Consider the following 144179-nt stretch of genomic DNA (forward strand, 5'->3'; position numbering starts at 1 on the left):
AAAAACCAGTACCAGCCACGGCAAAAACACACCAAATTGTAAAGACCATCGACACTATGAAGAAACTGCATCAACTAATGGGCAAAATAATCAGCTAGCATCATAATGGCAGGATCAAATTCACACATAACAATATTAACCTTACATGTAAATGGGCTAAATGCCCCAATTAAAAGACACACACTGGCAAATTGGATAAAGAGTCAAGACCCATTGGTGTGCTATATTCAGGAGACCCATCTCACATGCAAAGACACACATAGGCTCAAAAAAAAAGGGATGGAGGAATATTTACCAAGCAAATGGAAAGCATAAAAAAGCAGCAGTTGCAATCCTAGTCTCTGATAAAACAGACTTTAAACCAACAAAGATCAAAAAAGACAAAGAAGGACATTACATAATGGTAAAGGGATCAATGCAACAAGAAGATCTAACTATCCTAAATATATATGCACCCAATACAGGAGCACCCAGATTCATAAAGCAAGTTCTTAGAGACCTACAAAGAGACTTAGATTCCCACACAATAATATTGGGAGACTTTAACACCCCACTGTCAATATTAGAGCAATCAACGAGACAGAAAATGAACAAGGATATTCAGGACTTGAACTCAGTTCTGGATCAAGCAGACCTAATAGACATCTACAGAACTCTCCACCCCAAATCAACAGAATATACATTCTTCTCAGCACCACATCGCACTTATTCTAAAATTGACCACATAATTGGAAGTAAAACACTCCTCACCAAATGCAAAAGAATGGAAATCATAACAAACAGTCTCTTGGACCACTGTGCAATCAAATTAGAACTCAGGATTAAGAAAGTCACTCAAAACCACACAACTACATGGAAACTGAACAACCTGCTCCTGAATGACTACTGGGTAAATTAAAAAATGAAGGTAAAAATAAATAAGTTCTTTGAAACCAATAAGAACAAAGACATAATGTACCAGAATGTCTGGGACACAGCTAAAGCAATGTTAAGAGGAAAATTTATAGCACTACCCACAGGAGAAAGCAGGAAAGATCTAAAATCGACACCCTAACATCACAATTAAAAGAACTAGAAAAGCAAGAGTAAACAAATTAAAAAGCTAGCTGAAGACAAGACACAACTAAGATCAGAGGAGAACTGAAGGAGATACAGACACACACAAAAAAAAACCTTCAAAAAATCAGTGAATCCAGGAGGTGGTTTTTTGAAAAGATTCATAAAATAGATAGACCACTAGCCAGACTAATAAAGAAGAAAAGAGAGAAGAATCAAATAGACACAATAAAAATGATAAAGGGGATATCACCATTGATACCACAGAAATACAAACTACCATCAGAGAATACTATAAATACTTCTATGCAAATAAACTAGAAGAAATGGATAAATTCCTGGACACATACACCTTCCCAAGACTAAACCAGGAAGAAGTCAAATCCCTGAATAGACCAATAACAAGTTCTGAAATTGAGGCAGTAATTGATAAGCTACCAACCAAAAGAAAGCCCAGGACCAAATGGATTCACAGCCAAATTCTACCAGAGGTACAAAGAGGAGCTGGTACCATTCCTTCTGAAACTATTTCAAACAATAGAAAAAGAGGGAATCCTCCCTACCTCATTTTATTTTATTTTTTTTTCTTTTTTTTTTTTTTATTATACTTTAGGTTTTAGGGTACATGTGCACAATGTGCAGGTTTGTTACATATGTATCCATGTGCCATGTTGATTTCCTGCACCCATTAGCTCGTCATTTAGCATTAGGTATCTCTCCTAATGCTGTCCCCGCCCCCCCCCCCCCCCACCCCACAACAGTACCCGGAATGTGATGTTCCCCTTCCTGTGTCCATGAGTTCTCATTGTTCAGTTCCCACCTATGAGTGAGAACATGCGGTGTTTGGTTTTTTGTCCTTGCAATAGTTTACTGAGAATGATGTTTTCCAGTTTCATCCATGTCCCTACAAAGGACACGAACTCATCATTTTTTATGGCTGCATAGTATTCCATGGTGTATATGTGCCACATTTTCTTAATCCAGTCTATTGTTGTTGGACATTTGGGTTGGTTCCAACTCTTTGCTCTTGTGAATAGTGCCGCAATAAACATACGTGTGCATGTGTCTTTATAGCAGCATGATTTATACTCCTTTGGGTATATACCCAGTAATGGGATGGCTGGGTCAAATGGTATTTCTAGTTCTAGATCCCTGAGGAATCGCCACACTGACTTCCACAGTGGTTGAACTAGTTTACAGTCCCACCAACGGTGTAAAAGTGTTCCTATTTCTCCACATCCTCTCCAGCACCTGTTGTTTCCTGATTTGTTAATGATGGCCATTCTAACTGGTGTGAGATGGTATCTCACTGTGGTTTTGATTTGCATTTCTCTGATGGCCAGTGATGATGAGCATTTCTTCATGTGTTTTCTGGCTGCATAAATGTCTTCTTTTGAGAAGTGTCTGTTCATGTCCTTTGCCCACTTTTTGATGGGGTTGTTTGTTTTTTTCTTGTAAATTTGTTTGAGTTCATTGTAGATTCTGGATATTAGCCCTTTGTCAGATGAGTAGGTTGCAAAAATTTTCTCCCATTCTGTAGGTTGCCTGTTCACTCTGATGCCTACCTCATTTTATAAGGCCAGCATCATCCTGATACCAAAACTGGCAGAGACACAACAAAAAAAGATTTCAGGCCAGTATCCCTGATGAACATCGATATGAAAATCCTCAACAAAATACTGGCAAACAGAATCCAGCAGCACATCAAAAAGCTTATCCACCACAATCAAGTTGGCTTCATCCTCGGGATGTAATGCTGGTTCAACATATGCAAATCAATAAATGTAATCCATCACATAAACAGAACCAATGACAAAAACCACACGATTATCTCAATAGATGCAGAAAAGGCCTTCAATAAAATTCAACACCCCTTCAAGCTAAAAACTCTCAATAAACTAGGTATTGATGGAACGTATCTCAAAATAATAAGAGCTATTTATGACAAACCTACAGCCAATATCATACTGAATGGGCAAAAGCTGGAAGCATTCCCTTTGAAAACCAGCACAAGATAAGGAGGCCCTCTTTCACCACCCATATTCAACATAGTACTGGAAGCTCTGGCCAGGGCAATCATGCAAGAGAAAGAAATAAAGGGTATTCAAATAGGAAGAGAGGAAGTCTAATTGTCTCTGTTTGCAGATGACATAATTGTATATTTAGAAAACCCCATCATCTCAGCCCAAAATCTCCTTAAGCTGATAAGCAACTTCAGCAAAGTCTCAGGATACAAAATCAATGTGCAAAAATCACAAATATTCCTGCACACCAATAATAGACAGAGAGCCAAATCATGAGTAAACTCCCATTCAGAATCACTACTAAGAGAATAAAATACCTAGGAATACAACTTACAAGGGATGTGAAAGACCTCTTCAAGGAGAACTACAAACCACTGCTCAAGGAAATATGAGAAGACACAAACAAATGGAAAAACATTCCATGCTCATGGATAGGAAGAATCAATATTGTGAAAATGGCCATACTGCCCAAAGCAATTTACAGATTCAATGCTATCCCCATCAAACTACCATTGACTTTCTTCACAGAATTAGAAAAACCTACTATAAATTTCGTATGGAAGCAAAAAAGAGCCCGTATAGCCAAGACAAGCCTAAGCAAAAAGAACAAAGCTGGAGGCATCACGCTACCTGACTTCAAACTATACTACAAGGCTACAGTAACTGAAACAGCATGGTACTGGTACCAAAACAGAGACATAGACCAATGGAACAGAACAGAGGCCTCAGAAATAATGCTACACATCTACAACCATCTGATCTTTGAGAAACCTGACAAAAATAAACAATGGGGGAAAGGATTCCCTATTTAATAAATGGTGCTGGGAAAACTGGCTAGCCATATGAAGAAAACTGAAACTGGACCCCTTTCTTATACCTTATACAAAAATCAACTTGAGATGGATTAAAGACTTAAATGTAAGACCTAAAATCATAAACACCCTAGAGGAAAACCTAGGCAATACCATTCAGGACATAGACATGGGCAAAGACTTCATGACTGAAACACCAAAAGCAATGGCAACAAAAGCCAAAACTGACAAATGGGATCTAATTAAACTAAAAAGCTTCTGCACAGCAAAAGAAAATATCATCAGAGTAAATAGGCAATCTACAGAATGGGAGAAAATTTTTGCAATCCATCCATCTGACAAAGGGCTAATATCCAGAATCTACAAAGAACTTAAACAAATTTACAAGAAAAAACAAACAACCCCATCAAAAAGTGGGGGAAGGATATGCACAGACCCTTCTCAAAAGACATTTATGTGGCGAAAAAACATATGAAGAAAAGCTCATCATCACTGGTCATTAGAGAAATGCAAATCAAAACTACAATGAGATACCATCTCACGCCAGTTAGAATGGCAATCATTAAAAAGTCACGAAACAACAGATGCTGGAGAGAATGTGGAGAAATGGGAACGCTTTTACACTATTGGTGGGAGTGTAAATTAGTTCAACCATTGTGGAAGACAGTGTGGCAATTCCTCAAGTATCTAGAACCAGAAATACCATTTGGCCCAGCAATCCCATTACTGAGTATATACCCAACAGATTAAAAATCATTCTACTATAAAGACACATGCACCTGTATGTTTACTGCAGCACTGTTCACAATAGTAAAGACTTGGAACCAACCCAAATGCCCATCGATGATAGACTGGATAAAGAAAATGTGGCATATATACACCATGGGATACTATGAAGCCATAAGAAAGGATGAGTTCATGTCCTTTGCAGGGACATGGATGAAGCTGGAAGCCATCATTCTCAGAAAACTAACACAGGAACTGAAAACCAAACACTGCATGTTCTCACTCATAAGTGGGAGTTGAACAATGAGAACACATGGACACAGGGAGGGGAACATCACACACTGGAGCCTGTCTGGGGGTGGGAGCTAGGGAAGGGATAGCATTAGGAGAAATATCTAATGTAGATGATGGGTTGATGGGTGCAGCAAACCACCGTGGCACATGTATACCTATATTACAAACCTGCACATTCTGCACATGTATCCCAGAACTTAAAGTATAATAATTTTTTTAAAAGCATGAATATTATCCTCATTAGCTACCTTACAAGAATGTTGTATTAAATGATGTATTTTGTGGAAAAAAAAAAGAAGAAGAAGAAGTTTGTTCTTGAGGTCAAAGGTGCCTCATATAACACCAAGCAGACTAATCACATGGCCGATGATGAAAAGAGACATAGAGAAACTTCTCATTTTTTAGATGTTTGGAAAATACTTATTGCTCAGGTAGGTGTAGCCAGAAAACCTCAAAAAAGAGCTCGAGGGGGCCCAGAAGCAGAATCAGATGCAAGTGTAGTGCAGAGTTCTCAGAAAGCCCAAGAGAAAAACACTCACTGGGCATATGTAGGCCTCTTTCTTTAGAAAACTCAGCAAGACTCATGTATTGAATGAATTAATAACCTCAGTTTCAACCATTTGTATGTATGTGGACTGTAGGTGTGCAGATGTGTGTAACTGCCTACATGTGCACTTAGTATTATGCATATATGTATATTTACATATAAATATAATGACGCATTTACATAAAGGCATCCATTTGGCATACATACCTATGCATATGCAGTATAAGGCTGGATTATTCCCCTGCCACACACAAAGATTTTGCTGTCCAAAAACTCAGGGCAATGAACGGCATGGAAGGGGCTCTGTTTTCAAGGGTGAAGCAATAGAGAAATACTGACAGCCTCGGATAACCTGTGATGGGGATATCACAAAAGCCACCGGGGACAGCGCCAGTAAGCTTATCACTCCTGCCATAGACAGGGGACTTCAAAGAAAAACTGAAACCCTTTCTCCGGAAATAATCCGGAAGGATCTTATTTTCTTCTTTGAGGTCAGCACATTCTGCTTTTCAAAATCAAATCCACAGCAGTTTATTAGTAATGTCCCACATGTACTGCCTCAAGTTGGCAGCTGTGGAAGCTAAAGAAGCATAAGACCTGATTCTTGACCTCGGACAATTTACAGTTTAGTTGTGGAGGTAAGACAGGGACACAGAATATTATGTGGCAATTGAAAGTGTAAATATTATAGATTTAAGTAGGGTAAAGAGCTCATTCTGGAGTAGAGGGGTCAGTGAAAAGTAATTGTTCACCTGGTAATAAGAGAAGATCTCTGTGAACAAAGCCTAAGACTGCAAACTTAGGACTGTTGGGAGATAGACAGATTCATATATAGATACAAATCTTTACCATCCTCAGACATCCGCCAACTTGGTTGTTTAGGCTGTAGGACTTACATGAGGAAGGGTGCATAATAGATAACTCTAAAAATGTTTGAGCCTTAGACCCAGTGAGTGAGAAAGGGTGTCATTATTTAATATTCTCCTGACATTCACCTGCCCCTTCTGCATCTGTGGCTGTAACTGAGGACTTGGTTCTTTATATCACCCAGTGTTCATGAGGATTCTCTGGAGAAATTTCTTGCTGGTCTCAGTATCAAAAAAGGGGGATCTTCTCTTGAGCAATTTTGTTTTTGGTCTTGCACGTTTCGGGAATTGAACTTTAGACAAGGCCTCTCTTTAAACTTGACTGCTAGAAATGCAGGAGACAAATTTTGGTCCCACTTGTAGCAAGGGTATTTGACTCTACGAGATGCATTTATTTCAAATGATGTTCATTTTTGGCTCCATCTTGTGTGCCTCATTTTTCATTTCACACACTTCTTTTTGTAGGTTATGTGCTCTTGTAAGCTATCTTGAATTCTGTTTTAAGGACAAGGTAGCATATAAATATAAGGAAATATATAAATGAAACAGAGGAAGGCTTTAAAGTCCAGAACACTATGGCCAGGAAGACAACTATGACTGTGGCTAGAATGATGGTCTGTGGCGGTGATAATGAGTGTGTTATTAGGGCAGTCCAGCAGTGATTACAGGGAGTCAGACGGACCTCAGTCCAAGTCAGAGGTCTCTCTGCTGTTTATTAGTTGTATGATCTAAGGCATAGTATTCTCTGAACCTTCATTTTCTCATCTTTACAACAGTGATCTCTTTGTATCGGGGAGGGTGGATTAAATGAGGTAATGTATAGAAAGCACTTAGCACAACCGCACTCAATCATTAGCTATTGAGATTATCAGCACTATCACCTGGACAAGTAGCGGGTGGGCCGCCCCTCTTGGCCAGGTCTTCTGTGCACACTGACGTTGTATGAAAGCTGTCCCCACGTCTCCCACACCCACCGACGCCAGGCGGCCGCGTCTGGGCCAGATAGGGATCACGCCTGCGGAGCGCACCTCCACACGGGCAGCCCTCGTCCAGGGCGCAGGGCACAGGGCACATGTCTACAGCCCAGTCCTGCAGACGGCTACCTAGAGACCCCAGTGCGCAGGTTAAGGCAACTTCACAACTGTCTTTCCATTCCCTTCCCCTGTCGGACTCCGCGCTCTGATATATACAGGAGAGGCCCGCGAGGGGACAAGGCGACCTCACTGCAATGCTCCAAGCAGCGGCCGCAGGCAGCTGCGTGGAGGCTGTGGGTCGGCTGCGGGAAAGCGGGTCCCATGGGAGCCGCTAGGCGCAGCCCATTTCCCGAGCTCAGGTGGAGGTCGACGAGCACAGGCGCCCTGCAAGGCGCGGGCGTGGTAGCCAGGAGCCCGCTCCTCTCCAACTCCCCTGAGACTTAACCCTTTGACCAAGAGAGGTCGACGGCGGGCAGGGGTGAGAGAACTGCGCGAGGCGCAGGCCTGGGCACCCGCGGAAAGGGGGCAGGTTTCGGGGAAGAGCGGCGGGGCGCCGCACGTTTCCTGCAGCCGCCAGCATCAGCGTGTCAGGTGGTTGCCGGGCGGGTGTGAGCGCGCGCGCCAGGCAGAGGGGGCGCGCTCGCACAAAGTTTGTGCCTGCGGTGCGCCTCGGTCGGGCTCGCCGGGCTCGAGGGCGGGCGGCCGGGGCTACGAGGCCCGGGGGGAGAGAGCCGGCAGGCGGCGGCGGTGGCGGCGGGGGCGATGCGCCGCGCCCGGCCGCGCTAGGTGAGCCGGCTCCGGGAGCGCGGGCCGCGGCCATGGGCACCCTGGGCAAGGCGAGAGAGGCTCCGCGGTGAGTAGAGGCGGCCGTGGCCCTCGGGAGCGCCAGTGTCCTTTCTTGGGAAAGAGGCCCCTGCCCGCCGCCCCAACACCCCGAGGGAAGTTGAGGGCGGAGGGGGGCCGGGGTCGGCCGGAGTCCCGGGACACCAGCGCGACGGGCGGACGTGTCCAGAACGCCCGGCGCGCTGCGCCCGGGGTTTCGGGAAGGGAGCTGGGGCTGAGGGGCGGTGGAGGGGCGGCCGCGAGGCCAGAGCTCGTATGGTGAGATCTGCTAGGGCCGAAGCTCTTCGCGGAGCCGGCGCCCGCCCGCCGACCTCCTCCCCCACATCTCCCCGCCCGGCATCGGGACTCCCACTCGCGGACTTTCCGCGCTGCCGGCACCTGCTGGGGCGCTGGGCTCCGGCTGCGCCACCTGGCGGCCCCTCCCGACCCTTCCCAGAACGGCCGAGGGAGCTTGCAGGGAGCCCGCAGAGGTGGCACCGCTGGGTCGCCCCTGCCCCACGAAAGTTTCCCGATCCATGGGTCAGCGAAACGTACCGCCTTCCGGATGGGAAGCTGCATTCCTCTCCCCCCCACTATGATTCTATAGAGGGTCTTGGATAACAGAAGTTGAAGAAAGAGGGACAGTGAGTGAAAGGGCTCTTGGCCAGGCAGCTTTGAGTTTGTAGCCAAAGGACCAGAACTGGGCAACTGCATGGACAACGGCCTGGCCTCGGCGTAGGGGCTGGACAAGTTGTGCACTTCACAACTCCATTCACGTCGACACTGATGGGACTGTGCCTTGCACCACCATACCCAGTAGCGGCAGGAAGCTTGCGATGCTGGTCTTCCCGTGCTTATAATCCCAAGAACGAAGGGTTCTTGGCCCTGTATGCACGCCCTGCCTCTCCCCATCCAGGCATCTCCTGAGGGTCCACCACTGTACTTTGCACTAGATTCAGGAGGAGGAGTTCAGTACATTAAATTGAGTATTATAAGGGGGAGAGGACGGGACTGGAAGGAATCCACACCAGAAGTCAAGAGAGTCACCTTCCACTGCAAAGAAAGTTGTGGAAGTTCCAGTTCCCTTGCTCCATTTCATCTCTTGCTTTTCTAGGCTGGATTTCATAAAAAGCTCAGCCTGAAACTGACCTCCACTGAGATATGCCTGGAGAGGATTTCACCTAAACCAGTTTAGAGTTTTGACGGTCTCCTTCAGCAAACCTATGGGGCTTTGGTTACTTTTAGGCTTGGAAAACACCTTCAAGTTAATTTGTTTCTCTCGGGGTTTTGTTTTTTGTTTTTGTTTTTTTTTTTCATTTACAAGAAAACATTTGGCTATTGGTTTTTTAAAAAAAATATGCCTTTACAGACTCAGAGGCCATTCATTCTATGGATTGTTGAAACACCTTCGACCTGCCTATAATAAAGCATTTTATAAATCCTTGTCTACTCCCATTTCACCAGAAAAGGCAGAACGATTTCAGGATTTTTCACAAGGCAACCAGTTGAGAGAGTATACAGCAAGAAAGCCAGGTTTCCTAGTCTATGGTGCAAATAATCCCCATCTTCTTAGAACTCTGAGGCTGTAATTTGGCTTTTAGTACTTTCTCTTCTCCCTGTTTTCTCATGCCCTAGCCCTCTGAGTCTCTGGGCTCCATACTTCCCAGATTGCTTTTGTCACCCTTTCTTCCCTTGTACTATCCTATACTTTACCCTGATCCCTCCTAGTTCTGGTAAAAGCATCAACCTTCAAGAATCCACTTATGAAACAAAGTGGTTTCTCTTACTGGTGACACTAGGAAACTTTACCAGAATTAGAAAACAGGGCAGGATTAGGAGTCTCGAATGGTCACTGTCACCAACCAAGAAAGAAAATGGAATTTTCCTTGGATCTGTAGCCACCTCCCCTCCACCCCTAGCAGGAAGAGCTCTGTCTGTAGATAGAGCCTCCAGTTGCAGTTGCCTCTTCTCCAAGGTCTAGGGAGTATTGTGGAAGGCCTGAGAGAAGGAGACTTATACAATGAATGACTTTATTTTTTTTAAATCTTTCCCCTACTCTGCCTTTGGTGGAGGTCTTAATGGTGACAAAGGCAGCAGCTGGGGCAGAAAGCCGAGTAATCCCAGCAGTGGCTATGTAGCCCCAGGTGTAGAGAGTTGTTAGTGCTTCCAGGAAGGGAAGGGCGCCCACCTGGGGTGCACGGCATGGGCCACAAGGGGCTGGCTTCTAGCCTGTCTCTGCAGTGGTGGCCAGGCACATTGCTCTTCTGATTCTGGACCTCCACACTGTAGAAGAGGGGTTTGGAAAATGACCATAAAGAGTCTGTCCAGCTCTAGGGACCTGAGGACAGTTCTGAGGGCCTGCAAAAGGAATATGGGCTGAGATTCCGGCTTTACATTACCAATTATGCTTTTGAAGGATTTTACTTTCATTTTAAATTGAATTGACCTTTTCAGCCTCTCTGTGATTGTCTACAGCTAATCCTGATGTTGTGAAATGTGCAGAGTTCCATGCACAGTAAATATTTATTAAATGAATAAAACCAGAGAGGTGCTGGGTACAAATCTCAGGTTTATTATATATGAGTTTTATAACCTTGGCTATGTCACTTACCCTTTTTTAGATTCGGTTTCAGCATCATGAGATGGGGATAACATCCTTTTGGGCTGTAAGCCTCAAGACAGGGTCAATCCCCAGCAGAGTACCTGCCATAGCATAGGTACTCAATTCATGTCACCATTATATTTTGTTTTTAGAGACTGATCCAATTCTGGGGCTGTCACAGGGCCTGTTTGAAAATCCATTATGGCCAGAAACTTGAGTCCTGTACCACCGACTTGATCTTTCAGGAATTACTGCCTAGTGCCCAATAACCAATTGTTGATTCAATTTCATTGGACCTGCACCAGGTCAGAATAGAGCTGAGCGGCCACTGCAGACCAGCACCCTGGAGCTAGTTTGAAACAACCTGAAGGGCCAGGGTGCCCCTGCACAGGTCTAGCTGTGTACTGAGTGGCCCCATAGTTCAGTTATACACCGTCTCTTAGCAGGCTGGTTTCCCAAAACCCACATGTGCCTAGCATTTTATTTTGATCTAAGCACTTCTTCAGCCCCTTTGGTTGAGATTATATCCTGTCAGAGCAGCTTTCCCAGACACACTCCCTCAAACTGCCTCTTTCTCTTCTGGGAACACCATGCTTCTTACTCTTGACACTCATAGAACACTTATTTAACATTTATATAGCTTTCTTTTCATTATCTCAGTCTGATTCCTCAGCTATATTTTTGTATTAAGGAACTTCTAGACGACCATTACGTAACAACAGCAACTAGTATGTAATGAGTATATAAAGTACCTTCACCGAGACTATCTCACTGTGGTGTTCTCTGGCCAATCACAATGCCTTACTCATAGAATAAACACTTAGAGATTAATTGATGCCATTATGCATTTATCATAGATAGTAAAGTTACACTTCTGAGGTACTTTTTTTCCACAGTAGAGGAGAATTAACTAAATGCTCAAAAGAGTTACCAGCAACACTCATCACTATTAAACCATAAAAGATTATAGATATGGATCTGTGTGTGTATGTGTATTTTTTAATGGAGAGGACAATAAACTTCCCAAATCATTTTGCAGAATGACTTGTACTGATGAGGTCATGACCAGAGATAGAGCTGCGTGTGAGCGGATCAAAGTCCATTGGACTCTTAAGCCATTTCTAGATCCAAACTTGCCCTTTTACATTGAGTTCTGGAACAGCTCTCTCACAGCTCTGCTTTCTGTTTTAATCAGGACCCAAGTAAGGATTTGAAAAAATGATGTTTAGTAACAAAAATGACTCATAATGGTTACCTGTATTATCAACCATGAAAAACAAGATCTTAAAACCAACTAAGATTTGTAAGAAAGGCAGGACTCACTTAAAATCTAAACACCACCATCGTCACCCCTCACTTCCTGCACTTGGGTCCTCAGTCTTTGACTTCTCCCCTAAGGTCCTTAACGATGATTCTGAGGCTGCCTGACCTTGTGTAGTATCTCAGGTACTGCTCAAGATTAATGAAGTTAGCCAAAGATGATCTCGAACTCCCGACCTCAGGTGATCCACCTGCCTCAGCCTCCCAAGGTGCTGGGATTACAGACGTGAGCCACCATGCCCGGCCAAAGTTAGCCAAAGAAACAAATGTAAACAATTTTTAAGATTCAAGTCAGTGGCTTAGTAGCTGAAAAAATATATATATTGCTGGGAGCTAAGGACTGCCAAGATAGTCTTGCCTCTGCCATTCCCCTTCAGGAACTGGGAGACAGTAGGACAGAGCAATCCTAGTGCCAGGATGAAGAGCCCTAGTTGCAACCCTGAAATCTCACCTTTGCTGGGGAGATGTCTCTTTAACAGCCAACCAGTCGTTTGGTGCATTTGCCAAGTGGGAGGGGTATGGCTTCTGTCAGCCCAACTCCTGAGATTAATTGTCTTATCTCCATTCCCTTCCTCTCCAATCTGCCTTCAGAGCGTGGAGCTGCCAGTTTGTCCCCTCACTGCCTTCTCTCTTTCCCCAGGAAACCTTCCCATGGCTGCAGAGCTGCCCCTAAAGCAAGACTAGAGGCAAAGCCAGCCAACAGCCCCTTCCCCTCCCATCCCAGCTTGGCCCAGATCACCCAGTTCCGAATGATGGTGTCTGTGGGACATTTAGCCAAAGGAGCCAGCCTGGACGATCTCATTGACAGCTGCATTCAATCTTTTGGTAAGTTGGCTAACTGCCCACAGGCGTAAAAATCACTCTATTACTTTGTTCTTCCTTTAAAAGTGCTTTCCAGAACAGCAATCTAGATTGTATTTTGGCTTTAAAAATAGCTTTTGAGCCTTTGAAATGTTGGAGACAGTCTGCAGAGCCTATGGCACATGACTATGTGGGTGTAATAGGTCGTGATGAGAAGTGCAATTTTAAAGTGAGAAAAGTTAGGAGAGTTTGCATTTCCATTTTTCTTAGGATGGAGGTTTTTCTTGTGATGAAAAACATCATAAAATGATATTGTGCATCTGGTGCTTTGAGACTTTTCTGTCCTTGCCTTCTTGGGGCACATAAAGACTGTTACATGAGCAAACTTTGTTATCAAACAGAAATTGGAATCATTTGGAGGAATAAAGTCCCAATAATTCCCCTTGCAATCTGGAGGGCAGATGTGGTGGAATAGGAAAGGACTGGGTAAAGCCAGGAGGTTTGTGACGAGAAGACATTGGTTAATAAATGTTGCAATGCAGGGTCAAGGGGCTGAGAAATAAATGTGGACACACACATTTCAGATGCTGCACTCTGTCAGCACCTTTGCTCACCATGAGGGAGGCACAGCTTAGTGCAGCCGTCAAGCAATTATCTGAAAAGATTTTTTTAAATGTTATAAGCGTGGTGTATTTTTGGATTTTTATTTGTGAAATAGTGATTGAAAAGTACTAAATATTTCCTCCCAAAAAAGGATTAAAATTGATGGATTTCAATGAAATCATTGAATTCAAAGATTTCCAGCTTCCTCTTCCTCCTGTGGACTCCTTTTTGTATCCCTCCGTCTCCCATGGTGAAGCAGAGGAGCCTGTGTGGCACAGCTCAGACATACCAACCCCCGCCAGCCTACCCCAATCCTGGGAGGCCCCTGGGAATCTAAGAGAGGCTTAATCAGATCCTAGGCAGCTCAGGATCCATGAGATCTCAGAATGACGGACTAGTGGCTGTGTGTGTTAAGTGCTTGCTCAGACCTTATGTATAGAATTGGGAAATACTTGACATGTTAGGGATATTCATTTAGAACAATTTAGTACGGCATTGAACAGTTTCAGCTATTTCAACATTGGTTTAAAGTAATGGTTCTCAAACATTAGAGTGTCAGAATCACACATGGAGGCTGTTTTTTGTTTGTTTCTTTGTTGTTGTTTTTTTAGCACACATTGCTGGGCCCCATCCCCACAGTTTCTACTCCAGTAGGTCTGGGGTGGGGCACAAGAATTTGCATTTCTAACAAGTTCCCAGGCCATGCTGATGCATCTGACCCAAGAACCGCACTTTGTGAATCATTGCTTTAAAGTGCTGTTTGTTGTAAACACCACATGTTCTCACTCATAGGTGGGAATTGAACAATGAGAACTCATGGACACAGGAAGGGGAACATCACACTCCGGGGACTGTTGTGGGGTTGGGGGAGGGGGGAGGGACAGCATTAGGAGATACACCTAATGCTAAATGACGAGTTAATGGGTGCAGGAAATCAACATGGCACATGGATACATATGTAACAAACCTGCACATTGTGCACATGTACCCTAAAACCCTAAAGTATAGTAATAAAAAAAAATAAATAAATAAAGTGCTGTTTGTTGTAGACCTTAACTTGGAAAAGAGGAAGAATTTTTAGTATTACTAGTTTAGCATTAAATTTTCATTAGATTTCTCTTTATTTTATACTTCAATCTTATTTCACACTTTAATATTTCAGTTAAGATGAATCTGGGAGCAGAACGAATGGCTTTCCATTTCAAAATAATGTCCTTAGAAAATATGCTGCGAGGAGATAAACTAGAGGACAGTGGAGACCGGGGAGGCGCGGCTGACGTGGGGCCATTGTTCATCATGTACTCCACTCTCACTTCCTTCCCAACCTGAATAAACAGCAAAGTTCCTTACACCATTTCAGCAGTCAGATTTACTCGGCTTTAGCAGGCCACCGTGACTATTTTCTGAATAAGGATTTTTCTTCTTTCTGTTTCACCATTGAAAAAAGAGGGACGAGAAACGTGTTTATCACACCACTTTCCTTCCTTCCATGCCTGTTGTGCAACTGCCGGCCGAGTTCAAGACTGTTTTTCTAATCTTCAAAGAATCGTGATATCAACCTGAAAAATACATGACTGATTCTGAAGTCCTTCCCCCCAAGTAACGAAGCCTAATTCAATCCCCTTAACAGACCCTCCAAAGGCAACGATAATTTGTTGTGTTCTGGAATATGTTGAACTGAAAAAAGTGGCTTAAAATCCCAAAGCCGTAAAAGTCCCATTGAGTCTAACAGTCTTTTATCCATTGTCAAGCAGCATTGATTAAGCCCTTAATTGTATCTGACACTGTGCTAGGCAGTGCTCAAGAAGAATTACAGCGACCAAACTCTCCCTTCCATTAGAGCTTACAACACCTGAGAAACATACTGTTCAGGAAATATATATATATATATACACACACACATATACAAAGGACAGGGTGTATATATATATATGTATATATATATATATACACACACACATACAAAGGACAGGGTGATATATACCGAAGGTATGCAGGAAGAGTAAGTTTTTATACCATGTAGAGTTTGAGTAAGTGCACTTCATGGGTGAGGACACAGGTCAAGGAGAACAGCCACCATTTGTTTAAGTCCCTCACGGCCCAAGGGAATGCTGCAGGAAGTCAGTAAGGTAAGATCTCAGGGTTTTGTGTATTATGTACTGCAGAGTTTCTCATCACAGTACATGAAAGAGGCAAAAAAGAAAAGACGCTCTGTGTCTGGAAGGAACAGAAGCCAGCACCTTTTGTCTGTCTCTCTTCTTGCTCTTTGGTTATCAGTTGACCCATCTATGGGGCTGGGACATGGAAATTGGGCTACAGAGGAAATGGAGCGAGGAATCAGCAGCAGACTTTATGACAGAGAAAAGCCCATAGCAAAATATATGCCTGTGCTTCCGTAGGTCTCTTTAAGAGGTGATCTGACAGTAGAACAGAGTGAGGCTATGCTTCTCCTGAAGCTTACCTTACTGGTTAGTTTCTCAGGTTTGTACAGAAAAGTGGTGCTTTAGATTAAAGCAGTCTAGCTAGCTTTTTATTAATGAGTTTAGATGTCTTCTCATTTTAAACCCATGAAAAACTGTACAGAAGTGTGGAGGGGAAATTATTATCATTATTATTATTGGCACTCTTTTGCCTCAGACCCTAATTTCAGCTACTCCACCAAGCAACTTGAATAAAAGAGGGAAAGAAACTGTTTTAAAGAGAAAGACTGAATAATTGTTAATTTAGTTTCTACTGCCTCTCAACCTCACCTTCTTGCTTTCAGGAGGTTTGAATTGGCTACAGCTGTGCTGTCCAATGCACTAGCCACATGTGGCTATTTTGATATACATTTCAATTAAAGTTAAATGTAAGATTTCGTTTCTAAGCCTCACCAACCATAGGTGAAGTGTGCAATAGCCACAAATGGCACCTACTGTTGGACAGAGGAGAGAGCATTTCCATTGTTGCAAAAAAGTCAGTTGGACAATGCTGGAGAGGGTAGATGGTTGTCTCAAAGGAAAAAAGAATAGATTTTCTGCAAACTGTGGGATTTGCATTTTGCTAGTATTTCTAGATAAGAGTCTGAATATTGCTTAAAGCATTGTGGGCATTCAGAAGTCTCACTGATGGCTATCTCTTTAGCATTATTAACCATTAATTACCACCCACACTGTTCTCAGAAGAAGGACTTATATTGCTTTTAAGGGCAGTGGCCAGTACGTATAAATTAAGAGCACTTTCGAAGGCCTCTAGCAAGCCTCTCAGTGTCACATACAAGGTTACAGATCTGTGACTAGAAACTTACGGCCTTGAGTCATAGTTCATTGCTTTAACCATGAAACAACCCACTCCCGCCTTCTGTTCTAACCAGAGGTCATGCTTTACATTCTCAGCATATTATTGCTAGTTAATCCTCTCTTCAGCTGAGCATAATAAGGCGAATCATCACAACCTGGTTACACTTATGTCAAATATATGTGAATCACACCATCTGTTTCAGAGGTAGAAAAGACCTATGAGATCATCTGGGCTTTTAATTTTTTTCCCTTTACAAGAGGGCTGCCAGCATTTGGGGCCAAATGGAAGGCTTCAAATGTCTGAATTCACAAAGCTCTTTCCTTGTCTCCCTGTCAGTGCAAGACAACTTCTGACAGCATCGGAAAGAAAACTGCACACCTGCCTCAGAAAGGGCCCCCCTGACACACACACACACAACAACCCACCCCAGCAAGCAGACCTCCTACTCCCAGTGAGACGTGGGAAGAAACTCCATGTTTCATCTTACCTGTTAGTGTGAAGGGAAATGCTTCCTAATATCTTCTATTTATGGACTGTCTTATTTTTTCTTAGAGTTCCATTTGTATTGATTTTCTTTTACACTGAGAACAGCTCTGAAATAGGCAGGTCAGATATTACTCTCTCCATTGAACAAACAGGAAAATAAACCTTTAAGAATTGAAAGAATTTGCCTTGTGCCCCCAGTCTCAAGAGAGGGTGTGCTGCTCCCGTTCTCCTTCCCCTACCTCTAGCAGCCACTTGCAACCTGGGTTGGGGCAAGCCTGGGTCTCTCTCCTAAGACAGCCCTTCCTACACTCAGGGGAGACCTGCATGCCACACAGGACAGGCCTGCACCCAGTGCCCACCCTTCTGCAGTCCTGGTGTCTCCCCAGTTAGAAGTGAAACTCCATTCACTGTAAGAAATGTTGATTGGACCCCATCTACATACCAGGTGTCTGCCTGATATTCTCTATTGAGCAAAGTGTGAATCAGTGAATTCCTGTGTGAATTGTACTAATGCTATCCAAAGACCTTCCAAACTAGAAATACCCCAAAACTAATAGGTATGTTTTCTCCACCATGGAGCAGTTGGATATTAAAAGCATTTTATAGGCCTCAGCTTATTGAAAGTAAAACATTCCATCTGTTTTTAAAATGGGAGCCACAAAAGGCAAACACACACTCAGGGCCATAGCCCTCTCCGTAACAAAGGAAAGATTAGGTATTTCTTACCACTCTGCAACTTGGTCTGTGCACCAAAGCAAGGTGCCCAGAGGGCAACAGGAGCATAAGACCAGAAGCCAAGGGCCATGACATCATTGGGGATGTAGACCTAGTAACAGGCAACACCAAAGAACAAAGTCAGTTGTAGTGTCAGGAAGGGGCCGAAGCCTTAGCCACTGTTGATAGCAGGCCCTGTGTGAAGAACACAGCTCTCCCAGAAGCCTCCTCAGTGGAACCCCCCAGTCACTGGTAGTCGTGGCTACAAGATTTCACGTGTAAAGGATGGTCCTTGGGGACACTTGCATCCTGAGGCTTCTAGTCATCAGAGCAGCTCCCAGGCTGCTCTTAGCCCTCTAGAATGAATTAGCATTATTATAAGACTGGACACTATTTATTCCAAGGAGGACTTTGCTGCATCTTTGATGAGCAGGCATCCCCAGTTACCCATGCTGGTCTGCCCTCTCATGAGCATGGGTTTCTGTGACTGCCAGGCCTGAGAAAGGAGGAGATGGGAAATCCCCTTCATTCATATCTGTGCTCTCCTGCTTGGCGGTGTTTGTTGCAGGCCCCGCTGTAGAGAATAGAGGCAATGCTTATGAGTAAGTTAGACAGTGTCTCAGGAATTCTGAGCAGTTCGATTCAGTAAAGCCATCCAGAGAGATGAGTTTTACTGCTGAGAGAGCTGGAGACAGACAGACAGTGGACGGACAGTAGTTTAACACTTACTGTGGACTCTGTAGGATCCTGAGCCTTTACCTAACTTGACCCAATTAATCCTCCCAACAACCCTATTAGGTGGTTGTTATTTTGCTCCTTTAACTAATAGAGAATTGTAGCTCAGGGAAGTTAAATGACCTGTGGAAAGTAGTTCAGCTCATTAGTGAGAGAGCTGCTGAGATGTGAACTCTGGTCAGTCTTCCCCCGAGGTTCACGTTCTTTCTGCTATTCCAGAGATTCTCCAACTTTGGCATGAGGAATAATCAGGGAGTGTGTTGAACATTCAAATTCCTCACAGTCAACCCCAGAGATTGCCATTCAGCCAGCAGTCACCGGTTTTGATGGAGGTGACCCATGAATGGATGTTGAGAAATACTGTCGTATAGCACACTTGCTTCCTGAACATCCCAGATCATTTTTCTCAGGCATCCTAGGAAAACCTGAAGGGCACAAATCTTCAGGGAAGCAATAGAGCATATAGGTTTTTCAGCTATGTGAACTAGAAAAGCACATGGTGAAGCCAGCCTCTTGGAGATCTCTAAAGCAATCCAGCCAGATCTAATGAGATCCCTGCCTAAGAGCAGGTGTGAAACCCTGGGAGCACTTCTATCAGATTTTCCTGCATTCCTGTCTCTTCTCAACTGCAGTAAGCCCCCTACAAAACGTACAGCCTGTCTGTCTGTTGGCTATGTAAATAGAATGTGGATGTCTGTTACAGTTACCGTTTGATTCTTGCATTCAAAGGCCATATTCCTAGTGTACATTTCCACCTTTATTCAACACTCCAGTTTCCTATGGTGCTGGGAGGGTCTACTCCCTAACTCATGCCCATCCCCATGGGTCAGAAGACTACAGTAGTGGCTTAGCTGGGGAAGAATTGGGGAGTGCTTCTCCTGAGTACTTACCCAAAAGTACTACTTTGGCAACAGATTATGTAAGGCAATATGTTGACCTGAAGTTTATGAAGTCTGTGATGAAAACACATTGGGAAACTGTGTGAAAGCAAAAACAGTCTTTTCAGTAATTGGCAGAAACAGCTGTGTTGGACCCTGAGACCCCTGGAGAAGGTCATCTACAGTTCAGGCCCCAGCTGCAGCCCACCTGCTGATGTTAGAACTTGTCCACTCCTGCCCGGAACAATTACAGCTGCTGTGTCTCGTTCTGGAGTTACAGTGAGCCTTGGCTGCAACCTAGTTGGGGTTGCCCTAGAGTGGCTGGAAGGAAAAGAACAGGGAAAGAGTGAGAATGTAAGCAGGGCCAGCTTCCTGGGCACGCCACCTCTGAAGGCCCACAGGTTCCCATGCTTGGTTTAATGCTGTCACAGTCTTGAAATTTTAAATAATTTTTGAATAAGGGACTATCATTTTTAATTGCACTGGGTCCCACCAACTATGTAGTCAGAGGTCTGTGTAAGAGCCACAAGACCAGAAGGCAAAAATAATTTGCCATGTGTTGAAGACACATAGAACGATGTGGATTTATGTCTTAATTTTTTTCTTCATAGATGCAATTGTGAAACAAAAATTATTTCCTTATCTCCTAGCAGTGGTGTGCTTGGCTGGCTCATACCAGCTCACAAGAGCAGATTGTTAAATTTTCAGGAATTTTGCAAGCTAGTTGTTAAATACAGCCATGATTGAAAATTAAGTTATATACGCTTACAATTAAATTATATTAAAAACAAAGAAAAGAAATACTGAAAACTCACCACCTCCTAATTCATATTATCTTTGCTTTTGAGGTTATGTCTGTTATGTCTACCTGGTACAAATGCTATATAATGGTATGCTAGCATTCATCTTTTCCCAGCTCCGTGTTCAGTGAAGTCATGTTAGTAGCTTGTTAGTAGTCTGTTGGGAGTATTTACACCGTGGAAATCGACAAACATCACTAATCAGGGCTTACTTTTCAATCCCTCCCCTGGAGAGCCCATTGTTAAACATTTACCAGCACACCACTGTCTCCCAGATACAGAGGGTGCTTACATAACAAAATGTTGAGGTGGGAAGGGACCCCAAAAGCTGGTATTTCTATTTTTTATCTCTTAATTAAGAGAAAGTAATAATTCTGCTATTATTTTGCTTTCATCTATGTTTTTTATAAAACAACCTCTCCATGTGTTCTTCAAAGGAAAGGAACAATGGACCTTAGAGATAAGGAAATCATGTATCAGTGCGGTTGAGAAGTTTTCTTAAAGAAGTGACAATGGAACATGAAAACAGCATGAGAGATTCTCATTCTGAAGTCAAAGTTATTTTGTGTTTTTATTGTTTTAATTCACCTCTAAAATATCTCTAAGATTAACCAGCCTTGTGTCTGATCAACCCTCAATTTTGTGAACTTTTGTTCTTCATGTATTATATGCTATCTCTATTTTGATTTCTGATTCCATCTGCTTAATCATTTGCCTTCATTACCCACTGCATAGTAACAGGCACTATTGGTGTATATAACCAAGCTTTTCTTGAGTATGTTTTCATAAGTTTGTTTGCCTACTGTATTTCCAGTTTTATGAACGGTCTGTTCATATCCTTTGCCTATTTATCACTTGCTGCTTAATGCTTTTATTATTAGAGGCGTGCAAAAGCTTTTTATATAAAAAGCTGTTAACTCTTTGAATATCATTTACTATAGGCATTTTTTTTCCTATTCTCATTTTCATTTTTATGTTGGTTTTGATATTGTCATGTATAGAAACTTTGTATTTTTATGTGTTTAAATTTGCCCATTTCTATTTAGCTTTTTAAAATTCTAAACCTTAAAAAAATCCCTATTCCAAAGATTTAATTAATAGTCCATTGTCATTTTAATCACAGTTTTACTTAATCCAGTGTCTAATTCCATATCATACATTGTCGTGGATGATCAATACAAGCTTGTCAATAAGTTATTGCTGGCGAAAAAGAAGCCTTCAGTTTTGTTTCTGAGATTGTCTTTTCCTTAAAACCACAGCGCTTGGACCGGTCACTTTGTAACTCAGAGCCTCCGTTTCTCGCTGTGATATCATTGAAATGATTTCTGAGACTTAAAGTGTCTGGAAGAAGGTATAATGGGGCGTCTCCATCATGATATTAAACTTGAAGAAAGTCCTTCAGGAATTTGCATATTTTAAGAATGTGCTTTTGGATGTATTTGAAGAGTCAATATTCTTAGGATAGAGTCTTAGAAACCCAACAAATTTTTAACAAATTTTTCTAACTCACTCAGTCTTTAAAAATTATTAATATAGACTGTTTCTTGTTCTTACATAGACTTTGTGGTGAGATACACATAACATAAGATCAACTACTAGCATAGACTTTTAAAATACTATTTTAGTGATAGCTAACTTTCGAGCATTTACTATGAATACCACAGTGTTTATGTTAATATTTTACATATGTAGTCTCATTTAGTTCCCATTATTTTATAAGTTCTTGTATTTACAAAGATCTAACTGTCCCTTAGCCTTTATACTTACTTTATAAATGTTAATAACTTAAAATTATTCATGTTCACCATAGAGAACGTAGAAAATACAGACTGGCAAAAAGAAGAAAATTACCGTCACTCATTTTACCATCAAGAGCAAGATAAGCAGTATCAACTTTCTTGGGTGTGCCTTTCTTGATTCTCTTCTATGGATATTTACGTGTATTATAATCACAGTAACTTTTTGGTAATAAACTCACTATAACTTTTTGCTTCCCATAATTTATATCTTAAACAATTTTGATCTTGAAATCAATATTATTATTTATAAAGAGGTATGCTAGCACACAAGGTTGCTCTTCTATTTTGAAATTGATTTTTTAAAAATAATTCTGCTTAGTCCCTTCAAATATAGGACATAAAAGTGAAGGTTGCTTGGCAACTGAAATGATGGTAATGAGGAATTAAAGACATTACAAGAAAAGAAGAGTACTCAGTTCTTTTCAATGCTGCATGCTAATTTCAGTAACTATGGCTGATTACAGTTGTAATAAATGAAGGAAACATAAAACGTCCATTAAAAATTCTTCATGTGAACTTTTTTTTATTTTGTATTACAGTGAAAGTGAGATGGGGTTTGTTGAAGAGAAACTTTATTTTCAGAAACAAGAAAAGATCTTTTGTCTGTATTAACTTTTTTTCTTTTCTTTTTTTTCTTTTTTTTTTCTTTTTTTTTTTTTTTTGTGACAGAGTCTCACCCAGGCTGGAGTATGGTGGTGTGATCTTGGCTCACTGCAACCTCCGCCTCCTGGGTTCAAGCGATTCTCGTGCCTCAGCCTCCCGAGCAGCTGGGTGTGCACCACCAGAGCCAGCTAATTTTTCTATTTTTAGTAGAGATGGGGTTTCACCATGTTGTCCAGGCTGGCCTTGAACTCCTGAGCTCAAGAGATCCACCTGCCTCGCCCTCTCAAAGGGCTGGGATTACAGGCATGAGCCACTGTGCCCAGCCTATTAACTTTCTAAGGGAATATTAAGAAGTTAGCAACTGGGTGAGATACATAGCAGAAACAAAGATTTGGTACATCTGTGATTCTTCAGCAGCACAGAAGGGATGGTGGGCAGTGGTGTGAAGGAAGCCATGTTGTCTACTTTGGTTTTTTTTTCCCCCAAAGAGTAGTCAAGGGCCCTGGAGAGATTGCTAAGGTTCTTACTAGAGGCTTCAAGCAGAAGATGCTGCCTAGGATGGAGATGTACTTACAAGGACACCAGTGATTCATTGAAATACACAAAGGGAGTAGAGACTAGAGGGGGAAGAGGGAAGCAGAGGGGAAGAGAGAAGCAGAGGAGAAGAGGGAGGCAGGGATTGCCGGTTTTGTAACAAAGAATGCAGTCACCAGAAAAGTAAGGCAGTTGGGGATGAAGCCATCCAAGAACTTATCAAAGGTATGTCTTTGCCAGAAAGTGAGGATTTCTAGTTGGAGGAGCAAATGGAGCTATGTCTGTCTCCTCTTCACTGATCTATCTGAATCATGGTATAGGACTTGGTTCTGTAATCTTGTGAACAGCCTCATTTTAAGGGGGAACCCACAATATTCAGGAAGCCAAGAAATGTCCGTGTTAATCATCTATGAGTCTATCTTGCTGGAATATAGTTATAGACTATAGAACATCCTTAAATCTGATGAGCAATTAATCATTGGTTAATTTTGGATTCACTTATTAAATGCCAAATGCATAGGGGATTTTTCACACTCTCTGCCCTTCCTCCTTCCCAGTCATGAGCACCACAATTGGATTCCATATTTACTTCATCCAAACCTACCTTGGTGGGTTCACCATTTACCTCCAGTCCTGGGGAGTGAAGGCCAGACTGTGAGTTACTGTCATTTCTGAGGGGCTGCTTCCCAGATGAGAGCCATAGGACCCTCGCCTCTGGCCACTGGACTCAGTCTTCATTTATTGCCAAGGATGAGCACTGGGCCTCAGGAATGGATGCTGGGGTCTACCTGACTGTTTGGCCTTACTTTAATCCCTAAAGGAAAAGCTCCCTACATTTATTGCGTCTGTGGTCCCCCCACCCTCTCTGTCCCCAGTGCTTAAGTGTCTCATTACCTTGTCAGCAACTACCAGTGTCTACCTGAGATAGACTAAGCTTCATTTAACTGAGAAAGTGCACCCTTAAAATTGCAAGGAGAAATGATGGAGGAGGACCCTCTGGATTAAAAGAGACTTAAAAGACATTTCAACCAGCCATAGTATGCGAACCTTTTTTCTAAAAATTATGTGTGTGTACACATACACACTCATAGGAGTATAGATGGATCCAAATCTGCTGTATGCTGATCGTTGTTGCAGCTGGCTGAGTGCATGGAGGTCCCTTACGTTGTTTTGCTCACTATGGTATATATGCTTATAATTTTCCATAATCTTTTTTTGAGACAGGGTCTTGCTGTGTCACCCAGGATGGAGTACAGTGGTGCCATCTTGGCTCACTGCAGTCTCTGCCTCCCCAGCTCAAGTGGTCCTTTCACCTCAGCCTTCTGAGTAGCTGGGTCTATAAGCATGTGCCACCATGTCTGGCTAATTTGTGTGTGTATGTGTATTTTTTTGTAGAGACAGGGTCTCACCATGTTGCTCAGGCTGGCCCCAAACTCCTGGGCTCAAATGATCTGCTCACTTCAGCCTTCCAAAGTATTGGGATTACAGGCATGAGCCACTGCACCCGACCTCTAATGATGTATTAAAATTAAAAGTGTCCTCAAACCTAGGAAAAATAGATGATTTAGGATTACAAAACATTTAAACGGATTTTAGGAAATTTCTCTCAATTTTCTTAGGTCGCAAAATAGAGTGGCTGTGCCTGTTTTAAAGAAGGGAGAGGAAAATAAAGAATGAAAATGGTTACTTTGGTTACACATCATGAAAATAATTCACCCATGTCATGTACTTGACATCTCATGTCACAGCCCATTCCCCAGTCAGCACTGAGATGCTCAATTCCTGGGTATCCAAAAAGACCAAAAAAAAAAAAAAAAAAAAAAAACAAACCTGGAAACTTGTAATCTTTAATGCTACTGTCAGAGGTGGGAGTTGGAGTTGAGTAAGTAAGAGAATGTGATACTCTCCTCCACACCCCATCTCTCACACACACACACACACACACACACAGAGTTTTGAGCAGGGAAATGCTGTGACTGTGGCACAACTGATTTCAGCAAGCGGTGAAAAGATTGTGGAGGCCACATCGCATGGCAGTCTTTGGAATCTAAAGCTGAGTCTGCCATTTAACACATGTGGGGATTGTTTGCCCATTTTTAAAATGGAGAATAATGGTAAAAAAATTTTAAAGGCGGTTTTACTTTCGGTGAAAATTTAACAAGGTTGTCTTAGTTTGAGTTTTCCCAGGAGCAGATCCTGAGACAAGGATTTTTAAGTACAAATAGTTTACTTTGGAAGGTGGTCCTAGGAAAAAGTGGTAGGGGAGTAGGGAAGGCAGCTCTTGGAGGGTGCATTACCGAGTTACAACTCTGGGAGTCAGAGTAGGAGGCTCTTTTCAGACCTATCTTATCCAAGGGAAAGGAGCTGGAGCATTGATGTACCAAGTCCCATCGGTCATTGGTTGAGGGCTGCTTTTAAGAGGGTGTTAAGTTTCCAGCACATTTGGCCTGCCTTGCACACAGGTGGGGGTGTGAAGGGCTTACAGAAACCTCTCAGGCTGGTGGAAGTTGAGTTGGCATGCATTACAATGATAAGGTCTGAGAGTATGTGTGTGGGAACTTACAGGCTCTGCTACAAAGTCAAAAAGTAAATGTTAGATGGGCAAATATAGGCTACATGAAAATCCAGATAAACAGTTTCAAAGTTAGTTTATAGTCATACTCAAAGTGTATACACATAGATATGAGTATTGAAGGATGTCCTTCTGTAGGTGAACCATTTATGAGTGGCTGTGGACATTTTCATCAGATTTAAACACAATCTATGTTTTTGGTTAGACACACTGTGGGAAATAGTATAATTAGTCAGAATTCAGGATATGAATAACATAGCACAAAGAACTTAGACAAACAGGACTTCAATAAAAATAAATGTAAAGTCTTGCACTTAAGTTTAAAAATGGTGCTTCCTATATGTTCTGGATGGGGGGAAACTGTATTAATTGTAGTTCTTATGAACAATACCAAGAGATTGTAGTAGATTATAAATTCAACATGAGTCAGTAGTGTCATGTGTCTTCCCCACAATATTAACTTTCCAAAAGTTAAAATAATTAGAGATTGCATCAACAGAAATAGCCTTTCCATGTTAAGGGAGTAATGCCTCCATTCTATTCTGAGGTCCAGTGCTAATGCTGACACGTAGTAACTTTATTCCCTTAGCAAGTGTCTTAATGTTTCTGAGACTCAGTTTCTATCAACCTGAAAGTTAGTAGATACTTCCCCTGGATTGTTGTGAAGTAAGCATCTTACTAGAAAGCTAGAATTTATGGCCCAGCACGGTGGCTCACGCCTGTAATCCCAGCACTTTGGGAGGCCAAGGTGGCAGGCGAATCATGAGGTCAAGAGATCGAGACCATCCTGGCCAAGATGGTGAAACTCCATCTCTACTAAAAATACAAAAATTAGCTGGGTGTGGTGGTGCACACCTGTAGTCCCAGCTGCAACAGAATACTCTGGAGGCTGAGGCAAGAGAATTGCTTGAACCCAGGAGGCGGATGTTGCAGTGAGCCAAGATTGTGCCACTGCACTCCAGTCTGGCGACAGAGTGGGACTCCGTCTCAAAAAAAAAAAAAAAAAAAGGGAAGAATTTATGTAAAATGTTATTAAAATTCCAATCTGCAGTACATACTCAAAAACAGTAGCAATCGTTATTAGTATAGACTTGTTAAGTGTTAGTGTATGGCTTTTTCAGGTTAATAATGCAGCTTGCCAGAGGATCCAAAATCACGTCATGGAGATACAAAGTGGTTATAATAGCTGTGCCAAAAAAATTACCAGGATGGTGTCATAATAGACACAAGCAGCTGTGAGACTAGAAGAGAGTGTTATAATTTAAATTTTTACATGAATTTGAGCTATATTAATGCAGTGTTTAGTAAGGAAGACCTGAATAGTCTCTCATTTTTCAAAATATTAGGACAATGATGGAAATCCAACCAGAACTATCTTTGGGAATTTATTAGAAATAATATGGAGTATTTCATATATCTAAAACACAGGAAGAGTTCAGGATGCCTGCAGGCCTTAGGAGTGCCTGAAATTAGGGACTATAATACTTTTAGGAGTCGTGCATATGTTCTGTGTATGTATGTGTCTCTTCTCTGTCTGACTTGCTTCTCTCTGCTTGTCAGTTCATCATTTTCTTTCACTGAAGATTTGTTTTCTACATGGCACTAACAGCTGTAAATCATGCATCTCTTACCATTAGAGATTTAATATTTTTTTTTCCTCAAGTTCAGTGAAAAAAAAAAAAACTGTCAGGGAAGAACTTTGGTTCAGACTTGGCCAGGTGGCTACTGCTTGAATGAATTAACTGTGGCCACAGGGTTGGAGTCATTTAATAGTCCAGCATTTCTCTCTAAAACCACATGACGGAATCTGGGGAAGGAGCGTTTCCTAAAGGAAGGCTATTGTGCTGGGCATACGAAGCAGTATCTGTCATGACCAAGATCTGACCAAACACTAGGGTGCAGCATGCTATTAGATTCAAGTTTAGTTTCTGGATTTTAAGATGGGAATGGAAAGGCTAGAGAGAGTGCAGAGGAGATAAATAGTTAAGAAATTATACAGAAATAACATCTGTGAGGATATAAGATGGCAGAACCTGAAATGAAGACAAATAAGTGGGTTTTCCCCTTTGTTTTCTTAATAATGTAAACATGTATGTCTCAATAGTAATAACCATAGAAGAGCTAGTATGAGTTATTTACCTCCAGTGGGACGTATAAAGGGTAAACAAATTTAAATCTACCAAAGAACTGGGACTTCCCATAAAAAAAGTTAAACATCAAAAGGAGAACTTTCATATCTGACCATAGCGGAATACTGGATATTAGAATTATTTTCCTGCTACAAACAGCTATAAAACTGGACAAAATATCTGAAGCAACTATTTTTGGGTCTCGGAAAACAAGACAGACATGTGATTGTGGATAAAATAAAAAGATGTGAGGTTAACTCAAAACTCCTCTTGGCTTTCTGCCTGAGAGCACTTTACAAATCATGGTACAGGAAACTGGAGCCCAGTGAGCAGCATCTTGCCTTGCAGAGCATCTTAGTTCATTTTCTGCTGCTGCAACAGAATACCAGACTGGGTAATTTATAAAGAGATTTATTTGGTTCACGATTCTGGAGGCTGGGAAGTGCAAAATGAAGGGACCACATCTCGTTATGTCATAACGTGGCAGAAGGCATCACATGGAGAGAGAGCTTGCAAGACAGAGACAAAGGGGGCCAAACTCCCAAGATAACTAACCCTCTCCCAAGATATGGAGTTAAATCCATTCGTGAGGGTGAACCCCTCATGACCCAATCACCTCTTAAAGGCCTCACCTCCTAATACTGTTACAATGACAATATTAAATTTCAACAAATTTTGGAGGGACATTCAAACCACAGCACAGAGACAACAGTTTGTGTTCAGGGATTCAGGGATGGCTGGCATTTGTGGAGTAGCATACAAGAGAGAAGGTATTTCCAAAGACTAAACTATGCATGGATATGATGAGATTCTATGACCCCTAATAGTTCCTAGGGGTCTTTGAGTTAAAGGAAGTCTCATGGTCTGGGAGATAATGCAGTTCCAACCAGCCAAAATGGAGAGACATAATACTTTGGGCATTCAGGTGGGATGTGAAAAAGACTGCAGTGTAGGAGTTGGGCTACTTTAGCCCTAGAATATGAGCTAATCTTGACTTACCCTAATGAAGCCTAAATCTGAGCTTCAACAGCATTAATTTAAGGTCCCATGAATTAAATACCACTATAAAGGAACATATTAATAATTCAAATTATCAATATTGCACTTACAGTGCCCAGCATGTAATAAAAATTATAAGACAGAAAAAGCAGCAGGAAAATGTGACTCATAACCAGAAGAAAAAGATCAATAGAAATGAACTCAGAGATGACACAAATGCTGGAATTAGTAGATAGAGAATTTAAAGCAGCTATTATAAATAAATATGTTGGAGGATTTAAAGTAAGATGAATAGATGTAAGTAAAGTAAGTAAAGTTAGATGACCTTGGCAGATAAATTGCAACAAATAAAAGGAACCAAATGGAATTCTAGAACTGAAAAATAAAATATACCAAAAAGAAAAATTAACTGGATGGGCTTAATACTATAGTGGATGCAAGAAAAAAAGAAAGAAAGAAAGGAAGGAAAGAAAAAGAAAGGAAAGAAAGAAAGAAAGAAAAAGAGATCAGTAAAGTCAATGACAGGTCAATATCTCAGAGAGAAAAGGCTGAAAAAAAAAAGACTAGAGTTTCAGATGATGTAACCAGAGTTTAAATGGAAATGAAAGGACCTGGAATAACCAGAATCTTGAAGAAGAACGAAGTGAAAAATTTACACTACCTGTTTTCAAGACTTAATATAAAGCTATAGTAATCAAGTCCATGTGATATACATATAAGGATAGACAAATATATCAGTGGTGCAGAATAGCACGTTCTGGAAGAAATGTACATATATGGTCAGTTGATCCTCAACAAAGGCACCAGAGCAGGTTAATGAAGAAAGGAGTGTCCTTTCAACAAATGGTGATGGAACAAATGACAGTCATGAAAAAAATGAACTGTGACCTGTCTCTCACACCATACACAAAAAATGAGATGAATCAAATTACATAACTGCAAATAATGTTAACCTGAATGTAAAGTTAAACCGATAAGGCTTCTAGAAGGAAATTTAGGACAATGTTTTTGCAAACTTAGGGTATTTTTTAGACAGGACACAAAGGACTAACCATAAATAATATATTTAACAAATTGGACTTTATAAAAATCAAAAACTTCTCATCAAAAGATACCATTAAAGAAATGAATTGAAGAAAAATACTTGGGGAATATATATATATATCTCTGACAAGAACTTCATTTTATGCTAATATACAAAGGGAAATTCCCTGTGGCCCAGATGAATTGCCATTATTGGGACCCTCTGGCTCACACCAGATTGATTTCTGATCACACTTTTGAAATTAGAATTAACCAAGCCCCACCAAGGAGTCTGTAATATAGGCAGGCACCAAATCAGCTGTGTTAAGTACTTCCCTTGCATGTTGCCCTGAGAATAGGCGAAAGACTTCACTGCTGATTTCTGAAATTGGAAGGGGTCTTCATGGGGTCATCTAGTATAGCTTGTAGATCTACTGCAGGGCAAGGATGAACTCAGTGGTCTAAATCAATCTAATCAAACTTGATCTGATCCCTTGGGAGCTTTTTAAGAATGCAAATTCTGTGCTCCATCCCTGGATCTCTTGATGGAGTAGGTATTAGGTAAGGCCTTGGAATCTATTTTGAGTTCCGTTGGTGGCTTTTTGTTTGTTGTTTTGTTTAGGCCAGTCAATGAAGCAGTGGGAGTGGAGAAGAAACCTGTAACTGGTTGTGATCAATTAGTTGTAAACACCACTTCAGTCAGACCAGTTTTTGTTCTGCTTTTGTTGTTGTTTTTTAGTTTAGTGTGTTGTTTGAGACAGGGCCCTGCCTCTGTGTCACCCAAGCTGGACTGCAGTGACAGTATCAGCTTATTGCAGACTTGAACTCCTGGGCTCAAGTGACCCTCCCATCTCGGCCTGCCAGAGTGCTGGGATTACAGGCACTTAATGGGTGAGCTGCCACCCCAGGCCCAGCCTTAGTTTTGTTGGTAAGCTACTCAGGAGGTCTTGAAAAGTCTCACCTGCATCTTAGTCTATCAGAATCTGACCCTTCCTTCAAGGTGCATCTCAAATGCTACCTACCATCTTTATGAAGGTTTAGCCATTTCTTCCAGTCAAATCTGACTTTCCCCTTCCTCTGAACTGCCCGTGTTTACCTCCCTCTAGGCCCTGACTGTACCCTGTACTGTAGTATTGCCTGTAGCTTCTTCAGGCTGGGACAGGGTGCTTATTATATCTGCAATCCCACAGTACCTATCACAGTGCTCTTTGAGCAAAGAACTCTGGTCTTGTGATGAGAAAAGCCAAGCCTAGAATGCCAACTCTGCCACTTGATGGTATTATTATCCATGGGTTAGTGATTTATCCAGGGGTGACATTCAAAATATTTGTGTGTGTGTATATATATATATATATATATATATATGAATGAATGACAGGGTCTTGCCCTGTTGCCCAGGCTGGAGTGCAGTGGCACAATCACGGCTCACTGCAGCCTCGACTTCCCTGGCTCAAATGATCCTCTTACCTCAGCCTCCCAGATAGCTGGGACCATAGTCATGAGCCACCATGCCAGCTAATATCTTTTTATTCTTAGTAGAGATGAGGTCCTGCCGTGTTGCCCAGGCTGGTCTCAAACTCCTGAGCTCAGGCCATCCTCCCGCCCCAGCCTCCCAAAGTGCTGTGATTACAGGTCACCACACCTGGCCTTCAAAATATTTAACCAGCATGGCACATGTCCCATCAATCAGACGCCCGCTGGACAGGCTGGGGATTAGCCCTGTCTTTATGCATTTCTCGTCGATAAAGTGCATACAGTCCCTACCCACCTCACAAGGTTGTTGTGATGGTCAAATGAGATAATGCATGTGAAAGTACTATGTAAAGTACAAAGTGCTATGCAAATGTAAATCAGGGTTGCCTGGTGGTATTTCTAGTGCCCGTGTGTGGGGTTGGTTGCCCAGCCCTCAGCATTGTCTTATGGTCTGCTCTGCTCTGCTCAGAGCAGTCTCCCAGGAGCAAACCAAGGAGTTGTTGAGTAATTGAGCAGGACACTGCAAATCTGAGAAATCCTGGAATCAACCTGTTAGGTCCTAAGGAAACTCAGAATATCAGCTCCTTCAAGGATGGCCCCTTTTTAGGCCTGAAAAATATCAGTGTTTCAGTACATGTATTTTGGAAAAGCTAAATAAACAAAAACCTAACAAGGCTTTTTGAATTTTAACCTAAGTTTTCCTCATTTGAGGACACCTTGTTCTATTGCACAATGACCTTAAAATTCAGAATCCTTAAAGATATCTGGGCATCTCAGACTCATCTGATTGTCACCATATGGCAAGGAGCAGCTCTGCCTCTATCTGTAAATGGAGTTAAATGCCAGAGACATTAACATAGATTAAAGGAACAGTCTAAATCTTAGTCCCTGCTTTGTCTTTATAGTTTCTTGCCTCCTCTTTTTACCCTTTTACTTCCTTAAAAACTGTCTTAATTTCCTCACCATCTCCTTCCCGCATGCCCTCAGGTCTCCAGATCCTGGGGATACAAATCCTTAGCTACTTCTCTCTTCCAAATCCGTTTCACTCTTTCCTCATATTCAGTGCCCAGTTACTGTTTTGCGTTTATCGGTAGTTGCCACTCAGTCAATGTTTGTTCTTATATGCTTTGATTTAAATGAAGGAAATGGCCCCAGTGTAGTGTGTACAGCAGAGAACTAGAGACTGTAGGGAAAGGACAGAAAATAGACACAACCCTTTTACTTACTCTCGAAGGATTCCCATTTAAAAGGCAATGCAGGGATGGGCACAGTGACTCATGCCTATAATCCCAGAACTTTGGGCGGCCGAGGTGGGAGGATCGCTTGAGCCCAGGAGTTCAAGACCAGCCTGGGCAACACAGCAGGACCTCATCTCTACAAAATATAATAATAATAAAAAAGAATTAGCCGGGCATGGTGATGTGTGCCTATAGTCCCAGATACTTAGGAGGCTGAGGTGGGAAGGTTACTTGAGCCCAGGAAGTCAAGTGTGCAGTGAGCCATGATTATACCACTGTACTCCAGCCTGGGCAACAGAGTGAGACCTTATCTCAAAAAATAAAAAAAAAATAAAAACAAAAGGTAATGCAGGACTATGTTAGATATTAATAACTTTAAAACATAACGATAAAATAACCACGGTGATAATTTGTAGCCCCTTCTTGCTACTTCCTAGCTGTGGGACACTGACTAGATATTTTTACCTCTCTTGACTCTGTTTCTTCATGTGTGAAACAGAGAAAACATCTATCATGCAGAATTGTAGTAAATATTGAGAGCATATCTGTAACATGGCCTAGTTCACTCCTGGCACATGGTAGATGGCTCAGTATATGGTGGCATTTATTATATTCTCATTTAACATGCAGGCCAGCTCTGGAAACCCTCAATACCCAGGTAGAGGATGTGCTTTTTATCTTTACAACTGTCAGGGTGAAAGGCAGTGGTATCTGGTGGAAAGGGCAGGGTTTACCTCAGAGGACTAGAACTCGAGTCACAGCACTGTCACTCATAAGATGGGTGACTTTAGGCAAGTCATACCACCCTACTCTCTGTTTCCTCACCTATAAAATAATGCAAATAATACCCATCTCTCAGAGTTGTGAGGCTCAGATGAGGCAACGTGTGAGGAGAGAGTGGTCATTCATAAAATGCTAATAAATAGAGGTTATTAGTACTTCAGCACCAGGGTAAGGGTTTCATGTGCCTACGTGACAACTGTCAGGCAGCCTAACTATTTGGGACCCACGAGTTAACCAAACATCTGTGGTGTGAACTCAATTCAGAACCTTGTTCTCCTCAGAAGATAATAACACTTTTATCTTATCTTGAGTGCCATCTCTGGATTATCTCTCTGCTGGGACGGGTGGGCGTAGGACATTATCAAGCTCTCATTCTGCAAAGAGCATATTGAGGCTCAGAAACAATCAGGGCCATCCCAGAGCCAGGCAGCCTAGGTTTGAATCTCAGGTCTACTACTTACTAGCTGTGTAAACTTGGACAAATTACCTTACTTCCTTGCCTCAGTTTCTTCATCTTTCAGATGGCACCTGTCTCACAGGGTTAATATATGTAAAGGCTCTCTTGAAACAGTGTCTGGTACACAGGAAGTGCTCCAAGTATGTTAGCAAAAAGAGAAGCTGGGGGTGGCTAAACCTTGAATGTAGTTCATTTCTTTTGGTTAGATGCTGCATTTCTTCCAACAATCTCAAATATTTCTCCTGGTCTCCCCCATCTTCCAATAAGTAACAACATTGTGAGTTTCAGTGTCGTATTTTGGCTATTTCTGTAGGATAGTGATACCACACATCAATTCATGACTTAGGATGTTCTGAAGCACATTCTTTTTTGTTTTATTTTATTTTGTTTATGGAGACAGAGTCTTGCTCTATCCCCCAGGCTAGAGTGCAGTGGTGCAATCTTGGCTCACTGCAACCTCCGCCTCCCAGGTTCAAGCTATTCTCATGCCTCAGCCTCCTGAGTAGCTGGGATTACAGGCGCCCACCACCACACCCAGCTAATTTTTGTATTTTTAGTAGAGACAGGGTTTTGCCACGTTGGCCAGGCTGGTCTCGAACTCCTGACCTCAGGTAATCTGCCTGCCTCAGCCCCCCAAAGTGCTGGGATTACAGGCATGAGCCACTGTGCCCGGCCCCTTGAAGCATATTCCTATTCAGCTCTTGACTACTGAATAGAGACCAGTTTCTTTCCTTCGGATAGTAAGAGATTCCTCACTCACCGGTACAGTTCTCACTTTCAGAGTGGCTCTCCAGGTCCTCCTGTACACTTCTCTCTAGCACCTCTGTAAACTCTAAGATTGTCTTGAGGGTTCTGGGGTTGGGGGAATGTGCTTAAAACCTAGGATTGAAAAGAAGCTTGGAAGGCTACTAATACAGTTTGGATGTTGTTCCTGCCCAAATCTCATGTTGAAGTGTAATGTTGGAGGTGGGGCCTGGTGGGAGATGCCTGGATCATGGGGGTAGGTTTCTCATGAATGGTTTAGTACCGTCCTCTTGGTACTGTCCCCATGATAGTGAGTTCTCATGAGATCTGTGTCCCTTTGGGAAGCTAGGACAGGGCCCCACTGCTCCTTCTTCCCTTGCCTGGCTCATTCCTATAGTGCTGCATGGGAATGGTCAATGTCTATGAGCCATGGGGTTGCGTGCATGGCAGCTCATCAAAGACTCTAACTGTAGCATAACTACCCAGCCAGATGTGTGGCTCTTCCTCCCTCTCCCTCTTGCTCCTCCTTTCACCATGTGATGTGCGTGCTTTTTCACCCTCTACCATGATTGTAAGCTTCCTGAGGGCTTCCCAGAAGCAAATGCTGCTATGTTTCCTATTCAGCCTGCAGAACCTTGAACCAATTAAATTTCTTTTCTTTATAAATTATATCTTCTTCATAGCAATGCAGGAATGGACTAACACAGCCACCAACTAACTGCCAAGGAGGACCCCGTGCTTGAGGGAAACCAAGTCCAGTCTCGCTGGCACAGTGATGAACTACAGTGGACAGCCACTCCTTGAGTAGTGGTTATAGTTAAGGGACAAAAAAATCGTGGTCCCAGTCTGGAATAGCCAAGGATGAACCAGAACAAAGAAGAAAAACAAAATAGTGCTTAAATCTAGCAAGAGAAATAAGAATAATTCATCACTGTTATAGTGCTTCACAGTTTTCTAAGCATTTTTATGTATTTAATCAAACATCATCTAATCCTAACCACAACCAAAGAAGGGGTGAGGAAACTTTCAGAATAATTTCTATCTGATTTCAAAAGACTGTTCAGTTACTTTTTGCCCTACATGGTGATGTGATGTTTTTTTGTACGAGACTGTTCAATGCAGAGAATTATAAGCAATTAAAGGACAGTTTCTATGGTGAAAAGCATATTTTACAATAAGACTATAGTCAGTGGATTTCTATTTTATGTCAGCATACACTGTTTGCCACAGTTCCATCATGCACTGGAATGAGGTTATCTATTATCTAGGCTTGTGGGTCTGATGGGACCAAGTCACTCATTGAGAAAAATTGTCTGAGGAAGGCTGAGGTCATGGCTAACCAGTAATTCTCAGATGGGCCTTGTATTATTTTATTGTGTTAAGTATTTGGGAAGTTCTCTAAGTTGCTTCTTCGTGCCTATTGGGTATGTCTGAATTTATGCAAAAAAGGCCAAGAATTTAACAGATAAGAATGACGTGATAGAAATATGCTCCAGTGAGCAAGGTAAGAGCCTGACCCAGATTTTCCTCCCAGTTTGTTTATTTTTGTTTGGGTCCACTGGCCCTTTGCCAGCCCTCCTCCCAGCAAGCTGCTGGCGGCTCTCTGTGTCCCTCTGGGAAGCTAGGACAGGGCCCCACTGCTCCTTCTTCCCTTGCCTGGCTCATTCCTATAGTGCTGCATGGGAATGGTCAATGTCTATGAGCCATGGGGTTGCGTGCATGGCAGCTCATCAAAGAATCTAACTGTAGCATAACTACCCAGCCAGATAATTCAATTGTTCCTAGAGAGTTTGATGGGACCCAGAAGAAGTAGCCACTGGTTATATTCAGTTGGCACTGACTTCAACAAATGCTCTTAGAGTTTGAAGTCATAGCGTTGTCCCAGAGTCAGCTCACTGGGTCTGCCCGGGACTTGCAGTACCTCTCCCTGCCCTTGTGTTTATTTCCTAGCCCCAGTCCCCAAACCCCACCCACAGACTTGTGTCCAATTTCCAGGACTGAAGAGGACCAACTTCCCTCCTGACTTCTCAGACTGATGATTCTTCAGACATGACAAGTCCAGATCGAGATTGCAATCCCCAAGGAAGGCCAGCTGTCTTGCTCAGCAGAGACAATACAGCTAAAAGCTCTTTCTCACTTTAGGCAATTCATGCACTTGGTTAGACATTTATAGACTTCAATTGCTCATCCAAAAAATCTAGGTCATTCTTTACATAGAGCTTCACACTTTGGAAGGAAAGCCATGCCCAGGGAGGAGCGTTTCTGTTGATGTCTGGTTTGGCTGAGGCAGTAGAGAGTGCTTCTGCTGTGGGAAGAGGGAGAGATGGGCCAGCGCAGGCACTGTGGGCTCTTAGGGGACCTGGCATTTTCACCCCCTGGCCACTGGCTCACAGAGTCTCTGAGTAAATGGTGCCAATAATAGCTGCCTTGTGTTGATGTCATGAAAAGTGGTGGGTTTAAGGGTTAGGCTCTTTAAGGACATTTTTTAAGTATGTACCATAATTCCAGTCAGAATGGCTGGGTGGGTCTGTTGGGGGTGTAGGGCTTCCTGGGGAGGAAGAAAGAGTAGAGGTGCGGGTGAGAGGTTTAACCATGTAACATGGATGGCCAAAATGGTAGAGCTCTTCCCAGTATGTTCCTACCTACCTCCTAAGCCCCGAGGAGAAGGACATGCCAAAGAAAGAGCCTTGGGCTGGGAGTGAGAGGGCCTTCTTGTGGAGGTGCCTCTACTCACCATGGCTGAGGCATGTTGCCTCAGTTTTCTCATTTTTAAATTTGAGCCCATGGTCCTGCTGCTGCATTGAGCTGCTGTACAATGCAAATGTTCAACACAGGTGAAGCTGTTTGTTGAACCTAAGTGCCACAAAAATGTAACATTATCATTATCAGGTATTCTCACCCAGAGAGAATGGTGTGGTTCTTCAGCCACTCGCTTACTTCAGGGATGGTTTGTGTGGGCATGTGCCCATTTTGTACAGGTCTGTTCATGTGTACCTAGATGCTGTGCAACTTGAAAGGCCTGCTCCTCCTTCCCATGTACTACTCTGGCCCCAGCAGGACAGTGAATATCAATAGAATAGAGGGAGGAAGCACGGGTTCTTTTCCTTCAAGTCTTTTCCACGTTGGCTTCTCTGCAACAGGAGTTGAGGGAGGCTTAGTTAGAACAAATCACCTTTGTCTGGGGGTGGGTTAACCAGATTTTTCCCTCTTCTGTGTCTGTGGCCTTGGTTGTGGCACCAGCTGTCATTACTGCCCCAGCAGTTGGGTGGGAAAGAAGAGATGAGCCTGGCCAGCCCCTCTCCTGCTTTGGTAAGACTCCACTTAAAGGCCTGTTGTAAAAGTTTGAAATTGCAGGTCAGGGTTAATTTAAAGCTTGTGTATTGTCCATGTTATAGTGTCCCCCAGCCATTACGAGTAAATAATTAAAAGCCAATTGTAACCAAGATATTCAGAGCTCCATAAATTCCTGGACACTGTAATATGACAAGAAATAGACATTAGTCTAACTATATGGCAGGCTGTCATACGTGGGCCAGGGTATGACATACCAGCTTATCCCAGAAAGAAGAAGAACAGGACAAGCTTTACAAGGAACTGAGCTTTCCTTCTCCCAAATTCTCACCTTATATTAACATTTTTTTCTTGGTTTAGAGTACCAACCACTTCAAGAAACTGCTGTTGCAATGTGGATTTCTCTGAGAGGATTCACCCTTGAAGTCCTTGTCTCCTGCAGAGGAATTTGTTGATCTGGATTAACTGTCCAGTCATTGGGCAAGGCCCAGAGGGCATGAGATTAGGAGTGAGATGAGGAGTGGAATGGGTTCAGGAACACCTGGGGAGCAAGGAGACCAGACAGGAAGGAATACAAAAGGAAGCCCAGCAAGCACCAGCCCTCTTGAGGAGGCTTGCAGCTGCTGTGGGTGCATGCTGGAGGTGGCTCACACCTGTCCTGAGAGCTGACTGCAAGCATCTCTTCCTAGGTGCATGTTCAGTGACTTCATGTTGGTAGCTTGAAATTGGCCATAGTGGAAGTATTTACACCATGCAAATACGTGGACACTACAAACCAGGGTTCCTCTCACTTCTCTCCCAGGAGAGCTTTTCATTAAACTCTTACAAGCATCCTGCTGGTGGCAACCATAATGGATTCTCACTTTCCCTGCAAAGCGGGACTTAATCCTTAGCAGATCACTTGCTTTCTCCTGATTGTTCTCCTCCCCTGAGTCTTGAGGGGCTGGGGACTAACAGAGACCAAAGTGGCCTTGGTGATATGTATGAAGTGGCTCAGGTCGTAGAAGGTATACAAGTTCAAAGTTTGTATCACCACATTGTTTCTTCACATGCACTTCCTGCCTAAGTTGATGCTGTCAGCTCTAAAAAACTAAACAAACAACGACCAGAAAACAAACTACTGAGCTTATTTTCAGCTTGCCAGTTTTTATACAGTCTTCAAACAGGATTTAATGAATGTAATAGTCTTGGTGACAAGTAGGTTTTATTTCTTTGGAATATTTATCACATAGTTATTCATTTAGAATTCTGTGTGTATACCTACTAGGTTCAACCTAGACCCAGCCTAACCATGTTTCTAGAGATACTGACCTCCGTTATCAACCTCACCCTTGCCACAGGCTCTGCTCTCACCTTGCCCCTAGGTTTTCTGATCCTAGCTTTCCCATTACCACCCTCTGGCCTCTGGTTGTGGCACACCTGTGATTTCATGTTAGGCCCTCAATGCTGACAGCTTGCCTATCCTTCATATACTGATCTGTCTCTGGCACACTCAAAATCCCTTCACACATCAAGAGATTTCCTTGGAAACCAAAACAAAGGAGAAGAAGTGACTGTTCTGGAGTTGCTGCCTGGTGCTGGACATTTGTTTTCATGTTTCATGTTCATCTTGCAGCGAGGCGTTTCCATCTCATCCCGCAGACAAGCCTTCACTGTAGGAAAGCTGGCCCCCACCTCTTATCAGCAAGGAGCAGGGTCTGCATCACCACCCTTTGCCAGTTTTCTCTCACGAGACTCTGATCATCAGGGAGCAGGTCTTCTCTCTCAGAGGCAAGCAGCTTATTTCAGGCAATGACAGCAGTTTTCATATAGTTCTTCAGATCTCCTTTAGTACCTAGGACAGTGCTTTCCATAGGGTAGAGTCATTATCAATGTTGGTTAGTGGTGTCAAAAATCATTTCTACTTGAAGTAGAATGAACAGTTGCTATATAGAATAGTTAGGAAGCCGTATCCTCTCATTGGAGGGGTCCAAGTAGAGGCCAGACAACCACTTACTTGTGATGGTTTTAGTAGGGAATAATGCATTTGGACAGAAAGAAGAGGTAGAAGATGGCTAGCCTTTTCCACCCTGATTGTGATCTCATAAACTATGGGATGCCAGCACTGAGTCTAACGGTGGAAAATAGGCTGTTGGCCCAGAGACAGATGACTCTCCAGAATCCACTTAGTTTTTCTGTTTTCTTGAGCAAGTGGTCTGCAGGTTGGGTGAGTCTTTAATTAATATGCTTCTCTAGCAGCGTATATTACTCCCCCAGTCAAATGGCAGAGTATGTAAGATCAACATTGTGTACCCCACTGAGGCTTCAACCCTTTAAAGAAGTCTTTTCCTGTAAGTGTAAGGAGAAGCAGATGGTAATGAAAAAATATGCACATTTTATTATGCATTGCACATTTTACTTATTAGAATTTTTAGTATGACACCCTGCATTTTAAAAAGCCTAAAGATGAAAACAAAATGGAATTATTCTTTGAAATATTTAAATCAGCTTGCAACAATTATCTCAAAATATGAAAATAAAATCTAGCAGCCTGGAAGGTAGATCTTCCTTGACCACCCACTTTGAAAATCTTGTCTTTCAAAGGGAGCCTCTTCCTCTCAAAAAGGAAGAAGAGCATGCTGTACAGAATGAGAGCAGGAAGGGACGTATCCCTGATGAGGTTGTATAGAGGCTGGAGCTTATGTGTGGGAGAGCTGGTGGTGGGAATGAGGGCAAGTGACTACACTGAACCATTCTCTCATTGAAAAGTAGAACCAGAACTGGAGAGGAGTTACCTTGGAGTTCTGGACTGGGTGTAGAGAGAGAGTGTTTCTGTCTGCTCTTTCCCTAACCACATCTCTGCCTCCCTTTGCTGAGTGAGTCATCCTCTGCCAGCCTTACCATTTGCCAGCACTCACTCCCACAGAGACCATGTGAGGATTAACAAGCCGTACTTTGGGAACGTCACTGAAACTCTGTGGAAGAAGCGGTCCAAGGTAAAAGTGAAGTGTGAATATGATTGTGAATCTTAAGCACAGAACCCTGAGTTCTTAAAGGCAATTTTTAAGATTAGTATCAATCAACCAAAGTTCACAAGAGTTTTTCAGAAATCACCAGAGTACAAAAGCTACTTCACGAAATGTGCAGCGGCTGTGACCTTAGTGAGATTTCTTAGACTTGTAGCCATAAGGACTGGAAGAGTTCGTAAAGCTCAGCTCCCACTTTATTCTTGAATTCCTTATCCTGACAAATGGTGATTCAGCATGCAGCCAGGTATAGTGGAAAGAGAAGGGGCTCTGGAATCAGACAGACCTTGGGCCAGGTCCCAGCTCCTCCACTCATTGTCCCTTTGACCTAGAACAAATTACCTAATCTCTCTATGCTTTGATTTCCTCAGCTGTGAGTTGTGAACAATGCTTGTTGTTGAGAGTTAGAACATGGTTAAAGTGTTTAGCACAGCTCCTGGTATTTAGTAGGACTTCAATAAATGATAGCTGCGCTATGCTAATTACAATAATGCTTATTAAGTGTTGCTCTTCAGGCTCTTTTTTAATATCTCTCTGATGGCAATGCTTCCATCATTAGACAGTGCTAATGGTTAGAATTTTCTGCCACATGTTGTGCCCAATCCTATTTCCCATAATTTCTATCCATCTGCTCTGGTGCTGCCTTTTGTGGCCCCATAGAACAAGGCTAAACCAACTCCCACAAAGAACACTTCAGATATTTGAAGACAACTTTAATCTCTTCCCCAAGTTTTCTTCATGGTAAACCCTTTAGTTCCTGGAATCCTTCCATAGGTGACTTAGTTTTGATCTCACCCAGGACATGTCTAAGTCCCTTTTCCTCATAGGTGAGCATCCATGGGAAGATGCTAGCCAGCCATAAAGGAAAGTTGAGATGGCAAGTTTTAGATGCTATCCATACTGAATAAGCTGGCTTTTGTCCATGGTTCATGTGAACATTCTAATGCATACCCTACAAGTATATTTCAGTTTCTTCTTTTCCCTGTAGTTTCACCACACTGTTCAGGAATATGAACACTGCTACCTGTGAGGAAGGGTACATTGTAAAGACTGTATTGTCAAATGCTGCATTGAAAAGCCACCTCTCGTAACTGTGGTAGGTTTGATTGCATTATTGCCCCCTGACTTTTTACCTTCTCTATGTCAGTGATATGTTCCATGTGACTTTGCAGTTCCTGCCCTTTGACTTTATATTCAGTAGTGTGACCTGCTTTGGCCAACAGAATGAGTCAGAAGAAACAGCATGCCAGCTCCAAACCTAGGCTTCAGAGGCCCTGAGTATTTCCAGTTACTCTTCAGTGTTCTGCCATCATCATGAGATGACCTACCCCCACTAGCCTACCGGCCCAGGGAAGCAGGGAGGCATGTAGGCTAGGGCCCCCAGCAACACCCAGCCTGCACTAGCTGATTCTGACCAACTCACAGAAACTTGAGCAAAAGTAAGTGATTACTGCTTTAAGGCACTGCGTTTTGGGGTGGTTGGTTATGCAGAATTTTTGTGGCAAGATAATAATTATTATGGAAATTATGTGGGGCCAGAAAACATAAAGCAATACTAACCCTACCTGGACAGAGTACAAGTTTAGAAGAATTAATGAAAGATTTACAAAACTATAACCAAGCTAGATGAACACTTTATAAAAATGATTTACCAAATTGTAACTTTGAATTTCTTTTGCAAACTGAACAGGAAGAAGATAAATGTGTATATTATATTTCACGAATGAAATAGGTAATGATGAAAGCAAACTCAATTTCTAAATATATGTGAAAAGTTAACGTGTTTCCTATTTGATATAGTTCACTCATTTACTCAAGAAATGTTGAATGAGTCATGTTTCAGTACCATTCTAGGCCCTGGAAATATAGTTGTGGAAAAAATGGACAAGGCCCAGGTCTCATGAAGCTTGTATTCTACTGGAGATTTAGAAAATAAAAAATTAAATAAATAAAGCAGATAACTTCAGATAATGGTAAGTGCTATGAGAAAACTCAGGCAGGGTAAGGAATACCTTAGGTAGTTTAGAAAAGACTTCTCTGAGGATGTGACATTGAAACTAAGACCAAAATGACATCAATAATTCAAGGGAAGAAAGACTACATTGAAGAAAATAGCAAATGCAAAGGCCCTGAGGTAGGAATAAGCTGGGAGTGTTCGAGGTATAATTAGAGGTGTGGAGAGGAGTAATGTGGTATGAAATGAAGTGGATGATATTTAAAGAGACCAGGACATGTAGTGCTCTTTTGGCCACAGTAAGGAGTCCATTTTATTCCAAGTGGAATGGAATCCACTGAAGTATACTAAGTGCATGACTTGATTTATAGGTTTTAGGATTTCATCCTGACTTCTATATAGGGAATAGATTGTAGGTGGACAAGAGTGGAAGCAAGGAGGTCGATTAAGTCATTGCATCATGGTGGCTACAACTAGGGTGAGGCCAAGGATGGAGAGAAATGAACAGGTTTGAGATATATATATTGGAGGTAGAATCAAGACTTCCTAATGGATTGGATGTGAAGGAACATGAGAAATAAAGGATAATGCCTAGGTTTTTAGTTGGGGTAACTGAGAGGATGGTTGGTGGTGCCATTTCTGGAGATGAGGAAGATGCGAGGAACAATGAACTCGGGGGAGGGAGAGGTCAGGAGTTTTGTTTGAATGAGTTAAGTTTGAACTTAGACGTTGAATTGGATTTGCCAGGTAGGCTGCTGGACATACTAATTGGGTAGTGAAGGCTGAAGATACCAGTTGGGCAGTCATCAGCATATAGATGGTATTTTAGCCAAGGGACTAAATGAGTTCATCTAGAAAAAAGAAGTGAAAGTGTTTTATTTTTAATTTAAAATTTAAGAAGTTTTAAATTTTAAAAACTATCAAAAAATAAATAAAAGAAAAAGCGGGAGGACTCAACCACAGAGCATGCTGACATTTAAAAGCTCAGCAGAAAAAGAGGAGACAGAAGAAGAGCCTGAGAGAGAGGCTGAGAGAGTGTGATGCTATGGAAGCCAAGAGAAGAAAGCATTCCAGGAAAGAGAGTCATCAACTTGGGTTGTGTTGCGTTGAATGCTACTGAGTCATAAAGTAAGATAAGGACCAAGGAGTAACTATTGGATTTGGCAGTGTGGAGCTGATTGGTAACTTTGGAAATAAAAGATTTAGTGGAATAATGGACACAGAAGTCAAATGGAATGATTGAAAAGTGAATGGGAGAAAAGAAACTGATAACAGTGAGGTTTTGCTAAAAATAGGAATGGAGAAATAAGTAGCTAGAGAGGATGAGAGTTTAAGGTTCTGTTTTGTTTTATTTGGTTATGAATTGGAGATGCAGAGGCAAATTTCAATGACAATGGAAATAAACCCACAGAGAGAAAAGTTGATATTGTGGGAGAGAAAATGGAGAAATGCAGGATCAACGTCCTTGAGAAAGGGGGAGACCCAGAGCACAGTGAAGTGTTGGCCTTCCATGCTAACAGAAGAGGGCAGGGGGTAAGGGCAACAGAGTACCAGTGAAATGGTGGATTTGGGGATGGGAAGATGAAAGACACTGTCAGTTTACATATACATATATATATATATAAATTTTAATATATACACTTTAATTATTGAGATGGGCTCAGGCTCTGTCACCCAGACAGAGTGCAGTGGTGTTATCATAGCTCACTGCAGCCTCAAACTCCTGACCTCAAGCGATCCTCCCACCTTGACCTCCCAAAGCACTGGGATTACAAGCGTGAGCCACTGTGCCCAGCCACTTATATTTTCTCAGTGAGATATGACTTTAGGTCATTTGAGGAGCCAAGACTTCTGAATCCTGAGCCCAAAAGCACTGTGTCCTTCATTTACCATTTGGTACATTTGAAGGAGAATGAACATGATAACCCCTTTAATATAATTTTAAAGAGCAATGCAGATGACAAAACAATTCATGTATATTCTTTCATTTGATACTCTTGCCTTGAATAATTGAAGTTCCCAGTCTGGAAGAGAATTCAGTTCGTATAAATGAAGATACTGTAATGAAGGGACTATTTACAGAGATGAGAGTGGAATTAAGAGATGTATCCAGAAACTATCAACAGTCAGGAGTCATTACCACCCTTGGGGCCAGGGGGTCAAAGGAGATTAATAGTATTAGATCCAGCGAGAGCTGGTGCTATGAAGGGAGGACCAACCAGCGTGATCATTTGTTGAAGAGATATGTAGTCACTGTCAGGGGAGTGGTGTCAATGCAGAGAGAGAATGAAAAACAAATATCCTGACTTCCCTCCACTCCCATCTCTTGCTGGTGCTTCCCAATGGCTAAACCCAACTGGAAGCCAGCTGGCAAGTGAGTGGGCTGATATTTTTCATGGTGAAAGAATCGATCTGGCAGAGAATAACCAGCACAGCTCCTAACACTTCATGCCATAAATGTTGAAAAGATTTTGAAAACCACTCCAAGGGGAATCTTTTTACCCAATGCCAGTGTATAAATGCATCTTATTATTTGGTGCCAGCTGGTATTTAGAAAACCTAGCTAACCATGTTCTTTAATACAAATCATCATGAGTACTTGTAATCCACTCGCAATCTTAAAATGTAATGTTTGCCCATAGTCTTCTTTTATTTCCATCCAGAGGCATATTAACCATAAAACTGGAGAAGCATATATTTCAGGGCTCCTCACTTGCATGAGCCCCTTCCAAGGCCATGGGAGGGCCCTAGAAATGTATTCATATGGTCATTTGTTTTTGTAAAATTTGTAAAGGTAAGATATTTTAACTGCAATCTATTAAAAACCAGCTTTTCTCACTCTGACCCTAGAGAATTCTCTCCCTGCCCACCCCCCGACCAGTTATATGAACTTTGGGCCCCACAAAACCTGGATCTGCTTCTGCTTTCAGTGAGACTCGAGTGTGCTGATGCAGATTTTATCCATTTCCCAATTTTACCACTGTGGAGAGGAAAAGGGGTAATTAATGAGCATCAAAATGGACATTCTGCAAGGGAAGAATGTAGCGGGAGGATGAGAAAAATAGAGGGGGGCAGTGCTAGGGACAGTGGAAGAAAATCACTGTGCCTGAAGGATTGCACCTGAGTCATGGAGGGTTTGCAGGTGTCTACCAGGTGACTAATTTCCCTCGAGGGCCTAACTCAGGTGCTGCTCTTTATATTTTCAGATGCAGATGGAAACCTGTGTCGAAGTAACCAACTGTTGCAAGTCATGCTGACCATGCACCGAATTATCATCTCCTCTGCAGAACTGCTCCAAAAAGTTATCACCCTATATCCTTTAACATAGTGACTGGCAATCCCAAAATGGGATCCACCCAAAAAGTAGCTTGAAATTTGAAGTATGCTTTTATTTTTATTGGTTTGGAATAACCCTGAGTGGCAAATAGGTTCATATGTCCTTTTAGGGGTATAGGTGCATGTGTTGGGGGTGTGTTCGTGTATTCTCTGTTGGGTGGGGCAATGCTGATTGCTCTGGGGGGTGGTCAAAGAAATCAGTATGCAAATACAATCTTCAGTCTCTTAATAGTAAAAAATATTTTTTCTGTAGAGTGTCCAAAATATTCATCCTGTGCAAATTGACAAAGGTGCAAGCATGACTCAAGGATAAATTTCTTTCTGGCCTTCCTGTCCAATTCTTCAACTTTCTCCAGGTTCTGAAGAACGATTCCCAGTGCCACAGCATCTGGAGAATCTGCTGGTGCCTTATTGCTTCAGGCAGGAGGATTGACTATGTGCCAAGCAAAACCTGCTGGATTTTAACCTTAATATGGGGTATGAATCAAGTAGGGAGGAGAAAGCTCCTGCTTGCTTTTTCTCACTGATGACACTGTAAGCAGCAGCCCCCACAAAAGAAGAGTTGTAGGTGGAGTGAGACCGTTTAGCACCCAAGGTGCAGGTCCCTGGTACTGTGTCATGACTTGCAGCTGCTCTAACACTTTTCTACTCTCCTAATTCCCCATGTTTCATCTTACAGCACACAGAAAAAATAAAAACCATCAGGACTGAATCCCTTCTCTATACCTACTCATGAATCTTTACCTCTCGCCTCAAAGGAGGTGTTTTCCAGTAGCACACAAAGCAGGGGAGCATTGCGAGAAGTGCACATAAATAAGAGGTGCAGGTAATAAGTGGGTGCCTCTTCTGCAGAGAATTTTAAACCATCATGAAACCAATGCAATGTCTACTTTTTATTAATTTCATGTACCAGTGATTATAAACAATGTCAGTGATTAAATATTCCCCCCTAAAAACTTGTTTGTTGGCCTAGGGACTAAATTGTTCCTGGGGTGTCTGGGCACAGTAGCTCACATCTGTAATCCCAGCACTTTGGAAGGCCAAAGTGGGCAGATCACTTGAGGTCAGGAGTTTGGGACCAGCCTGGCCAACATAGTGAAACCCCATCTCTACTAAAAATATGAAAATTAGCCGGGCGTGGTGACATATGCCTGTAATTCCAGCTACTCATGAGGCTGAGGCAGGAGAATCACTTGAACCTGGGAAGTGGAGGTTGCAGTGAGCTGAGATCACACCACTGCACTCCAGCCTGGGCAATGAGGTGAGACTGTGTCTCAAAAAAAAAAAAAAAATTGTACCTTAGGGTTCCTGCCCTTAGTGCACTACTGGCTGCCTACATATTGGGGCAGACCCCCCCTCTCCACTTCCCATGGTCCCTTGTACTTCTCACAGAATCTTACTCCACCAGCTATCGCCCCTCCTATACTTTCAAACTCTACCTCTTCAATGGCACCTGCCCCTCAGCCTAAAACACATTCAAGTCTCCTCATCTAAAAATCAGCTCTTAACCCTACCTCCCCTTCATTCCATTGTTAGGGTTAAAAATTTGATGTGAAAGTGTCTTAAAATAGTCTACACTCACTATCTCCAATCTCTTTACTCCTCCTCACTTCGTAACTGTGTTAAGTTGGCCCCCAGTATTCAAACTTTCCTCTGATGTCACCAGTAACCTCCTAATTGCAAAGCCCAATGGTTTTTTCTCATCCATGTTTCCATTGACCCCCAGAAGCATTAGGCATGACTGATAACCCCATTCTCCTCCCAGCTCTCCCTCCAGGGCTCCCGGAACTACACCCTCCTGGCTTTCCTACCTCTTGGGTTGGGCCTTCTCCAGCTTTTCATCTAGAGGCTTCTTTGAGCTCTGCTTACATATAGGTATAATGTCCTGGTTTTCCTCTCACTCAGCTTCCTTTCTGTGGGTGATTTCTCACCAGAATTTCTACCACTGTTTCCACCATTCTTCTGTGCTGATGGTGATTTTCAAGTCTGGATTTCTCTAACTTAAACCTTTCTTTTTTTTTGGAAATTGATGCAGGGAGAGGGGTCTCACTATATTGCCTAGTCTGGTCTCAAACTCCTAGCATCAAGTCATCCTCCCACCTCAGCCTCCCAAAGTACTGAGATTACAGGCATGAGCCACTGCACCCAGCCATCTAACCTAAACCATTTTTCTTAGGTTTATACCAGTTTGTCCTGCTAAGACTTAAGACTTTAATATATTCATTAGCCCACTGTCCCCACCCACAGCCACTGCCTCATTAATTCTGCTTTGACACCAGTACAGCCTTGTTTTGCCTAACTAAGACACATTCTGAGAAATACATCATTGGGCGACTTTGTCATTGTGTGAACACCATAGAGTGTACTTACACAAACCTAGGTGGCATAGCCTGCTACACTTCTAGGCTAGATGGTACAGCCTGTTGCTCCTCGGCTACAAACCTGTACAGCAGGTTACTGTACTGAATACTGTAGGTGGCTGTAGCACAATGGTAAGTATGTAGCTAAACATAGAAAAAGTACAGTAAAAATACGGTATAAAAGATTAAAAAATGATATGTATGGGGGGCACATACCATGAATGGAGCCTGCAGGACTGGTAGTTGCTCTGGGTAGTCAGGGGTGAATGGTAAGTGAATGTGAAGGCCTAGGACATTACTGTACATAATTGTAGATTTTATAAACACTATATACTTAGGCTATACTAAATTGATAAAAATTTTTCTTCAATAATAATTTAGCTTACTGTGACTTTGTTATAAACTTAATTTTTAAAACTTTGACTCTACACAGTGTACAGCTGTGCAAAAATATTTTCTTTATATTCTTCTATAAGCTTTTTTCTATTTTAAAAATGTTTAATGTTTATTTACTTTTTAAACTTTGTTGTCAAAATCTAAGACACAAATATACACAGTAGCCTAGGCCTGTATTGGGTCAGGATTATGAAGACAGGATGAGGCAATAGGAATTTTTCAACTTCATTGTAATCTCATGGGACCACTGTCATATATGTGGTCCGTCATGGACCAAAATGTTATGCAGCACATGACTGTATTTTCATGGTCAATTTCAGTTAATAGTGTTAGTATCTATTCTGGCCTAAACGAGTAACATCAGAAGAGCTCTTGACTTCTCCCCTGCTTTCACCTCCTACAGTCTGTCACCTGATCCTAGGGTTTCTACTTCAGAAATGAGTCTTATCTGGTCTCTGCTCTCCATTCCCATACCATGCCTTAGTTCATCTCTCCGTGGTCCCTCTCCTGAACCACTGTCCCACTCCAGTCTTTCTATCTACATGGTCCGCCTACCCCGTCTCATGGTAGCAACCCTTGAAATTCTTTCCTACAAAGCAAATTGGGCAGGCCATTGCTTCTGAGCCTCTGCAGACTACTGAGTTAATGTCAACTCCTTAGCTTGCCAGGAAAAGGGCCTCCTCAGTCTGTCCCCAGCAAGTTTTTCCTGCTTCATTCCATAGCTCTCTGAGAAATCGTTTCCCTTCCTCACTGAACTTCTCAATATACTGGATGTAATGGGGCCTTTTATCATTCCTGTGCCTTGAAAGCCTTCCTACCCTCTTTGTTTAGAAGCTCTTTCAAGACCCTTCTGGGAAGCTTTTCCTGACTTTTCCAGCCCTTCTCCCCTTTTAAAAATACTTCTAGTGTTCTAAAACAGTATTATTGATTGACAATCTATTAAACCTTTGTATCTAGCTGCTGTGATTTCAATTTGGTTAATAATATAAAAGATTGCAAGGGTACTGAAAAATTGATTGAATTACAAATTACTTTAAGAAAGATATAAATATATTTTTGTATTTTAAAAGTACTTACACTGTAACTTACCTATTTGTGTGTCATCTCCCCGGCTAGACTCTGTCTTTCAAGGGCAGGGAGCAAGGCTTATTTTTCTTTGTATCTAGAACTTAGTTTAGTGGCTGTTTCATGGTAGGACACAATAAATGTTGCATTACTAGGGTTGCAAACATTGGGATACTTTTTATATTTACAAGAACTTTTACGTGTGATAGCTTGGCTTTGCTCAGGTGAAGATGTAACCTGGGGTAGGGAAAGGGATTCTGAGAGTATGAAATAATACTCCTGTAATGAAAGCCAGGTTAAACATTGAAGGCAAAATTATTTTTTTTCTTTACGCTTAGTTTCCCTCTTCTCTGACCTGGAAGTAATAGAATTTTTAGTTAAATAAGCTCAGATGGTCTTCTGATTTCCATTGTTAAAAGAAGAGAGGGATAAATTTGAAAACATGCTTTGAATAGTTTAGATGCCAGAAAAGTACAGTCAGAACTGTACTGGTACTTTATAGCCACAGTACTAGCTATGAAGAGAAGAAAAAGGTATGGGGTCTGAGGGTTCCAGCAAACACTGAAGTTTACCAAGACCAGCAGATGCCTGAGCCTCTTACTATTTAGCCTGCATGCGCTGGTGTTTGTTTCAGCTCCTGAATGAAGTGAGAAAGAGGGTGCCCTGCTCCCTGTGGGGGGCAGCCTTTGCCATGGCATAGGGGCTCTAAGGACCTCTGAATGATGCCCAGGCTCAGCACTCACGTGTAGACTGACTGGATTTACACCATTGACGCTGCGCCACATGCAGCCAACGTGCACTGTCAGAATATACTTTTAAAGGGAAGGATAAAGGAGCCACTGGGAGAAGGTGAATGACACAGTAAAAGTCACCATGTCGATTTAATGTATCTACTTAGCTTTAAAACAGAAGTGTGGTTTTTGTGCCTTCCCCTTTAAAATGGAAGAATAAAAATTTCAACAAGTAGAACAAATGATAATATAGAATCTGAGAGGTATTTATCTATGTGCCTTATGCCTGAATCTCTTTGCATTGAAGTGATGCATTTTCTTAGTGATGTGGCATAAAGAAACATAAAGCCATCTCATTCTCACTTCTACTTTTCCACCCAAAGAAAGGCAGGCATAAAAACTTTCTACTTCATGAAGTTTGCCAGTTCCCTGCACTTATTTTTATGTCAATTACCTTTGTTGATGTGTAAGGTTTTGTGGATTTTTGTTTTGTTTTGGTGCTCTGATCTAAGGGGCAGATTTTATAGGCAGTACATGTATTAAAATTTAATTTTTAAAACTAGAAGTCATTTTATTAAAATTACAAATTTTATAACCATAGTTCTTGTTTAGGGTTTCAAGTTTAGCTTGCAAATCTTACTGTTTCCATAAGTCTAGCATGTTTCAGCAAGCATTTTTAAGGGACTTTGAAAAATGTTTCGTTAATTTGAATAATGTTAATTAAATATTTCCAATGGTTTTAAACTACAGTTCTGCATTTTATATCTTAGATAATTTTTAAGTGCTTCAGATACCTCCCTGAATTCTAAATAGTTTTTTATAACTCTAATAGATAAAATTTATAAACAGTAAAGCTATCATTATCTTAGATGTTCCAAAGCTATGCATAAACTTAATAAGGTTTCAATTTAAAACCACAAGTCTAAAGCACTTAATTATATATTGCAAATTGAAGTTTCAAGGCTATCATTCTAATATGCTTTTAAACATTACAAGCATATACAATTTCAAAATGCACAGATTTCCTTCCTAACAAAAAAGATCAGTACTATGACTTTGACTCTCTTTTACTTTTCTTTAACTCTAAATTTTCCAAAGGTTAAAATATATACACCCACAGAAGAAAGACCAGTCCTATCCCAGTTAGTTAAAATTCTTGCTGGATTGTTCACTGGATTCCTCTCATGGGCCCAGCTGGAATTCACTGAACCCTATATTGTAGTCATTATGCACAGCTTTTAGAAGGAAAACAGGGCATGGCCTTTACGGGCGGGCACACAGCCCACATAGCCTAATGCCTCAGTCTGTTGATGGGAAATGGCAGGACCTACTCAGGCTCATCACTGCATTGGAGTTCTCATTTCTTTGACTCTTAAATGAATATTGTTTTCCATTTATCTTTAAAGACATGTGAATTTGATGAGATCTTGCTATTCTTTCATATTCTTGGAATGCTCAGAAGGAAAAGGATCCTTAAGGTGATCTCCAGTTTTGTTTTCGATTATTCACACAGTTTGTCTGACTTGCCATTACAACCTATGAGGTCAGTCTACTGACATCCTCTAGGTGTATATGTTGTAACTTTCATATTATTGTTCTTCATTATCATGACATATCTGAATATGTATTTCTTCCTCTTCGAATTCACTGCATACACGTGTATCAGTTAAGAGAAACATTGTAAAAGATAAATGGGGCTGCTGTTTTTTCTTTTTCTCCTGCTTCATTTTTCCTTCATAGGGGCTGCTTTTTGAGCACAGGCAAGGAGTCATTTGCCCCATCTTCACTTTTTTTTTTTTTTTTTTTTTTGAGACGGAGTCTTGCTCTGTGCCCAGGCTGGAGTGCAGTGGCGCAATCTCGGCTTACTGCAAGCTCCGCCTCCCGGGTTCACGCCATTCTCCTGCCTCAGCCTCCCTTCACTTTTTATAAGTTACCTGTCCTGGGACCTCTTTACACGATTCATTTCTTAGTTCTGCGGTGCTGCTGCCTCCTTCCGTAAGCCAGGTCGACGTGGGCTGGAGAGAAAATTATCATCGCCTTTCTAGGCAATAATATGCATACAGCTGTACACATCAAGTTGGTTTTTATCCTTTGGCCAGAAAGATAAAGCATCACATTTTCCTTTTTTAGAAAAAATATTTTGGGAGGTAGTTTCAGCAAATACTTCCAAAGAATGAAAAGTCATTTGGTTTCTGTAACAGAGGTCTCCATTTCCCTTAACCACAGCCCTACCTATAAGGATGCTTTGGCAAAGAATTCACCAGGACTTTGCCTGAAGATCTGCTATTTTGTAAGGTAATGTTTCTTTATGTATTTCAAGACTTTGTGGAGCAAGGTGAAATGAAAGGTGAAGCAAGGGACTTTCCCTGCCTTTCCTGACCTCTATAGACCACCTTTGGACAGATGAAAAAGGGTAGTCCTTCGTAACAGTGAATTTTCTCTGGTGTACCTAGGCTTAATTATTTTATACCAACCTTTTTTCTGTCTTTGGTATCAAATGACATGAAGGAGGGAATACAGAAATAATTAAAGATTTGTTATTTTATTTTTATTCTTAATTATACAAGTAATATAGCTCATGATAGAACATTTTTAAAAATATAGAAAAGAATATAACTATAATAATGATCACTCATATCCAGTTACCGATTTTGGTGTATTTCCTTTGTTTTGTTTTCATGTCAATTTTTTTGAGATGAAAAAATATATATGGCTTTATATCCTCTAGTTTTCACTTAACTTTATAGCATGAGAATCTTCTCTAGTCATTAAAGACTTTTTGTAAACATTCTTTTTAATAGCCATGTAATATTTGAATATGATAAAGCATAACCTATGAATAGATTGCCTCATTTTGGACATTTGGTTTATCTATAGTTCTCTCCTTTATCTCCAACCCACATGATTGTGCCTGAATCTTTGTCATGGCTCCTTTGATTATGCTATGCCTTATCCTACCCCAGCATTTGTGTGGAGTGACAGAAGATTTTCAGTGGATGGGTTTTCTTCCTTCCCTGCTCCCACCCCAGCTCCTTCAATATACTAATAGACGAATCAGACTTTGTCTTTTTCTGAGTTCTCTTTGTGGCAGTAAATTCCTTTTGGAACCCAACAAATTGTGAGTCCTTGGTATCAGTTTTGGATTGTGTTTTTTAACCCCCTCCTTGTAGGTACTGGATAACAGAATTCTGGGTCATGTTTAAAATGGACGCCAGCTTGACAGACACTATGGAGGAGTTTCAGGAACTGGTGAAAGCTAAGGGTGAGGAGTTACACTGCCGCCTGATTGACACAACTCAAATGTGAGTGTCAAGGTCCTGACTCATCTTTCGAAACCACCTCCCTCCTGTAATATAATCCCAGTTGCTTGCTAGGCTTCTGACCCCCAGTGGTGACTGCTGCTCTCTTTGTCCACTCTGAGAAGCCCCTCAAATACACAGGTTCAAACTGCCTCACCAAAGTGAAGGCTTGGCATTTAACAGAAAAGCAGAGAGGCCTCATGATGATAAAGCAGTAGGTGACTTATATCCAGGAGCAGAAAAAGTAAGTCCCAGTCAAAAAGAAATCAGGTAGCAAGATATTGACCAAAATTAATCCAGATAATGAAAAACTGAAAGTGCAAATGACTGAACCCACGCTTAATGCCAGGAGGCACCCCTGAACTTGTAAATGGGGACAGGACTAAAAAATGTATTCAGGAGAAGGCTTATAACATATATGGATGTCTATGAAAGACACTTAGACTTCCAGAGCTGGATGGGATTCCAGGAATGTTTTAAATTATTCCTTGGAATTCTTATTTATAAGACTGACCCATTCTGGGAAAACGAGTGCCTTTCCTAATTAGGGGGAGGGGAATGTATGCTTTGTATGCCAGGGTTTTCACAGTGTGGCTGCTTTATTTTGAAATAGTACAAATCCCTAAGAAATAGAATTCTAGAACTGATATATATTCCAGAGATCATTTCATCCAACATCCTCATTTTTCTGACTGGGAAATTGAGGCTCAGCAAGAATGTGACCCATCTAGGGTCCCGCTAGTTAAGCTAGTGACAGAGCAGCAGCTAGCCTCTGAGGTCCTGTCCATGATGCACTATAGCCACGTAGAAATGATTTCAAGATTACATTCCAGAGCCCCAAATAAGTCTGTTTATCAGTTTGGATTCTCTGTACTTCTCTGCTTAAAATTACACAACTTGAAAGAGATTATTCAAAGTAATAGTTTCTTCATTTTAAAGATGAAATTAGAGCCCCGGGCAATTCTCAACCCCAGCTCTCCTTGTCCCAATATTTCCTAGCTGACTTTTCTTGACCAAAATTTTCCACATTATATTCTGTAGGAATTATTAGTCTGTGGGATATTACTTGGCCAGATATAATTGAGGAATAATGAGTTAAACTTTCCTTTTGCAGTGCTTTTCAGAGTGTGTAATATGCTCACTGGCCAAAGAGGCTACAGAATTTATAGCACTTCCCAAGCTCATTGACCACAGAACCCTTTTATCAAGAGACAAGGTTCCCAGGAATACCAGTTTGGAAAAGACAGGCAACTTGCTGTCTTTCAAAATGGGGCCGCTTCCCTTTGCTTGTTTAATGAAGGAAACTGAATAAGAAATGCATGGGGTGATTACAAGAAAATAATGGGGACAGGGCGCACTCTAGGGTCAACTAGGCTTCCTTGGTCATTTCAGTAGCTGAGGACATTTGAGGAAAATGACACAACTCTGCCAAGAGTGACCATATGTTTCTACATGTGATTCCCTCCCTTTATGACACTTTGAGCTCTCTTTCTGGCATGAAAACTGTCTCACTACCTTGGGATTTCCAACCAGATAGAGAGTCCCTATCATTCACATGAGAATGAAGGAACACACAAGCAGAATGGAGGGAGCAGACATACCAGAGGATACACAAAGGAGCCAGGACCAAAGGCGAGGAAACTGACCGACACCTGAGACTCCTTCCTTCCCACTGCCTTAAAGTAAACTCATTTATCCTGTACTCAACTGCACACTTAAAAGGCTCACTGAAAACCAGCAAGACCTCCTGGTTGCTGCCATGGAAAAAAACTGATTTGGAGAAACTCTGTGAATGCACTGTTTTGGCCAAGGAAAGTTAGCTAATGGTGTTTTGTATATTCTTGTGAGAAATGTTAATGGATTTACTTGCAAAAAGCGATTTATTCCTTTTCCCTGTCTTCTCCCTTTCACATTTACCCACAAAAGCAATGCCCGTGACTGGTCCAGGAAACTTACTCAAAGGATAAAATCAAATACCAGCAAGAAACGGAAAGTCTCCCTGCTCTTTGACCATCTGGAACCAGAAGAGCTATCCGAGCACCTCACCTACCTTGAGTTCAAGTCCTTCCGAAGGATATCGGTATGTACGCAAGGGGCAGGAGAAAAATCTTCCCTGGGATATTTCTTTAAAATAAGATGAGAATTCAACAGCCCATCCACTTCATAACCTTAGAGGTCCCCTCAAGTAGTGGCAGGCTTTCCTGCCAGACATCAGAGTCTGAAAAAATCAGTACCAACTGAATTCCTTTGGTTGTGAGTCCTGATGCTTCTCCCATCTCTTTTCTTCTATGCCCCTGCCCCATACCATCCCACCACTCACTCAAGTTACCATACTGTGGGCACACATCTCACACACACACACACACAAACACACACACTCTCTCTCACTCTGTGTCACACACATACACACAGATACTCTCTCTCTCTCTGTCTCTCATTCTACCCTCATACCCCTGATAATCATTAGGCTTCAACAACTCTTTTTTAAATCTTCCTCAAAAAAAAAAAGGGGGTGGGGGGGCGGGGGAGGATACGTCCTCTCAGAGTTTGAATTCATTCTGGGGTAAGCTTTGAATGGCTCTGGGAAATCCCAAAATAGATTCTACTGGCCTAGCCCAGAACATACCTAAACCCTTGAAGTGGTGCTGGCCCAGAAGTCACTGTGATTCTAGAGATAAGCTGTGCTGACCCAAAACCTTTCGACTGGGGCAACTAAGCAGAGTCAAAGGGAGAGACATTTCAGTTGATCATCAGGAACAGAAAGAGTACACAGGTTCATCCTTTCCTCACTGCAATCCATATGTGATCCCAAAGAATATTAGTTCTATACAAGAGAACTTGTCAACATGTCAGATGCCAACAGACCCTCACTGGCCAATGTGCTTTCCTGAGAAATGAAACCCTTATTCCACTTAGCCCCTACCCCTACCAACAGATCCAGTCTTCACCTTCGTGCTGAAAATAATGACCACCTAGTGGCTGGGTCCATTTATTAAAATGACCAGTATTCTCCTGGTGAGGGAATGGAGGCCCAGAGGGCTGACTTGAACAAGGTCGACACAGCTGATTACAGTCAGAGCTGGGGCTAGGACTACATGCCTCTCTCAGTCACTCAGCACAAATTTATTTAGCTTAGTTGTGTCTGGAAGGAGACCTGCAAATCAGGTCTCCTGATTTTTACATTTTCATTCATAATGTTGACATCCCTGCTGTTTTCATGCAGCTGTTTGGCCACTCAGCCAGGAAGCTCCCAGCTTCCATTTGGAAATAACTTCTCCAAGCATTAACTCTCCATTCTCTGCACCCCTCAGTACCCCAGACCCAAATTGAAAGGCTCTGCCTGGGGAGTTCCCATTTGGCAGTGCCTCCCCATCACGGGGAAGGACAGCAGTCAGAGCTGAGCTACTGAAAAAAGCCATTTATCACACAGGAAATCTGAGCTCTGCAGGGGTCAAACTGGCAGGCTGCTTGGTCAGGCCTGCAGGATGTCTGTTTGATGCCAGTGCTCACATCAGTGGAGGCAGAAGTGAAAAATCAGTGCAGAACAAGGAATCTCAGCCAGTGTCCCCAGGGGCTGAACAGTGTTCTATTGCAAGTGAAAACATCAGTTTCAACCTTCATTTCTTTTGAGTGGCTTGGTCCCTTCATAGAAGACTATTTCAGGGATTTTTTGTTTTTCCTGTACAGTGCTAAACAGTTTTACCAAACGTAAGTTTTCTCTCCAACATGAGGTTGGAGGGAAATTCATCTGCGCTGTGAATTGAAAGGCATTTGATATCTTCTGTTTATCACAAAACTTCAGGGGTAGTGAGGATGTTACTGGGATAATTCTTTTAAAAAAACAAGTGGATTTAAAGTTACATTTATAGTGGGAGGGGTGTATTAAATGTATTCACTGGAATATATCAATTGAATGAATATATTCAAAATATATGCATTCAATGAGTTGTGGCTACTTTCTTTTAGAACCAGTAAGATGTTTGCTTTATATATCTCTCTTAAGGAGCGATTTTGGTCCTACTCATAGGTTTTCCACCCATCAGCAGCCATAGCACAGTGAAATGGGGCTCAGTTAATTTGCAGCTATTCTATTTGGGTTGTGACTTCTCATCTATATATTTACTACTTAGGCAGAACTAAGGTGTACTGTAGTAACAACCCCCCACCCACCCACCTCCTGTACAATCTCAGTGGCTTAAGCAAAAGTTTGTTTTTCACTCACACTGCATGTCTAACATGGGTCAGCAGAGGCTGATCAGAGTTCCCCAGGAACCTGGATGGTGGAGGCTTCATCTTGCCAGGAATTTCCAAGATCTCTGCAGCAGTGGGAAGGCAACACGGCAGACCATTCACTGGCTCTTACATCTTTTCCTCCAAAGTTACATCGCTTCCACTCAACATTCTGCTGGCTGAACCATGTCATATGGTCACACCTTCTTTCAAAGGGAAGAGTTGGAAATAATTGGGGAAAAGCACCAAAGACTTCCATAAGAAAGTTGAAGAGAAACAGACTGTGCCTCCCTCTTGGTTGTATGATTTGAGCAGAGGGATTCTTTGTGACAGGGACACAATAGCTACAAACATCACTTAGACTAGATCTTCAGGGACATTTCCAGTTTTACACATGCTGTTTCATTGCCAACTATAGTCAATGCTATTGTCAAGTTGGGGAACCATGGTCAGCAAACATATAGCTAATCAAATTGTAAGTACTCCATTTGCCTCTGCTCCAGTTGGTGAGTAGAAGGAAATACAAACAGGCTTGTATTAGCATGAGGTTCATAACTACTCCATTAGTGCAACCTTACATATATGTAGCACTTTAAAAAGTTAAAGCTTTCACACATTATCTTTGATCTTCATAACAATTCTATGTCCTAGGCAGGGCAGATTTTATGATCACATTTTTAAGGTAAGAAAACAGCTGGGGAGAGAGAGATTTGTTTTTGTCAGGGGAATTACCTTTTATTCCCTTAACCTTAGCAGCATTACTGATCTTTATTCTGTACTGTATTCTTTAGAATTTAGAATAGTCAGTAACGATATCTACTGAAATACAGTATTTGGATTAACTAATGTGTCTACACATCCACTTATTCCTAATAACTTTCGATGTAGAGAAATCATGCTGTGGGTAGAATAAGAAAGATTTCCCTCCCATCATGTTTGTTGGCAAGTGGCCAAGATGCAGGAGAAGAGGGCCAGGAACTCCTCTGTTCATGGCAGTTCCCAGCCATCAACTGAGCAGACTGGACTTGTCCCTTAAATCTTCTGGAATACCAGAGTACAGTACTGATAGGTTTTTTTGTTGTTTTTTCTTTTCCTGCAGTTCTCTGATTATCAGAATTACCTTGTAAATAGCTGTGTGAAGGAAAACCCCACCATGGAGCGATCTATTGCTCTGTGCAACGGCATCTCCCAGTGGGTACAACTGATGGTTCTCAGCCGCCCCACCCCGCAGCTCCGAGCAGAAGTCTTCATCAAGTTCATCCAGGTGGCTCAGGTGAATAACTGGCTTAAGACTTTTGGCTTGGGCTATAAGGTAAACTTTCTATCCCCTTTTCCTCCAGCTTAGTCTATTAATTAGAGCTATTTTTTCCCTCCTGAACCATGGCGAGGGGGTGGGGAGGTCTGTGTGCCTTCAACCAGATCTAGATATGGTGACTTGTCTCTTCTTCCATACAAGGACAGTGTGGAGGGGAGGGGGCCATACAGGCCATATCAGGGGTCAGGATCCAGTTTTAGATCTGTTTAGACCTTTAACGTTTTTCAAAAGATGCTTACCAGCCTACATTATTTTCCCAAGTCTGGCCCACATGGCAAAGGAAAGGGCAATTCTAAGATTTACTGGAGCTGGACCAGCCTGGATTGTCTTAGGTCTTTAAGCCCATGCAGTGCTGAATGGCTGCATTTAATGTTTGAGGGGCATTTTATAAGAGGAAAACAAGTACTATGAACCCATATTTGAAGTTCCCCAGAGATTCTAGCTTCTCTGTCCCAGTTACTGTCCTATATAGGCACTGGCATTGCACAGGAAAATAAGACAAAGTCCTTACCCTCAAAAATAAAAGTCTGGTAAATTTGGAATAAATAAAAGATTACACTTAATAATATCTTTCTCCAACTCTGGATGGTCTAGACCAGTGTTTCTCAAAGTCAACAGCCCTGATTTTGGATCATCTGCTCTGATATTAACTAAAGGTATATTAAAAGTACAGATCTCCAAGCCTAACCCCAGATCCAGACAATCAGAATGTCTGGGTTGGGTCCAAAAACCATTGTGTTAAACAAATACTTCAGGTGATTCTAAGAAAGCACTGATCTAGAAGGTGGTCCACAGATCAGCAACAACAAAAGAGAGAGATGTACTGCCTCCCAGATTTGGAATCCACCAGTCTGAATAAAGCAGAAGGGGAGACATGGACAGGAAATTGCAATGCCTCATAACTAGTCTTCAACCAGTGTAAGGGAGACTCACGGCACAGAGACAAGAGGCAGCCTCTAAGCTCCCCATGTAACTGACATGTACAGTGACTCTGCTGTCATCTGTCTTCTGTGTCACAGAAGCTCCACCAACTACAGAACTTCAATACACTGATGGCTGTGATAGGTGGGCTGTGTCACAGCTCAATCTCGAGGCTCAAGGAGACAAGTTCGCATGTCCCACATGAAATCAATAAGGTCAGTGCTACTGTCTTCTCTGGGGCCCTTAGCAGCATTCTTAAGATGTATGCCAACATTTTCCCCTTGGTGGGCAGCCCAGAGAGCATTTCCAAACCACACCATCCCTTGTCAACCAGGCTAAGTGGCAGGGAGGCAAACCTTAAGGAAATCCATAGGATGGAGAAGTCACATTTTTTAGAGTAACTGTGATTTTGTCTGGCATCAGACAGTGTCACTGCAAACATTCCTGCTGGACCAGTTGAAACAATGTGTGCCTCTTCCCATGTTCGTAGGCCACGGAATATTCAGTTACCATCTTTGACACTGATTCCCTCGCTCCAGCTCCTTGCTCTAAAGTGTGTTCTCAAAAGGAATTGTGGTTCGGTTGACCACAGGTCAGTTCGCACATCGAGTGTAGTTATATAGTGATATATTAAAAACTTAGCTATCCAGAACCCTTGAAGAATGACATTCTGGATAGTTGAATTTTACCAGATAATTGGATATGAGTTCTTCAGATACCATTTTGTAATACGTAATGTTTTATTAATGAATATTTTTCTTAAATGTCCTATACATTTTCCTACATTATTAGATTTTACAGAATATACTTTAATCCTTTATGACATAGGGCTGTTTTGCTTGTTTCTCTTTTTTATAGAAACAGGGTCTTGCTCTGTCATCCAGGCTGGAGCACAGGCTGGCATGATCATAGCTCACTGCAGTCTCAAACTCCTGGGCTCATGCAATCCTCCCACCTCAGCCTACCAAGTAGCTAGGACCATGGGTGCGCACCATTACGCCCAGCTATTTTTTAAAATTTTTGTAGAGATGAGGGTCTCCCTATGTTGCCCAGGCTGGTCTCCAACTCTTGGCCTCAAGTGATCCTCCCATCTCGGCCTCCTAAAGTATTGGAATTACAGGCATGAGCCACTGAGTCCAGCTGGAGCTGTTGTTATAAATATAAACCACTGTAATATACCGAGGATATAAACGTATGGGATGGGTTAGATAATGACTGCTCTTTGAGCACTTTCACGTAAGAGGACCTTACTATACTCAAGCCCCGATCCTTCCAAACTGGCATGGAGAGGAACTCTCTTTTTAGGGAGAGATACCTGAGCTCATTACCCCATCTGTTTTTCCCAGATGTTCAGCTCCCTTTTGGCGAGTCTTTTATTATCTCTGTTATCGCAATGCTGGGCCTCTGGGGAGGCCCCCCACTTCCCAGTGGTCTGATCAAAAGGGCATCATCTTTAGTCACCTCTTCATTCCTTAACAGTTCTGCTGAAACCAGGTAGAACAGTTGAAAAGATTGCCCACATCTCAGAGGTGACAGAGATTAACAGTCACAGAGATTAAGAAGACTTTGTGTCATTTAGCTAATAAGACAGAGCTGGCTCCTCTTCAGCTTGGGGTCCCCCACAGCAATGCTTCCTGTCGGTAGCTACTTGACCCTCGGGGCGGTCTGCATAGTGAATTAGGAAGTCCAGCGTTGAAGCAAAAGTCCCCAAGTTGTTGATTTCACCTTCAGAGGGGAATAAAAATATCTCTATCATTTTTGATGTTACACTCTTGTCTTGTGAGCCCCTTCTATGCCTAGGGCTCACCTGCACTGTTGGTAGAGGTTTATGAGGAAGAAGCTCTCTTGCCATCTCCTAGTGATTTCAAGGGGTCTGACTCCAAGAACTCCAAGTTCTTCATTGTAGAGAAATGGTATTTCGTAGGCCACAATTTTATTAAGTTTGGGCACAGTGTCTAAAAGGGTTACAGTAGTCCCCCCCATCTGAGGTTTTGTCTTCTGTAGTTTCAGTTATCTGAGGTCAACTGCAGTCCAAAAAAAATTAAATGGAAAATCCCAGAAATAATTCATAAGTTTTATTTTATTATTTATTTATTTATTGAGACAGTCTCACTCGGTCACCCAGGCTGGAGTGCAGTGGCTCAATCTCAGCTCACTGCAATCTCCACCTCCCAGGTTCAAGCAATCCTGCCGCCTCAGGCTCCCAAGTAGCTGGGACTACAGGCATGTGCCACCACGCCAGGCTAATTTTGTATTTTTAGTAGAGACAGAGTTTCACCATGTTAGCCAGGCTGGTCTTGAACTTTGGACCTCAGGTGATCCGTCCACCTCGGTCTCCCAAAGTGCTGGGATTACAGGCATGAACCACCATGCCTGGCCAATTCATAAGTTTTAAAATGCATGCTGTGCTGAGTAGCATGATGAAATCTTAAGCCATCCCATTCCATCCTTTCTGGGACTCCTTCGTATCAGTCACTAAGTAGCCGTCTCGGTCATCAGATTGACTGTCATGGTATTGCAGTGCTTGTGTTCAAGTAACTCTCACTTTATTTAATAATGGCCTCACAGTGCAAGAGTAATAATGTTGGCAATTTGGATATGCCAGAGAGCAGCCCTAAAGTGTTTCCTCTAAGTTCTTTACTTAATAAGGAAAAAAATCATATGCTGAGGTTGCTAAGATCTAAGAAGGAATTTCATCTCTGAAATTGTGAAAAAGGAAAGAAGTTCATTCTAGTTTTGCACTTCACACTGCAAAAAGTTATGGCCACAGTGCATGATGGGAATGGCATTACATTTGTGGGTGGGAAACATGAACACAAATGTGTTCCACTTGACAGCAATCGGGTTTGTTACTATGCACAGTTTCAGGCATCAATTAGGTGTCTTGGACTGTATCCCCCTAAGGATAAGAGAGGACTCCTTATGTTGTATAACACGATTGGCAGACAGTCACTTCATGTCTTTGCTTCTGAGAAAGCTGGTTATCACTCATGGGGAATGGATTCTGTGAACTGCTTGCTGACTTGAATGACATGTGATTGAAAAGAAAACCATATCTGGCTGCTCCCTTTCTGTGCTGGTGAGCAGCTGTTCCCACTTCCAGAGTTGAAGCAGGGTGTAACCTCTAATGTCCTCTCTCCTGTCCTTTGCTCACAATTGATCTAGTCTATTCAGTCTTTTTAGTTCAAGGTTTTAGTCTGTGAATGGAATGTCACTTGCTTTCTAGTCATAGGCCCTTTCTGAGAATCTTGAAAGGCCCAGTGAGCACCTCATAGAGAATAACACACAATAGACTACTGAAGCTTCACTCTTAAAACACATGCTCTTCCCCATGCCAGCAACATAGTCAGCATTTCCTGACATCACATTTCAACTGTTAATCAATGCAGTGTCTCTGGAAGCATTCAGAAGACACCAAGGAAGGGAATCACATGGCTTGGGGACAGGAGTTAGAGGGACAGTGTTCACTATATATTCTTGTACCTTTTTAATTTTTGTATCAGGTCCTTGTTTTTGAAAAGAAGGAAATTTTAACATAAAAATGATAAAACCCCCATTTATAATGTTTAAGTTATATAATAGATTCAAGCATATCTTGTGTTTGTAAATATATTCTGTGATATTTGACATAGCTGAGGTTTTAATTGGAGAGTCATAATCTGTACCTTTTACATGAATTACCCCCTGCTCAACAAATTCTGGATGGGGTGAGATCATGGCAGGGGATGCAAATATGCAAGGTCGTCATTACAGACAATACACACTGCCTAGCGGGTACCTGTGATTGGTCTGTTCTGCTTTGTAGGTTCTCGGTGAGATGACTGAGCTGCTGTCCTCCTCCAGAAACTATGACAATTACCGGCGAGCCTATGGAGAATGCACCGACTTCAAGATCCCCATTCTGGGTGTGCATCTCAAGGACCTCATCTCCCTGTATGAAGCCATGCCTGACTATCTGGAGGACGGGAAAGTGAACGTCCACAAGCTACTGGCCCTGTACAACCATATCAGTGAATTGGTCCAGCTGCAAGAGGTGGCCCCACCCTTGGAGGCTAACAAGGACTTGGTACACTTGCTGACGGTGAGGTTCACACTGGAGGACAAGTACTAAGCACTTTCTGTGTGCCAGGTGCCATTCTATACACCTTACCAAATATTAGCTGTTAGTCCTCACAAAGGCTCTATGAAGCAGATACTATTATTATCTCCAACATATAGATAGGGATACTAAAGCACAAAGATATACCTTGCCAGGAGACCACAATTATTAAGTAGCAGAGCCTTGATTCAGACCCAGGTGGTGGGACTCTAGAGGCTGTGCCCTTCAGACTTCTAGGACTGTTTCACTACCCCTACAAAAGCAGTCCTAAGCTCTCTGGGAGGCGCTGATGGCAAATCAGGATACAAGTCTTGGTAACAGATGGAGAGAATAAATGTGCTCTCATAAAAAGGGCAGGCAGTAATTAAAAACACAAACAAAAAACACCCAGGGTTATTATTTTGTTCCTGGCTTAGATCTTTGCTCTTGGAGATATTCAAGTGAAGATGAACACTTGTCAATGGTGTGGGAGACCAGGATTTGCATTTTGCATATGGGGTGAGATCAGATGAACTCCCTTCCAGACCTGCAATTCTGTAGTTTACCAGCTGTGTGACTATGGACATATAACCCTTCAAGATTCCTCTCCTCAAAGGGATTAGTCTCTGGGATGACTTCTAACTTCTCTTCCAGTTCTAAAGTTATACAATTTTTAACCTGCTGTTTTTGGAGAGTAGAATAATGATCATAACCTCTTTCTGCCTCACAGCAGCATTTTGATAGATCCCTGGGCTTCACATCAGCTGGTGTGTGATCCTAGCCCTTTCACTTATTAGCCAGGTGACCTTGGCAGGTCTGTGTCTCAGACATCATTTGTAAAAACATGCAGTGAATCTTAACATTCTTTGGATAAATCTTGTGATGAAAGCTGTGAACCTTCTTCCCAGAAGAATGTACGTAAGCCATATATTTTTAAATATGCATGTAATTTCAAGTTCTGAACTCCTTGAAGCCTATCCATAGACTCAAGGTTAAGAGTAAGATTATTCCTAAGGACTTCTCTCCTAAAATTTTATAGTTCTGAGATACATGAAACTCATTAACTTTTTTTTTTTTTTCTTTTTTTTCTGGAGACAAGGTCTGGTTCTATCACCTAGACTGGAGTGCAGTAGTGCAATCTCAGCTCACTGCAACCTCTATCTTCCAGGTCCAAGCCATCCTCCCACCTCAGCCTCCTGAGTAGGGTGCACACCACCACGCCCGGCTAACTTTTGTATTTTTTGTAGAGACAGGGTTTTGCTATGTTGCCCAGGCTGATCTCAAACTCCTGAGCTCAAGCAATCTACCTGCCTTGGCCTCCCAAAATGCTGGGAATACAGGCATGAGCCACCATGCACCCAGACTCATTAACTCTTAATAGCAATTAATATGTCTTACCATTTAAACTGGATTTTATTGCTGGACTCAAATTTAATAGTCTCAGACTATACACACCATCCTCTCAGATCATCTGTCTGCTTTGAGAGAGAACAAGTGATGTGTTAGTCATCTGTCCAGACAAGGCCTTTGGCCTAAGCTCTATATACAGGCTTAGATTTAAATCATAGTTAAAAAGAGGGCATCCTGAGATATGTCCAAAATTTAAAAACATTTTAATGAGAATTAATGCTTGCCCTATTGCAATAGTAGGTGTTATAATACTGTTTTGTGACTTTTAAAAACAAACTGTTTAGAACCTAAAAGAGTAAACTACTGGCAAGGAAAATCCAAGAAAGAACCATCAGCTGTGGGAGAGGCAAACAGCATCTTAGCAATGAACCCTGTTCTGCTTTGATCTGCAGTTATCCCTGGATCTTTATTACACTGAGGATGAAATCTATGAGCTTTCCTATGCTCGGGAACCAAGGAACCACAGAGCTCCAGTGAGTTTTTCATATTAAGACTCCACATGTAAAAGGTGCTTTACAAGCTTCTCCTCGAGTTCATTCATCCTCAGGAACAGACTTTCAGTTCAGTTTAATAAGTGTACTGTTTTTCTTAAGTGCTCAACCTTATGCTAGGAACAGAGAAAGCTTTTCAACATATGTCTGAGGAATAGTTTCTGTCCATTAAAAAGCTGTGATATAGTTGAAGGGATAAGCCTAATGTGTGACCAGTGAATCACTAGTGAACAGTAAATAACTGTATCATCAGAATGCCAGGTGTGGTGGAATCAGTCAGTGGTTTACAAAGTAGAGAAGGAAGATACTATTGTGCACCAGAGTGACATAATCCCCCCCCATTAAGAAGAGTCCCCACATAAATTTCTTTTCTATGATTCATTGATGATAATGAGAGTAATATGCATACTAATCAGAAGCTAAATTTCTGAAGATTTCCAGGTTGGTAGATAGAAAAGCCCCATTTTCCTGTAATGTTCTGGGTGAAAAGAACAGTCGGCTGAGTCTTTTGACCTCCTATGCTGAGAAGTCCTCAAAATAGTACACAGTCCTGGCACTGCCCGCAGTAGGAACTTCACAGGTTATCTGCCCTACCCTCCCACAGGCAAGTAAAATCTCTTCCGTCTCCTGGGACGTTTCCAAACCCCAAAACAAGTGGTACTCAAGGGAAGAGAGTTGCCCACACTTAAGAAATCCAGCTCATCTACTGGGGTGGCTAAATTGCACTCCTCCACACAGAAAGATCAAGTTCTAGCTTTCTATTGTAATGAAAGATTCCACTGAAAATATTTGGTAGATTCCATTTTCAGGTTAGAGGCATTTCAATGGAAAGGGTACATTCTGTTTTTTCAAAGAGATTTTAATTTGGGCCGAGTTTCAAATACAGTCATGCACCACATAATGACATTTTGGTCAGTAATAGACCTCATATATGACAGTGGTCCCTTAAGATTATAATGGAGCAGAAAAATTACTATTACCTAGTGACAGAACAATTGTAACATTGTAGCACAACACATTACTCACTATGTCTGGATTATACTGGTGTAAACAAACCTACTGAGCTGTAAAAAGTCTAGGTCATACACTTACATGCTACATAATACTTGATAATAAGTATTACTGGTTTATGCACTTACTATACAATACTTTTTATCATTATTTTAGAGTTAACTGTAAAACAGCCTCAGGCAAGTCCTTCAGAAGGTGACAGCTCCATGCATGTTATTGCCCCTAAAGAAAGACCTTCCAATGGACAAGATGTGGAGTGGAAGACAGTGATATTGATGATCTTGACTCTGTATAGACAAAGGCCAATGTGTGTAATTGTTTGTACCTTAGTTTATAACAAAGATTTAAAAAATTAAACACTTTTAAAATGGAAAAAAGTTTATAGAATATGGCTATAAAGGAAATAACTTGTACAGCTATACAATGTGCGCTTTAAGCTAAGTGTCATAACAAAAGAGTAAAAGTTAAAAAAAAGCTTTTACAGTAAAATAAGGTAATTTATCATTGAAGAAAAAAATTTAAGAAACTTAGTGTAGTCTAAGTGTACAGTGTTTATAAAGTATATAGGAGTATACAGTAATGTTAGGCCTCCACATTCACTCACCACTCACGACTTGCCACAGTAATTTCTAATCTTGAAAGCTCTATTCATGGTTAAGTGCCCTATACAGGTGTACCATTAAAAAAAAAAATTCTATACCTTATTTTTACCTTTTCTATGTTTAGATATGTTAAGATACACAAATACCATTATTACAATTGCCTACAGTACTGAGTATAATAACCTGCTGTATAGGTATGTAGCCTAGGAGCAGTAGGCTATACCAAATAGCCTAGGTGTGTAGCAGGCTATACCATCTAGGTTTGTGTAAGTACACACTGTGGTGCTCACACAATGACAAAATCACCTCATGACACATTTCTCAGAACATATCCCAGTCATTAAGTGATGCATGACTGTATTTAGAAAAGAGCTTGTCCAGGCTTCAGATGATTTTTCTTGTGCCTTCCTGCCTTTTAGCTAAGCTTTTCCTTATTCACATTTCTGCTGCCAAATGCGACTGGAGAATAGAGAGGAAACATAAATGATCCACTTTACTCTTTGTTGATAGCTCTGACAAAAGGTTTAATGGAGAGGGAATTGCAACTCAGGCAGATTGAGAATTTCAAATTATCTGTAGCTGCAGATAACGTATGTGAAGAGCACTCTGGAAACCGTAAGCACAATGCCTTGTTAGCCAAAATTATTAGTAGAGATTTCAATTGCCTGTGGGTTCTCTGCTCCTTGCCACTGAACATAATTGAAGATTGTCCATAAATGTAACTGTCAGGTAGTGGGAAAAGAAAGAGCTATAGGTTATAATATTGCATTGTAGTCATGAGGATTTCTCTAAATATTTCATTTTAGCCACTAACACCTTCAAAGCCACCAGTAGTAGTGGACTGGGCTTCTGGAGTGTCTCCCAAACCTGATCCAAAGACCATTAGCAAACACGTCCAGAGGATGGTGGATGTAAGTACAGCTGTGTTTCAGCACACAAAAACTAGGCACTGCCTGGCTCAGTTTTGTATGTGGGGTAAAGGGAGAGGAAAGCACAATGGTGGAAATGTAAAGGCACGAAACTTGAACACTTACTTCTCTTACTGTGGCTTTAGAACAATTCAAAAGTTGCATTTTGACAACACACACTGGACTCATATGAAGGCAGTTGTGCCTCCTTTTAAAGACCTAGCAAAAGAGCATATGTTTAAAGGTTGTCAGTTGACTTAGGAGTACAGAAGTATTGGGAAACTTTGTACTGCTTGATTCAATTCTCTGTGCTAATTGCTGAGGAAGGGGTATATATTCTTATACTTCTGCATTTATCCTCGTGGACAACTCCCATGTAACAATAGAAAACTAAGAGCGTAACGGTGAGAAACAAGAGGATTAAGAGTGGGGACAGAGCACTTCCAACTGAGCTATTTGTAGAAGCTTCTCAAAGAAGGTGCAACTGGAGCTGAGTGACGAAAAAAAGGGTAGAGTGAAAGGAGAACATCCCTCTGTGCAGTGAAGTAGGAGTAGCCAGCGTGATGGTATAATTGATGTGCTAATGATTCAAAGTACATGGCCAGCCTCCAGATGCTGCTACCAGCAAAGGCCTGAGATGTGACCTGCCACATCTTTGCCACAGCTAAGGAAGCAGGTTTCCCTGTTCCTCTCGTTCAGGTTGTTAAAAGGCTTTTATCCAGCTGCCCCAGCTCTTTGTCATTTGACTAAAGGGAGAGAAGACCAGTTTCTTTTTAGTAATCACCAAAAAAACTCCTTTTTCACAGTCTGTCTTCAAGAACTATGATCACGACCAGGATGGATACATTTCTCAGGAAGAATTTGAAAAGATTGCTGCAAGTTTTCCATTTTCCTTCTGTGTGATGGACAAAGACAGGTGAGGGTTTGTACTTAGGAATATGTGGTTATGAGCCCATTGGTGAGAACAGGTTTTTAGGTATGTCACTAGAAGAATTTGAAAACTCAGATGTGTTGCTGCTGTGATCACTTAAAGAACAGACCATGAAATATGCATGCTTTTAAAAATATTCTGGGCCGGGCACAGTGGCTCACGCCTGTAATCCCAACACTTTGGGAGGCCGAGGTGGGCGGATCACCTGAGCTCAGGAGTTCGAGACCAACCTGGCCAACATGGTGAAACCCTGTCTCTACTAAAAATACAAAAATTAGCCGGGTGTGGTGGTGGGCGCCTGTAATCCCAGCTACTTGGGAGGCTGAGGCAGGAGAATTGTTTGAACCCAGGAGGCAGAGGTTGCAGTGAGCCGAGATCATGCCACTGCACTCCAGCCTGGGCCACAAGAGCGAAAACCCGTCTCAAAAAAAAACTGAACTGAACATTCCATAAATCTGCCACTTTATAGTCAACTATAAATAAGAAAAAGTTTAGTCTTCCTTCTTGCTTTGTCATTACAGATTTTGGGAAACAACTAATACTTATTCATACTTTGCATATTTACTTTTCTCAAGGTTAAATAAATTCTATCTTGGTTCTCTTACAGGAAACTAATCGTATGGTTAGTGGGTTCCAGTTAGGTACTGTCTAAAGTCAGAAACTGTAGCATAAGACATTTCCCTCCCTATACACATGTACATGTTACATTGTTTCTTTTTCAAGTCTTATAGATAGTGGTCAAGTTAGTTAGGGAAACCTAGTTTGGCCAAAGAACACCTCTGTGGAAATGAGTAATGCTGCCTCACCTACTTACCACATGTCATCTTGTATCCTTGTTAAGAGTAAGGCCCATGGAAGTAATCATGAGGTAGCACATACCATATTACCACTGAGGATAAAAAGAAAGGTGAGTTTCTAAGGCTAGAAGCCCCCCCCTTGCTACCTGCCTCCATGCCCCTTATACTCACATCCTTGCCTTGGTCATTTGCCGGCAGGGAAGGCCTCATCAGCAGGGATGAGATCACAGCCTACTTCATGCGAGCCAGCTCAATCTATTCCAAGCTGGGCCTGGGCTTTCCTCACAACTTCCAAGAGACCACCTACCTGAAGCCCACTTTTTGTGACAACTGTGCTGGATTTGTAAGTTGTTCTTAGGGTGCTCCAGGGTTGAATTTGGGGAAGAGTGTGGGATACTTTAAGACAGGCACAGACCTCACAATCCTTATAAACCCATCCCAGCTTGGAGCCCAAACACACCTAGAATAACCTAGAGCTCAAGCATGTGGCTTTTACCTGCACTCATCATCTCTTACTTCTTCCTGTTTTTTCTTTTCTATTGCAATGAGGCCTTAGATAAATGGTACAAGAAATGCTGAATTAGGGATATACTTTTAACGTATAATATTCATGTGCTGTTTCAAGGGTTATAACAAAGACATATGAGATACCTTCTGTCTTTAGGAGATAACCTGGGCTATGCCCCTCCTCCGTTCCACTCCTGACCAATAGTTTCCCCCTAAACCCGGGTCCTGATGCAAGGCTCTATATCCTTCTCAGTTTGGAGTCCTGAGGAACCTGTTTGCCCGATGATTCATCCATTTCTCGAGAATGTCTGGGTCATAAGGCTGCTAGTGAGGGCCAGGTGTGGTTGCTCATGCCTGTAATCCCAGCACTTTGGGAGGCCAAGGTGGGCGGATCACTTGAGGCCCGGAGTTCGAGACCAGCCTGCCTAACATGGTGAAAACCCATCTCTACTAAAAATACAAAAAAATTTAGCCAGGTGTGGTGGAACATGCCTGGTAGTCCCAGCTACTTGGGAAACTGAGACAGGAGAATTGCTTGAACCCAGGAGGTGGAGGTTGCAGTGAGCCGAGATTGCACCACCGCACTCCAGCCTGGGCGACTGGGCAAGACTGTCTCAAAAAAACAAAAACAGAAACAAAAAAAAACCTGCTTCTTGAGAAACTTTGATCAGCATAAACTCTTCTCATGGATTTAAGGTCAGAAGGGACAAGATATGAGAGATAAATGAGGTTTCCTTCCCACGTGAGCTAGAGAGTAGAATGAAGGAAAATAATGTCACCTTCTAGCCTCACACCAGATGTATGAATGACATGTGGTGCATTCTGTCTCTTGTTTCATAGCTCTGGGGAGTGATCAAACAAGGATATCGATGTAAAGGTAAGACTCAATATTGTTGCCTGTTTTTCCTGGTGTATCAGTCCATTCTCACGCTGCTATAGAGAACTGCCTGAGACTGGATAGTTTATAAAGGAAAGAGGTTTAATTGACTCACAGTTCCACAGGGCTGGTGAGGCCTAAGGAAACTTACAATCATGGCAGAAGGGGAAGCAAACACATCCTTCTTCACATGGTGGCAGGAAGAAGTGCCGAGCAAAAGGGGGAAAAGCCCTTATGAAGCCATCAGATCTCATGAGCAGTCACTATCATGAGAACAACATGAGGGTAACCGCCCCCATGATTCAGTTACCTCCCACCGGGTCCCTCCCATGACACATGGGGATTATGGGACTACGAGGTGAGGTTTGGATGGGGACACAGAGCTAAACCATATCAGCTGGTCTTAGAGTCCCATCTCTAAAACATTTTTTACCCATAGTAGTTGTCCATTTAGTCCACAACTTCTCAGCAGAGTTCAGAGTCTCATCCCCAAAGTGGTTTCCTTCGGACACCCCTGGTGAATGACCACCACACCGAAGAGAGAAATGCCTGGTTGCGCAGTTAGGCATTTTCCCTTTATAAAATCCTCTTTCTGTCGTGGTTGGCCTAGAACAGGGAAAGCAGGTAGGAGACGGTGCTCTCATATAGTCATGTAAGGGTGGGTCCCCAGTGAAAAAGACAGAATCTCTTCTGCAACAGAAGATAAAGGATTACTAAAGGCCCTTGTCAGCTTTCCTTTATCACTGAGGACATAACTGTCCTTCCTTGTGACTAGGAGAATTCAGGAGTGAAAGAGAGGAAACCTTTTACTGCAAGAAAGAAAATAAGACCTAACAGCTGAGCGTTTCCAGAGGGTCTCCCTAGAGTAGGCAGAATGTGTGGGATACCAGGACACCATCTCTTCCCTCCAAGACATCAGGATACTGCTTCTGATGCTGAGACTCACTGATAAGGGCCACATCAAGAGTGTGAGCTCTGGGCTTCACCAAGTGAGAAGAATGCTAGCTTCATTAGGAATGTTAAGTGTCTTAGCTCCAGAAGATAGAACAGACATGTGTGACAAGAAAGCACTGCATGAATTTGGTTGTGAGACACACTGGGGAAGAGAGAAAAGTGAAAGACTTCTTGACCCAGGATGTCTTGTCCACAGACTGCGGAATGAACTGCCACAAACAATGCAAAGATCTGGTTGTGTTTGAGTGCAAGAAGCGAGCCAAGAACCCAGTAGCTCCCACAGAGAACAACACTTCTGTGGGGCCAGTGTCCAACCTTTGCTCATTGGGAGCCAAAGATCTGCTCCATGGTAAGTAGGCACTGGGAACATTCATCTTGGAAAGTGAAGTAGGAAGGGAAAAGTTTTAGAGAAGGAAAGATTACCTCATGACTCTATGTTTGGGTTTAAATGTAACCTCAACAGTTAGGCCAGGGCTGACCCCTCCCACAGTTTTGGATTTTAGCTCCATGCCTATGTCTTAGACTTAAGGTGTGAGAATAGCAGAGTCCTAGTTAGGCATAAAAATCAGCAGGTACTTATTGAGCACCTACACCAAGCACAGATACTGACTTCTGGCCAAGATAGTGCCTCAAGTAAACAGTTAACTATCCCACCCTATCCCCAGCTCCAAACCCAAAACAGTGACTAGGGAGAATATGTGTGTACATGCGTATGTATGTGTGTGTGTATATATATAATGTAAATTAACATATATAGTATATAAATAACATTAAAAGGCATAGTGCATTCAAAAACAAAGACACGCATCTCAAGGTTACACATGTACTAGAAACACACTGCAAGGAGTAGATGCTAAAGCTACTGGTCTGCTTGGCTGCATGTCTAGAAGCAGGTAGAGGCAGCTGCGAATTTGATTTCTGCATAGTAACAGAGACCACCTATGCATGAAAGGTGACCAGAACCAGACTTACTGCTTAAAATTGAGAAGGAAAAATCCAATGCTTAAAAAACTGTGACTGTCACTTAATAGCAGGAAGCAGACTTAGCCACAGGCAGAGTTCTACTAGCTGAGTGACTGTCTATGATATCCCCAGTTTTTCTCCAGGAGAGGAACCCCAAGCCATTAATTTAAGACCAGGTCCTAGTCTGGGGAACCCTGAGGGGCCAGGTAGCAGGTAATTGTCAAAATTCTAGAAACAGAAGGCTAAATGTAGAAAGGAAGGGCGGGGGGCAAAACTCCCACTCAAGTGGAGCTTGCAGATTACAATTCCAAATCATACAAGGAAAATCCTAGGACTAAGCCAAAACATTCAACATTCAAGAAATAAACTAGCAAATTCACTTATGTTAAAATGGAAACAACAGTACAATAAGGAAATGACTTTAAGTATGTTTGAGATGCCCCAGATCTAAAGTGCCAAGAAGCAAAATAGACTGTCTCTGTCTTCATGGAGTAGTTCTAGTTAGGGAGAAGATAATATACAAATATAGAGCAGTTTAGAAACAATGCAAGAGTATATGCTAAGAGCCAAATAGGTTGCAGAGACAGCAAATGACAGGAGGACATAGCAGAGAGATCGCTCTACTGGGGCTGTTGGGACTTTATGGAGAAGGTAGAATTTCAGCTAAGTCTTGAAGGAAGGGTAGAATTAAGTTATGGGAAGAGGACAGAGCACATTCCAGATAGGATGTACAGTAGGAGCAAAAGGCCAAGGGCAGAACAGCTTTAGTACTATTGAGATAGTGAAAAAAAAGGTGTTAAGGTGGTTTAGGTAAGAGATGAAGTAAAAAAATGAGACAGTCTAGAGAGTCTTAAATGACAGGTGCCTGTCTGTATGATAAAATGAGGAGCTGTTTAAAAAAGAGTAACATGAAGGGCTTGTTGGGGAGGGTTGGGGCACAAGGCTTCATAGTGCTGTACTAGGCCCTGATCTCTGGGCTGGCTGGTTAGCCAGCATGTCAAAACACTGATCACCTTGACTAATAGCACATATAGGTCTTCAGCAAAAATCCAATGCTTATTAGGTTAGTGCTAGTTTAATATAAGAAGCCATGTGACTTCTAAGTAGAACCAAAAAGGGAAATAAGAAATGAGTTTATTTATATAAAGCACTTAAAATCGGGCTTAACACATATGTACCATATGTTAGTAACATTACTCTTTTGAAATAAGCTCCCTAAAGTGGTAAGGCCACTATCGTTACAACAGATGCCTAGAGAAAACTTTAAGTCCATATAGTATACATTCTGCATTTAAAGCATTTCTAATGTTCAGTGGTAAATATCAACATGCATTTATTGATCAATTAGACCAAAGCTTAAGTGCTTCACTTCCATGTAAGAAATGCACATTCCTTTTTATCACATCAGCCAAGTAAAAATTTTCTGCTGTCTTCCTAAATCCTTCTCCTTACTATCTATCTAAACACAGGTTGACTTCAAACTTTTGGGATGTTCTGTTCTTAGGGGGAAAAAAATCCTCTTAGGGTCTTTTCTAAGAAAGAATATGCTAACCAACTAAGGATTTGATGTTCACCTTTTAATAGAAATCACAAACACCATTGTAAAAAATAGGGCTGGACCCTATATTTCATTCATGCACTCTGTATTTTCAGAGTTACACATAACCTTAGGGCACCACAATTCTGTCACATAAAATGCAGATTTTCAAGTGGAAAAGACAGCAGAGAACAGCCTGAATCTGAGGCCTCAAAAAGGAATCCCTGAAGGGGCTGCTGTTAGAGATTTCTCCTTTCCAGGCCATCTCCTCTTTCTCCAAACCCTGCCCCACACTGGCAAGATAAGTACTTTTCAGGAAGTAAACCCATAGGTAGGAAAAACATACATGTATCATGGGCAACAAAATGAAAATTACTATATTATTATAAAGTTGCTAAAAGTCAAGGTCTATTTATAATGGCAAAAATGACTATTGGATATCATCCATTCTTAGTTGTTTCCATCTCATTATTATCTGGGATGGTTTCTGCTTATCAAATCAAAATTTCCAGTGATTTCTTTTAGCCCATTACTATCTTTCTCAATCTCATCAACTTTCATTTTCTTGAAACTTGTACCTCTCCTAATTTCTGTTAACACTGTGGTCTCTCAGCACTCTTCCTGCAATTTTAAGGGCTTTCTGTTGCTTTTTGTTCTTATTGCTTTCTTCCTTTTGTTCCTCAAAGTGGATAGTGCCTAAATTTCTGTCCCAAGCTCCCTGTATGTCTAGGAATTCAACCTAAATAATGGAGGGGATTATATTCATAATTTGACAATTTAGGTTGGTAAAAAGAATATATAACTGTATTATAGAAAAGTTGGAAAATGGAGATATAAAAAAAATCACCCATAATACTCCCCCAAAAAAGACAATGTAATTATTTTAGGGTGACCATAACAATTTAAATATTTGAGCACTTAAATAACTATGTAATTACAATTTTGAGCTTTATTGGATAAATATTAAATGTTAATTTAAATTATGTTCTCTTTGGCAAGAATTAAACTTAAGATTTTTGTAAGATTTCTAGTTTTACAACTGGTTGATTCTGGTCAAATACTAATTAGAAAACTTTTTTGTTGTTTTTTAAAGCCATCTTAACTATCATCTTAACTATACTAATCCAATGTCTTCAAAGTCAGACTATCCAATGTTTTAATCACTGCTGAGTCTTTCCAAAAAGTAAACTGAGATGATGTGCAGTTTATCTTAAAGCCTATCTATCACCCACCTCAAATACATCTGCTCTTACTCTACTTTTCCAGGAAATTACTCCTTATGGCTAACATTACTAGGCTGGATCCTGGGTAGTGGGTCTTAGTTAAAGAAAACCAGAGTAACTTACCTTTTCCCTCTCAGTATCAAACAAGGGCAGTACATTTTAAGATATATTTCCACAAAGCTAAAACTTCTTTCTCATGGTTAAGCTGTGCCCACCGTACAAATGGGTTCCCAGAGAGTTCTTATCTGCTAGAGGGTGTCTATATCAGGACTGAGACATAAATGCTGAGAGCTCCCAAATTCCAGGGTCCAAAAAAAAGTATTTATGGAGCATTTCTGTCTGTATATTGTTCTTGTTCTCTTTATTTTATGAAACTCTATGGCATTGAGGCAGGGGCTTCAACTTACCTCCAAAAACAGAAACCCTCTAGGCAACCTTTGTGCAAACAGAAGAAGATGCTTTTTCTCAGGGTGGATGTAGCTTGACACCAGTGGCCATGTCTTGGCCAGCAAAGCCCCTGGATTTTAGCCCTCACCCCCTAAACTGGGTGCCTGAAAACGGGTCCTCTTTGAACATATGGAACTCCTGTAACAATAAGAAAGGTCTCATTGAAACTAATGTCTCAGTCTTGAGTCTCTGCTTTCCTGAGCTAGAGTACTAGCATGTCCTGTATCTTCCTACAGCACCTGAGGAAGGACCTTTTACATTCCCTAATGGGGAGGCTGTGGAACATGGTGAGGAGAGTAAGGATCGGACCATCATGCTGATGGGAGTGTCCTCACAGAAGATTTCTCTTCGGCTGAAGAGGGCTGTTGCCCACAAGGCCACCCAGACTGAATCACAGCCTTGGATTGGCAGTGAGGGCCCTTCAGGTCCCTTTGTGCTGTCTTCCCCAAGGAAGACAGCCCAGGATACTCTTTATGTGCTTCCCAGTCCCACCTCTCCATGTCCTAGCCCAGTCTTGGTCAGAAAGCGGGCTTTTGTCAAGTGGGAGAATAAAGACTCCCTCATAAAATCAAAGGAGGAGCACCGTCACCTCAGACTGCCTACCTACCAAGAGCTGGAACAGGTACCTTCCTTTTCATTTTCCTTTTTTTCAGACTATCTTAGAGAAGTGGGGCCAAACCAGGGAAGAGCATGTGGACTGAAGATTCAGATCAGGCTGATTACAAGCAGTCTAAAACAAAAAAGGAGGGGAGAAACAGGGAGGGAGAGAGGGAGGGAAGGAAGAAAGGATGGATTGATTCCAGCTTTCTCACAACCCACTGGGGGCCTTGGTTCACATACGCAAGTAGCACAGGCTATACAGGGCTCCCTATCACCACACAGGTGGTGGCATTTCAGAGTGCTGGTGCCACTGCCCAAAGCCCTGTTTACTAGGCTCACGGAGAAAAACCACAGTATCTACTGGTTAGCTTTACTGTGCTGATACCACTCCTTTTCTAGATGGAACTAAAATGAACTTGCCTAAATCCTCCTTCCCTAGAGGTCTCTTTAACATGTTCATCAGGGTTATGGTTTAGGATCATCATGGTTACCTAAGCATCTTCCTAAGAGAAGTTAGTGATCTTAGTCCTACAGCAACAACAACAAGAGAAAGGTGAGTGTATTGTGGCTCACCATAGAAAACGCCTCCCTCCTAAATATAAACGAGGAGAATCTTTTCTAACACATCAGGGAATATGCTGATCTTTTACACATATTAGAATAGGGAAAGCAACAGTAGCAGGCAAACGCACAGTGGAATATAATATAGAGCAATATAATCTATAAAATGTTAACAATTATGACAATAGGAGCTGCTTTTCAATGTTAGGCTCACAATGTCCTAATTATCAGGTACCTAACAGAGACAATGGAAAAGACAAAATAAAGTTTACCAAGGAAAGGAGAACAAGAGTTTGGAAACATGGTGCCAAGGTTTGAGAGAAGGGAACAATGACATTAAAAATAGGAAAATAAGGCCGGGTGCGGTGGCTCATGCCCCCAGCACTTTGGAAGGCAGAGGTGGGTGGATCACTTGAGGTCAGGAGTTCAAGAGCAGCCTGGCCAATGTGGTGAAACCCTGTCTCTACTAAAAATACAAAAATTAGCTGGGCATGATGGCAGGTGCCTGTAATCCCAGCTACTCAGGAGGCTGAGGCAGGAGAATCACTTGAACCCGGGAGGTGGAGGTTGCAGTGAGCTGAGACCAAGCCACGGCACTCCAGCCTAGACGACAGACTCCATCTTAAAAAAAAAAAAAAAAGGCCCGGCGCAGTGGCTCACGCCTGTAATCACAGCACTTTGGGAGGCCAAGGCGGGCAGATCACGAGGTCAGGAGATCAAGACCATCCTGGCTAAGACGGTAAAACCCCATCTCTACTAAAAATATAAAAAATTAGCCAGGCATGGTGGTGGGCGCCTGTAGTCCCAGCTACTCGGGAGGCTGAGGCAGAAGAATGGCCGTGAATCTGGGAGGCGGAGCTTGCAGTGAACCAAGATCGCGCCACTGCACTCCAGCCTGGGTGACTGAGCAAGACTCCATCTCAAAAAAAAAAAAAAAAAAAAAAAAAGCAGGGGCGGGAGGAGTAGGAGATGGGAACAGCAGAAGGAAGAAGAGCCAACAGCCAACTGTCAAGATACTCAATTCTGAAGGTTCAATCATTACTATACTTCTTTTTGTTTCGAGTGGAGTACACAACTCACAGGGCTGGCTCAAGAGGTTACCTATAATCGGTAAGAACCTATAAATGGTAAGAAACTACTGTCCCATGGCATAGTAGTTTCTTAATTATAGATAACTAAGCCATTTTAGAGACAGGGAAGCAAGGATACATTAATATCAACACCACTATTCACTTTATTAGAGGAGAAGGAATGCCTTTCTGGCTTTTCCCAAAAACATCAAGGTTTGTACTGTGTTTTTGGAGACCTGTCAGTGCAAACACAAAACCAATATCCAGCTAGTAGAATTCCTTATATAATTCTACATTCTACAGACTGAAAAACTGTCCACAAGGGCTTCAGGATTCCCTGCGTTGTCCTCAATGCTCTACCTTCCCTGTCAGACCCCCAGAAACTGAATTAGAGAAACATCTGAAGAAACAAGTTAGATAACGTATGTGGAACTCTTTGATTTGGTGCTTGGTACAAAGAACATAATATTAAGAGAAGAGAAACATGAAAAAAGAACAGATTTTCTGGATGAATGGTACTCTCCTGCTCAGAGTTATTGTTAAGATGTGCCGTAAAAACCAAGTCAATGAGAAGGTGGCAAAACGTGGGTTAGACAAACCCCTTCCTCTTTAGGGATAGAAACTGCCAAATGCAACTTTCAAAAATGATGAAAGAACCCTCGAAAAATGAACTCAATAGAAGAGAAAGAACTTTGGTCTTGGAGGCAAAGATTTGTGTTTTAAGTCCCAGACATTTCTTATACTAGCTGTTAAACTCTACAGCCTATTTGGTCCTTGTGAAATACAGGGCTGGGATTCCATGTTCTGTAAGGTTTGCCTCAAATCTTGACATTTTACATGCCGATGAAAAGGAAAAATGTGGTTGGCAACAATGCTTTAAGAAGTGGCTTGCAGAAAGATTAGAATTCCTACTCAGCAGTATCAGAGCCAGTAAACCCTCTCACCATTTTGACCACCGCCTTTCTACTTTTTAGGCTTGTCAGATAGACCTAAGGTCCAGAATTCACTGTGTGTATTTTAGAGGAACAATTATGTGTCCCACTTTCCCATTAAGTATAATCCTTACAATGACTAGTCTATGTGTAATTCAACAGTTCTATCCATAATAACTAGTCAAATTAAATCAGTATTTACAATATATAATGTATATTAATAAGAATAAATATTATGTATTATTTTAAGTATAATGCACCACTGAACCAGCATGGGACAAAAGAATAAGCAAATAAAAGCTTTTATGTTTAGATATACCAAGGCTCAACTCTGCAGTTTTATACTGTATGGCAACATTTGCCTTTATAAGATTGAGGTATACAACCTATTTTCAGGGTGTTTGTGAAGGTTAAGGTATTCCATTATGTCGCACAGCACAGGCACATAGCAAGTGCTCAATATTATATGGCAGCTAAGACAGCTATCTAGATAATTCAGATTGAGAAACAACCCAGTGTATCCCAAATTACCCAGACACTGTCTATATATAATATTCTCTTGGAGTAGTCAGTATAGGATAACATAAGAACACTGGACTCAAAATCAGAAGACTGGAAATCAACTGTTGGCTCTATAATGATACCACTACAAATTAGATCACTAAATCTCAACTTAGGGGTGGGGTAAAATTAACGTCATCAAAAAGTTACATTTGTTTTCAATAATTTGTGGGGGAAAAACTTAGATAAAATTAACTAACACCTCACATTAAAGAATTCTCAGTCATGCTTTCATGGCTCAGACCTGACCAGAGACTCTGTTTCTGCCAAGTTGAGATCTCCCATGAGAAAACATCCAGAAGTTTTGTCATTATCTACCTATTGCTCGGAAATGGTTTATTCTGCCTGCTAACCACTCACAAACTTTGATATGATAACAAAGACTAACTGCTGCTTACAAATGCTCATTTGATATTTAACTTGCTATTTTCTATTCAGGGCAAAATAACTATCTTAAAAATAGTTGTTAATTCTCAGCCACAGTGAATAGGAGATGCCAATCAAAAGTAGCTCTCAATTTGTAATTCATTTGCTATTCATTGCTGCTTTATTAACATACCTCATTCTCCTTTCCCTTTAGGAAATAAATACTCTGAAAGCAGATAATGATGCCCTAAAGATCCAACTGAAATATGCACAGAAGAAAATAGAATCCCTCCAGCTTGAAAAAAGCAATCATGTCTTAGCTCAAATGGAGCAGGGTGACTGTTCTTAGCCCAGAAGCTAAGTAGCACAATCTGTAGATGAGTATAGTGATCTCCTTTCCTAAACTGTAACGCACAGACCTGAGGAACTTACACTGACCAGCTTTAAAACAGTACTTTAAAAGGAAAAGCCTGTTACTGTTTATTTACCTAAAAGATTCCTAATGTGCAGCATTGTTTTCTCTTTCAGTTGACTCAAAGGGGGAAAACTAAACAATGCAAAACTTTTGCTATTCATACCACTGATGTTCATCAAAAGTATGCGATCTAAAACATGACTATCATTTCCTGCCAATGGGGCATCTCAATGGCCTGCCTGGCTACTTCTTCCTTAAAACTAAAATCTCTGGAAAATGTATGTGCTTCTTACCCTGTGTTTTCTGCAAACTGACTGACTTTGTTCCAGCCAAAGCTTGCTAATAATAGAAAACTACCCATATTCCAAAAGTAGATTTCCTCTGTATCCCAGCATACTTTGTGAACCTGGCTCCTTCTTCACTACCTCAGATCTAATCAGTCTATGTACCCTCCTTCCTCACTACAGTCATAACACATGAGCGTATCTACCTAGAAGACAATTTCTACCGATGTAGCCACAACTTTTTAGAGGCCTATTAAACATGATGTTATCCAATTGCAGGTCAACTTATAGTTGTAGCCTTACAACTTACAGTCATCATAAAATAAGTAATCAAATTAGGTACATAGCTATTACCATCTCATATTACTCATTAAAGTAAACATAACGCAAACATGTTTGTCCTTATTTATTCTACAGTGGATAGAATTAGGAATTGATGGCTTTAAAAAAAAAAGTCTATGAAGAGTCTGTTTAACTCTTCATGTTCTATCTTTATCTTCTGAAGTAAACTATTTTGAAAGCTCTCTTTTTGAAATGAATTTGTGCTTAACTGTCTTCACTATTAATACTATTTAGAAATAAGCTAATTGGATCAGTAGCTTAAATAATAGCTGTGTGTACATATGTATATAATATGTATATACAATATCAGGCATGCATGTGGCTTGGAATTTTGTTTCCTCCATAAAATGTGGAAGTGAATTAAACAAGTTTTAGTCATTTATACAAAGTCACAAATATAAAGTTCAGTTTGTCACAAGATTAAATTGCTCACAAGGTAAAACTGTATTGTTTGGCAAAATCACAAGTAACAGTCCTATGAGTTTTCTATTATGAAGGTTAATAATAAATGGGCTCATTTAGTTGCCTGGGCACCTATTCACAAATTCATTTGTCAGCCTCTTTTTAGTTCTCTTAAAAAAATAAAATCATATGATCATTTTCCTTTTTGGGGGTACTTAGCTTCCATGCCTATAAAGTCTGGTACCAGACTGACTTGAAATTCATAAACAAGTTGTCCAATTGCCAAGAATATGTTAACAATTAAAAGTTCCAAACCTAAAGCCAATAGCACCAAGTCTTCATACGAATACAAAGTATATATACAGTATTGCTTACCTGGAGGATTCAGATCATTTAGGAATTCTCTTTGATGAAAGACCAGTTCCCATTTGAGTTCCTCCTTGCACTGAGTTTTAGTGATATAGAACTAGCTTGTAGTTAGTGTTTCAGTACATTATAAAGAATCGTTTTACACACATATTTACCCTTTTCCAAATTTAAACTCAGAAATACCCAAAGCAGGCCTGCTTAAGCCCACTACCTGGCATATAAACTTATAGTAACACTTTGTTACTTGCTTTTTAATAGGACAGACTCTAAAATTCATATTCTTCACTATTCGTCTTTTCCTTTGATATAGACCAAAGATGGTATGCTCTAATTTTTTTAAACAGTAATGGAACACAATTTTTTTCATTCCTCCTCCTCTCCATTCAAAATAAAGATCCCCAGTTAGTTTTTATATAAATAATCTATAGGGATTCAAAAGGTCACAGTCCCCTTAATTAGTCAAATTAGCAATGGCTAAACAGTATCAAGTACTGCAGAATTTATCACTGAAATGGATAAGAGGAAAGTTTCATCACAGGTTTTTACAGTCCAGCAAGGGCCAAAGAGGTATAGTATACAAGTTAATAGTATTTGTGTTGAGCAACATGGGGCTAGTGGGATCACAGAAATCTGAAAGAAAACAAACAAACAAACAAACAAACAAAAAAAAACGTTTTGGCTTATCAAGCCTAGTGTAAATTTTTGCATCTCACACGACTTTAGTTTGGCCAGGTATTTATCTGCCAAAACAAGGACAAATCTTGTTGTATTAACAGCAGGGTCACTTCTCATTTTCTTTGCTGACTTACCTTTTTACTGATCATTGTGAATTTCTGTCTAAAAATGTATAATATAGAAATGCAAGAAAAAAACAAATGTACAGATTGTAAAGTTTTTTGATACCTAATGTAAGTTTTCTCTGTGTAATATTTATATGATAAAAGACATTAGGTTCCCTACAACACAAATGTCTTGTGTTTCTTCTGCTTCGTGACTGTGTAAACACTTTACCTGAACTTTTACTATATTCCACAGCTAAGACCACTCCCCTATTCTATTAATCAAATAGAGTTTTCCTGGAAGGAAAGGCAAAGCAGCTATTCAGTTTAAAATTTTCTAAATCTTTTTACAACACGAAGAAGTAACACTACAGAAATATTCAGTCTCTTTCCATCTTATTCATAACTTACAGTGGTCCCCAAATATTAAGTCCATAAATACTTAACATTAAAGGAGACAGACTTGAGGTTGTCCCTTCTCTGTGGCTTTTAATTCCACAGTTTCATCTAAAGCAAACTAGCAAGTAAAGAAATCCTTTGAAGCTATGGATAAAATTGGTAATGACAGCTCAATCCAGGTTACAGACCTACTCAGGGCAATTTATTTGTGGTCATGATTACTTAGAATGATCAGACATAGACACAATTTTCCCTTAATCCCCAGCTAATTTTTGTTTAACCACACCAATGAAGAGAGAGGAAAAATTTCAGTCACTGAAATTCCTCTGTGGAATGCATTTTGGAACATTTAGATGGGGGTGTATTTATCATTTGGGCAATTCATAATACTTCATACAAAGTAATAAAGTCACACTGACAGCCTGATCCTGAAGGCAAGATTAAACTGCCTGCTCACCTCCCCCAATTTTCATCCCCACATTTCTCTAACCTGTGCTCCTTCCAAGGTATAGATAGTATCACTGCTCAGGACATTTTTCTGGTCACAAATTTTTTTTAGGTTGTCATGACTCCTCTTGTCACAGATACAGGTAATAAGATGTTTTTTATTTAAAATGTTTTCCTTTTTCTGTTTAATGAGGCAAGGTTTCCCTGATCTGCAAAACAAAAGTAAGTTCAAAGAAAATCCTTGTTTCCCTTTGATGTGTGCTTATGAGTGTTGTGATTATGTTATAGACAGAATACATGCTCTTTATACGTTCCAGAGGAAAGATGACTACTTTAGGCAGAAACTCCCAGTAAGATCATGTCTATATTTGTTATTAGGTATCAGGCTGGACAAAAAGAGAAGAAAAAAGGGGAAGGACAATGAGGTAATTAAAAAATGAAATTGAGAACCAGGCAAAAAAGAATGAAAAGGAGGTATCAAAAAAAAGGTTAGATTTTAGGAAGCAGTGGAGTGCCATTCATCACACTCCATGTTGTATTGCACTCAATTTATAAAACATTTTCACACTATGGCCTTTTCCATTAAGGCCCCAAATCTCCTTCCTGCTATTCTAGATACTGCTCAGCAAACTGTTCTACAAAAGAAATTTTTACTGAACAAAGATTATCAGGAAAATCCCACCTTACAGGAAAGAGTAAAATATTAAGAGTCTACCTGATTCAGCTTTTCATTCAATTAAGGTTTATAGGAATGTGTACATAGGAGTGGTTTCAGCTCCAACACGATTCCAGGAGCAAGTGCTAAACTTTGATAGGAAATAAGTGATTGCAGTGAATAACCCAAGTAGCACTTCTATAAAGGTACAAAGAAATCTTACGGAAAATCTAATGAAACTGATAAACTATTGTTTCTGCCATATTTACCATAAACCTTTAGTGGTAAAAAAGTTGAAAGTAGTTGTAAATCTCCTTCATCAGCAACTAATGCTACCAAAAAAGAAATGAGGCAGAAATGTAAAGGTTTTAAAGAAGATTTTTAAACAACTATTGAAATATTTTACTCAAGTAGTTTTTTTCTTAAAAATTTTTAAAAATTATTTTTCAGAATTCATAGCTACTGATAAAGGTATTTTCTTAATTACGGAAAGCCTTTTCTCAGCTATCACAAATGAAATTACATCTTTTCATTAAATATAAACACACAAAAAATAAATTTACAAATAACCAAAAAATTTTATACTTTCCTACCTTGAACACATTTCTTCAAAGGGTTAGCTTGAAAAATACATGTCTAAGATTACAGAATATTCAATAGTTACTTTTAGGGTTTTAACATTATTTTAGATTTTACCACAGAGTTTACCAAAAAAATAACAAAAAAACCTGCTGAACATCAAATACCACTTGTCCACTGGGAACAATTCAGCTTTCTATCAGCTGAGTTGGTTAGATCACATTAAGTTGTTATGTATAGGTATTTACCAGAAGTCTACAATGAGATATAGATTTTACACTGAGATTGAAAAAATTTATGGTGCCAGCTCTTTTTCTCTAACTTTCTACACTAAGAGAAAAATACATTACTTGGCCTACATCTTAAAGCATTCAAAATAGGCCCTCTGTAAGTTTTTAACAAATTGTATTTGTACTTAGGTCTTTATGAAACAACCTGAGATGATGGTAAGTGTCTCATTCCTCATTTGACAAATGAGGACAAATCACTCCTTGAGAACTAAGGTCATTTCAATCCACAGCACCCCTAAACTAGTGCCATGATTCAAATTCACAACTCTTGATAGCTAAGACTTTGACTGCTCCAACTAGCAAATCACATATAGCCATTCCCTAACTTTGTGTTTCCCAAATCTAGCTGTGAATCAGAATTACCACGGCATCCCTACCCTTGATCTACTGAAGCAGGAAATTACTGCCTTAATTCTGTGTGATACAGGTCAGCCTGCCTTTTAATATTTGGATATCTAAAGTGAGAGCATAAATGATGAAGAGACCAGTTTATAGGACTATTTCTCACACCATCATGTAAAGTTGGTATGTGTCTTTGCTCCATTAAAGTATTTCTGACCTCAATCTTAAACGTTGCTTTGTCAAACAAAATCATGCTGATTTCAAATCCAATTAGAAAATAAGTATGTACAGTAAAAAGTAAACTTGGGCTTCAATTAATGAAACTTTAACAGAAACATGGCTAGAGAGGAATCTCCTATAAGAGAAAAAAATGATTCACAACAACTGCCTACTAAATACAACTGGAAGTGCCTTTCCCTATTTTGTAAAATTGAATGAAAAACGCACAAAACACATCCACAGCAATACAGGTGAGTTAAGGGTCTATATTCCTTTCCATTACAGGTGGGGTCTTTTATATGTCTCAAACCTGAACAAAATACAGGTAACAATCTAAATTCAATCATGACAATAAAATACTTCCCATTTTCCAAGTCTGATGGTAATAAATATTTACATTTTAAAAAATAATTTTTGTTCTTTTTTTTGTTTTTTAAAAAGATACAACATGCTCAAGGGTACATAGAATATGGAAAAAGTCGTCACTTAATTTGAGAGATCAACTGGTAGTAAAAAACAATGTTCTTACACATTAACCAATTCAAGAATGGTATCACCAGGGAGTCTAACATGGTGTTTACTTCAAAGATGATATTCAAGTATGTTATTTAGAACACTATTTCTAATGTATCTATAAAGAAGCAAGCACTGCTATCTAATTTTTATAGTTTTTAGTATCTTCTATATCCACCTCCACCACCACCACCACCACCACCACCTCCTCCATATGGATCTCCATAGCCTCTTCCACCATAGCCCCCCCCTCCCCCCCCCCCCCCCCAGCCACCTCTCCCACCCCCACCCCCACCACCTCCTCTACCACCACCTCCACCACCACCACCCCAACCACCCCTTCCACCGCCGCCTTCTTGTCTCTTTTGCCAAGGGGGCATTTCTGGGGGTGGTGGTTCAATTTCATTCGGCCGGCCTCCCCTGTCAGGCACCCTTCCCATCAGCACCTGTGTGAAGAAACATTTTCTTTTAGTTTCTAATATTTCAAAAAAGTTTACATAAAAGTTTCAAGTGAGGTTGTTTCTAATAAACAGAAGCCAATATTTAAGGACATGGAAGTATCAGACATGGCAGAACAAATTAATATTAAAAATATTAAGTGTGGAAGGATAAGGAGAAATCTGTTAAAGGATACAAAATCACAGCTAGACAGAAGTAATAAATTCTAGTGTTCTATACTATTGTATGATGACTGTAGTTAATATATAGTTTCAAATAGCTACAAGGAGGATATTGAATGTTTCCAACACAAAGAGATGATAAATGTTTGAGAGGGATATGCCAATTACCCCGTCTGATTACCATACATTATATGTATCAAAACATCACTATGTACCTCATACATATGTACAATTATTGTTTCAATTTAAAAAATAATTTTTTTACTTCCTGTTTACCAAGTCTGAAGAAAAAAGAAAAAAAGGAATTTTTTTAAAAAGGAAATATGAAAAAATATAAAATGTGTGATACATGCCAAATTCCTTAGAATATATATATATATATATATTTTGTTTGTTTGTTTGTTTTGTTTTTTGACACGGACTCTTGCTCTGTTGCCCAGGCTGGAGTGCAGTGGCGTGATCTCAGCTCACTACAAGCTCTGCCTCCTGGGTTCATGCCATTCTCCTGCCTCAGCCTCCTGAGTAGCTGGGACTACAGGCGCCCGCCACCACGCCCAGCTAATTTTTTGTATTTTTAGTGGAGACAGGGTTTCACCGTGTTAGCCAGGATGGTCTTGATCTCCTGACCTTGTGATCCGCCCGCCTCAGCCTCCCAAAGTGCTGGGATTATAGGTGTGAGCCACCACACCCAGCCTAGAATATATTATTTTTAAACAATCTGAGAGAGTATTTCTGAAACTTAAAGGCTAATTTTTTTCTCACTTAAATTTGTTTAGCAAATTCTGTTAACAAATACCCATTTCACTAAGAAGTTCTTTTAGGAAAACATTTTTTATATATATAACAACATACCTTACATTCATTAACTTAATATCCATTTATACAATAACAACTCTGGACTTTCCATTGCCATTGATTTGGTAATTGATTATCCAATAAATGATTATATTCCTAAGCACATTTCATTTCAAAAATGTATGAAGTATATATAACATGGGACCTTAATGAGGTCAGAGATTGATATAAAAACTATAATTCCAGGTATCACTGCAAAGAGAGAGAAGGATTCTCAATGAACTACTTCTTTTAAGAAACTTAAGCTCACTTACTTTCAGTGATGATACTAGTACCATATTATTACAAGGAAAACACAGTTGATATAATTCCTTTACTATGCTTTATAATCCTTTCAAAAATAAACTAGGGAAGAGTTTAAGTATCCAACCTTCTATAAAAAGTAGCAGCTTTATATGCCATGAGCAGAGGAAAGATAGCAATAAGAAGGGTGTCATCTGCTCACCACAGACAAGGGGAAGCCAATAGCTTCCTGCTACTGCCTTTCAGGAAAGAAAGTAAAACAGCAACTGCCTCAACCAAAATGACCAATTAATTATACACTTCCATTGATCCTCCAATCAAAACCAAGTTTAGGATTTATGTCACAAATGAAAGATAAAAAGTGCAATATCCTCCAAGTGAGACAAGGTTCTAAGTATGCAACATTCTTTTAAAGATGGCAATGATGTCCTAATTACCAAATCCAAAAAACAGCCTTTCTTGGTTACTATTCTCACTGGTCTCTCTACCAAACATGGTATGTTGGTGGGCATATGGAGATGCCAGAACTGATCATAAGACTACCCTCAAATAATGAGACCATAAATTATAAACTCAGAAGAGATGGCCAATGTTACTTACAGAAATAGAACTCTTGATCCAGCAAGGCTAAATTATAACCCAATGCAAGATGTTAGGTAATATATTTAAAGAGAGAACACTTTCAGAAGATAGGATTGAGCCACAGTGGAAGCACAGAGGCAAACACTGGTGATGCCTAACTTAGCAATAATTAGCAAAATGACTTTAAAAACAACCATCCCTCTGAAAAGGTATTTTATCTCAAGTTACACCGAGTGAGAAGCGATGCTTTAAAATTATCCAAATCCCTTATTTCTGATTTTTTGCTCTTTTGTAATAAAGTTTGCCATGGAGTGCTCTACCTAAATGAAGAGGACATGCCAGTTAAGCTGACATAAACATACTAAATTAGTTTGTTGTTATTGCTGTTGTAAAGTGAAAAATTCAGACTCCTTGAGCTTCTTTAAACAGACTACTGTCAGAGAAATGGATGTATACTCCAAATCAGGAAACAGAAGCTCAAAGAGGTTCAGTAGCTTGCTCAGGGTCATTTCTGTAAGTAAATGATAGAGCTAGGATGGGAACCCAGATTGGTCTGACTCTAAAGCACGAACTCTTCTTCCCTTTACACCAAGGATATAACCAATCTGTCAGTACTTGAAACAATTCCGAAAGATTCTTACTGACAAAAAATGATTACTTTTTAGAAGGATGGAAGATAATTCTTGCTAAAGCTTTGACAAAAACAATTCATAATTCCTCTAATTCAGAAAATACTTTGATCTATGAATACACAAATTCAAGTGAACACACACACATACACAAAAATAACATAACTAAGCCTAGACTGAACCCCCCGCCACTCTTTTTTCTAAACATTTACCAGGACATGAAAGAAAAACAGACTAAAATCTGTAAAAACATTAAGTAAGATATTCTCAATTCATTTTCCACTGTGCTGAAAGAAACACCAACCTTATTAATGGCACATGCGGTCTTCTCCCGGCTGGTGCCACTACTTGTCCTAATGATCTTGGACAGATCTTCACGAGCAGCAAGTAGATGTGCCATTGTAATAGTCGTCTTGGGTGACAAAGCATAACGCTTAGGCTGATAAATTCTTGCTATATCATCTGTTTTTACCTAAATGACAAGAGTTAAGGAAAAAAGGAACAAAAGTACATTTTAATGAAAGAGCAAAAACAATCATAATCTTTAGAAAGAAAGAAAAGGAGATAATGCATAAGGAGTTAGAAAAGAGCAAAAACACCCAAATATCTGAGAATTTATGAATAATTTGGAACAAATAAAATAGACCAACAGGTGTTAAAAATATGTAACTACCAGCAACAACTCACTAAAAAATAATAACAAAAAAATTTCTATTCATATTAACAAAAAATACCTAAAAAACAGTTTTACCAAAACCACATACAGGACATTTAAAAGGGAAACATCAGTAAATCTTGCGAAAACAAAAGGAAAACTTGTATAAATGGTAAGAAATACCAAGGTTCGGTATGGGAACATTAAGTATTATTGTCAGTCTTCCCCAAAATTAACTTATAATCCTATAGAAATAGTTTCTGAGAGAATGAAAAAAAAATCTAAAGTTAAATCCAGAAACTCAATATGTAAGAATAACTAAAAGCATTTTGAAATATAATCCTACCAAATACTAATATGCTATAATACAAAATTATCATCATCTTATCAGTTAACATTTAATGAGCACTTATTAAATGTGCCAGGATGCTCTTCACTTAGTAAGGCATTATTTCTTTAATCCTCAAAATATCCTTTTAGAGTGGTTGGTTTTTATTATCCCCTTTTGCAGATGGAAAAAAAAAAATGAGGCATAGAAAGCTTAAGTTAGTTTCCCCAAAATATAGAGAGAATCCTAGCTCTGCCCACTTACTAACAAAGGTCTACCTGACCTCCAAGCACAGGTCTAGTATAGATAACAGTTTGTTATCCTACCTCCATCTAATTAACTAGAACTTGGGAGAAAAAAAATAGATTGATGAAATAGTATATTGAGACTCAGAGCCTCATAAATCTATGAATGCAATAAATGATAAAGGAGACATCACAGATCAACGAGAAAAGGAAAGGATTATCTTTTAAATGGGGCTGGAATGACTTGGTGGCTATCTGTAATAATAACAATAATACAGCACACCATATAACAAAGGGAATTCCAAAGAGAATAAAAAGTTAACTGTTTGAGGTTTAATTTTCAATTTAAAAACAACTACATTATAAAAATTAAAATTTCTATACTTCAAAAGATATAAAACAACATCTAATGACAACTGGGGAAAATATTTTCAACAAATAATTCAACCAGCAAACTTCCTTTATATATAAAAAGCTCAAACACAAAAAGAAAACAGAATTCTACAGGAAAAAAAAAATGACAAGACATATAAATAGAAGTTAAAAAAAGGAAATTCAAATGACTAATAAGCTTATGAAAAAAGTTCAACTTTGTCAATAATAAGAACAGACAAAACAAGTTAGTCTTTTTAACCATCAAGTTAGCAATAAAGAGGCTAAAGTGAGACATTTCACTTACCTTACTGGTAGGAGTTAATTTAAACTTAAGTGGAAAACAATTTGGCCATGGGAAGCAAGAGCATTAAGAGACAAAACCTTTGACACAGTAAATTTCCTTTAAGGAATCCACCATAAAATTTTACTCTGAAATTTATATATAAAAATTATACATAGAAACATGCCTGGTATTGTTAATATAGAAAAAAATGTATAAAATAAGAGAAGTAAATTATTGAATCACTAAATGATAAAATATAATGTAGCCATAAGAAGGATACTGAAAGAAATTAGTACTGTTACATGCTATGACGTGAATAAACCTTGGAAATATTATGCTAAATCAAAGAAGCCAGATGCAGAAGCCACATATCATATGATTCCGTTTATATGAAATGTCCAGATAGGCAAATCCATGGAAACGTAAAGTATATTATAGTAATGGTTGCCAGGGCATGGAGGTAGGGAGTATTGGGAATGACTGCTGAGAGGTAGCTATGTCATTTTAGGATGATGGAAGTGTTATGGAATTACATATAAGGTTACACAACACAGTGAACAGACTAAAAACCACTGAATTGTACACTTTAAAATGGTATATTTTGGCCAGGCACAGTGGCTCACTCCTGTAATCTCAGCACTTTGGGAGGCTGAAGTGGGAGGATCACTTGAGGCCAGGAGTTTGAGACCAGCCTGGGCAACATGGCAAAACCCTGTCTCTACAAAAAATAAAACAAAATTTTTAATTAGCCAGGTGTGGTGGCACACGTCTGTAGTCCCAGCTGCTTGAGCAAAGGCCGCAGTGGGAAGATCGCTTGACCCTCCAATGAGTTGCAGTGAGCTATGATGATGGCACTGCACTCCAGCCTGGGTAACAACACGACTACAACTCAAAAATAAAAATAAAATGGTAAATTTTATGTTAATTATATCTCAAAAAAATTAAACATTAATTTTAAAAAGGGTACTAAAATAGAGTTTTTAGAGATATTGGAAAATGGTTACAATATATGTAGTGAAAAAGCAAGCTATAAAATTACATTCACAATATTATCTCAATACTAGCAAAACAATTAAGAAAAGAAACTACATAACCTTTCTAATAAATGACTATAATCTTTTTGAAGGGCAACTCTGCAGTATGCATCAACAACCTTAAAATCATTTCCCTTAATCAAGACAGTTCACTTTTAGGAATACATCATTGACATGAACAAAAATTTAGCTGTCAAGAATTTTATTACAGGGTCAAAGAGGCAAAATTAGAGAAAACCTCAGTGTCTATCAATACAGTATATATATGCATATAATAAAATATTGTGCAAAGAACAAAGTTGATGACAGTCACTCAACAACATCAGACACATTTTTCTATCACGAAAATAGGGAGAAAATGATAAAGATATAATAAATTCAACAAGAAAAGAAAACTTAGTATACAAATGCATATAATCATATAATCAACTGAAAAAGACCAATGGAAAGGCCAAAACTGATCCATACATAGTCCAAGGAAAATATATTTTTAAAAACCTTCCCAAATAAGAAAAAAACAAAAACACAACCTCCTTGTCCTAAAACATGAAGAAAAAAGACCAACATGAGAAGATAAAATATCAAGATATTTCCTAAAGGAATATTTGCTCAGAGCACCCATTTAAGTCCAGTTAAGGGGTCAAACATGCCCATGAATCTATGTCACTGAATGTTGAAAGAATATGTCAAAACTCATTTATTTTGGATTTCTCTGTAATCTTAATGCCAACATGGAAAATATCAAAGTACGTTAAGACAATTTTAATGCAACTACCCTTCACAATTTACCTAATATTCCTACATTCCTTTTTCTCATTAAAATTCTGTTAGGTTAAACTGGTGACCCAACATAGATACAACCTCTATTAAGTTTCCAGAGCTCAGTAATGCTGGTGCTTCCCACACATCTGAACTCTATTCCATTTCTTGAGGTAAGCAATCATGTCATCTACTTCGCTGGTAACTTATAGCTCTTAACAGCACTTGAGCTTCTTGCACAAAGCAGTTACTCCAATGAAATACACAGACATCCCTGGAGTTTATCCTGGCGCATAAGCAGAAGTGAATCAGGCTTTAACCACCCAAGAAGCTGATTAGATATTACACACACAAATCTTCTATACCTAATCATCGGGAGTACTGAGATGTTCATCCTGAACCAGGTACATAGTACCTGACATATACAAAGTGCTGAATGTTTATTAAAGAAAATGCATGGCCGGGCGCAGTGGCTCATGCCTGTAATCCCAGCACTTTGGGAGGCCGAGGCGGGTGGATCACGAGGTCAGGAGACCAAGACCATCCTGGCTAAAACGGTGAAACTCCATCTCTACTAAAAATACAAAAAAGTAGGTGGGCATGACGGCAGGGGGCCTATAGTCCCAGCTACTCTGGAGGCTGAGGCAGGAGAATGGCGTGAACCCAGGAGGCGGAGCTTGCAGTGAGCCGAGATCACAGCCACTGCACTCCAGCCTGGGGGACAGAGCAAGACTACATCTCAAAAAAAAAAAAAAAAAAGAAAATGCATGAATGATGGTCTTTAATCCCTGTTCTAATCACTCTTCACTTTTCTGTATCTGTCAGGTGTTTGGAAAGGGACTCTATGTAAAACACATGAGGGAGGATTTCTAGGTAAATGAATCATACTGAAGACACTAAATTATAAAAGGTACATATATCCTATGACAAGGAGAATGAAAGAGAAACAGATAAAAAGGGAACCAACACTTCAAAACACTCAAAGTCTATTTGTAAAATAGTCCATCCCTCCAACCCCTGGTGACATGCTGCTACTCCTTTCCTGGAAAAAGAAAAATACAGTATACAGGAAAAAAAAAAATTAGGTTTATCTTCCTGAGAAAATGAGCAGCTACAAAGACCACACGTTGGCATTAAGAATTGCCACAGCACATCGGCCAGCTCCAAAGCCTGACATTAACAATCCCTAATAACCACTGTAGTTCCCAATAGGCTTTATAGTGCTTTACTCTTTTCTTTTTGTTTTAAGAGACTGTGACTCACTATGTTGATCAAGCTGGTTTTGAACTCCTGGCCTCAAGTAATGCTCCCAGCTCAACCTCTCAAAGTGTTGAGATTATAGGTGTGAGCACAGCACCTGCCCCCCAACCCCAACTGCCTTTATCATTAGAGACAGTCTTGCTCTGTCGCCCAAGCTGTAGTGCAATGGCATGATTATAGCTCACTGCAGCCTCAAACTCCTGAGCTCAAGCGATCCACCCGCCCCAGCCTCCTGAGTAGCTGGGACTATAGGCACACACTACCATGGCCAGCCAGTGCTTTACTCTTAAATATGAACAACCAAAAACTACCGTGCAGCTGAAGAAGCCACCAACATGGGAGAGACCAAGAAAAACAAATAAACAAAAAATTATGCTAGAGGAAACAGATAATTGAAAGCAAAAAAAAAAAAAAAGGAAACTACAAAAGCAAAGTTTCTATCTTTATTCAAGATGATAGTATACCAAAAAATATTTTTAAAAAATCCAGAATCAAAAAGAATTTATGGAAATTTTAAAAATAATTGCAGAAACAAAAATTCAACACCAAGTATAAAGTTAAAAACATTTCTGGGAAACTGAATCAAAAAAGGGAGAGAGAAAATGAGAAGAAAAAATAAAACAATTTAAGCGAGTCTATCTAGAATGTTTAATATCTGACTAAAGCATTTCAGAAAGAGAATAAAAAAACAAAAGGGAAAAATTAATAAAGGAAAATATAAAAGCTAAAACAGTCTACATATTGAAAGGTCCATCTAGTAGGGCACAGTGAATGAAAAAAAACTCAGACCAACACATATTGTGCAACTTCAAAACTCCAAGGATAAAGAGTCCAAAAGCTTACAGAGAAACATAACAGGTCACACAAAAACACAGAGAATGGAGTCAGTCTTCTTAACAGCAGCACTAAATACTTGAAAACGATGAAGCAATGCCTTCAATATTCCTAGAGAAATACATTTTCAACCTAGAATTTTATATTCAAATGTGAAAGCAGACTAAACATTTTCAAAATGCAAAGAGATTGACAAAAATCACCTCCTATGCACTCCTTGTTTGGAAATTACTTGTGGATTTCCTACAGCAGAACAAGTGGATAAACAAAGAGTGATAAAGAGTCAGTTTTTTTAACAGCAGCACTAAATACTTGAAAATGATGAAGCAATGCCTTCAATATTCTTAGAGAAATATATTTTCAACCTAGAATTTTACATTCAAATGTGAAAGCAGACTAAACATTTTCAGAATGCAAAGAGTGACAAAAATCACTTCCTATGCACTCCTTGTTTGGAAATTACTTGTGGATTTCCTATAGCAAACAAGGCGATAAACAAATAGCGAGCCATGGGATCTAGAAGGTAGTAGGGCAGCCAAGGATAGCCATGCAAACAGCAAAATTGCAGTAAGTGGATGCAAGTTTCTGAGAGAAAAAGTATACAGAAAATGGAGAACTCATTAGAAGACCTAATTTTTTAAAGTATAGTTTAAAAAAAAAAAAGCATTTTATCATATTGCAGAAACACAATGCAAGAAAAAACAAAATTCATTTAGAAGCCCCTCTGTAGGTTGACTAGCCCTCCAAAGAGGTCCACATCCTAATTCCTGGAACCTGTGAATGTTACCTTGCAGATGCAGGTATGATGAAGTTAAACATCTTGAGATGGAGAGGTTATTCTGTATTATCTGTGTGGGCCTAATATAATCACAAGGGTTCTCATAAGGGAGAGACAGGAGTGTCATAGACAGAAGGCGATGTGACAATGGAAGCAGAGAGAGAGAGAAAGGCTGGAAGATTCTATTGGGCTACTGGCTCTGAAGAGAGGAGATGAAGCCAACAGCTAAACTATGCAGGTGGCATTTAGAAGCTAGGAAATGCAAGGAAACAGATTCTCCCCTAAAGGATCCAGGAAGAATGCAACCCTGCCAATACCTTCACTTTAGGACTGCTAGTCTACAAATTTTAAGAGAATAAATCTGTATTACTTAAGCTAGTAAATTTGTGGTAAACTTTCACAGCAGCCATAGGAAACTAATACATCACATGGAAAGAGACATCATGTCAAAGACAAGAAGGTAACAGAAGCACCACACTTATGAGAAGCTAATGCCTGATGATCAGAGGTGGAACAGTTTCATGCCAAAACCATCACCCTGCCCCCCAACCCTCCATGGAAAACCTGTTTTCCACGAAACCAGTCCCTGGTGCCAAAAAGGTTGAGAACTGCTGGCATAAGTGACCCCAACTGATCTAACATCGGGCAGAAGAACTGCCCAATTAATCCAAAAAATGTAAAAATAATAATACCTGAAATTCCACTTGCAGTCAAGATACAGTAATCGGCACCAGATTAACTCTCCCACCTGAAACAACTAAAAAACTGGATAACCCATGTGATGTGAACCAATGATGGTCAGACACTGGACATCAAGGAACACAGGACAATAATCCCTAAATGAGGAGAAGCCCTGTAATTGTCTCAGCTTACTGCCTGGAGAGTTTCCAGGCAATGATGCAGGGTAGGGAGAGCAGGGGTGAGGAGTGATCCCAGACTAAGCATGGGTACAGATTAAAGGCATAAAATGGGAGTGATGGGAGACAGCTCTTTAGAAAGCTATCTGAAGAGATTCAAATTTGGAAATGGCCTCACCTCCCAACCCCCTCTTCAACTGAAACACATTCCATATTCATCCAGCCTTAAGATACTTTTAAGGCCGGTTGGCATCAGTACTACCTACAACTATTCTTATATCCTGCTTTCTTGTTATATTGCTCACTATAAATATCTCATTATCTCATATGATGCCCCTTCTTTTATGCATATCCTGGCATAAATCACAATATCTATGAGTTTAAAATAAATGTCAAAAATGTGGGGAGAAATTAAGTTATATGCAACAGGGATTTATACAAGACCAGGATCATCTTGTAAGACCAGTAGTTGGCCTGGGCATGTAGTTGAGATAGGGATGAAGTACAAATGTGGCATGGTTACATAACAGACAAGCAAGCCAGAAGAGCTGTTATAGGCTACCACCTACAGGACACATATGGGAAAACAGCCTTACCTTTGCTCTATCAGACCATCCAAAGGACTGTACAGTCACATCTAATCGTTTCATTAACATTCGTCGGCGGCACTCATATTCACAGGAAAGAGCATCATTGATTCTTTCCAGTTGCTCCTAAAAAATTTGGAAATAAAAATAACAAACTTTAGATTCTTTCGTTCTGCAAAGAAAACAAATCTGAAAATTGTGCTAAGTACTTCCTACTGAGTCAAAAGATATTGTACTTACTGACCATTTTCTGTTCCCATGAGACTTTATGGTAAATTATTTAAATACTAAAGTATAATTGAAAGAACATTTATGATATCCAGAAGACATTAAACATACAAATTAAACCCCACCCATTGGCAGAGTATACTTTATCTATAATCAAATTTGTTAATTTAAGTAAAACATTTACTGCTAAGCAGTCTGGACCAATAAGGAAAGAAAATACCAATAACTCATCTTGCTGGCTTTGAGCCTCTGTTCTTTTCAAATCACAACTGTGCTAGCACATTGAGCACTATCAATATCCTCAGCCAGGTATTTTTAAAAATTAATTAATAATTTAACTAAAGAAATGTTAGGACATATTACTCCAGAATATCAATCAATTTTAATTCTACAAAATAATATACGCATGCTACATATTGCAAAATAGATGTTCATTTATAAAATTAAGCCATATTCACTAATTTAATTACATAAAACTAATAACAAAAAGGGGGATTTACCGCCTGTTCTGAATTTAAATCAATTTTCAGCAGTGGTTTTCCCACATGATTTTTCTGGACCTTTGAGAGAATATCTTTCACCTAAAAGTAAATATAAAAGATTGTGAAAAATGTATATTCCTAATTTAAAACAATCTTATGCTTTTTTAAAGTATCGCTCTAAACACTACAGAATAAAATATTAAAGTGACGTAATTAAAATATACCATCACACACCGGAATACCACTACAATACAGAGTATCTTTTTCAAAAAAGCACATTATATTCATTCAAGCTATAGAGCACATTCTTTCCCAGCATAAGAATGAACATACACTGACAGCTAAAGAAGTACCTAGGTTCTACTACGAGAATCTGTGTCTTAATGAAATAACTTTGGAGTTCCTACTTAAGATAGCACTTTCTCACTTCCTAGTAAATTTTCAAAAGGGATACTAAAACCCTTAACCAGCACATTGATTTTTCTCAAATAAATGCTACGTACACATTCCAGTTGTAAGTATTGTTTCATTGTTCAGCAAGACAACATAAGGGAGCAAGCCATCTCTCTCAATTACAGTCATCACATACATATTTTCATTACTTGTGCAAAGCCCCTAATTTAAATTACTTGAAACATTTGTATTTTGACAAACAAGATATTAGGCATTTACTTTTCCTTTAGCAATATCAGGGTCATTCAGTAATTTATCCTCCTAACTAAACGATTAATTTATCTTCCTGACTGGAGAATCCATCATTAGCTAAATAAAATATTTACAAAACCAAATGAAATATTTACAGTTTTTTTTTTACAAGGTAACCAAAGGAAACAACCAAGGGCAGTTCAGATTTTGAGAAGCATGAAGCTTATTTAATGTTGGGGGCACTCTTTAAGGAAAGAATTCAAAATTAGCTTGGAAGCTGGGGTTGTAATGTGGAGTAACTGTAAATGGGCACAGTTGAGGTTTCTTCTGAGGGTGATGGAGAAGCTCTAAATTCAAGAGTTTGGTGATGGTTGTTTAACTCTGTAAATATACTAAAATTCACTGAACTATATATATATATATATACTTAAAATGGGCAAACTTTATGGCATGATTACATTTCAAAAATGGTGTTTTAAAAAAATTAGCTTAGAAAGAACCTGTGCAAGTAAGAGACCCCAAAACTTCAGCTTTAGTAGCTTCACAGCAAATCTACATCTACAATGATAAAATTTCTCTACTGATACAATTTGTACATATTTTAAAGAAATTATTAATTTATTTTCTTAAAATGGACCATTTCTGTAGATTCTCCAACTGTTGTAAATATCTCCAATTTTATGTTTTTTCATACATTATAAAAAGTATGAGTTGTAACTCCTCACTCCAGAGGAATTCTCAATGTATACTTGTAGTTTGTTACGTGTAATCACATTCAGCTCCATTCCTAGGATTCCAATATTACGTAATAGTTTTAATAAATCTGAAAATCACTTGTTATAGAGTAAGTTAAGGGCACAGGCTCTGGAGGTTGACTACCTGGGTTTAAACCTTAGGTCTACCACCATTTAGAAATTTGCTTGTTTAACTTATTAAATCTTTCAGTACTTCAGTATCCTCACATGGTTGTCTAGGTAATACAACAGAGGGGTGATGTATTACCCATAACCATGGGTGATGTGAGAATTGAGTTATTACATGTAAACATTTAGAACCACCTCACATGGGTGATGTGAGAATTAAGTGAGTTATTACACGTAAACATTTAGAACAGTGAATGCTATATATTTGCTGTTATTATACCACCACTATATATTTGTTGTAATTATACCACTATAAATACACATTTGAACAACTTGAAGTTAGAAAATAATACTTTCCTTCCCCAATGGTAACAAAGTGTCTTCTGGACACATCACATGCAGAACAAAGAAAATATGAAAATTTTTACTTTTGGTTAAAAATTGAATAGAGTAAAAAGACCATTTAAGTAAATATTTAGCCAAGATGGCCATAGTAACAACTACCTTATAATTAGTATGCCAGTATTTGAACCTAGGCATTACAGACTACTTCAAGTAGGGCAAAGAGGTAATTGAGAATGTTGTTAATACTAAATAAAAACCATAAAACGGAATAGCCTCTTTGAGAAGCACTAGAAAATTATAATGAGCTCAGAAATCTGTCTCAATTTGAAATAGTCCCAGAAAATTTAGCCAACCCCAGATCAGTCTTCATCCAGAGGAAAACAGAAAAAAATTCTGAAGAGTAACTTGTTAACTCCATAAGAATGTTTTTGAGCTGAGATTCACAGACTTACTCTCTGGTTTGCAAGTTCTACCAAAAAATTTTTTTTTAATATTCTGTTTTTATCTTAATGATACTATAATTCTCTTACATTAAGACAAACCTTATTTTTCAGTTCCTAAATTATTAACACAAAAGAGATCTTTACTCAACAAGGATTTAAGGCACTGTGTCTAAAAATGGAGTTATGTACTTATTCTTGAAGGTTAGGCAAGAATTTTATTTTCCTTTAAAATGAATCCTGTATTCTTCCCCTAGAGGACTGCATATTTAACAAATGAAACCCAGGAACTAGGCCAGAATTTGGTCTGTGAGAGTAGCATCCTCTCTAATATATGGCTTGACAGGGAACAAGAGTTGTTTACTAACTGAAAAAAAAAAAATGCCAAAGTACATAAGGTACACAGTTTGTAGTTGTTTTTAACTACCCCCATCAGGGTACTAATTAATACATTCTTCCATTCATTATATAATGCACTTACTCTTACTAAACATTTATCCACCAAAAACTGTGCATGCTCACTGCCAAAGAAACCACTCTGTAATTCTATTAACACCCATTTTTTAAAAAGTTTAGTTTCCTTTGACTTTGTAGGATAACTCTATTTCTACTTCTTTCTTTCTTTCTTATACTACATTACAACCCTGGTTAAGAAAGTGATCCTTAAATTTGCTAAGTGATTTCTATCACAGTAAACTCTGGCAAAGCTGAAGGCCAGTAACTCATTAAGATTTGATTCCTGAATATTAGCTATTGACAGATTAGGTCACATGCCTGTTAAGTCTGAATCCAAAACTGGGTTTATATGAAGATAAACTCTTGAAATAAAATGTATACCTCATAATTATAGGGAATAATTTCATTTTTAATATAGCACTTACATGTTAGCATTCAGTTGAATTTTGGGGAAAATAAAACAAAGATAATACCTTTGATTCCACTTGGTTTAGCATATGCGGAATGTCAGAAGTTGTTGACTTGGGTATACCAAGTGTATCAAACATAGCTTGAACTTCCTGATAAATTTCACTATTTTTATCTAATTGAGAATTTTTATGTTTCTTGTTCTGTAATATCTGTGAAGCTTGAAGTTCTGTACTTAAAAATACTACAATAAAGAGAAAATAAATAATGTTAATACAAGTATAAGAATTTCTTAAAATATTTCACTGAAATTATTTATTCACTTAAAACAAGTATCAATTAATACCAATAATGCCAACTTACAAAGAGCCAAAGAACAACACCAACAGTTGTAGAACACTGTACACTTATAAATGAAGTGATTCCCTAGTCCATAGCAAGTATTACATTTTTTTAAATGAAATGAGAAAAAACAACTAACTAAAGTTATATAAAATAGACACTCTATTAAATGCATTTACACTGTACTTTAAATGGTTGGTTCTTTTCACACCGGAGTAGCCCTAGCAGCTCCTACTGGAGTTAAGCAGGCAAAGATACAGGCCCCCACAAAACAGCAGCGTAACTTTCATCTACTTTACCTAGAGAGGTTTAACCTAAGACTTAGTTTGAAACAGATGAATGGGTACAAAAAAAAAGGGCACTACAAGCAAAAAACTAAAATGAATTTATTTAATACTACCAGGAAAAAGAGAAATGGTTTATTCTCTTTGATTTCACACTAGCTGGTTTCAGTTCGACTTTAATTAACATATTAAATGATCTAGATTGCTGTTTCAAAAAGTACATGTTTACCAAGGACCTGTTCTGAGCCAGGAACGGTGTGAACAATGGGGATGCCAAGTCAAGGAAGACATGATGCCTACCCTCAAAGAGTATAAAATCCAGTGGTTGAGACCCACCACCAAATCAACAATGTAAGAATAGATAAGAATGTGTAAGACTCTGATAAATTATTCTGTCTTATATGTACAGAGCACGCAGGTCAGGGAAGAACATATAGTTCTAACTGATCTATAAGCACATAGAGCAATTTGAGTCAGGATAAACCACCCCAAACTGTTTACAAGTCCCTTTACTTTCACCGTTTCATCTAATCCTTTCAATAGCCATATTTAAGAAAATTACTCAAAAATCTTAAATGGTTATAGTCTTGTTTTAAAGAGACTCTTCACTACAGTAGGTAAGACTTTGTTTTTGGCTGGGCGTGGTGGCTCACGCCTATAATCCCAGCACTTTGGGAAGCTGAAGCAGGCAGATCACCCGAGGTCAGGAGCTTAAGACCAGCCTGGCCAACATGGTGAAACCCCGACTCTACTAAAAGCACAAAAATTAGCCAGGCATGGCAGCACGCGCCTGTAGTCCCAGCTACTAGGGAGGCTGAGGCAGGAGAATTGCTTGAACCCAGAGGCGAAGGTTGCACTGAATCGAGATCACACCATTGCACTCCAGCCTGGGTGACAAAGCAAGATTCCGTCTCAAAAAATAAATAAATAAATAGTTTGTTTTTATTTGTTTAGTTAAAATTAGACACAAACGCCACAATTTAATATAGCAGTTTTAACTTCAGCTGAGCAAAAATACATCTGAAAAACAATTTAAAAGTACAGGTGCCAGGGTCCCATCCTCTGAGATTCTGAACAGTAGATCTAGAAGTAGGAGTTGGGCATCTGTGTGTGGTTTGTTTTAGATCCAGTGTGATTGCCAAGGTCAGGCAAGATTGAGAGTCACTGGTTTAAAGACTTTTCCATGCAGTCTACACATGACAGTTTAAGAGTCAAGTACCAAAATATTAAGATCAATTATTAAACTTTAAGACCAATATTAAACTTTCCTTATGAGGATTATACTAAGGTCCTTCTGACTTAAAAACTTCATTAAGACCAGGTATGGTGGCTCAGGCCTGTAATCCCAGTATTTTGGGAGGCTAAGGTAGGAGGACAGCTTGGGCCCAGGAGTTTAAGACCTACCTGGGTAACACGGACCCACCTTTACAAAATTTTTTTTTTTTTTTTTGAGACGGAGTCTCGCTCTGTCACCCAGGCTGGAGTGCAGTGGCGCAATCTCGGCTCACTGCAAGCTCCGCCTCCCGGGTTCACGCCATTCTCCTGCCTCAGCCTCTCCGAGTAGCTGGGACCACAGGCGCCCGCCACCACACCCGGCTAATTTTTTTTTTGTATTTTTAGCAGAGACAGGGTTTCACCGTGGTCTCGATCTCCTGACCTCGTGATCTGCCCGCCTCGGCCTCCCAAAGTGCTGGGATTACAAGCGTGAGCCACCGCGCCCGGCCTACAAAATATTTTTTAAAAATTAGCTAGGCATGGTGGTGTATGCCTGTAGTCCCAGTTATGCAGGCTGAGGTGAGAGGATCTCTTGAGCTCCAGAGTTTGAGGGGGGCCAGTGAGCCACAATCGCCCCATCACACTCCAGCCTGGGCGACACAGTGAGACCCCATCTCATAATAAAAACTTGATTAAAACAGATTATCAGTTTTTCAAAAATTTATATTTTAGACAGAACCTTGGCTGAAGTCTACCTTTGCTCTATGGAAACATGCTTTCTCTATGTATAGTACAAACAAGAGTTTAGCATTTACGATGCTAATCCAAGCAGATAGTAAGCAGTACAGGGAAAATTAAGCCTTCTTCCTTTTGCAGATCCTTAAATTCCCCCTTCTCAGAGGCAATCACCATTAATTTCTTGGGTATCCTTTTAGGCATGTGTGTGTGTATGTATTCAAGATACCTAGTAGCCATCTGTGTGCTTTTGTTTCTTTTATACAAACAAGAACATGCTATACATGTTCTGTATATTTATTTTGTATTTACCAACATATCTTAGAGATCATTCCACATCAGCACATTTGATTTATCTGCATTCTTCCTATTACCTATCTAGTGACATCACTGCATTAATGTACCATTTCTATTTATCTATATTTATGGACACTCAGGTTTCTGGTCTTTTTGCTACTACAATGTCATAATGAACATGGTTTTCATTTATCTTTGTACACTTGGGGAAATAGATATACATTCAAAGAATTGCCAAGTCAAAAGAATTGCCAAGTCCAAAAGCCAAGTGAATTTTAATGTGACATTGAAAATGTGTCCTCCTAAGAGGCTGTACAAGTTATTCTCCCACCACAGTCTGTCTGTAGTACACGAAAAGGCTTACTCCCCCAAACTTCTATTATGATTTTTTGAGTGAAAAATGCTATCCTGTCATAAGTGATATTGTGCATCTTGTCATGCTTAGAAGCAGTTAAAATAATTTTTCTGTAGAATGCATGTTCATGTCTTACGTATTTTACACATTTTCCCAGTGAATTTTTATCTTTTTCCTGTTGATTTATAAAAGCTCTTTACATAGTACAGAATTTGGCCCTTTTAATTTTATACATGTTGCAAACACTTTCAAAAAGAACATGAAGAAGCTTATTATATCAATATGACTAAAACAGTCAAACTGAAGAAAGACTAGATGCTGGTAAGACTGTGAATTGGTATTACCTTTCTGGAGCAAAATATGGCAATATACATCTAGACCAGAGACTATTTTAAATGTTCATAATCTTTGTCTAAGTACGCAAAAATATAAACAAGGAAATCATTTTAAAATAGAAAAAAATCCAAATACCTCCAAATTTGAAATCTATTACACATAACGTTATGTCAATAGCAGAGCCAATTTAGTTTTTCAAAAAAAAAAAAAGTGATAGGGAAATAAAGAGAAAAACGATACATGAAATGAAGAGGAGGAGAAGGATCTGAAACAGGATCTTAATCTTATTTAAGAGTGAGTGTGAGTGTGAGAGTGTGTGTGTATGTACACAGAAAACAAAGACACAGTATTCTCTGGGGAGTGAGATTATAAATGCTTTTCTTCTTTATGTTTTATGTATTTTCTAAGATTTCTATGATAAGCATGTAATTTTTGCACATATAAAATTTACCATTTTAATCATTTTTAAGTACACAGTTCTATGACGTCACCATCCATTTTCAGAACTTTTTCGTCTTCCTCACAGAAACTCTGTACCTATTAAACACTAACTCCTCATCACCGCCCTCCTGAGCATGTTAATTTTATAATCAGAAAAAACTATATATTTCTGTTAAATTTCTCCTTTATTCCTACTTGTACCAGAAACCTGTATCACTACAATTGCTAAGCTTCTTAGCAGCTAAGGAAAAAGGGAACCATGATGGATTACATAATTCTCATTGACGGATATTAAGGATATGCCAGTTCCTCTAGTCGGTGCTGCTTAGGTTCCTTTCTGTCCCAATATACCTAAGAGTTACTGTGATCTCCCATTACCAGTGGTTCATTAAATCAGTGACTCGCACCAAATGGGAGGAAGATGGAGAGTGGTGTATTGGGATGGAGAGAGAGGGCATATAATTTTTATCCCCACTCAACACACACAAGGTAATTTCAATGCCAATACTTTTGTCACCACTAAACACACACACACACACACACACACACACATTTCATCTCTAATGAAACTAACTTTATTAAAACACTAGCGCCTAGGAGGAATATGTCACATGTAATCTTTTTATAAATGGCATAATCTGAAATAGAAATCTTCAATAATAAACGGTATTAGAACAATTATTTCAAATACTCATTGTTTGTAGAACTTTAAAAACATTATAAAATTAACCTAAAGTAAAAAAATGATGAAAGGAACGCAACACAAACATGGACCTACTATTTATGGTAAGTGTTTTAATACAGTATGACCTATATTCCTAAATCCCTCCCTGATGAAACTGGCCACATTTAAAGTGTCCTAAAGGCACAAATTTTATATTTTTTTAAAAAAAGCAACCCTCATTTATCCCTAGTATCCAGAGCAGTTCTTGGTGTAAGAGTAAGTGATCAACAATTATTTTTTTAACAAATTATCATCTAGTGCCTAGTTTCAGAGAGTTTTAAGATTAAATAGGACTTTGGAGATCATCAATTTTAGCTATATAGTCACGAACAATAACAGATAGAATGAGATAAAGAAAAAATTACTAAAGTACTATATAAATCACAAACACAGGACATTCTATATTGGCCAAATAAATCACAAGTGTTAGAAGGTACACTGGTAAAATTTATACAATATTATACAAACATTTCTGATACAGCTTTGTATTTTAAGTAAAATATTAAAACCTTTTTAATATACAAAATGTCTAATGCTTCATTAATTAACAAATCTTGACTTGAAAATAATAAAAACCATGTCAAACACATGCATTTAAATGTTCAAGATAACTTACATAGAAGTTTCAAACAGTCCTCCTTCTTTTTTAAACGATCTTTAATATCTCCTGATATGAGTACAGAATATGGACATGCCATTTCTTTTAAAAAGCCACTTATCTCAAGCTGGAAGCTCTCTAGATCATCTCTTCCTTTAAAAAAGAAAAATCATAAAACATTTACTGAGCATTTACCATATAATCCAATACTATAAAATCTACTCGTTTATTTCCATTTTACATTCAATTCTAAATTTTCACATTAAATCCTTAAATGTGTGATCACGAAGCTTATGTTAACAACTGAAATAGTAAAAGCATTATTATGGCTGTAATTATTAATTCACTTCAGAGCAAATGATCCATTTCTACTGTATTTCTATATATTCAGAAAATAAATGCAACCATCTAATTAACCCGCAGTGCTTATCTTTATTTCATAATGTAATTATGTAGGCAGTCGTGTTATATGTTTAGAATTCAAATTATTTTACTTTGCGTCAAGTGAACTGTTAGATCTGGCTGGGTGTGGTAGCCCACACCTGCAGTTTCAACTACTCAGGAGGGTGGGGTGAGAGGATTGCTTGAGCCCAGGAGTTCAAGTCCAGTCTGTGCAACATAACAAGACCCCATCTCTTAAGAAAAAAAGGATACCTTTCAAAGAAAAAGCTACTTTTGTGAATGCACAATTTTTAATTTTTCTTTTTATTATACTATTAATATCCAAAATTCTACCGAAGACCCACAGGACTCCAGTTACTAAGATGGTAATGAAATAAAGAAGCTTTATGAGCTAGTACAGAAGTTTTTAATAGAAGTATTCCTATGTGAATCCATATCCTGAGCTACAAGCTTCAGAACACAAATTAGGAATTATATATATAATATTTTAAGCCTTAATTCAACATGAGCACCATTCAAAAATTAAACTTTTAAATAATCAAATTCAGACCCTACTTTTTCCAAAAAACAATACTAAGGTTTAAGACAGCAGATATCAGAGCTGTCAGGAAGAGAAAAAAATAGCAGATAAATAGTAATTGCTTATAGTTTTATAGCAAATTTAAATATCACTTCTGGATTAATATAAAATTTAATCCAAAAATGTTTACTACCACATACTGAAATTCTTTGGAATATGTGATTTTCCTTTGTACAGTGGGCACATTATTGATAAAACTATAAACCATAAGTTATCAGTTTAGTTTATTATTAAACAGAAAAGTAAATAAAACATAATGGCAATACCAGCAGACGTGATACTTTCTTCCAAGTTGCATAATGATTTTATTTGAGAGCCTAACCAAATACAGAGCTCTGAAAACTCAGGTGAAGATAATCCACCCTCGGCCGCCTTCGTAAGGGCTTGCTCTTCTAACAGTGGTCCTTTATACCTAGAAAGGAAGAAATACAAGTTAAAAACTAAATAAGCCAATCAAACTAAAAAACCTCCAACACTCTGTGTCAAGGTCTGCTGCTTGTTTTTGTAAATAAAATGTTATTGGAACACAGCCATTAAATGTATTAATCTACAAATTGGCTATGGCCGTTTCCACACTACAATGGAAGAGCTAAGTATTTGTAACCAAAAATGATGACTACATGGCCTTCCAAAGAAATGGTTTGCTGATTCCTGCTCTATATAATTAACATTTGGCTTTTTTCCTATGTTTTAATATTGTACAGTAAAATTATCTACCAATTTTAAGATAAATACCACAGATATCACAAAGTCAAATACAGCATAAAGTCTAATAGCCTTATATTAATTACAATAAAAATATGGTGAAAAAAGCACAGACACAAATTACAAATTTAAAAAAGCTAAAGTTGAAAAGAATCTATTAGATCATTTTAGTCTAAACCTTTATTTTATTTTATTTCATGTTTTATTTTATTTTATATTTTATTTTTGAGGCAGGGTCTCACTCTGTCACCCTGGTAGGAGTATAGTGACACAATCTTGGCTCACTGCAACCTTTGCCTCCTGGGTTCAAGCGATTCTCATGCCTCAGCCACCAGAGTAGCTAGGATTACAGGTGCTCGCCACCACACCCAGCTAATGTTTGTATTTTTAGTAGAAAGGGGGTTTAGCCATGTTGGCCAGGCTGGTCTCCTGAGCTCAAGCAATCCACCCACCTCGGCCTCTCAAAGTACTGGGATTACAGATGTGAGCCACCGTGCCTGGCCTCATTTATTTATAATTTTATACTTTTAAACATTGCTGCAAATTGTATTCCACAAGAATCTTAAATTTTCAAAACACTTTATATACTATCTTAACTGAATTAGATGATCAGTTTTCTACTTTTATTGTTCTTTTTGCAACTGAACCTTTGTTAACATTATAAAGTCATAGATAAGATATTTGATGTGTTTTAATCCATCACAGTTATTCTTTGATACTCAAATTCTTCTATCTCTGGTTTGTAGTAGCCCCTTCAGGTGAGCCAATGGAGCCCTTTGTCTTGTCCCCGTACTCCGAATACTTTCCTTGCTTTCTACAACAACATCTTCCTGCCTTAGACTTGGAATCAGGCATTTCTCCAAGGAGCCCCAATTCTTTTAATGGTATTTAAAGTACATAATCTGCCACCAAAGGTTGGTCACTGTTTCTGTGCCTTTTTCAGAGAAACTATATCAGTTTCATATTGCTATTTCCAAATGGAATTTAGAATTGCAGGGGTTTTACTTATTTTGTTTTACATTTTTATTTATCTTCTCTTACAATGACAATTCTTATTTTAATAACATTTACAAATTCCTAATATATATTAAAATAGGTATAAATTACATATGGCTTCAGAATAGGAAACCCAGCATTACTACTAACAATAAAACTACAGTTTAATTTTTTTATATTTACAATGTATTCCTGTAAGGATATACAGAAAAACAATTCCCATGTGATTAAACCACCTACTCAATGTATCAACAGACTTTTGTTCAGCTTTAATTTGTAGGGATTTGTTTCTTTTTATTTCATTTTTGTCTTATAATTATGTAAAACATTAATGCAGTTTCAAAGTCTAACTTAAAAAACAAAGTACATCAGAAAAGTATAGTTTGCAATTTTAATCTTGTATCCTCTACTCTGTTCCCTCCCTCCCCTACAAGTGACCATATTTGTTAGTTTGGGGTTGTCCTTCCATCATGTTTTTCAATATAAATATATGCATTTTTGTCTCCTTTTTCAGATAAAAGGTAGCCTACTATGTACTGTTCTAGTCCTTGTTTTAAACACATACATGCTCACACACACATACATTTACATATAGTAGAGATCAGTATTTAGACATAGTATTCGACCATTTTTACAGATATATACTACCCCACTGTCTGGATGCACCATATTTTATTTAATCGGCATCTACTAAAGGACACTTGGATTGTTTCCAGTGTTTTGTTAATATAGTTTGGCAAATTTTTGTCAGTTTTTATCTAGGATAGATTTCTAGAGGTAAGACTGTTGGGTCAAAGGGTAAACAGATACGTAACTTTGCTAGATACTATTAAATTCTCCTGTAGAGGGGTTGTACCATCAAGGTATCAGAGTACCCATTCCCTCATAATTCATCAAAGTTGTCAAGGTTTTGGATTTTTGACCATCTGGTAACTCAGTATAGTTTTATCTACGTTTCTCTTACGAGCAAGACATAGGGCATCTTTGCATATGTTTAAAGGCCACTTGCATTTCTTTTTCTTTGAATTCTCTGGTTATATCAGATGAAGGGTGAGTACAGGTATTTTCAAATCCTCATTTTGTAGGTAAAGAAACCAAGACTTCATGACATTAGGAAACCTGCCTTTATGTAGCAGGCCAGGCACAGTGCTAGGCATATATATATATATACATTTCATTTAATCTTTACAGCAATGCTTTAAGTTTAACATTATCCTAATTCTGTAGAATCAGAAGATGGCACTAGGATTTAAATCCATGTTTAACCCAAATGCTCCATCATTAACATAGGTCTTGTTAGACCTCTGTCTACAACTATAAGGAAACTAAGGAAATAATCTGGTCCAATTGATACAGCCAAGTAAAGGCAGAGCTGAGACTAGAACATTATTTCTGCACCAGCTCAAGGCTGGTTCTTCTAAGACTCAGCCTTCCTCTATGTCTTACAATGCCTCTCAATGAGATTTCATAGTAAACATCTTATATCCTCTTACTTGCTTTCATTTCTGCAATAAGGCAATACTCATAAACTCTTGAAGAAATTTAATTCATATTGGTGTAAGTTTTTTTAACTGAAATGTCAATAATAAAAACCAACAAAAACTGATCAAATCACAAAAAATTCTGAATTTGGAAAAAAAATGTAATATTTAATGCCTTAGCTCATCAGATGAAGTAAAAATAAAAAGAGGAAAAAGTAAATGCATTTAACATACCTGAACATCTAGTAACAATCAAAATCACAATAGTGGCTAACATTTAGAAAGTGCTAACTGTGTGTTGGGTCAGTGCTAAACAATTTATATAAATTGTCTCATTTAGTTGCCACAATACCCTATAAGGTAGATACTATTATTAGCTTCATTTTACAGATGAGGAAGCTCAGGAAGATAAAGGTAAATAATTCATCCAGGATGGCCATAATCATAGCTAACAACTGTCCCGGAACTGAGCCACACAACCTACCTCTATAGCCCCACACTCTTAGCCCGTATTGTTCTGTCACCATCCAGAAATGTATCTAATTGTCTTATGCAATAGAAGTGTCTAAATATATTCTGCTAGATAACTGAATAAGAATATGAAAGCACTTTTCTGGCTAGAACAGTGCTTCTTAAACTTTTATGTGCATAAGAATCTCCTGAGGGCCTTGTTAAAATAAAGATTCTAATTCAGTAGAGCTGGAATGATGTCTGGGATTCTGCATTTCAACTCCCCAGGTGATGATGATGCCGCTAGTCCACAGACCTCTCTTAAGCAGCATAGTACTTATTTTTTTACTTTCATTTAAAAAAAAAACTCTCAATATTTATCATCACTCCTTCTCCTCTTGCAGTACATGAGAAATTAGAGCAGGCATTTAAGAGTCTATTTATGCTACATTTAGCAACTGTTTAGTGTTTACCACATTTATTTCATACTTGCTTTGATTTCCAATGCCATTCTGCGTTTACGGAGAATAACCATGCTCCTAGTTTGTTCTATATATTCTTAGTTAATCATCAAAGTGCTACTGTTATTCCAAACACTGGGAACATCTCCCCTAGGCCTAGGCCCTCCCCCAAAGCCTCATACCCTGGAAGCATAGTTGCTGGTCTGACACTACTTCAAGCTGGGTGATCCAAATCTTCAGTCCATTAGGGCTGCTGGCAACTCTGCTCAACAATACAACCAGGGACTAATTTACTTCCTATTTTCATCAGCCAAGAGATAAAACAGAAGACCCTTTCTTTTCCCATCATTTACCCAATCTATTGTCTTTGCCCCTCATCCAACTCTCCACCTCTCTCTGCTTCCCAAAAATGTCCACTATCTTTCATCCACAACACGGTGGATATTTTGCTATACTGTCCATTTCTTCTCAGAAAGATTATTCCTCTCTTGTTTTCACTCTGGATTCTCCATTTTGGACCCAAACTGAGAAGCCCAGAGCTGCTGCTAGGAGACTGGAGCCAGGGTATCCAGGGGGGCCCATTCCCGGGCGCCCACCCTTGGTACAGGCCACCTTGCTTCCCAGCCCAGGGAGGAAAGGAGGGGGGTATGTAAACAGTTATGGGAGTTGGGAGTCTCAGGAGTTGCAGCAAGCCCGAGCCCAGGCCCCCCAGCCCAGCCCAGACCGTGGGCTCACTGGTTCTTCCACCCAACTAGCCCGCACCTGTGCAATTAGATGGAGCACAGTTCCATCATCACCCAGGCGCAGGGGAAGACGCCCTGGTGCTCACCAAGCAAGGCCTGGTCTCCAGGTCCTCCTTAAGAAGCCCCGTGGATGTAACATCTTCAAGGCCGTTTTCTGCTATTTTCACACGCAGCATGGCTAGTCAAGCTCTTCCACTGAGCTCATGCATATAAGGAGGAAGCCAACACCACTGCTAAGTCGCATCTGCTCCAGTGTCTCCAGTACCAGTTTTATTGGGTCCCAGGGACGTGCCTGCTCCAAGGTGACAGAGGAAGATCAAAGGAGGATCTGTGTGGTCACTGACCTGGATGAAGCCCTTGTGCATCTTTAAGCCCAGCAACAATGATAGCTTCACAGTGCCTACAAAGATTGAGGAGACCACTCAAGCAGGTTTATGTGCTCAAAAGGGCTCACGTGGAAAGAGACAAATGAGAGAACTCTTTGAATGTGTTCCCTTCACTGCCAACCTGGCCAAGTATGCCAACCCTGTGACGGATCTGCTGGCAGGTGTGGGGTGTTCCGGGCTCACCTATTCCATGAGTCCTGTGGTTCCACCAGGGCTGCTAAGTCAGGAACCTCAGCCGCCTGGGGAGGAACCTGAGGAAAACCCTCATCCTGGACAACTTGCCTGCTTCTTACATCTTCCACCCAGAGAATGCAGTGCCTCTGCAGTCCTGGCTTGATGACATGGCATATACTGATCCCGGTCTTTGAGAAGCAGAGCAGAGGACGTCTACACCAGCCTTGGTTAGGTGCGGGCCTCTTAGCCTTCCTGCTTCCAAGCAGTGGTCATCCCAGTAAGGGTCTTTCCTACACTGTGCCTTCAGGATCACCTGACGGACAGAGTGAAAGCTGGAGCACCTTACCACATGGGCCTGGAAATAGTGAGAAGTGATTGTAAAGAGCTTTGGGACAGCTTAGATGCCAAGTAGGCAAATGCCAGACCAACAATACCCAGAGCTACCTGCTCCTGAGTTGTTGGGTTCCCGAGATGTGTGTGTGAGTGTGTGTTCTGCCATGAACTGTGGCCCCAGCACATAGCGTTTCAGTGGCGGAGAAGCCGAAAGAGTCTTGGTCTTTCAAGTCGTCTCCTCTCCTGTCACCCTAAAAGCCATTGAACTCTACAGGGATGAAGACTATTGAAGACTCCATTGCCAAACCATGGCCTTTCCTCAGTGTTATAAGGCCTATGCCAAGGAAAAAGGAAGGGTATGCCTTTCGGTGCTCCAGGTACACACCTTTCCAAAATCTTTCTCCAGCCAGCTGCTGCAGACAAAAATAAGACATTTGTGGGAAGATGAGGACTTGTTTCCAGGCCAGTACCCCAGTGGGCATCAGATCTTGTGACCCAAAAGCTACGCTTGCCTCTAGCAAAGTGCCTGGCATGGGCCCTTTCTGTGTCTCCCCAAGTTTGGGTACTGAGCTCCCTTCCTCACCATCTAGCCATAGTCTCGAACCTATGGGGAAGGAGGTTTTCTCCCCACCCTGGAAGAGAACAGATTACTGATTTCTGTTCTTTTGACTCTGTTTGAAAATTCTCTTTCTAAAAAAAAAAAAAAAAAAGTAAGATTGTTATTCCTACCATCTCTAGCTTTAATTATTTTTATTTTCACAAATTCCTTAAGGTCAGATAGTAGGGGTTTTGGTCTCCTTTCTTACCAAAATAGCATCATTATCACTGCTCTCCCATTATCTTATAAATATCTCCTGTTTTCTTAAGGCACAAGCCACTCAGATTTGCCACCCATTCACTTGTGGTTTTCATCTATTACCTCTTGGACACTCCCCAACATCCCCTTTGCTCAGTTTTCCTCTCCACCTCTATTCTTGCCATTACACTGAGTTTCTTTAAAGTCTGTATGTATACCCTATCTCACACCCTGAGCTCTCAATTCCAACCTGCCCATGTCACTCAGCCCCCCTTGCACCCTTGCCATTACCTGCAACCACTGCATCTCCAAAATCACTTATCCAAACATGTGGCTCCCTGACCACAACCTCTTATTTATCCTTCCACTTGCTTCTTTGACCACTCACCTATAACTTTTCTTTGATATCATCATTACCTCTATTCATTGATCCCTCTGATTCTGCATATTTACCAACTCTCTCCTATCTTCACATTCTTCTGTATCCAATTTAGATTCTAAGGTGTATCATTTCATTTTGGTGCTCAATAAATACCAACTGAAGAAATTAATCTGTTGGGACGTGGTGGCTCACACCTGTAATCCCAACACTTTGGGAAGCCAAGGCAGGAGATCATTTGAGGCCAGGAGTTCAAGACTAGCCCGGGTATCATAACAAGACCCTGTATCTATAAAAATTTTTTTAAAATAAAAGAGAAATGAATCCTTGAATTTTAATATCCAATCAATCACTAAGTTCAGTAATGTAGTTCTTTCCATATCCACTGCCACTAAGCAACCATCATTTCTTTCCCAGACTATTAACTAAATTCTCCAATCCATTTTCCACCTTGCTGACAGATGTAACTTTCAAACTAGACATCTAATCACTCCTTTTTTATTTAAAATTATTCAATCACATCCCATTGCTGTTATGATCAAGAATAAAATCCACAACACAGCCTAAAAGGGGCTGCATGCCCTGATTTTCACCTAACTCTTGAATCCAATTTCCCACCACTCTGCCCCTCACACTCTGCCTTCCAGCCACATTAGCCTCCTTCCAGTTCTTCTAATATAGCAAGCTCCTTCACATTTCAAAGTCTTCACATTTTCTTCTCACCGTAAGGATATCTTTGTCCCCCTTTTTTATCCATCCAACCTCAACTACTTAACTTCTATTCACCCTTTCTATTTCAACTCAAATGTCACTTTCTCAGGAGTCTATCACTAACCCGTAAGACTTCTTAGATCCTCCTGTTATATCACCCTGTTCTTTTCCTTTGACACATTTATTATAGTTTATAATTATTTTTATGCTTATGTCTGTTTCTCCACTAGATTATAAACTCCACAGGGGCAGGAACCAAGTCTATTTTGCTCACCACTGACTCCTCAGAACGAGGTCCAATATATAGTGTGTTCAATAAGTATTTAAAGGAAACTTCTCTCCACAGTAGTGTTTCTCAACCGAGGCTGTGAATCTTTTTAAAAATATGCAGGTCTGTACTGTACCTCTGAAGATTATGATTCGGTCAGTCTATGGTATATATCAGACTGGAACAGTTTTTCACAAGTTCCACACGACTCTGTGTACTTCCAGCATTGAGATCTACTATTCCACAAAATCAGAGACTATCAGAACTGAAAGAGACTTCTAAAATCATCTGCTCCAGCCCTCTCTTTTCACAGATGAGAAAACTGACTGACTCCTAGCCTATCCTGTTTTCACCTATATCACTAAATTGTCCTTTCACATAGATTTTTCCCTTCAAATGCCTCCCACTAATTTATTTTACATGACAAACTGAAGTACCTTTGCTGATATCCTCAATACCTTACAACAGAAAATGTATTATTCATTATCTACATGGATATTTGAAAACACAGTGTTCCATTACAACACATATTGTTAAATAACTACCTTTTTCACATCTTATTATCATAAGAGAATTCAAACTTCAAAATGTTGCCCTCATAGTTATTCCAGGAAAAACTAATTTTGGAGTGTGTAAACTGTTTTACTTTCCATGTTGAATAATCTGACTAATTTTCCTTGACAAAAATCAAGATTATAGAAATAAATTTTCTAAAAACACTTACAATATGAACAATAAGTTCAAGAAATGAAGAAAGAAGAAAAACACTGCCTTTTCCTTTTGCATAAACCATTTATGAGATCCCAATATTCTTACCTGAAGTACTGGGAGCGCAAACTGTTTGGAGCCTAAATAATTCCACTAAATATTTTCAGTTCTTGTTTTAGTTCCTTCTTAACCAAGTTAAGTGAGAACTTCCAAGGGACTTCACAGAAGTAAAAATGCCCCCTAAATAATCAATGGCACTGTTCTTTCGTTTGACAAATATGTATTCACGATCTACTAAGTGCAAGACTCTGTAACCCTGGGTCACTGCAAAGTAGGTATTATCAGGGTTCAACTAAAGAAACAATTGATAGAGGGGCAAATGCAGTTTTAGGGAAGATAAAGTGGGGTGTGGGATTGGTTCAAGCTTCATAAGAACACTGCAAAGGCACAGCTTCCCCTATCAAGATAACAGCAGCAGGTAGCAGGGCAAACAAATGTGCAGATGGCTCCAAGCTCTTTATTTAATGTGCACTGTATGACTCAACTATCTGGTCCTATGCTTACTGCTGTGGACTCTCTAAGCTTTTCTTCATTCATTTACTCATTCATTCAACCACTATTTACTGTAAGAGACTCCGTTCTAGCGTGTTGCTGGGAAAACATCGGTGAATAAAATATGCAAAGCATCAGTTTTCCAGGAGCTGACTTGGGGAGGAGGAGGAATAAAACGAGGGAGAAGGAGAGTTCAAGAGACAAATGAATGGGCAGGACATGATAATTTGGGATGGGGAAGACCTGTGTGGAAGAAAACAGGATGAGGTTGAGGGGGAGACTACGAACCACCACACTTGTTAAGTATTAACATTACTCCCACCTGCACCCTGAGTTCTCACAGCACTTACCATCCTGCATTGTAAATACCAGTCGGCAGCAGACTTGCAGCCTGCGCGACTATGTAAGCCCAAAGTAATCTGAAAACTATGTTTTTCCCTTGCCTAGGGGAAATTTGCAAGCGTAAATATGTGTAAATGAATATACAAGCTAATATACACGTTGACTAACGGATGAAATGGTTGAAAGAACGAACTCGCAATGAACTACAACACTTTCACCGATCAAAGTAAAAGCTATTCGCTCCAGAGCCCCAAGTAAGCCACAAGTTGTACATTGTAGAAGACAACAGTCCTCAACGGCAGCTCAGGTTCCAGCACTTCCCTCCGGGCGCCACAACTACGTCAACACAAATATCACCCACGGGCTCGGGCTCGCCCAGAAAACTGGTGCTAGAAGGGCCGCTCCGCGCCACCCGGCGGATTCCTGCAACAGAGTTTCGAGGCAAGAAGTTTGGAAGAGGGGGCCACGAACCCCAGCTCTCCGGCCCTGCTCCACCCCCCAGATAGATTTCTCTCCCGCCTCCCGCTTAACTCCGTCGGCGCCGGAGGGATCGAGGGAGGGAAGGAGGCCTACACATGGCCGCCCAGGCCCACAGGGGCCCAAGGGAAGTAGGCTAAGCAGCCGGGCCAAGGAGAGGTTGCGTTTTCAGGGAAAAGCGTCTCCAAAAGCACTCACCCCAGCGCCTCCAGTGTGTCCAGCACGTCTCCCTCCATCGTTGGTTCGGGACCCAGCTCCGGCCCTCTCATGGTCCTTTGGCCCAGAGCTGTTCGGCGCTCTAAGTATCCCGCCGGAAACTAGCGTCACCGCGCCAAGGTTCCGGTCCGGGTCTCCCCGGTAACTGCCTAAGAGCACATCTGAAGAAGGGCGCAAAGGTTCCCAGCCCCGAGGCAATGGACACTTGATAATGCCTAAAACCGCTGCGTGTAACTATAATAATTTTTTAAAAGAATAGTAGAAATAATAAATAAATAATAGTAATAAAGAGGTCTCTGTGTTGGGACTTTTCTGTGTGTTCCAATAAATTTTAGCAAATATCGTGGTATCGAGTTGATCTCAACCTATCCGATTCCAGACCTTCTTTTTAATAACAGAAATCTGAAATGAAATTATAATTATCTTCAGCTAAAATTAGTAACTAATATCACATACCTACACATATAATTTTTAAATTAATATACACGACGATGCGTCAACTTTAAGGAAAAAAAGTAATTTATAACAAAGTAATATTTTTCTCCTTATGAAATGCAGACCAATGAAGAGATCAGATGCCTGCATCTATCTATGTAGAATCCCCTCAAATGCATATTCAGATGATGTGCTTCATTGCTGACAAAGCATCAGTTGTATAAGCAACAAACATACCGCCAGCAGAGTAAGATAGTTGATGAGGTTTTCCAAAATTGTGGTGAATTCTCCATAAAGTTCCAAACAAACAAAACATAATATACCCTCTGTGTACTATCCATGGAGAATTCAATCTCTAACTAAAGGATTTAAAAAATATATTTTAGGGTTCATATGTAAAAGATACTAAGAGTATAAGGTTAGATCATTATTAGCAGGCATGTCACCTACATGAATATTCCAGCAGAACTGTTGAAAATCCTGCAAGAAGTATAACCATTGATCCCCTGTATGGACCTGTTCCCTGCATTACAGACTACATAGCATTCGTAGCCCCAGTCCAATAAAGACCAGTAATGCTCTCACCTTCCTAATCATGGTTACAAACAAAAAGCATACCCATAAATTTGTAAAACACTCAAAGGTAAGCTGTAGTAGTCCACTCTCACATTGCTATAAAGATATACCTGAGACTGGGTAATTTATAAAGAACAGGGGTTTAACTGGCTCATGGTTCCACAGGCTGTACACGAAGCATGATGCTGGCATCTGCTCCACTCCTGGGGAGGCCTCAAGAAATGGACAGTTGTGGCAGAAGGGGAAGGGGGAGTGCAGCTATCACATGGCCCGAGTAGAAGGAAGAGAGAGCACTCGTGCAGTGAGGTGCCACACACTTTTTTTTTTTTTTTTGAGTTTCGCACTGTCGCCCAGGCTGGAGTGCAGTGGCATGATCTCAGCTCACTGCAAACTCTGCCTCCCGGGTTCAGGCGGTTCTCCTGCCTCAGCCTCCTGAGTTGCTGGGATTACAGGCGCCCACCATCACGCCTGGCTAATTTTTGTATTTTTAGTAGAGACGGGGTTTCACCAGGTTGGTCAGGCTGATCTCGAACTCCTGACCTCGTGATCTGCCACACACTTTTAAAAAACCAGATCTCACGATAACTCACTCACTATACAGTGCTAAGTCAGGAATGATGTCAAACCATTCAGGAGAACTTTGCCCTCATGAACCAATCACCTCCCACCAGGCCCCTCCTCCAACATTGGGGATTATAATTTAACATGAGATTTGGGCACAGACACAGATCCTAACCATATCATAAATTCACCCATACATTTGTATAATGACTATTATTACTGTGTATTTTAGTGTTGTACAAGGCTTAAGCATAAAATTACTTGCAGTTTAATGTATCTGAATTCATCTCCAAATAAGGGAGAGGAGAATGTATATTAGTGGTTACTGCCTCTTGTCAGAGTTGGGGTGTCATAGAAGGTACTAGTCTTAGTAATCTTGGCAAAAAGTCTCTGTAAAAATCAAATAGAAGTGAGGTAACTGTTCTTTATTATTGTTGATCTTAAGTGTTCTGCTGCTGGTTTTCCTAAAAAATCTAAACAAATGAATAACAAAAGTTATGCACAGAAAAAGAACTAAAAACAAAAAGCATGACTGGCCAAGCGTGGTGGCTCACATCTGTAATCCCAGCACTTTGGGAGGCTGAGGTAGGAGGATCACTTGAGTCCAGGAGTTTGAGACCAGCCTGGGCAGCAAAGTGAGACCATATCTCTACAAGAAATTTAAAAATTAGTCAGGTATGGTGGTATGCATTTGTAGTCCTAGCAATTGCGGAAGCTAAGGCAGGAGGATCAGGATTGCTTGAGCCCAGGAGGCTGAGGCTGCAGTGAGCTGTAATCAGGTTACTGCACTCCAGCCTAGGCAACAGAGTGAGACCCTGTCTCAAAAGAAAAAAAAAAAGCATGACAGATATTTGAAAAAACTAAAAAGGTCTAACATAGTAAATGCAATAATTGGACTCCAACAAGACCATTGAGAAAATGAGACAGAAGCAAGAAGAGACTCTGCTAAAAATCTCCTGACAAAACACTGATCCAAGAGCACTGTTAATGTCAACCAGGATATATACAAAGAAATTCACAATTTAGGAAAATTTTAGTGAAAATGCTGAAAACAAAAGATAGAAGGAAAAGCTTAAAAGCAGCTTGAGAAAAAAATCAAACTTTAACAATAATATAAGCTGACTTCTCAAAAGAAACAATGGAAGCAAGAAAATAATGGAACAACATCTTTCATATGCTTTAAATAATGACAAATCCAGAATTTTACACAGTGGAAATATCCTTAAGAAATGAAAGCAAAATAAAGATGTTTTCAGATAAACAAAACTAACGTAAATTGTTTCCAGCAGACCTATGTCAAAAGAAATATTAAAGAGGGTTCTTCAGGTTAAAAAAATGATGCCAGATGAAAAAAAATGATGCCAGATGAAATCCCAATAGTGCAAAAAATAATGAAGAGTATCACTGGAAATGGTAAATATGTAAGTGAAACTAGATGAATGTTGACTATTCAAAACAGTAATAGTAATGACTTCTGAATTGTAAAATATAGAGAGAATTCAGGGGGTGAGGTGCTGACAAAGAGTTTAAAAACTATAATGTTCTTCCATTGTCCAGGCAGTGGTAAAATAATGAATTTAAGGTAGCAAATCAAGTTTGCATATTACCATCATTTAGGTAATCACCAAAGGAATTATGAAATAGTATATAACTAACAACTAAGAAAAGGGAGAAATGGAATAATGAAAAATACTTATTAAATCTAAAAGAAGGCGAAAATGGAAGATAAAATATCAAACCAAAACATAGCTGGGTAGCCATATTAGTACCAGAAAAAATAGCTATTAACACAAGAAGCATTATAATATCACAGAGAGATAAATAGGGACATTTCATAATGATAAAAGGGTCATGACAGCAGAAAACAATAAGAATTCTAAATGTTTAGTTGCTTAATAACCAGCCTCAAAATATATAAAATTTAAAAGGCAACAACTTAAAGGAGAAATAGACAAAACTGCAATCACATTAACTAATATAACAAGCAGTCAAAAAAAGTCAGTAGGCATAAAATATTCCGAGTCAATAAGACTTGGAAAACATAATTTATAAATTTGACATAATTGATATACATAAATCTCTACCCCTCCCAAAACTTCAGAATATGCATTTTTCAAGTGCACATGTAATTTATAAAACTTAACCCCATAGTGGATCCTAAAGTAAGTCTCACCAAATTCAAAATTGAAATCATAAAGAGCATGTTCTCTGACTAAAGTGGATTAAAAATAGGAATTAATTCCCTGAGTATGAGATTGTAACAAAAAAAATAAGGAATTAAGAATTTTACAGGAAAACTAAAAAATCCCTTAACTAATTGATTGGAATTTAAGTAATACACTTCTAAATAAACAGGCATCAAACTAGAAATTATAATGGATATTAGAGAGTTTTGAACTGAGTGATAATAAAAACACAACATATGAACACATGAAGGATTCAACATATGTGGATTCATTCTTAGAGGAAAATATATAGCATTAGGTGTAAATATTAGAAATGAAAAATGATTAAAAATTACTTATCAATCTCAAGAAGCTGAAAAACAAATTAAATCCAAAGAAGCAGAGAAAAAAAAATAATAAAGAGTAGACACCAATGAAATAGGAAGAAAATGCAATAGAGAAAATTAAGCCAAAATCTGAATCTGCAAAGACTAATAAAATTGACAGATCTTTAGCAAGGCTGATCAAGGCGGGGGAAAAGAACAAACAACCAATATAAGAAATGAAAAATATAAGTACTATTTATCAGACATTAAATAGTTAATAAGAAAATGTTGTGAACAACTTTATGCCAGTAAATTTAAAAATTTAAAGGAAGTTGATAAATTCCTTGCAAAATACAATTTAATAAGTATCAGAAAAAATTAAAATATGAATGGTTCCGTATCTATTAAAGAAACTTAATCACTAATTAAAATTCATCCACAAAGAAAACTCCAAGCCTAGATTGCTTTCCTGATGAATTCCTCCACATAAGTGGCACCATTCTTACGCAAACTTTCCAAGAGACCAGGAAAACGTGGAGCATTTTCAATGTTTTTTGTGAAGACAACCTAATCTTAAAACAAATACCAATAAGGACATTACTAAAAAGGGAATTTGTAGACTAATTTCCTTCATGAATATAGAGCTGCACTTTCACAGTCACCTAAGTAATGACCAAGTTGCCATTGTAGTTCAGGCCTTTTCAACCTATGGTGCTGGCAACGGGATATCCAGATCTTCACTTCAACCTCATGCTATACACAAAAATTAACTCCTGATAATGGTAGATGTAAATTAAAAGAGAAAACAATAAAGTTTTTAGGAGATAACATAAACTATCTTCATGAACTTGAGATAAGCAAAGATCTCTAAATATACTGGTTAGGGCTTTTGTGTCCTATTTCAGAAATCTTTGTGGCCAGGCACATTGGCTCATGCCTGTAATCTCAGCACTTTGGGAGGCTGAGAAGGGCAGATCATGAGGTCAGGAGATCGAGACCATCCTGGCCAACATGGTGAAACCCCATCTCTACTAAAAATGCAAAAATTAGCCATGTGTGGTGGAGCATGCCTTTAGTCCCAGCTACTCAGGAGGCTGAGGCAGGAGAATCGCTCGAACCCTGAGGTGGAGGTTGCAGAGAGCTGAGGTCGTGCCACTGCACTCCAGCCTGGCGAGAGAGCGAGACTCCCTCTCAAAAAAAAAAAAAAAAGAAAGAAAGAAAGAAAGAAAAGAAAAGAAATTTTTGCATATTTTACAGAACATGATGATACTCTAGATTATGTTGGCAACTTGGTCTTTATTAAATTAAGATCATGAAAAATATTCCATTATAAAAGCCAGAATGCAAGCTACACAAATGAGAGAAAATATCTGTGATACATGTATTTGACAAGGGACTCCTATTCAGATTATGTAAAGAAATCCTTCAAATCAATTAGACAAAGACAATTCACAGCTAACTCAAGGTTGGGAGAAGAATAGTGGAAAAAAGAGTCGAATAAACATTTCACAAAAGAGAATATTCAAACCACCAAAACTTGTACAAGACAGTGCTCAATCTCATTGGCATTAGAGAAATGCAAATCCCAATAATCAAGACATATTACTACATACACAGAAAGAAAGGCTAAAATCCTCCCTCAAACAAAATAAATAAAAATAAAAATAAAACCTCGACAATATCAAAGATTGGCAAGAATGTTAACACTGGAACTCTTACACACTGTTTTTTAATTAATTTACTTATTTAGTTTTTTATTTCAATTTTTTTGGAATACCAGTGGTTTTTGGTTACATGGATAAGTTCTTTAGTGATAAAATTCTCAGATTTTAGTGCACCCATCACCCAAGCAGTGTATACTGTACCCAATATGTAGTCTTTTATGCCTCACCACCCTCCCAACCTTCCACCCACCACTGCGAGTCCCCAAAGTCCATTATATCACTCTTATGCTTTTGTGTCCTCATAGCTTAGCTCCCACTTAAAAGTGAGAACATACAATATTTGATTTTCCATTCCTGAGTTACTTCATTTAGAATAATGGCCTCCGGCTGCATCCAAGTTGCTACAAAAGACATTATTTCTTTCCTTTTTATGGCTGATTAGTATTTCATAGTGTATATATAGGGTATTTTCTTTATCCACTCATTGGTTGATGGGCACTTAGGTTGGTTCTATATCTTTAAAATTGCAGATTACACTGCTATAAACTTGCATGTGAATGTGTCTTTTTGATATAATAACTTCTTTTCCTTTGGGTAGATACCCAGTAGTGAGATTGTTGGATCAAATGGTAGTTCTACATTTTAGTTCTTTAAGGAATCTCCATACTGTTTTCCACAATGGCTGTACTAACTTATGTTCCCAACAACAGTGTAAAAATGTTCCCTTTTCACCACATCTACTCCAACGTCTATTGGTTTTTGACTTTTAAATTATGGCCATTCTTGCAGAAATAAAATAGTATCTCATTGTGGTTTTAATTTGCATTCTCTGATAATTAGTGATGTTGAGCATTTTTTCATATGTTTGTTGGCTGTTTGTATATCTTCTTTTGAGAAATGTCTATTCATGTCCTTTGCCTATTTTTTAATGGGATTATTTGTTTTTTTTTCTTGTTTGAGTTCTTTGTAGATTCTGGATACTAGTCCTTTGTCAGATGTATAGTTTGCAAATATTTTCTCCCACTCTGTGGGTTGTCTGTTTACTCTGCTGATTATTTTTTTTGCTGGGCAGAAGCTTTTTAGTTTAATTAGGTACTATTTATTTATTTATGTTGCATTTGCTTTTGGGGTCTAAGTTATGAATTCTGCGAATATTCTAAAACTTCTGGCCTTTAGTATCACCTGTTTTCAGGAGATACTGACTCCTACGGCAATTCCCAGATTTCAATCGGAGGAATTTTACCCTCAAGACATTAGTAATAGTGCAGAGCATCATTAGGAAGACACTGATTTGTTTGATTAGAGGAATAAAGGTCCTTGTACCCAGTACCATCTGCATAATGTATGCGACCCACTGCAAAATGAAAAAATATTAAGAATTTCAAGACAGCAACAGCACAGTATTAAACCAAGCATGGAATTATGCTAACAGCAGGGTTCTGCACAACTGCACAGGTTGCATGTCTTTGAAGTTGGCTCTTCTTGTACCACCTGCTATGGTTTGAATGTTTGTCCTCTCCAAAACTCATGTTGAAATTTAATTGCCATTGTAATAGTATTAAGAGGATGGCCCTTTGAGAGTTGATTAGGCGGTGAGGGCTTTGCCCTCATGGGTAGGTTTAATACCTTTAAAATTGGGCTTTGAAAAGTGAGCTCTGTCTTTCTTTGCTCTTCCACTCTTCTGCCATGTGAGGAGCAGTGTTTTTCCTCTTTGGAGGATGCAGCACTCAAGGCACCATCTTGGAAGCAAAGGCTGGGCCCTCATCAGACACTAAACCCACTGGCACCTTGATTTTGGACTTCCCAGCCTCCAGAACTATAAGAACTAAATTTCTGTTCTCTACAAATTATCCAGTTTTAACTATTCTGTTATAGCAGCACAAAATGTATTAAGATACCACCAAAAAGCCAAGAGTTTATGTATTTTTTTGTAATTTTTATTCATTTATTTAGTAGAGACAAGGTTTTGCTATGTTAGCAAGGCTGGTCTTGAACTCCTGGCCACAAGTGATCCACCCACCTCCACCTCCCAAAGTGCTGAGATTACAGGCGTGAGCCAACATACCTGACTGGCCAAGAGTTTATGAATTCCAGTAGAGAATGACTGGAAGCTCTAAGGGAAAAGTATACTCTTAAGCATCAACCTGAAGAAACTGCCTCAGTGATTTCAATGCAGAAAAATGGTTTGTGTGTGTTCAAACTTATCTCCTTAACCAAGGAATCTATGTCTACCTTACTAGTTGTTGAGAATGGATGGGTTCTCCCAGACTATCATATATGTGTAGGAAGTCCAAGGAGGGTTCCTACTAGACATCATATGAACTGAAGAAAACAATCTGTGGCCATACATTCTTCCTGATATCAGTCCTTTGGGCCCCTAAACAGCAGAAACAAGACTCTTGGAAGGTAGAAGTACAAGACTGAACCCTTAACCATTATATAGGTACGACACAAATGATTTGAAGTGGTCCCTACATAAAGAGATAGCACTTCTTGTACTACCATTAGGAATTCCAATAAACTCTTAAGGGATGCTTATAAAAATGCAATATATAAAATTCATGTGAATATATGCTATCCTTGAAATAGAGTTAAGCCTATGTGGAAAAAACCTTGGAATTTGAAATAAGATTCTGAAATGTGCAAAATAGAACTCAGGATTTGAGGTGGATCTCCCACTTGAACCAACCAGATGTCTGGAGGTGGGAAGTTCTGCTTGTGAAATGACACTGCCTGTAAGGTGACTATTTCCCAGTGGAAGTTGAGCCAGACATTTAACTTGGCAGCTGGAGCTTGGTATACCAAATGTCCTTGTGAGTGAATATAGCAGGTACCCCATTACACCTTGGACTAAATATTCTGCTTGAAATGATGGTATCCTCATTGTGAAAATAAAGTACTGTTTCCTTATCCAAGCTGAGAGGAGGCATTACTGATAATCCAGGAGACAAGAGGGTGGTCCTCTCAGTGGATGCAATATTATGTATGGTAGTCAGGATAAACTAAGTGCTGTAAAAAACCTTCAAATCTCACGGGGTTAGGATAACGTAAATTTTTACCTCACTTATGCCATAGTATAGTCAAGTGTTTGGTGGGAGAGTATGGCATATTGTATTTTTAAAGATGATCACGACAATGCCATCAATACCTTATGTTCTTTTACAATGTGACTTTACTACTCCCCCATCAAGACATACAGTTTATATTCCCATTGAATAAAGGAAGGGCCTGTGACTACTTTGATCAATAAAATATGGTGGAAATGATGTTGTGCCACTCCAGGCATAGTCTTAACTGCTTCCAATTCTTGACTCTTGGAATGCACATGTATAGGGTTCTTCCTCTTGGAACCCAACCACTGGACTAAGAGAATTTCATGCCACATGGAGAAGCCAAGTGTAAGCCCTCCAGTTGACATCCCAGTTGGGTTTCCAATACATAGCCAGCATTATCTGCTATCCATGTGAGTGGACCTTCTTGGTCATTCACCCAGTTGAGCCATCAGATGACTGCAGCCATCTGTACTATCCAACAAGTGCCCTCAATTGCAAGAGAGATCTCAAGCAAGAGCCACTAGCTGAGCCCAGTCGACTCAAGAGAGTCATAAGATATAATAAAAGACTGTTGTATGAGCCACTAACTTTTGGTGTGGTTTATTGTGCAGCATTAGATAATCAGAACAATGGCCCTTCATGTGGTAGTTCAGTAACCTAACACTTTTTTGTGACTCAGCTACTTTTGACACATGGCAACCAAAGTTAGCATAGAAACAGATAGGAAGAATGTGGAGGATTATACAAAGAGTTATACAGTATGGTCTAGAAGAAAGCACATTAATTCTGTCCACCTTGCACAAATTAAAACTAAGTCATACTACCCTAACCTAACTGCAGAGATGCTGGGAAATAGTCTAGGCTGTGTGCCTAGAAGGAAAAACAAATGGTTGATGAAGACATTGCATTTCCTCTACCAAAATACCCCCTTAAAAGATTTTTCTCCCCAGTAAGAAGCCATACATAACTTTGACATATACAAAAATTAACTTAAAATGGGTCAGTAACCTAAATGTAATGCTTAACAAAAAGAAAACTTCTAGATGAAAACATAGGAGAAAATCTTTGTTGGTCTTGGGTTAGGCAAAGATTTCTGAAACAAGATAACCAAATACAAAATCTGTAAGATAAAAAATTGATAAATTACACTTGATGAAAATTAAAAACTTTTGCTCTCCAAAAGACACCATTAAGTGAATGAAAAGCAAGCCACAAGCCTGAGAAAATATTTGCAACTCATATCTGATAAAAGACTTGTATCAAGAATCCATAAATAAATCCTAAAACTCAAAAATAAGAAAACAAAGAACCCAACTTTAAAAAATGAGCAAAAGATTTGAACAGATACCTCACCAAAGAAGATATGTGGATGAAAGATAAGTACATACAACTATGCTCAATTTGTCATAAATGCAAACTCAAATCACAACGAAATATCACCACATACTTATAAGGGCTGAATTTTTTTTTTTTTTTTTGAGACAGGGTCTCATTCTGTTGTACAGGCTGGAGTGCAGTGGCACCATCTGGCTCACTGCAACGTCCACCTCCCAGATTCAAGCGATTCCCCCACCTCAGCCTCCCAGGCAGCTGGAATTACAGGCACACATCACCACGCCCAGCTAATTTTTGCATTTTTAGTAGAGATGGGGTTTCACCATGTTGGCCAGGCTGGTTTCGAACTCCTAACCTCAAGTGATCTGCCTGCCTTGGCCTCCCAGAGTGCTTGGGATTACAGGTGTGAGCCACCACACCTGGCCAATGGCTGAAATTTTAAAATCTGACCATACCAAGTATGAGGAAGACATGGAGCAACCTACACTCTCACATACCACTGGTAGGAATGTAAAATCATACAATACTTTGGAATACAGTATAATGGCTTCTTAAAATATTGAACATACATCTACTATATAACTCTACATTCCAATACCATGTACCCAAGAGAAAGGCAAGCATACATCCAGACAAATACTTGTATGTTAATGTTTATAGCGTTAAGTTTACCCAAACTATAAACAAACCAAATGACCATCAACATGTGTATGAAATGAGTAAACACATTCTGGTATTTCCATATAGTAGAATACTACTCAGCAATAAAAGAAATAAACCAATGATATACATAACAATATGGTTAAATCCCAAAATAATTGTAATGAGTGAAAAATGCCAGTCAAAAAAGTGCACAGAGTGTACAATTCTATTTATATAAAATTCTGGGGGGTCTGATTCAAGATGTCTGACTAGAAGCAGCTAGTTCATGCCTGTCTCACAGAAAAGAAATGAAGTAGCAAATAAATACTAACTCTTCAATTGCATTGTATTAATCCATTCTTACGCTGCTATAAAGATACTATCTGAGACTGGGTAATTTATAAAGGAAAGAAGTTTAATTGACTCACAGTTCTGCATGGCTGGAGAAGCCTCAGGAAACTTACAATTACGGTGGAAGGCGAAGGAGAAGCAAGCACTTTTTCACAAAGTGGCAGGAGAGAGTGCGTAGGGGAAACTACCACTTTTAAACTATCAGATCTTGTGAGAACACTCTCAGTGTCATAAGAGCAGCATGGGGGAACCGCCCCCATGTTCCAGTCACCTCCCACCAAGTCCCTCCCTCAACATGTAGGAATTATAATTCAAGATGAGATTTGGGTGGGGACACAGGGCCAAACTATATCATGCATCATCATCTAAGAAATCACTCTGGGATTCACTAAGGAAGTGACCAGACCCATGGAAGGCAGAAAGGACTGAAGCTAGGCAACTGCCCACCCAGGACTGGCAGGAACCTGGAGGAAGCTCCTTAGCCTGGGGAAAGGATAAGCGAGTGAGGGTCTCCAGGAGATCCACACTTCTGCCATGGGCCCTTGCAATCCTGGGCATAAGAGACCCTCCTTGACTACCCCAGGCCTGTAGACCAACACAGAGAGCCTCCTGGAGTCTGTGCAGAGACACTACCCCAGCTCACATGGAACCCCACAGGCATTTCATCCCTGGGCAGCCCAGTGCCAGCTACCCTTCCCCCACTAATAAAGGAAACAAGGTTCTTTTGCACACCCCTGGGATACATGCCAAAGCTGCAAAACTGAGGAGTGGCCAGACTGCATATTACATTACCCCCAACTCCACTGCTCCCTGCCAGTCAGGGCTTGCTGGCTTGGGCCACCTGCACAGCCACCCTGCCCCTGTCAGAATACTGCAGCCAGAGCTCTGCATTCCTCTGGGTGCAAAACTCCCAGATATAGCTAACAAGCCCTTTGTACGGCCATTGTTGCTGCCTCTGCCCCTGCTACCCCCAGGCAAGGAGGGGCCAAGGAGTCTGGGTACTTCTGTGTGTCTCCAGCATGAACATAACAGCTGAGATATGGAGGAACAGTGGGCACACTGCACACCCCACAACCCTTCATCTCTGCTGCTTCCTGCCAAATGGGGCTTGCTACCTTCCAGCCCCCAGTGCACACACAGAGCCCCTCCCTGGAGTCACTCAGCTGTCGCAGCTCTGTGCTCATCTGAGTGCATAACTCCCAGAGGTAGCTGACAGGCCCTTTTCAGTCATGGCTGCCACTCCCTTCCCCCCTGCTGCCCCCAGGCTAAGAGCGAATGAGGAGCTAGGGCACTTTCATGTGCCACAGCTGAGATACAAATGAACAGCAAGTAGACTGCACTCCCCATGACTCCCCACCTCAGCTGCTCCCCATCAAATGAGGCTCACTGTCTTCTAGCCCCCAGTGCAGTCTTCTTGCCCCTGCCTGGACATCTGGCTGTAGCTCAGTTCCTCTGCAAGCCCAATTTTCTGAGGCCAGCCACAAGCTTCTGGCAGTTGCCACTACCACAGCCTCTGCCCCAACACTCCCAGGTCAACACAAGAGAAACATTGGCACCCTTGTGTGCCCGCAACAGAGAAATCCAGTGTTACTTATATAGAAGGCAAGTGTGAGTGTGTCACACACCCCACAGCTGCCAGTCTCCATTGCTCCAGCCGAGGGGTCCTGCCCTCCCCAGCTGCTCTGTCTCCACCTGAACATTTCAGCTGCGGCCCAGAGCTCTCCTGAGAACACACTCCCCAGAGACCTGTGATCTTCCCTTGGGCTCCCACTGCCTGGGTGTTCTGCCTGCCCTCACCTGAGAGTTTTGCCAGTGACCCAGGGACAAGTTCACCCCTCCCCATCACAGCCAGCACCTGAACTCTGGGCTAACCCAACCCTTGTCCAGCCCCACCAGGACTCATACAGTCACACACACTATCCAGTGGGCCATCTAGGGGCCTGGGAATTGGGGAACTACCTAGCCCATTTCAACACAGTGGGCACCTGATCAGCTCACCAGGGCATGAGATTGGCTTGACACAATCAGCCAATACCACCACAACCAACACCCTCCTGCACGGGCCCAAAGGTGGAGCCCCTACCTCTGCACAAAGCAGCAACATTACCACACCAGAGAACAGGTGAGCCATAAAGCTATCTGTGTCAGGCTGAGTGAGGAGTTAATGTCCTGAAGCCACACCCATGCAGAGTTGCAGAAAGGGTTTTCCCATGGCTCTCAACCACATTGTGGTCCAGAGATAGATTTTAGTGTGTGCATATAAACAGGAAGTTATGAGCCCCAAGACCGGGTTATGGTAGGGAAACAGATTATATTCCTGTCCTTCTAGGATGTGGAGCCGGTGCAGCCCCCCTCACCACCTGCAGAGACCTCAGCACATTTTACCAGGAGCTCCTGTCAGCCACCCTCATCAGGGCTGGTCCCTGTGTTTGCCACTGGGGAATTTGTAGGCAAGCCAGGAGGTCCGGCTCTGCCCAGCTGTCTCCACTCCTTCCCCCACCACCCCTATTGCAGAACAGGAAGTTCAGGACATCTGGCACTCCACTCTCCAGCCTATCACCTGAAACAACACAGAACACCTCACAGTAAACAAAGATCAGTTACATACCCATCTGCTCATGCCACAGCTGACTCTTACCCATCAGCGCCTTCTACTGCCCTATAAATGGAACTGCATAGCTCAATATGAAACCTGCCAACAGAAGTGCAGAGCGGGTATAGGAATCAAAGCCCAAAGACCCTATCCAACATATTCTACAGTCACACTCCCTAGACAGGCTGGAGAAAGGGAAGAAAAACATTCTATCTGAATGAAAATGATTTCAAAAATTAGAAGTGGCAGCCTCTCCAGATGACAAAAAACAAGCATAAAAATTCTGGCACCATGAGAAATCTGAATGTTGCAACAGCATCAAAGGATCACACTAGCTCTCCAGCAACGGCTCCTAAAAGAAATGGAAATTCAGAAATGACAGATAAAGAATGGATTTGAAGGAAGCATTAATTCATATTTTATAATTCAATTCAAAGTACGAATTGCAAGGAAGCTCAACAAGATCCAAGACAAGGTTGAAAATCAACACAAAGAAACTACAAAAGCAATCTAGGAAATGAAGGCAGAGATTTAAAAAAAAAATCTTTAAAAAATCAATCAGAATCTTCTGGAATTGAAAAATTCACTTAAGGAATTTCAAAATACAATTGAAAGCCTTATCAATAGACTAGACCAGGCAAAGGAAACAATTTCAGAGCTCAGAGACCAGTCTTTTGAACTAACCTAGTGAGACAAAAGTAAAGAAAAAAGAAATTAAAAATTAGCCAGGCATAGTGGTGCACACCTGTGGTCTCAGCTACTTGGGGGGCTGAGGTTGGAGGATTGCTTGAACCTGGGAGGTTGAGGCTGCAGTGACTACTGCACTATAGCCTGGATGACACTGGAGGACCTCGCTTCAAAAAAGAGAGAGAAAAGAAAAGAAAAAAGATCTTTAAAAATGAAAAAAGCCTTAGGAAATATGGGTTTATGTAAAGTGACCAAATCTGTGAATTATTACTATTCCTGAGAGAGAAGGAGAAAAAGTAAACAACTCATAAAACATATTTGAGAGAATAATTCAGGAAAATTTCCCTAATCTTGCTAGAGAGGTAGACATCCAGATATAAGAAATCCAGAAAACACCTGCAAGATATTATGCAAAACAAGTATCACCAAGGCATACAGTCACCAGACTATCCAAGGTCAGCACTAAAGAAAAGAATCTTAAAGGCAGCTATAGAAAAAGGTCAAATCACCTGCAAAGGAAAACCTATTAAACTAATAGATAGACTAGCAGACAGACTTCTCAGCAGTAACCCTGCAAGCCAGAAAAAAACTGGGGCCTATTTTTAGACTCCTTAAAGAAAAAAAATACCAGCAAAGAATTTTATATCCTGACAACTTAAACTTCATAAGTGAATAAGAAATAAAATCTTTCCCAGATAAGCAATTGCTAAGAGAATTTGTCACCACTAGACTGGCCCTACAAGAAATGCTCAAAGAAGTTCTAAACATGGAAATGAAAGGATGATACTCACCATCAGAAAAGGAAACATAAGTGCAAAGCTCAAAGATTCTATAAAACAACTACACAATAGAAACTCCAAAGCAACCAGCTAACAACACTATGTCAGGAACAAAACCTCACATATCAATATTAACCTTAAATACAAATGACCTAAATGCTCCCACTTAAAAGATACAGAGTGGCAAATTTTGATTAAAAAATAAGACCCAGCCATCTGCTCCCTACAAGAGACCAAACTACTGACTAAAGACACATTTAGACTCAGAAGTAAAAGTGTGGAAAAAGATACATCATGCAAATAGAAAAGAAAAGCAAGCAGGAATAGCCATTCTCATATCAGATAAAATGACTTTAAACCAACAACAGTAAAAAAGACAAAGAAGAAATATTTACTATCCTAAATATAGATGCACTCAACAATGGAGCACCCAGATTCATGAAATAAATACTACCAGACCAGTGAAAAACAGATTGATAGCAATACAATAATAATGAGGGACTTCAACACTCTTGCTGACATCACTAGATAGATCATCAAGGCAGAAAGTCAACAAAGAAACCCTGGACTTAAACTGAACTATAGACCAACTGGATCTAAGAGACATCTACAGAACAGTCTACCCAAAACTACACAATATACATTTGAAGAAGGAATTAATGAAATCAACTATAACCTAGTAGTAATAGAAATTTTAAAGTCCTCTTAAAGTTGCTGCAAAGTGTGACCCCCCCTTACGCTCAAGTTAAAACGGAATATTAACAGCCTGTCTTCTCTCTGTGGACAGTGGACCTTATCTATACTCCCCAACTCCACATTCCTCAAAGTTTATTACAGGCCCAGTGAGTTCCTGCATGACTGCAGGGTCACAAGACTGATAAGTTTAGGTTGCAAATCATGTCTTTCTCAAAATGTAAGAAATATTGCAATGCTGCCTTTGTGTCTTTCTCAAAATGTAAGAAATGTTGCAATGCCACCTTTGTTTCTTGCTTCTGTAACTCACTTCCAGCTTCACATAGTTCCTGCCTTAAGATGTTTAAAAGTAGGAAAAGCCCTTTGTTCAGGGCTCAGACTTTCTGGATATATGTCTGGTTGGGCCGGTGATCACCTTAATAGACTCTCCTGAATCTTTTTTCAGTCTCTCCATTCTTTGATTGTCCCGCAACACATTCTTTTTACCTGTGCATGGAACATTCTACAAAACCGACCATATGCTTGGCCATAGGCAAATCTCAATACATTTTAAAAAATCAAAATCATGGCCAGGTGCAGTGGCTCATGCCTGTAATCCCAGCACTTTGGGAGGCAGAGGCAGGTGGATCACAAGGTCAGGCATTCGAGACCAGCCTGGCCAACATAGTGAAACTCTGTCTCTACTAAAAATACAAAAAATTAGCCAGGCGTGGTGGTGGGCACCTGTAATCCCAGCTACTCCAGAGGCCGAGGCAGGAGAATCACTTGAACCTGGGAGGCAGAGGTTGCAGTGAGCCGAGATCATGCCACTGCACTCCAGCAACAGTTCGAGACTCCGTCTCAAAAAAAAAAAAATCAAAATCATATCAAATATCTTCTCAGACCACAGAGAAATAAAATTAGAAATTAAAACCAAGAGGAACTCTCAAAACTACACAAGTATATGGAAAATAAAAAACTTTCTCCCAAATGACTTTAAGGTAAACAGTGAAATCAAGGCAGGAACAAAAAAAGTCTTTAAAACGAATGAAAATAGAGACACAATATACCAAAACTTCTGGGATATAGCAAAGGCAGTGTCAAGAGGAAAGTTTATAAAATTAAATGCCTCCATCAAAAAGAGAGGAAAATCTCAAATTAGCAACCTAATAGAAAAACATGAAAAAATCAAACCTAAAATTAGCAGAAGAAAAGAAATAACAAAGATCAGAGCAAAACTAAATGAGATTGGGACAAAAAAAGATAGAAGGGATCAATAAAATGAAAAAATTGGTTCTTTGAAAGGAAAAACAGAATTGACAGACTACTAGCTAGACTAAGCAAAAGAGAGAAGTTCCAAATAAGTACAATCAGAAATGATAAGGGTGATATCACGACTGATACCAGAAAATACAAAAGATCATCTGATACTACTATGGACACATCTATGCACATAAACTACAAAACCTAGAGGAAACTGATAAATTCCTGGAAAGATACAACCTCCTAAGATTGAACCAGGAAGAAATAGAAACCCTGAACAATACCAATAACGAGTAATGAAATTGAATCAGTAGTTAAAAATCTCCCCTCATAAAAAAAAAAAAAAAAAAAAGCCCAGGACAAGATGGATTCATAGCTGAATTTTACCAGAAGTACAAAGAAAAGCCAGTTCCACTCTTACTAAAACTATTCCAAAAAATTGAGAAGGAGAGATCTCTTCCCAACTCATTCTACAAATCCAGTATCATTCTGATAACAAAATCAGGCAAAGACACAAGAAAAAAAGAAAACTATAGGTCAATATCCATGATGAACATAGATGCAAGAATCCTTGTCAACAAAATACTAGCAAACTGAATCCAACAGCACATTAAAAGGTGATTCATCATGATCAAGTGGGCTTTATTTCAGGAATGCAAGGATGATTCCACATAGATAAATCAATAAATGTGATCCACCACACAAACAGAACTAAGAACAACAACAACAAAAAATTATGATCATCTCAATACATGAAGAGAAAGCATCCAATAAACTCCAACATTCATTTATGATTAAAACCCTCAACAAACTGGGCATAGGTGGAACATACCTCAAAATAATAAGAGCCATCTACAACAATCCCACAGCCAATATCATACTGATTGGGGAAAAATTTAAAGTGTATCTTCTTAGAGCTGGAAGAAGACAAGGATGTCCACTCTCACCACTCCTACTCAACATTGTACAAGAAGTCCTAGCCAGAGCTATCAGACAAGAGAAAGAAATAAAAGACACCCAAATTGGAAAAGAAAGTCAAATTATCTCTGTACACTGATGACATGATCATATACCTAGAAAACCCTAGAGACTTCTCTAGAGATTTCTAGTCTCGATTAGCAACTTTGGTAAAGTCTCAGGATACAAAATCAACCTACAAAAATCAGTAGCATTTCTATATACCAATAATGTTCAATCTGAGAATCAAATTAAGAACTCTATCCTATTTACAATAGCCACACACAAAAATAAAATACCTAGCAATACATTTAACTAAGAAGGTGAAAGATCTCTACAAAGAGAACTAGAAAACATGGATGAAAGAAATTGTAGATGACATAAATAAATTTTTTAAAACCCCATACTTGTCCAGGCACGGTGGTTCATGTCTGTGATCCCAGCACTTTGAGAGGCTGAGGCAGGAGGATTGCTTGAGCCCAGGAGTTTGAGACCAGCCTAGGCAACATAGTGAGGCCTCCTCTCTACAAGTAATAATAATAATAGTAATAAATTAGCCAGGCGTGGTGGTGTGCACCTGTGGTCCCAACTACTCAGGAGTCTAAGGTGGGAGGATTCCCTGAGCCTGGGAAGTAGAGGCTGCAACGAGATGTGATCATGCCACTGTACTCCAGCCTGGGCAACAGAGCAAGACCCTGGCTCAAAAAAAAAAAAAAAAAAAACCCACGCTCATGGATTGGAAGAATCAGTATCATTAAAATGACCATATTACCAAAAGCAATCTACAAATTCAATGCAATTCCTATCAAATTACCAACGTATTTTTTTTACAGAATTAGAAAAAACAATCCTAAAGCTCATATAGAACCCTTCAAAGCCCAAATAGCCAAAGCACTCTTAAGCAAAAATAACAAATCCAGCGGCATCACATTGCCTGATTTCAAATTATACTTCAAGGCTATCATAAGTAAAATAGCAATGGTACTGGTACAAAAACAGACACACAGATCAATAGAAGAGAAGTGAGAACCCAGACATTAAGCCACATATCTACAATCGACTGATCTTCTTCAATAAAGCTGACAAAAATAAACTATGGGGAAAGGACACCATAGTCCATAAATGATGCTAGGAAAATTGTCTAGCCGTAAGCAGAAGAATGAAACTGGACCTTTATCTTTCACCATATACAAAAATTAACTCTAGATGGATCAAAGACCTAAATGTAATACCTGAAACTATAAAAATTCTAGACAAAAACTTAGGAAAAACCCTTCCAGACATTGGCTTAGGTGAAGAATTTATAATGAAGAGCCCAAAAGCAAATACAGCAAAAACAAAAATAGACAAATGAGATTTAACCAACCAAAAAATTTCTGCACAGCAAAACAAATAATCAATGGCTAAATAGAAAATCTAAAGAATGGAAGAAAATATTTACAAATTATGCCTTTGACAAAGGATTAATATTCAGAACCTGTAAGGAACTCAAACAACCCTAAGGAAAAAACAAGTAACCCCATTAAAAACTGAGCAAAGGACATGAACAGACATTTCTCAAAAGAAGACATAGAAGTGGCCAAGAAATACATGAAAAAATGCTTAACATCAACTAATCATTAGAGAAATGCAAATTAAAACCACACTGAGATACCATCTTACACTAGTCAGAATGGCTATTATTAAAAAGGGAAAAAACAAGAGAAGGTGTGGATGCAGAGAAAAGGGAATGCTCATACACTGTTGGTAGGAATGTAAATTAGTTTAACCTCTATGGAAAACAGTATGATGGTATTACAAAAAACTAAAATCAGAACTACCGTTTGATCCAGGAATCCCACTACTGGGTATCTACTCAAAGAAAATAAATCATTATATAAAAAAGATACCTGCACACCTGTGTTTACAGCAGCACTATTTACAATCATAAAGTTATGAAACCAACTTAAGTGTCCACCAACAGTTGACTGGATAAGGAAAATGTGGTACATATATACCATGGAATGCTACATAGCCATAACAAAGAATAAAGTCATGCCTTTTACAGCAACATGGATGGAGCCAGACGCCATTATTGTAAGTTAACTGACACAAAAGCAGAAAATCAAATATCACATGTTCTCACTTATAAGTGGAAGCTAAACAAATGGTACACATGGACATAAAGATGGGAGCAAAAAAAGGAAACGAAATTTTTTTCAGTCCTGGTGGGGAAAGAAAAAAAAAAAGAAATGAAAAAAATGATGCGAACAATAGACACTGGGACTATTAAAGGAGGGAGGAGAGACGAGGGAGGGGTGTGAGGGGTGAAAATTACCTACTGGGTACAATGTCCAATATTTGCATCATAGGTACACTAGAGGCCCACCCCCCACCATTGTACATGTTATACTCATGTAACAAACAAGTATATATACCCCTGAATCTAAAATAAAATTGCAGTGATGAATGTACATGTGTATAAATATGCACATGTGTATAAATAAATAAGATTGCAGTGATGAATGCACATGTGTATAAATACGCCAAAATTTATTATATTGCATACTTTAATAAGTGTCATTTATTATATGTCAATTATACTTCAAAAAGCTGTTTTTAAAATAATATATGTAACACAGGCATAACATGACAGCCATCATTCCCCGCCTTGTGAACCTTAGATTTTTATAGTAATAGAGCTTCACCTATCCTGCTAAGCCTAGGCTGGACCTCATTATTCTTCTTAATGTGCCTCCTTCTCTGTCAGACTGTCAGAGGTGATAACCTGAAAAGGAGAAAGTTTCCTCTGATTTTGCCAGAATCACTTAAAACACTAGAATCTTCCTCAAAAGGTAAAATAAGAATGTTCCAATATTCCCTTGATACCTCGTTTCCTTATTTCATTCTCACCAGGAACCAGGACAGGGGGGTGGAAGGAAGAAAAGCCACCTTATGTAACATCATATTGAAATATTACAAATTCTATCTTATGGACCTTTATATGTAAATAAGTTGATGAATTCAGCTAAATATTTTGCTCTTTCTTTTACTGAACACTTTAGTCTATGTCACACTTAGGACTCTTAGTGCCACAACTAACAGAAACCCCAATCTGAATTGGCTGAAGCTAAAATAGGAATGTGTTGGCTCATGTAAATTCATAGTGGAAGAATATTTCTGGTTTTAGGAATGGTTTGATCCAGAGACTCTTCACAAGGCCTTGGCTCTATTTCTTTGCAACCCTCTCAGCTCTAACGCCCCGACATAGACTTCCTGGTTTTATGCATCTTTATATCACAAAGGAGTTCTGATGATGATGCTCTCAGAAAAAGAAAAGTGCCTGGAAAGAGACTTCAGTCACATCTTACTTGTCTTGGGTCCTAACCAGATCTGTGCTTATTCTTGTACTAACACTGTGGCCAGAAGGAGAGGCTGTGCTCATTTGACTGAAGCCTATCAAGACCCAGCCCTGAATCTAACAGTAGAATTAGTATCCTCTGAGTACTTCGAGGTAGAAAGGGATCGCCAAACAACAGGGGAACTGTTGTTACTGACAGGAAGGGGGATAAATGTTGGGCAACCCAAACAGCAAAGGTTCACCTTAACAGTATCATACTCTTTGATGTTAAATTTGAGTGCAAATATAGGATATATGTATGTATTTATACATGAAGGCAGCCCTTACATGAGTAAACATTAAATAGGCAATTGTTAATGGCATTACCTGATGTTTCTTTGAAGGCATTACAAAAAAGTTATCATATAGTTAGAAGTAGTCTTTGCTGTTTTATTTCACAAGCAATAACTCATTAACCAATTTTGCATTCATTTTTATCCAGTTCAAACCACAAACATTCCCTTTTCTTGATCCATATATAATGCTAGGAGCACAGACTTATTTTAAGTGGTAGGCATGGTAACCCACAGCCATAAAATGCTGAATGCTAATTCATTAACATTGACTTCATATTTTATTAGTTTCAAGCATTTATGACAAAGAAGATAGTGATGATCAAATATAAAGTATTTGTGGTAGACTGTACACCTTACTGCACGTAAACTGTTTGGGTTCAAAATCTCAAAGCTACCTTTTATGGAGGATAATATTTTCCCCTGCACTTGTTCAAACATAGAAGATCTTCACAGACACTGTTGTATGACAGCCATCCCACTAGGGGCTTTGGTGAACTGGGATGCCTATCTTGTGAGCAACACTAACAAATAATTAACAAGGAAGGCAAATATTATATCTGATCAATTCTATTTTCCCAGAAGCAAATTATTTGGTGATCTTTGTAAAAACAAGAATCTGTCATTTTTCACTCCAGCAAACTGCTTATCCTTATGCTTAGGATTCAAAATCCCTCCCTGCTTTCAAATGTTTTGGATGAAGACCAGTAAAATTTTGACACTAAAGTGGGTTCTTCCAGAAAAACACTCCCCTGGGAACCTGACTATTTCTTTTTTGCATTTATTGATATTTTAAATATACTTAGACTACCAGAATAAATTAATCTGATTTATCAGTGCCAGAATCTAGTTTTTTTCTCCTTTTATTTTTTGTGTAATTCAAGCCTGAAACCACTCATTAACTGGTCCCAACCTTGAATAATCTACTCTCACTGTCCAGAGACTATTAGGTTAAATTGGTAGTCACTAACAGGTGAGGGAGGGCTTTTTCTCTTTAATCAGTACTTTTCTAACAGCAAAGATCAACTGTGTTTTTCCCTAGACTCCACCCCAAAACTCAAGTAAAAACGCATTGCAGTGGCTCACAATGGAAGCCATGCCATTACACTCATATCCTCAGGTTCCACATCTGGGGATTCAGCCAACCTCAGATTGAACACATCAGAAAAAAAAATTCACAATATCACAATAAAAATACAGTATAACAACTATTTACACAGCATTTACACTGTATTAGGTATCATAAGTAATCTAGAGATAATTTGAAGTATTTGGCATCCAAGGTGGGGTGAGATAGGTGACATAGAACAAATTCCTCAGATACCGAAGGACGACTGTACTCAGATTGCTCTACAGGACAAAACCTCTATTTTTCAATCCCCAGTTAAAGTTGGTATGGATTGAACTCAACCCTTTCACAGAATACTTTTCTCAGTAAATTTCAGCTTTAGTTGAATCCAATTAAATTGAATTGAGTTTACTCCAAATGTAAAATTACTCAAAATACGTATGGTATGTCTTGAGAGCAAGAAATGAGTTCCAGAAAGAATCTCTGAATGTATACCACTACATAAATACATGATATATATCACTGGATACATACAAAGACAGAGAGAGAGAAAGGGAAAAGGAAAGAGAAAGAGACAGGGGGAGGAGTCATTATTTGTGACAGTTTTAAAACATGTTCATAAATTCTTTGGCACTACTTCCATGGACACATAGGGTCCATGTACCTTCCCCTCAAATGTAGGAAGGCATGTGACTGGTAGCCCACTAGAGCACAGTGGAAGTGATGCTGTACTACAGGCTAAGTATCAAAGGCAACACTCTTCACAACAGCAAGCATCGACTGCCAGACATGTGAAAGACAAAGCCTCCAGCTGACATTTGCTCCCAGCCATTATCACTCCCAGTGTTTGTGTCATTGTCAGCTGAGGTCCCAGATATACCAAGAGGAGATCAGCCATCCCCACTGTATCCTTTCTGAATTCTTGACCCAAAGAATCCACGAGGTTGGTGAAATAGTTATTCGAAGCTGGCAAATAGGTTTGTTAAGCAGCACAGATAGCATGAACTTAATGGTATAGAAATAAGCTTCTAAAGGGAAGAAATTCAAACAGATAAGTTTACACTGGGCTACCAGCAGTCACTCTCTTGATCTGTCATATCTCCATTTCCATCTTATCTTTAAATATTTTTTTGAGATAGGGTCTTGCTCTACCACCCAGGCTGAGTGTGTGTGTATACATATTCAATGGCGGAGAGCCGGGTGCATTTCACAGTACCTACCATGACATGCTTTAATGTAGAAGAATTACCATTCAAACCCACATCATGGCTCACTGCAGCCTCAACCTCCCAGGCTCATGTGATCCTCTCACCTCAGCCTCCTGATTACTTGGGAGTACAGGCACACACATCACATCTGGCTAATTTTTGTATGTTTTTGTAGAAATGAGGTCTCCCCATGTTGCTCAGGCTAGTCTTGAACTCATGGGCCCAAGTGATCTTCCTGCCTCAGCCTCCCAAAGTGTTGGGATTACAGGCATGATCCACTGTGCCCAGCCTCCATTTTACCTTTAATAACTATTTTTCCACGTTCCTATTTATATTAGTTTTGTGTTGATAATTAATTACGTACAGTCAGAACTCTTTCAGGACGAACGCAATCTTCGTTTTTGTGTGACGCTAGATATTAAAAGGAGGATGTCTCTGGTGACACAATGTCAAAATTATTCTGATTCATTTGGAACATTTCCAGTGAAAATGAACAGGTGCTGATTAAGGAAGTCAAGGACACATGAAAAAATATGATCGAAAACATCCTCTAGGGACTAATTTAGGGTAAAAGCAATATATAGCAGCTCATTTCTCCCCTTTCCCTGTTAAAGTTTAATTAGCCAAAGACCACTGGGCACAATGTATAATCTGACAAAATCAGATGTATTGATTTTCAGTGAGGGAGCACATGGCAGAAGCACTGTGCCATACCACTCAATAAGAAGGAGCAGGAAACATCTTCTACACAGTGTGTGTTTCACTGAAGGATTCTGAGCAGGATCTAGGAACTGAACATCTGTTCTGGATTGGATCCTGCTTCTGAAGTAGGATTAGGAAAGTGGGGGTTAACTAGGGATTAGGATTTCCATGGGGTGTCCCCTGTAATACATGGGTGTAGCAGAATAGTTCCAGGGGCATCATCGATAAGAAAACAGTGGTCACTCATAGAGCAGGTCTCTATGGTATTGGAGGGATGCTCTCTGTTCTCTGGGATCTCTCATCGTAAGGACTTGAACTTGGAGTTATTTTATCATTGTGTGGAGAGAATTTGCCTGGTAAATAAGTCAACATGGATTAAAGCAGAGCTGGGGCACACTGGAACCCCTCAATCTAGATCTGCCTAAAAAATCCATCTCTTGACTTGTCCATCACAGAGGCTAATACATTCCTGTTTTTTAAAGCTACTTTGTTCAAGCTACTTTTAGGAGTTACTCTTGACTAATACAAGCCTGATAATATTTTCTGAGGTTCTTCAAGATGCTCTCACCTGAACTCCAAAGAGAAGCTTGTGTGTGTGTGTGTGTGTGTCTGTGCGCGCGTGTGTGCGCATACATATTCAATGGGGGAGAGCAGGGTGCATTTCACAGTACCTACTATGCCATGCTTTGATGTAGAAGAATTACCATTCAAATCCCCATATTCTTGACATTTAT

At 39.9% G+C, this 144179-nt stretch overlaps 2 protein-coding genes and 1 long non-coding RNA gene across 3 annotated transcripts; 1 reads left to right on the forward strand and 2 right to left on the reverse strand.

The window, feature by feature from the left end:
• Positions 1 to 7970: 7970 nt before the first annotated feature.
• RASGRP1 (RAS guanyl releasing protein 1) lies at positions 7971 to 83190 on the forward strand. The gene is made up of 17 exons (XM_032174225.2): positions 7971 to 8152; positions 12684 to 12868; positions 46150 to 46255; positions 53064 to 53126; positions 54002 to 54133; positions 56057 to 56210; positions 59460 to 59633; positions 60695 to 60811; positions 64402 to 64677; positions 66477 to 66557; positions 68995 to 69099; positions 69903 to 70012; positions 71023 to 71167; positions 72172 to 72208; positions 73359 to 73511; positions 77569 to 77954; positions 81637 to 83190. The coding sequence occupies exons 1-17, from the start codon at positions 8118 to 8120 to the stop codon at positions 81769 to 81771; spliced, it is 2394 nt and encodes a 797-aa protein (XP_032030116.1). The 5' UTR covers positions 7971 to 8117; the 3' UTR covers positions 81772 to 83190.
• Positions 61368 to 77666, reverse strand: LOC131381124 (uncharacterized). Its single transcript, XR_009209600.1, has 3 exons — positions 77293 to 77666; positions 66073 to 66152; positions 61368 to 62321 (listed from the first exon to the last, which is right to left on the reverse strand). It is a non-coding gene; the product is annotated as an uncharacterized LOC131381124 (long non-coding RNA).
• A 4006-nt stretch (positions 83191 to 87196) lies between the features above and the next one.
• FAM98B (family with sequence similarity 98 member B) lies at positions 87197 to 118818 on the reverse strand. The gene is made up of 8 exons (XM_032174226.2): positions 118718 to 118818; positions 108824 to 108969; positions 107594 to 107728; positions 102314 to 102492; positions 99110 to 99190; positions 98391 to 98507; positions 90691 to 90858; positions 87197 to 87903 (listed from the first exon to the last, which is right to left on the reverse strand). The coding sequence occupies exons 1-8, from the start codon at positions 118786 to 118788 to the stop codon at positions 87616 to 87618; spliced, it is 1185 nt and encodes a 394-aa protein (XP_032030117.1). The 5' UTR covers positions 118789 to 118818; the 3' UTR covers positions 87197 to 87615.
• Positions 118819 to 144179: the final 25361 nt, after the last annotated feature.

Source organism: Hylobates moloch, unplaced genomic scaffold (assembly GCF_009828535.3).
Source record: "Hylobates moloch isolate HMO894 unplaced genomic scaffold, HMol_V3 SCAFFOLD_14, whole genome shotgun sequence".
Taxonomy (NCBI): Eukaryota; Metazoa; Chordata; class Mammalia; order Primates; family Hylobatidae; genus Hylobates; species Hylobates moloch.

Coding starts and splice junctions, on each gene's coding strand:
- RASGRP1 (XM_032174225.2), top strand. CDS start 8,118: ATGGGCACCCTGGGCAAGGCGAGAGAGGCTCCGCG. Junction 12,869..46,149: donor CAGCTGCATTCAATCTTTTG/GTAAGTTGGCTA, acceptor TTATATTTTCAG/ATGCAGATGGAAACCTGTGT. Junction 59,634..60,694: donor AGTTCATCCAGGTGGCTCAG/GTGAATAACTGG, acceptor TCTGTGTCACAG/AAGCTCCACCAACTACAGAA.
- FAM98B (XM_032174226.2), bottom strand. CDS start 118,788: ATGAGAGGGCCGGAGCTGGGTCCCGAACCAACGATGGAGGGAGACGTG. Junction 107,729..108,823: donor AGAAAGTATCACGTCTGCTG/GTATTGCCATTA, acceptor TCTTTTTTAAAG/GAAGAGATGATCTAGAGAGC. Junction 98,508..99,109: donor ATTTAAATTCAGAACAGGCG/GTAAATCCCCCT, acceptor CAAATTTTTTAG/GAGCAACTGGAAAGAATCAA.